Genomic DNA, 144,179 nt, shown 5'->3' on the forward strand with positions numbered 1-144,179 from the left:
GCCCCAAAGACACAGGTGAAGTTTCAATTCAATACCTGCATTAGTTTTGGAGATAGTAACTTGCATGCAAAACTTCAACCAGGTTTTTCTATTGATCTAGAAAAAGAAAACATACGTTTCAAAGCAATATGCTTCTTAATGATAGCTATATGTACTTACATGCAAAACTTTAACAAATGTGTTACGCCAATGCCGACGCCAGGGTGAGTAGAAAAGCCGAGCTAAAAAGGGGCATAACTTAATCCTAATGATAGCAAGAGTTATGAAATGTACATTATTCATTTCATATGGGAAGAGTGAAGTCTCATTCAGATGTGATGTGCAGTAACTGAGTTACTGAGATACAAACTCGCGGACTATCAAAAACAGAATTTTGTTGGAAAAAAATGCCTAAGTATACAAATGGACATAACTAGAAAATGCTTTTGTTGAAAAGCGAATGTCTCCCCTAATGCATAGTCAAATAGGCAAGAAGTCAATAAGGGACCGAAGCAAAAGTCAAAGAGACACTGATGGTTGGCTGCAATAGGGATGATCTTCTTGGCATGTCCAATCATCCCACTAAGTTTCAACATTCTGGGCCTAGTGGTTCTCAAGTTATGAATTGAAAACGGTTTCCCATGTTCAATCCCCTGTGACTTTGACTTTTGATTGAGTGACATTAAAATCAGTAGGGGTCATCTACTCTGCATGTACAATCATCCATTTACGTTTCAACATTCTGGGTCAAGTGGTTCTTAAGTTATTGATTGAAAAGAGTTTTCTATGTTCAGCCACCAGAGGCCAGGAGCAAAAGTCAAAGAGACACTGATGGTAGGCTGCAATAGGGATGATCTACTTGGCATGTCCAATCATCCCACTAAGTTTCAACATTCTGGGCCTAGTGGTTCTCAAGTTATGAATTGAAAACGGTTTTCCATGTTGAATCCCATGTGACCTTGACTTTTAAAAGAGTGACCTAAAGATCAGTAGGGGTCATCTACTCTGCATGTCCAATCATCCTATTAAGTTTTAATAGTTGGGTCAAGTGCTTCTCAAGTTTCTGAACGGAAATATTTTTCCAGGTTCAGGTCCCTGTGACCTTGACCTTTAATAGAGTGACCCAAAATTCGATAAGGGTCATCTACTTTGCATCTCCAGTCATCCTATGAAGCTTCAATACTGTGGATCAAGTGGTTCTCAAGTTATTGATCGGAAATGGTTCTCAATGTTCAGGCCCCTGTGACCTTGACCTTTATTAGAGTGACAGAAAATTTAAAGCGGTCATCTTCTCTGCATGATCAATCATCCTGTGAAGTTTCAACATTCAGGGTCAAGTTACTGACCGAAAATGGTTTTCCATGTTCAGGCCCCAGTGACCTTGGCCTTTTAATAAAGTGACCCCAAAATCAATAGGGGTCATTTACTCTGCATGAACAATTATCCTATTAAGTTATTTTCAACATTCTGGGGCAAGTAGGTCTTATAAGTTATTGATCGGAAATGTTTTTCCGTGTTCAGGCCTCCGTGACCTTGACCTTCATAAGAGTGAACCTAAAATTAATAGAACTCATCCACTCTACATGATCAGTTATCCTATGAAGTTTCAACGTTCTGGGTCAAGTGGTGCTCAAGTTATTGATCGGAAATGGTTTTTCATGTTCAGGCCCCTGTGACCTTGATCTTTATCAGAGTAACCCCTAAATCAATAGGGTTATCTATTCGGCATGACCAATCATTCTATGAAGTGTTAACATTCTGGGTTAAGTGGTTATTCGGAAATGGTTTTCCATGTTCAGGCCCCTGTGACCTTGACCTTTAGAAATTTGACCCCAAATTCAATAGGAGTCATCTACTCTGCATGATCAATCAGCTTATGAACTTTCAATATTCTGGGTCAAGTGGTTCTCAAGTTATTGATCGGAAATTGTTTTCCATGTTCAAGCCCCTGTGACCTTGACCTTCATCAGAGTAACCCCAAAATCAACAGGGTTATCTATTCTGCATGACAAATCATTCTATGAAGTTTCAACATTCTGGGTTAAGTGGTTCTCAAGTTATTGATCGGAAATGGTTTTCCATGTTTAGGCCCCTGTGACCTTGACCTTTGACAGAGTGACCCAAAAAAAACAATAGGGGTCGTCTACTTCATAAGCCCTACCAACCTATGAAGTTTGAAGGTTCTAGGTCGTATGATTTTCCAGTTATTCATTGGAAATAAAGTGTGACGGTCACAAGGAAGGGCGAACGGACGGACGGACGGACAGGGCAAAAACAATATGTCTCCCTTAGATGGGGGGGGGAGGGGGGAGAGAGAGACATAATTACATTTAACTGATATCAACAGTTATGGAACCCATGTCATCAATCTGGTATTATCATGAGGAAGGAATGTGTGAAGTTTCATTCATTTTTGTTGACACGAGTCTACCCATGATGCCAGTGAAAACACTAATGCTAGGGGTATTGCAGTAGATCCTGTGGCTTTCAAGCCGTTGTTTGTGAAAAATGAACATATTCTTTCTTTACAACAGAAACAAAGGGGAAAGATCTAAATATTGTAACTTTGAGGATATCAGTTGGTATCTTTTACCAAACAACACAAGATGCAATATTTTTACCAGTGGAGTTGCAGCTGAGAATCTGATTTCTTACCCACAGGTTGCGGGTTCATAGCCCAACGAATCCTTTCATGAGTACTGGTCAGAAAATCCAAGAAGCAGTTATATCGTATAGCCTATTTAATTTAAAATTGTAAGAACTTCCATTACATTCAAAGTCAATTAAATAAAGTCTAATATATTTAAAGGCCACCTGTGAATCAAGATGGGATGAAGAACCCATGTGCCCCTCCGTTTATTATTTCATCAAGACTGTGAACCTGGGTAGAACCACCTTCCGTAAGCCATCTCTACGGGATCCTCAAATTATTATTATTATTATTATACCAGATTTATATAGCGCCCTTTTCATGATCAATTTCACTTTCAAAGGCGCTTTACATAGTTCAAATGCAGCCACACAGGGCACATAATTCATCCTCTGCTAGTACAGACACAGAGCGATCTGACCAGAGGGACAGAGTGAGACAAAGCCCCCACGACAGAGAGATCAGAAATCAGATACAGGCTTGTCCGGCTAACTTAGCCTAGCTCGTTGCGAATAGACTGCCTGGTTCTTTAACGTGTCCAGTGATTAGCACTGATACACGCAAGGATTGCCTGGGTTCCTGACCAGTACACCTCTAGTGTCCCATCAGTGAAAAGCGTTTCTGAAAATTCCCGAGTAAATGCCGGGGATCGAAACCCCGACCTCAGGATTGGAAGGCCAGTGTGCAAACCACTCAGCTATCCGTCCACCTTAAATGAAAAATATCACCACCCCCAGTAAGGCTCGAACCCATATAAATGAAGTACAAGTGATTGGAAGTCAGATACCCTAACCACTTGGCCAAATACAACAGTATAATGAATACATCAAATCAGAACAAAAACCATAACCTCAAATGATCTTAACTTGGATTCTGTACTGCAGAACTGGATAAACAGAACTATATACAAATGTAACCTCATTTACCAATACCTCTGAGTAAAAGCACCTCCCTACATAGGCAGTTAATTTCTCATCTCCTTCCCATTACACGATAAAAACTATAAAATCTTAAGTAAATAAACCACTTTCGAGTATTAACCTCTGTACAAAAAAACACATGGACTAAGGGAATACAGTTAAACTGACAATAAGCAGACAAAAATGTGAACATTGCGGATGGCTGCTTAAGGCAGATGGCTGCTTTACACAAGCTATTTGGGAAGTTAGCTGATTGAATGCTTAAGGCAACTGGCTGCTTCTTTCAAGTGGTCACTTAGAAGGGTTCAACTGTAAGCTGAAAACATTTCATATTTCGCAGTAAGCATCTTTGTTACATTCCCATACTCAAGATACCTTCCCTTTCTAGTGAAATAAATGCATCCACTTTGAGAAATGCTTGACAATATCCCTCCGCAATCTTTTATATGAAGTTACAACTGAATGAAAAGTTTTTGCGTCTGAGAGACACTTCCTGAAGTAGTTTTTAGTTTTCTAGTTAACTTGAATAACTGGTTTTGGCAGGAACTGGTACTTTACTCTTTTGTTCTTTTTAACTCTTACACTGCTAACTTCCTTAAACTTGACCATCTTTCAATTTGGACAGTACCATTAACTGTTAAAAAGGGGTGATCCCCAAAAAGATACTGACTGAATAGCGAACAGTGCAGACCTTGATCAGACAAGAGCTGTCCGTAAGACAGCCAAGCTCGACTATTCGAGATATTGTCCCAGAAGCAGGAAAATATTACCCAAAAAGGTTAAATATCAAAAGAGTTTTAAGTTCAAAAGGGGACATAATTTGACCAAAATTCATATCAGAGTTGTGGGTATTGCTGCTATCAACTAGTTTTATAACCCCGAAGGAACATGTGAAGTTTCAATTCAATATCTGCATTAGTTTTGGAGAGATAGTTAACTTAACCAGGATTTTCTAAGTCCAAAAGGGGGCATAATTTACTCAAAATACATGTCAGAGTTATGGGACTTGACCCAGTGAGGTTGGTAATTGACCTAGAAAAAGAAAAAATAAGTTTCAAAGCTATATATGCCTTTAAATGATAGCTGTATGTACTTGCATGCAAAAGCTTAACCAAGGTGTGACGCCGACGCCGACGCTAGGGTGAGTAGAATAGTTAGACTATTCTTCGAACAGTCGAGCTAAAAGCTAAAAACGGAAACAGAATTGATCAGTTTACATTCGTTCATGTTTTAAGATTTTTCTATCACACTCCTTATAAAATAGTGCCTGGATACTTGCTAGAACAGAGTTCGCCGATGATTTTAAGCTTTTGCGATCTATATATCTCAAGACGATTTCATTAGATGGACTCGTACAGTAGGTGGTCAGTCACATTTGTGCAACTTGTTATGACATTTTTCGGTTTTCATATATTATGTCAGAGATTTATCTAAGGAGCAATAGGACCCATTACCGTCAATGATAGAAATAGATCCCTAATTAGATCCTGGAAATTTGTATCTCATTACTTTTTATGAAACTTTGTAATTATCTCCTTTTATTATAAAGGTAGCAACAAAGTGGACTATTTCTTTGATTTCAATATAATTTCTAGTTTGACATTTGCGTTTGATACATATTGGGATGTTTCAACAAACCTTAAACAAGAGGCAAGATTTGAAACAATGTGTAGCTACGGAATCCATCTATTTTCAATCCATCTTGGTTAGTAAGGTGTAATAATCTCTTTCGAAAAATGCTTTACCTTCTATCTGAAAATCGGTAAAATTGTTCCTGTGACATCCCCAAATTCTAAAGTCTCTATCAAGATAATGTAGAACCTACTTTTTGACCAATCAGAGCGAGTTAATTTTCAAACAAGAGCTGTCTGCAACACAGCATGCTCGAATTCGCGGGATCCTGAGTTCGATCCTTTGGCGGGGCGTATGTTCTCCGTGACTCTTTGATAAACGACATTGTGTCTGAAATCATTAGTCCTCCACATCTGATCTATGTGGGGAAGTTGGCAGTTACTTGCAGAGAACAGGTATGTACTGGTACAGAATCCAGGAACACTGGTTAGGTTAACTGCCCGCCGTTACATGACTGAAATACTGTTGAAAAACGGTGTTAAACCCAAAAACAAACAAACAAAAGCACGCTCAAATTTTCTCAGTGCTTGACTCTGAATTAGAGCTTTGCCAGTAAAAGCGTTAAACGTTTAACCAAAAATTCTAAGATAGAACTCCTGGTGTAGACTTTGATAGTAAATAACTATCTTAAGTTATTAAGTAAAAGATTCGATAGTAACTCAATCAAAAATTTTAACAAAAAAAAATCTAAGTTAAAAGGGAGCATTACTCTGTCAAAATTCTAATAACGGTTATTGGGATAGTTTCTCATGTTGTAGACTTTGACAGTAAATAACTATTTATGTTTTAAGTCAATAGCTTTGATAGTAAAGGATATATTTTTTTTTTTTGTCAAAATCTTTAATCAACGGTGACGTCGACGGCGGGGCAAGTTTAATAGCTCTACTTTTTCTTTGAAAAGTAGAGCTAAAAATGTAGTTTCTTATTCCTGAAGACCAATGTGACTGTAGCAATAATTTTCGAAGAAAGGCTCTATACGATGAAGAGCGTCGACTGAATGCGCATGCATACCAATGACCGCCCCTTCATCAATAAATCTTTTTTTCTCAAACCTATCGTATTTCAAAGGAAGCCTTGTTACTTCGAGGTGTCAGTCAAATGTATGCGGAGAATCCGATACGATTTGTAAACGTCAGTTAAATAAACACGACTGACTTTGTAGTTGATCTAACGTAGATTTCACACACTGTCAGACAGAGTCCATGAAAAGAATTCTTCGAGAAACAAGAGCTGTCCTAGAGACAGCCAATGCTGTACTATTCGAATTATTGTCCCAGAAGCAAGAAAATGTTACCCTAAATGTTAAAATATCTATGGAGTTTCAATCCAGTATCTGCATTAGTTTTGGAGATAGTAACTTGCATGCAAAACTTTAACCAGAAGTTTTATATTCAAAAGGGGACATAATTTGACCAAAATGAATGTCAGAGTTATGGGACTTGATGCAGTCAACTAGTTTTATAACAACGGAGGCACATGTGAAGTTTCAATTTAACATCTGTATTTGTTCCGCAGGTAGTAACTTGCACTCAAAACTTTAATCAGAATTACTAAGTCCAAAAGGGGACATAATTTGTCCAAATTGCAGGTCAGAGTTATGGTATTTGATGCTATCCGCTAGTTTTATAACCCTGCAGACACACGTGAAGTTTCAATTCAATATCTGCATTAGTTTTGGAGATAGTAACTTGCATGTAAAACTTTAACCAGGATTTTTCAAATCCAAATGGGGGCATAATTTGCCCAAAATACATGTCAGAGTCATTTCACTTGACCCAGTTAGGTTGGTAATTGATCTAGAAAAAATAAAAAACAAGTTTCAAATCTATATGCCTTGTTGTAATAGCTGTATGTACTTGCATGCAAACCTTTAACCAGGATTTTCTAAGTACAAAAGTGGACATAATCTGGCCAAAATACAGGTGAGAGTTATGGGACATGCTGCTATCAATTATTTTTATAACCAGAATTTTCTAAGTCCAAAAGGGGGCATAATTTGCCCAAAATACATGTCAGAGTTATTGGACTTGATTCTATCAACTAGTTTTATAACCCCGAAAACACATTTGAAGTTTCAATTCAATGTCTGCATTAGTTCTGGAGATAGTAACTTGCATATAAAACTTTAACCAGGATTTTCTTTAACAGTCCAAAAGGGAGCATAATTTGCTCAAAACACATGCCAGAGTTATTGAACTTGATCCAATGAGGCCGATAATTGACCTAGAAAAAGAAAAATGTTTCAAAGCTATACTGACGAGATAAAGAAACGCCTCATTGAAATTTGGTGTTATTTTTTTCCTAACGCTTTTAATTGTTGTGAAATGTAGTAAATCTACATGTACTCTGACCGGCAAACACAGTGAACAAAAACTCGCGCGATTTCATTCAGCCATTTGTTCACTTCATGTACCTGGTCATGATTTCCTCGTGCAGTCCGTGCATGTAAACCATGTGGTTTGATTGAACGATTTTTGCACATGTACATGTGTAATACGACACACAACCATATTTTCAGCTATTCTCTGAAAAAAACATTAGTTTTCGTAATGCCGAGGCTGAATTCTGAAGAGAGGGCTCAGCTTTTGGCTATGCTTGAATGTGGGCGAACGCATGAACAAGTTGCTAGACGTTTTAACGTCTCTCGTTCGACAATTGTGCGTCTTATTCGACGTGTTAGAGACACGGGAACGTCTATCGATAGACCACGTTCAGGTAGACCGCGTGTAACGTCAATACGACAGGATAATTATATACGTCAACGTCATTTACGTGACAGATTTGTGACGGCGCAATCTACGTCACGTATAGTTGTAGGTAACCGTGGACGTCCAATTAGTCGACATACAGTGAGAAATCGACTCAGAGAACGCGGAATTACCTGTCGTAGGCCCTACCGCGGTCTAATTCTAACGTTATGCCACCGTCACCAACGTCTTATTTGGGCCCGAAACCATCGCGGCCAGCGTTGGCAGAACGTAGTGTTCAGTGACGAGTCGCGTTTCAACTTGTGGAACGCCGACGGACGTATCCGTGTCTATAGACGACGCCATGAACGCTACGCAAACAATTGCGTTTTGGAGCACAATCGTTACGGTGGAGGTGGAGTAATGGTGTGGGCAGCAATCAACCATAGGTTTAAGTCCCAACTCGTCGTTTGCCAAGGTAATCTCACAGCCAGGCGTTACATCGACCAGATATTACGTCATGTAGTTGTCCCTTTATTCCGTCAACGCCAAGGATTAGTCTATCAGCACGACAACGCGCGACCTCACGTTGCACGCGTCACCAGGGACTTTCTACAGGCTAGAAACATTAATGTTTTACCTTGGCCGGCGTGTTCACCGGACTGCAATCCGATTGAACACGCGTGGGATTATCTCGGACGGCGGTTACGCCAACGTCAACCCCAGCCAGCAAACGTCCGGGAACTGGTAGCAGCGCTGCACCAGGAGTGGGCCAGAATCCCACGGTATCTGTTACGCAACTGGTGCGGCTCTATGAGGCGTCGCCTTGCTGCTGTGGTTGCTAGCAGAGGTGGCCACACGCGCTACTGATTTTTCTAATGCAATTTCTCCGACCGGGCTATTAAAATTCAAGATTTAAGCTTAATGCGACAATGAAATGATTTCTTATTGACCATAAATTCTTGTAAAGCATCTAATTTGCGAATGGAATTGTTCTTTTCTAATTTTGAATCACGGTTAACGAAAAATTGTATACCGAGTTTGAATGAGGCGTTTCTTTATCTCGTCAGTGTATATGCCTTTAAATGAAAGCTGTATGTACTTGCATGCAAAACTTTAACCAATGTGTGACGCCGACGCCAGGGTGAGTAGAATAGCTAGACTATTCTTTGAGAGCTAAAAATGTAACTTCTGTTTGAAGTTGGTAAGGTGTAACACTCTCTTCCTAATAGATACCTAAAAGCAAGATCTGTCCGTAAGACAGCAAATGCTCGACTATTCGAATTGTTGTCCCAGAAGCAGGAAAATGTTACACTAAATGTTAGATTATCTATAGAGTTTCAATCCAGTATCTGCATTACTTTTGGAGATAATAACTTGCATGCAAAACTTTAAACAGAAACAGTAAGTTAACAGGGGACATAATTTGGCCAAAATGCATGCCTGATTTATGGGACTTGATGCAATAACCCCGAAGACACATACATGTAAAGTTTAAGTTCAATATCTATATTGGAGATAGTAACTTGCACGCAAAACTTTAACCAGGATTTTCTACGTCCAAAAGGGGGCATAATTTGCCCAAAATACATGTCAGAGTTTTGGAACTTGACCCAGTGAGGTTGGTTATTGACCTAGAAAAGAAAAAATAACTTTCAGAGCTATATGCATTTAAGTAATAGCTATATGTACTTGCATGCTAAACTTTAACCAGGATTTTCTATCTAAAAAGGAGGCATAATTTGGTAAAAGTGCATGTCAGAGTTATGGCTCTTGATGCTATCACCTACTTTTATTACCCCTAAGACACATTTGAAGTTTCAATTCAATACCTGATCTAGTTTTGGAGATAGTAACTTGCATGTAAAACTTAAACCAGGCTTTTCTAAGTCGAAAAGGGGGCGCAATTTGGCCAAAATACATGTCAGAGTTATGGAACTTGACCTAGTGAAGTTGATAATTGACCTAGAAAAAGAAAAAAGAAATGTCAAAGCTATATGCCTTCAAATGATAGCCATATGTACTTGCACCCGAAACTTCAACCAGAATTTTCTAAGTCCAAAAGGGGGCATAATTTTGCTAAAATGCATGTCAGTGTTATGGCTCTTAATACTATCACCCAGTTTTATGACTCCAAAGACACATGTGAAGTTCAGTTCAATATCTACATTAGTTTGTGAAGATAGTAACTTGCATGTAAAACTTTAACCAGGATTTTCTAAGTCCGAAAGGGGGCATAATTTGGCCAAAATACATGTCAGAATTATGGGACTTGTCCTAGTGAGGTTGGTAATTGAACTGAAAAAGGAAAAAAAAGTTTAAAAGCTATATGCCTTTAAATGATAGCCATATGTACTTGCATGCAAAACTTAAAACAATGTGGGACGCCAACGGCAGAGTGTGTAGAATAGCTAGATTGTTCTTTGAAAAGTCGAGCTAAATATTGGTTAAATTAAAATTGTTCCTATGACCTTTATTTGACGACGGTAAAGTGTAACACTCTCTTTCTGAAAAAAAAACACAACCTAAACCTCTATCTGAAAATCGTTTAAATTGTTCCAATGACAGATCTGAATACTACATCCTCTATTTATAATTTGTATAGTGTAACAATCTCTTACTGAAAATACCTTGACCCCTATCTGAAAATATTGGGAGAGGGTTTACCCGCTACCAGAGTTTAAGTGTACTTTTGACAATCATAGAATCTTTATTTTATTCCTTATCACATAAAAATGATGTGCATGCGCTACACGTAATCGATAATCTAGACTGGTCCCAGTCCTTACATTTGCCAGTCATAGTCTCTTCTCATATTTTATGTTAAATTACTTCCCTTCATAGCTATAACATGGTTACCTTTTCTTGCTGCCGAATGTAAGGACTGGTATAAAGCAGTTAATAATACAGCCAGATATTCAAAAGGGAGCAGTCTATAAACAGGGAGTTATCTATAAATGAAAGATATCTGACAAGGAAATACATTAGTATATAAAAAAAATTTATTATCAGACTAGTAGCTAGTCTATCGATAATCAAGCAGTACTAAATTAATATCTCCATTTACTGATCATTAGAGTGGACGCTACGAAACCAGGGGTCGTGAGTTCGAGTCCCTGCTCCACCAACTAAAAATTACCCTAACACTGGGATAAGATTTTTTTTTGTTCGTTTTGGGCTTAACGGCGTTTTTCAACAGTATTTCAGTTATGTAACGGCAGGCAGTTAACCTAACCAGTGTTCTTGGATTGTGTACCAGTACAAACCTGTTCTCTGCAAGTAACTGCCAACTTCCTTACATGAATCATTTAGAATATATATTCTTGCATACCAGACGGGGATTTCCGGTATTTTTACAGGTGCTGGAAAAAGCCATCTTACACCCCGGGTGTTTTGACACTCCGAATATTTCAAAATGCTTAAAAAATGAAGAAAACTGTTGCAAGGACAGGCATCAGGATTGCATTGTCAAAATAATTTAATAATAGTATGCTTCACAATTCTGGCAGTAAACATAAGGAATATACATTGAGTGCAAAAGATATAAAAATACTGATATTGGTAAAGATATAAAAATACTGATATTCGTTTAAGTAAGAATAGGTAGTAGCCAAGGAAACATGCAGCCTTTTTAGTAATAAGAAAAACCTCATGAAAACATGATAGATCTACTGCTACATAAAAGGAATTTATATAAACTTCCAAGTACCAAAACTGAGGGAGAATTGGCTCCTAACATGGTTTGTCTCTGCTGTAAACAGTTAAACAATCGCAACTGACAAATTTGGCTTGTAAAAAGTTTTATCATACAAAGTCTAAGGCGGTCGAAAATAGGTTGTGGTCGGAAATAAGTTGTTTTGGGATATCTTATTTCGAAAAACGGAATAAAATCCAATACCTCGACAGTTCCTCTTTGTTCCTGATATTTCTCGATTCAAAACATGTTATTTTATCAAAAATCCTGCGCTTTGTTTAAATACGCTGCTATAAGTAATAGTTCTAAAAAGAAAGCCGTTCAATTGATTTTATTTTTATTATTATGTCTTGATATCGGAATGAAAGAAAAAAATTCTGTCACTGGTTATAGGTGCAGATGGGAATATCCGGCTCTCGGGTATCTGTTTAGGCGGTAACTCGATAGGAACCTCGTTACCGCCTAAACAGTTACCATCGAGACCGGAAATTCCCATCTGCACCTATAGCCAGTGAAAGAATCTTTTAAGATCTATCAATATTAAGGTATTTCAGCCCATGATTACAACATTGCTTTCCAGCTGGCCGTTTATATAACTTCATGTAAGTTCATCTTAGATTTGAGACACAGTTGTATTTGTTTCTCATACGTGTGTTCAATAGTCTGGCATTTGTTTTGTTACAAATAAAGTGTTACAAATAGATCAGAAGTATATAATTTTAGGGTTTCACTACTGTATGCGTTTCATTACCCCTTTTGAGCCTCAAAATATCGGATATCCAATAATCCCATGTTTTACGTCCGATTGTTTGAGTTTTTACATTTTCGGATGATTTATCGGCAAATTTCAGGTTTTTGTGTTCATTTTTTTTTTTTTGATAAAACGGAAAAGGAAAAATCACGATTTCTCTCCGGTGACTGGTCGACACCCTGTACGCGGATTTTCATGATTATACAAAGTATTTACTCTTTAACCACTTCTACATACCAAACATTCTTCTCCATCACTCGCATCCCATCCACGTTATTGTAGCAACTATGCCTTGGGGTTAGTACGACCATTACCTTTTAACTACTCATCCTAAAATAAAAATTACTGGCTGCTGCATGATTATTCCTCGTCGCTTGATACCTTTACACAAACATTCTCGAGTCATTGACCTGAAATTATTTTCAGTCTAAATGTCATTGTGTCCTTGAACTTTTCTCCCCTACCACTATAAAACACAATAAGGAAGGTGGCTTAAACAGATTCAGATCACTACTAACACGTTTGTTTATACTTTTTACTTCTTGAACTTTGCCTCAACTAGATTTTTATGCCTTAACTTTTTTAAACATACCCTCATTGACTCAGAATATTTTTGCCAATTGAAATGAAAACTGCTCAATGCATGTCAGATTTAGCATTGTGACAAGTATACTTTTAAAGAGCTTTGATGGTAAAAAAGTGAATTATAAAACATCCTGAAATTGTAGCAAAACACGTTTTATGACCTTCATATATGCTGAGTACATGTTAAAATACTGAAATATATTTGCTCACAGCTGGAAGGGGCGGATGAGGTGTTTGGAGGGTCCTGACCCCAAGTGTCTGTGGTTCATACCAGGATTCAGTGTTATTCAGACAAGTAAGTCATTGACGCTGGACCGTGCACCTCTGCCAATACCTCACCCATGAACTTAATCTTTAGGTCAGGGTGATCGAGCTAAAAACTATGACACCTGGTAAGATAAGAAAGAAGCACAAAGAAAATGGTCCAAAATAAAGAACATTTTCGAAAGATTATGATGACATGTAAATAGCTTGTTTCTATTACAATAATATAATTTTCAACAAGAGGGTCAAGATGACCCTGGATCGCTCACCTGAGTAATATGAGCTACATGTTTCAAATCTCAAACTGATGATTTTTAGAAATTTTTTGGAAGATTTTCCGATGTACAATCAAGTAACCCCTGGGGCGGGGCCAATCTTACCCCGGGGCTCATGATTTGAACAAAGTTTCTAGAAGTCTACTAGGCAGTGTTACATATCAAATATCTAAGATCTAGGTCTTCTGGTTTATTTTTAGCAAATTTATGAAGATTACCTATGTACAATCAAGTAACCCCTGGGGCTGGGTGAATTTGACCCTGGGGGATCAAGATTTGAACACATTTTGTAGAGGTCCACTAGGCAATGCTACATGTCAAATATCTAAGCTCTAGGCCTTCTGGTTTATTTTTAGAAAATTTTGAAGGTTTTTTCTATGTACAATCAAGTAACCCCATGGGGCAAGGTCAATTTGACCCAAGGTGTCAAGATTTGAAAAAAAAATTGTAGAAGTCTACTAGGCAATGCTACATGTCAAATATCTAATATCTAGGCCTTCTGGTTTATTTTAGAAAACTTTTGAAGATTTTCCTATGTAAAATCAAGTGACCCCTGGGGCGGGGTCAATTTTGACCCCGGGGGTCATGATTTGAACAAATTTTGTAGAGGTCCACTAGGCAATGCTACATGTCAAATATCTAAGCTCTAGGCCTTCTGGTTTATTTATTTTTTTTAATTCAAGATTTTCCTGTAGAAATCTATGTAAAATCAAGAGACACCTGGGACGGGGTCAATCTTGACCCCGGGGTCATGATTTGAACAACTTTAGTAGAGGTCTACTAGGCAATGCTACATGTCAAATATCTAAGCTCTAGGGCTTCTGGTTTTTGAGAAGAAGATTTTTTAAGATTTTCCTATGTAAAATCAAGTGACCCCTGTGGTGTGGTCAATTTTGACCCCGGGGTCATGATTTGAATAAACTTGGTAGAGGTCTACTAGGCAATGCTTCACACCAAATAATCTAAGCTCTAGGTCTTCTGGTTTTGGAGAAGGAGATTTTTAAAGTTTTTCCTTTCGGTTGCCATGGCAACCAGAGTTCTCCATGGAATTTAATTCTTTGAACAATTTTGAAAGGGGGCCACCCAAGGATCATTCCTATGAAGTTTGGTGTAATTCTGCCCAGTGGTTTTCAAGAAGAAGATTTTTTAGAAATTATTGATGGATGACGCACGACGGACATCAAGTGGTCACAATAGCTCACCTTGTCACTTTGTGACAGATGAGCTAATAAGCAATGTCACACTAAGCATGAAGAATTTATAAATATTTACATAAATCGTTTCAAAAATGCCCGTGTATAGACATGTTCTCAATTTTGTGAACGACTTTCATCTTCAAGAGGAGCCCTACAGGATATTTTTTTTCCTTTTCAAGAACTCAAGACTCGCTGTGAAAAGGTGTGTGAGATGGAGGGTTCCCTTCTAAAGAATTTTGATGATAATTACCTGCTTTTGGAAGCATAGAACGCAAATGAATTACATAATAGCAGACTTGTTTTGATAGAGACGTTTCATTTAGTGTAATGAATTGTGCAATACCCCTCACGCCTGTAGCAACAGCTTGAGCAGAATTCTGTTGTAGCAATGTTGAATATTCTCCATGATCTTAAAGGACCTGAACATACAACACTGTTCTGCTTTATGTGAATTTTTCTATAAGATAAGACATTAATGTATTAAAAGCATTTTAAAATTTCTCAAATTTTCAGAACACTGAGGGCCATTTTCTCTACTGACCTCTCCGTACCCCTTTTCAAAGCCTTGAAACAATTTGTCCCATAGATTATGTTGTAGAAGTCAAGTCTAAAAGTATGACATCTGATAACAAATTCAATTCTATTTTGTGTTTTTATTGTACTATTTCTGAAAAAAAACAATGGTGACAACTGCTAGTGTAAAATGCAAAGTGATGTAGCATAGATGTAAATGAATGCTATTCAATGCAAAAATACACAAAAATTATGTTTTGTTGCTACATGCTTATACATAAATATTCCATTACTACCACCAAACTTTTTCAAAACCAAATACATGTTGTTGCATTAACTATATTTTATAAACAGATAAATGTTTTGTACCAGATTTAAAAGATATGTTCTGTCAATATCAAAGTTCAAGTTTTTTTAAAACTATTACCCTTTTTAACCACACAGTTAAACATTGCCAGGTGGTTATCATTGACATCAGGTGAATAATTCAAACATTTTACCTTTCTATGAAGAGTACTGTATTGTTCCCTTCTTTTTTGAAGAGTATTTCCCGTTTTACTTCAAGTTATAAAATCTCAACATTGTACAGCAACAATTACATTCTAAAAACTAATTTTAACAATAAAAACCCTTACAAAATACAGTACATTATATATAAAATCATAAAAATGTCTAGATATCTTTGGAAGATGCAGTAAAACTTTTTACATAAGTGAGTAATCAAAACTCATCAATTCTGAAAATATGACAGACATATTACAGAATTGTGCTTTGTATATAATTCAATTTACTATTTTCATTTTGTATTTGCAGTTCATACTTGTACTACATGAAATCCCTGAAATTAAATTTGAAGAATTAAGGTTACGGACCTGTAATGCAAAGATTTAACCAATTTCTGTGTGATACCAATTTAATATTCTCATATGCTCACAATTTTTGACTGATTCTGTAGCTCATAGGAACATATGGCTTGTCTGTACTAGCTGGGGAAGCAAAATATTTGTAAAGCGAATAAATATGTAACTGAAATTCCTAATTGTCTTCATGGATGCACTAGCTTAAACATAAAATCAGATACCCAGAACAGAAATAGAAATAAACAGTAAGTTAATTAGGTAACTCTTCAGCTTTGCACACATGTACTAAGAATCTCCGACCTCAAGCAAGATGGCTCTATATAACTTTGATGTTACCAAAAATATTGCAAAATAAACATTCTAACATGTGTGTAGATATGTATATACACATGTTAGCCCCTCCAGTCTGCATTACAACATTTTGTGCAATGAAAATATTTGCAATTTTTGTGATTAGGTAATATTCCAAAAAATTCTAACCATGCGTATAACCTTTTTCCTTAAAGCGAAGTATATACAAAACGACAGCTGTCCATAAGACAGCCAATATTGCTCGACTATTCGAATTGTTATCTCAGAAGCAGGAATATTACCCTAAATGTTAAAATATCTATAGAATTTCAATCCAGTACCTTTGGCATTAGTTTTGGAGATACATGTAGTAACCTAGTTTTATAACCCCAAAGACGCATGTGAAGCTTCAATTCAATATCTGCATTAGTTTTGGAGTAACGTGCATGCAAAACATAACCAGGATTTTCTAAGACCAAAAGAGGGCAAAATGTGGCCAAAATACATGTCAGCGTTATAAGTCTTGACCTAGTGGGGTTGATAACTGACTTAGAAAAAGAAAAATAAGTTTCAAAGCTATATGCCTTTAAAGGAATCTAACAAAATAAATGAAACCTAGCAAAATACCATAAAATGTTGCTTTTATGAGACTGACCACCCTTAAGTCTATATCAATAGAGTAATTTTGTATTTTTTTTAAAAAATCTGCTTATGAAGGTATAGAAATGACAATAATCTGTGAAGTCATTAAATGTTAGAATGGTCAATGTATGGATTTCAGTGTGGAGTAAATTGTAATCAAAAACAGAAATTTTAGTTAATACACATGTATCAAATAATTGGCAATTAAAGTCTATGCTAATTACCGGTACTACATGTAATACAGAACTGTTCATTGCTAAGTGCTAGTTGCAAAATACCTCATTGCATAATTAAAGGTAAATTTGGCAGTATCACTTAATTAAAATTATCGTAGGCAGTTAAGAAATCAACAGGCAATTGACCCTTATCATGCTGGACACGACTGAGTCTGCCTTTGCAACCAGTGTAGATCATGATCAGCCTGGACATCCATGCAGTCTAATCATGATCTGCACTGTTCACCACTCAGTCAGTATCTTTTTGGTTAGCATCCCTTTTAACAGTTAATGGTACTGTCCAAATTGAAAGATGGACAAGTTCATTACAGAGATTTAGCAGGATAAGGGTTAATACGATTCTGATACCTTGAGTCTTGTGCTATGGATGCAATATTGTTACTTTTAAGAAAGAGTTTTGTTCAAAGGAGATATGTTTTCACTCAAAAGTCAATACAATATGGGTAATGCCAATACAATTTGTGGTACAAACTTAATGACATGCAACTTTTGCAAGATATCCAAACAAATTACCACAAATATTGTGCGGAAGCAAAATACTAGTAACCGCTTTGTAACACCTTTGCAATGTGGGGGAAAATTAACTTTCTTATTGCATTTAAACCAATATCTAACAACTATTATCACCCACTTTATCATTTTTAGTGTCATATATTCATTTTGTGCCAAACTTGGTACTAATTAATATACTGAAAATTTTCACAAATCTTTGGGCAAATAGCTTTAAAACGCATAATCAACGATTCATTATAAACATCTGGAAACATTTGGGCGTTCTTAGTCTTGTGATATGCATAGCTTTTAAACTATTACAATTCACACCTATGATATTTAATAAGGTATTTGGAAATTCACTTTTTGTACATTGCATTTTTAAATTCACAGTCAGCAATTTGCATGGCACACCAGCATTCCAAAAAACCCTTCATTTATGTGTGAGAAATTTAATTATTTAAGAACAAAGGAATTAACCGGATTCATTCTTAAGAATTTTATAATGATGAATCCTGTTAAACATCATAATCAGTCATTGCATCACATGACAGTCATGAAAACAACAGAATGGAAAAGAAGAAAAGCTATCACACCACTATCATTCCACAATTACAATGGTCAATGATATACCCTTTTCAGTCCATGAAATATTTACATACCTTCTATTAACATCCCTTAGTAGGGTCTATTTACATAGCTAACTGTTCCTTCTGAAGTTCTTTTAACATCCCTTAGTAGGGTCTAGCTATATATCATGGCAAAATAACTGTATTGTAATCAATAATATTTACCGATAGAAATAATCACAATGTAATCCATTTTATTCAACAACAGGCATAATCTGAATTTAATCAGTTACATTCACCAACTTTCACCAATAGGTGTTTGGTAAATATAACTCACAACTTCTAAACTTGAAGGGTCATTATCCATATATTTCAGTCAAGCCATAGTAGAGTACAAATTTCCCTGTGATCAAACATGAAACTGTCTCCCTTAAAAATCTCAAAAATTAAAAAAAGAGGATCTTAATCGTCAGCATTTTTCATGCTGCATATAAGCAACTTCTCCTCTGACACAAGGGTACTTACTAAGAAGGAACAGTTGAAGGAAATGGTGAACTATTTACAAAATTGTTACATATCCATTTAAATTACTTAGTTTTCAGACAATTTTCATAGCACAAGTATATAACTCCATAAGCATTATTGAGCAAACAGAAATATGCGGGTAGACGTTTGCTGAAAATACCCCGAACTAAATAGTTTTAATTACAGATTAAACCAGTATTTTTTATTGATCCTTTAACAGACCTATGTAAGAGCAGAGGACTATAGAATTTCAAAGGTGTTTGTATATATATATTCAGGCTACAGCAAAACTACCAGTTACCATAACCTTTTCTATACAAAAAATAACATAATACACAACTTAAATCCAAAACAATAAGCAAATGGATATTTTTGTTTGTTGGTTTTTGTTGGGCCTACTGTCACACTGACACACATAAGACTCAATCACAAAATTGAAAATGAGCCGTGACATGAGAAAACCAACATAGTGGCTTTGTGACCAGCATGGATCCAGACCAGACTGCGCAGTCTTGTCAGGATCCATGCTGTTCGCTGTAAGCCACTATGCTGGTTTTCTCATGGCGCGGCTCAAATGGATTGCAAGTAAATTAATACAATCATGTTTTCGTATATCACTTCATGCAGGAGACATTTTCTTTTTCAATTTTTGGGAATTGTCTTTTTTTTTACTTTTTTTAATCTTTGAACATACATAATAGCATACAAAGGAAATAGAAATATATAAAACAGCACAAAGCAAGGTACAAACAACACCATACTAGCTAGGCCATCTGAAAAAAGGCCTATGTAAAAGACATGAAATAAAATCAAAAGCTGCAACATTGGGGTATCAAGAAACTTTATTAATCTCTACTTAAAAATGAGTTCTTACAATAAAAAGTGGACTATTTTTTAACAAAACCAATGAGCATTTCCTGTCACAACCTGTTTATAAAGATATAGAAAATAAAAATCGCATCAACCATCAAAATAAAAAACAAGAGGGTCAATTGCCATAAAGCGCTCACCTGTGTACAAGGCTTCAAGTGTGTTTGTATAACCTAATGGTACAAGTACATAGTTAGGTTCCTTCTATGCTAGCCTATCTTATATGCATATCACACATATTTTTTAACCTAGGGCAATAGTTTGAACAATTACGGTAGACAGTTCAACTTTGATATCACAGGCCAAATATCAAGGGTCTAGCTATTATTGATTCAGAGAAGAAGATCAGCCTTTAGAAGTACATGTCACACACAGGGGTGTGACCATTTTTCACCTTAGGGAAATAATTTGGACAATAATGGTATATAGTCAAACCCCTATATCACATGCCAAATATCAAAGCTCTAGAGAAAAAGATTTTTAAAGTCTGATAGCTTAAAATCTATTTTTAACCTGGAACCATTTGAATATCTTTGAAAGAGGGCTACCCAGAGATCATTTGTGTGAAGTTTCATCAAAATCCATTCAGTAGTTTTGGTGATGTTGTTTAAAGAAATTGTTGCTGAAAGGTGACCTCGCCCTCTGGCCGCCATATTTATCGAAAAGTCAAAAAACTTGAACAATTTTGGTAGATGGTCATACAAGGACCATTTGTGTGAAATTATTTTAGAATCGGGCTTGCAGTTTCACACAAGGACATTTTTAAAGTTTCTATTATATACATATAGAGGGAAAAATGACCACGCCCCCTGACAGCCATGTTTTTAGACAAATCAGTATAATCTGAATATTCTTCGTATAGGGTGACATAAGTCATTTGTGCGCAATTATTTCAAAATCAGACTTTTGATTTAGGAGGAGATGTTGTTTGAAAAATTTTCTATTTTTACCTGTGGTTACCCCTATGTTGAACCAAGCAGAACTGTCTGAAAAACTTTGGTAGAGGATCAAGCAAGGAACATCCTAACCAAGTTTCATTGGTTTGGGAGTAGATGTCATTTAAACATAATTGTTGACGATGGACATACGGACTCACCATGATCACAACAGTTCACCATGAGCACTTTGTGCTCAGGTGAGCTAAAAAAAGTTTATGATTTATATATATATACAAGCAGCACCATACTCCTATATACAATACAGTCAGACCTGTTTGTAAAGATAATCCTTGGGTAATGAAAAATGTGGTCTTTGTTGACAAGTAGTATCTAAACAGTGGTAAACTTACACCATGTACGGTTAAATGGGAAGAGAAAACAGTGGCCTTTATCATCAAGTTTCATAGAAATGGCCTTTACTTAGAGTTGGTCTTAATCATAGGTATGTTTCTACTCTAAATTGCCAAGTAATACAAGAAAAACATGTTTTTTTCTGACTTTTCCAAAAAGAAAACTTTTAAATTTTACACATTATAACATAAATGTCTTAACTAAAGATATGAGTGTAAACTGGAGTTGCTCGTATTAAACTACTGGTAACATAAAATCATACCCCTTCTAGCGGACCATCAATAAAGAAAACCATCTTCCGATCTTAAACCTAATATAGACGTTCTTAGACCAAACACTGAATAATTATTCTCTCTACCTTTCAAGAAACCACTTTTATTTTCATCAAGAGATTACAAATGAAAACAAAAACTACTTCTTTTTATCATGAGACTGCAAATGAAAACAAGTAATACACTTCTCTTTATCATGAGATTGCAAATGAAGACAAGTAACATAGTTCATTTTATCATATGACTGCAAAAATATTTCTTTTTATCATGAGATTGCGAATGAAAACAAAAACTATTTCTTTTTATCTTGAGATTGCACATGAAAACAAGTTATTATGTGATTGCAAGTTAAAAACAAAAATTATATTGTTTCATCAAGATATTTCAAATGAAAACAAAATTATTCTCTTTATCATGAGATTGTAAATGAAAACAAGAAACCTATTTCTTCTTATCATGAGATAACAAAATTATGAAAACAACAATCATAAAAATGAGATTCAAAAATTGTAGATCAAAGATAGACAACTTTGTAGATTTCTATTTAAGTAACCATGAAAACGGACATTGCATTACACTGCCTAAACCTGAAATAATTTAACCAGCGTTAATTTCAAAATATATTTGGATTTCCTCCCTTTGTACTTAAAAATAAAAATTATCCTACAGTTATAAACAATATCTACTAAAACTTGTAGTTTTTAATTAATACTGAAAATGAATTGCTAAGAACCTTTACTGCCATAAAATTTATAAAAATATAAAATCAGCATATTTTTCAGAATACACGTAACAATGAAATATAACAAACTATTATTATATACGGTAACTTTATGTCAGTTACATCTCTTCTTTGGTCAATTTCTTTCCTAAAAACATTTTTATTCTAAAAACACAGCAGAATTATAATCTAATAATACCTAATCTTTGATGTTTTTAAATAAAAGCCATCTGGATATTACATAATGTTTGTTGTTTATAAGTAAAATCAACCTGAATTTTACATAACCTTTGTTGTTTATGGGTAAAAACAATATGAATTTTACATAATCTTTGTTTTTTTTATGTTTTGTGGCGTTTAAAGTCACACAGACACAATTCAGGTATCGTAATCTTTGTTGTTTATAGGTAAAAGCAATATGGATTTTACATAACCTCTATTGTTTATAAGTAAAATCAATCTGAATTTCACATAACCTTTGTTGCTTATGGGTAAAAACAACATGAATTTTATAAAATCTTTGGTTATTTGTTTTGTAGGGTTTAACGTCACACAGACACAATTCAGGTCTCATAATCTTTGTTGTTTTAAGGTAAAAGCAATATGGATTTTACATAACCTTTGTTGTTTATAGGTAAAAGCAATATGGATTTTACATTATCTTTTGTTGTTCATAGGTAAAAACAATATGGATTTTACATAACCTTTGTTGTTATAGGTAAAAGCAATATGGATTTTACATAATCTTTTGTTGTTATAGGTAAAAGCAATATGGATTTTACATAACCTTTGTTGTTCATAGGTAAAAACAATATGGATTTTACATAACCTTTGTTGTTATAGGTAAAAGCAATATGGATTTTACATAACCTTTGTTGTTCATAGGTAAAAACAATATGGATTTTACATAACCTTTGTTGTTATAGGTAAAAGCAATATGGATTTTACATAACCTTTTTGTTTATAGGTAAAAGCAAAATGGATTTTACATAATCTTTGTTGTTATAGGTAAAAGCAAAATGGATTTTACATAGCCTTTGTTGTTATAGGTAAAATCAATATGGATTTTACATAATCTTTGTTGTTATAGGTAAAAACAATATGGATTTTACATAATCTTTGTTGTTATAGGTAAAAACAATCGGAAGTTCGGAAATATTTCTGTTTCCTACCATTGACAGAAATAATATTAGAACAAGAGGACCATGATGGTCCTGAATCGCTCACCTATCCCCATATGACCCAGTGTTGAACTGAGTATGACGTCGTTATTTCTATTATTTGACATAGTGACCTAGTTTTTGAGCATATGTGACCTAAATATCATCAAGATAAAAAATTCTGACCAAATTTTATGAAGATCCATTGAAAGATATGACTTCTAGAGAGGTCACAAGGTTTTTCTATTATTTGACCTAATGACCTAGTTTTTGAAGGCACGTGACCCACTTTTAAACTTGACCTAGATATCATCAAGGTGAACATTCTTATTAATTTTCATGAAGATCCATTTAAAAAAGATGGCCTCTAGAGACATCAAAAGGTTTTTCTATTTTTAGACCTACTGACCTACTTTTTGACCGAACGTGACCCAGTTTCAAACTTGATCTAGATATCATCAAGGTGAACATTCTGACCAATTTTCATGAAGATCTCTTGAAAAATATGGCCTCTAAAGAGATCACAAGGTTTTTCTATTTTAGATCTACTGCCTAGTTATTGACCGCATGTGACCCAGTTTCGAACCTGACCTAGATATCATCAAGGTGAACATTCTGACCAATTTTCATAAAGATCCCATGAAAAATATGGCCTCTAGATAGGTCACAAATTTTTTTCTATTTTCAGACCAACTGACCTAGTTTTTGACCGCACATGACCCAGTTTCAAATCTGATCTAGATATGATCAAGGTGAACATTCTGACCAATTTTTATGAAGATCCATTGACAAATATGGCCTTTAGAGAGGTCACAAGGTTTTTCTATTTTTAGACCTACTGACCTAGTTTTTGACCCCAGTTGACCCAGTTTCGAACTGGACCTAGACGTCATCAAGATGAACATTCTGACCAATTTTCATGAAGATCCATTGAGAAATATGGCCTCTACAGAGGTCACAAGGTTTTTCTATTTTTAGACCTACTGACCTAGTTTTTGACCCCACATGACCCAGTTTCGAATTTGACCTAGATATCATCAAGATGAACATTCTGACCAATATTCATGAAGATCTCTTGAAAAATATGGCCTCTAGAGAGGTCACAAGGTTTTTCTATTTTTAGATCTACTGACCTAGTTTTTGACCCCACGTGACCCGGTTTCAAACCTGACCTAGATATCATCAAGATGAACATTCTGACTAATTTTCATTAAGATCCATTGAGAAATATGGCCTCTAGAGAGGTCACAAGGTTTTTCTATTTTTAGACCGACTGACCTAGTTTTTGACCAAACGTGACCCAGTTTCAAACTTGATCTAGATATCATCAAGGTGAACATTCTGACCAATTTTCATGAAGATCTCATGAAAAATATGGTCTCTAGAGAGGTCACAAGGTTTTTCTATTTTTAGATCTACTGACCTAGTTTTTGACCGCACGTGACCCAGTTTCGGACTTGCCCTAGATATCATCAAGATGAACATTCTGACCAATTTTCATAAAGATCCCATGAAAAATGTGACCTCTAGAGTGGTCACAAGCAAAAAATTTACGCACAAACGCACGGACGACGGACGCCACGCGATCACAAAAGCTCACCTTGTCACTTTGTGACAGGTGAGCTAAAAGGGTAATGTAAAGTACCTTTTTTTAATAATATTGTTAGGCTATGACAAAATGTAAAATACTGGAAAATTAGTTTTATCAAAAAGACAAACTAATAACAACATTACATGTACTTCACTCTTAAAAAAAGCTACAATTATGTGTAAGATGGATATTGTTTTTCAAAATAATCTAATCATTTTGCTTAATTAATCCATATTTTGTAACATAATAATCATCCCACTTTGACTGGTTTTCAATGATTAAGTTTTCAGCTGAGGATAAAGGTCATCACTAGCAGCGCCCTCTGCAGGGACATTTTCTCCACCATTTACCTTTCCTGGCTCAAGCTCTCCCAATTCCACCTCATGATCATGATCATGATGCTTATCTATTTCTGCAAGTTCCAATCTTGAGAGATGAGCCACTACCGCAGCACCATAACTGTCTCCTAGAACATTCACCGATGTCCTCAATCTGTCCCTGTTCAAATAACAGTGTAAAAATATTAGGATTTATTGTAGCAAATTTTCATTATAACATTATAACAAAAATTTGAATGAATATCTTATATCATAAAAAAAGATTTTTTTGATGTTTCAGCAGGACTATAGAAGTATAAGTGTGGTTGGATAAAAAAGCCAAAGTAAGGCTGATAAGTTAAAGAGTTAATTTAAAACCAGAATGAGACTGACAGGTAAAATAGTAGCTTTAAACAGGAACCATTCTACAGCCAGAATGAAACTGACAGGTAAAACAGTAACTTACAAGAACCAGGCTACAGTCAGAATGAGGCTGATAGGTAAAACAATAACTTGCAAGAACCAGTCTACAGGCAGAATGAGGCTGACAGGTAAGACAGTAACTTACAAGATCCAGTCTACAGCCAGAATGAGGCTGATAGGTAAAACAATAACTTACAAGAACCAGTCTACAGCCAGAATGAGGCTGACATCTTCTACAGGAAGCCCAACAGAGGTGAGAACCATCAACATAGTAACCAGTCCAGCGCTAGGAATGGCCGCTGCACCTATAGCAGCACATGTAGCAGTCAAGCTGTAAAATAAATCATATAAACATTAATATCTGCCAAGATGAGAAGCTGAAGGAAGACATAACAGACATTAAACATAACCAGGAGATTCGTCCATAAATTTTGATAAATAAAATCCTGTTTTCAGATGTCTGAAGGTCACTGTGACCTTGATCTTTCCCTTATTGACTCCCAAAATGTAAGAGTTATCTTAGGACAATAAACAATCATCATATATGGTCTAACAACTGTATGCCAGAGTATTCTACAGAAACCAAGTTGTACACTAACAGATATACTGAACGACTTGAGCCCCACTTCTCTGAATGACATCATAATAATGAGTCTCAGGGGAATTATAAGCTCAACTGAACTTAGTTAATCAAGTTACGTTACCTGACAGTGAGAATCTGACCAAAGGAGAGATCTATGCCGTTCATCTGAGCAATAAAGATTGGTGCGACCGCCTCATACAGCGCTGTACCATCCATGTTAATTGTGGCGCCGACCGGCAGCACAAATCTTGTTACACGCTTGTCGATATGCATCTTCTCCTCCAAACACTGGAATGTCACTGGAAGTGTTGCCGAGCTAACAAAATAAAATAATATTTCTTAAATCTTTTACAGTGTAAGTGGATTAACTTGGATGCAATAGAACCAACAAAATATGCTTTTGTAATCAATGTTCTTTTATTTGTGCATGCAAAATATTTTGGGCATACACTCAAATTGTCGCACATCTAAGAAAAACATGATGCAATATTTATTGTGAAATCTATTTATGGTAACAACAATGTTCACTAAAATGTGTATGGCAGACAAATTACCTCGAAGCTGTAGCAAGGGCAGTAATCCATGCCTGAAAAACAGCTTTACACAGCGTCAGTGGATTTTTACGAGTGATGAGAAAATATGTAAGAGGTAGCGATATAAGGGCATGAACGCCGAGCCCTGCCACCACAGTAACAATGTAGAGACCGAGACGCGCTGCCACAACCTGGATGTTCTCAAGTTCTAGGATCTTCCCGCAAATCAAAAACATGATTCCAAATGGTGAATACCTGAAACAGAAACAGGACACCAAAAGCTGAATAACTAAAACATGATATCGGATGGTGAAAACCTAAAACAGGGTATAAAACAGTGAAACATAAAATATGATACCAAATTACAAACATTTAAGACATGGTATTAAATGGGGAATATCTAAGACATGATATTAATGGTGAATACCTAAAACATGATATCAAATGGGGAATACATAAAACATGATATCAAATACTGAATACCTAAAACATGTTATCAAATGGTGAATATCTAAACCATGATGTCAATGGTGAATACTTAAGACATGATATCAAATGATGAATATCTAAGACATGATATCAAATGGTGTGAATACCTAAAACATGAAATCAAATGGTGAATACCTAAACCATGATATCAAATGATGAATATCTAAGACATGATATCAAATGATGAATATCTAAGACATGATATCAAATGGTGTGAATACCTAAAACATGATATCAAATGGTGAAAACCTCAAACATACCACACTGCAAAAACCTAAAAAATAAAAAAAATAAATCCATACTGTGAATACATAATGATACCATATAGCAAAATTGATAAAATATGATATCAAATGGTGAACACTTAAAATATGATATCAAATGTTGACTACTTAAAACATAGGGAATATGTAAAACATGATATCAAACAGAAACAGCATACCAATGGATGAGCCACACACATATTGAATTTATATGTACTATTTTCAACTACTGCTTGATAAACCTTTTGCGTAACAAAGTTTTTCTTAATTGCACTTTAAATATCAGACAATACCACTGACATTATATATCATTCTGAAGAACTCTGTGGGTGGTCATAGGACTTTTTTTTCATATTTTCAAAATATAAGGATACGGTCTGAATTTATCATAAAAAAAACGATTTGGGAGGGGTATTTTTCATTGAAAATTTAGGCTATTTTGGACACACAAACAAAATTCAGCTTCATCTTTTGATAGACAGCAATAAACTTTCAGGATATATTAACCTTTAGCCTGCTGGGGGCAAGTGATTCTGCCTTTGCGACCAGTGCAGACCAAGATCAGCCCGCAGGGAGGAAGTGATTCTGCCTTTGCGACCAGTGCAGACCAAGATCAGCCTGCACATCCGTGCAGTCTGATCATGGTCTGCACTGTTCGCCATTCAGTCAGTACTGTTTTGGTAAGCACCTCTTTTAACAGTTAAACGGTACTGTCCAAATTCAAAGATGGACAAGTTCATTATAGAAATTTAGCAGGGTAAGGGTTAATTAGCATAAAAGCAACAATTCCATGAAAACACTTCCAATTGTGAAATCTAAAAACATATGTTTTTTTGGAACTTACATTTTGTATGATTTTTACAATTTTGGAAAAACACATTCCTTGGCAACAGAATTGACATTCATAAAGATATTTAACAAGAGCTGTCCGAAAGACAGCCAAGCTCGACTATTCGAAATATTGTCCCAGAAGCAGGAAAATATTACCCAAAAAGGTTAAATACCAAAAGATTTTTAAAGTTCAAAAGGGGGAATAATCTGACAAAAATGCATATCAGTTATGGGCCCTTTGCTGCTATTAACTAGTTTTTACCCCGAAGGAAATTTGTGAAGTTTCAATTCAATATCGCATTAGTTTTGGAGATAGAAACTTGCATGTAAAACTTTAACCAGAATTTTCAAGTCCAAAAGGGGACATAATTTGGCCAAAATGAAGGTCAGAGTTATGGGACTTGCTGCTATCAACTAGTTTTATAACCCCGAAGACACATGTGAAGTTTCAAATCAATATCTGCATTAGTTTTGGAGATAATAACTTGCATGTAAAACTTTAACCAAATTTTTTAAGTCAAAAAGGGGGCATAATATTTGCTCAAAAAACATGTCAGAGTTATGGGACTTGACCCAGTGAGGTTGGTAATTGATCAAAGAAAAAAAAAACATAAGTTTAATCTATATGCCTTTTGAAATAGCTGTATGTACTTGCACGCAAAACTTTATACCAGAATTTTCTAAGTCCAAAAGGGGGCAAAATTTTTGGCAAAGAAAGTCAGAGTTATGGGACTTGCTGCTTTCAACTAGTTTTAAACCCGAAGACACATGTGAAGTTTAAAATCAATATCTGCATTAGTTTTGGAGATAGTAACTTGCTTTGTAAAACTTTAACCAAAATTTTCAAAGGGTCCAAAAGGGGGGCATAATTTGCTTAAAATACATGTCAGAGTTATGGGACTTGACCCAGAGAGGTTGGTAATTGACCTGGAAAAAGAAAAAATAAGTTTAAAAGCTATATGCCTTTTAATTGATGGCTGTATGTACTTGCATGCAAAAACTTAACCAAGGTGTGACGCCGACGCCAACGCCAGGGTGAGTAGAATAGCTAGACTATTCTTCGAATAGTCGAGCTAAAATATATTAGAAAGATTCTACAACCACCATCTGAGACCTTTGTTTAGAAGTATGTGTAATTTATAATTTCTGGATCTTGCAATAAATTTGCATTATTCACGAAAACCCTGTTACGGATTAGGCAGATCAGACAGTAAACCTACATTTCTAAAGACAGTTTCTACATCTGTTTACTATGTAGAAACTGTCTACTACAATATTCAGTCCATCCTTTATGTCAAGAGTGTTTTACGGGTCATTTTTAAAATTCAACACCAATCTTTGGCAGAACACTTAACAATTGATTTAAGTTCACACCAAGCAGACACAAGAACTTAATAGCCTTTTGCTGCCTCAGACTTTCATTTGGGCGAGAGTAAAATGTCTCCCATTAATTAAACATTACATACCACTGTAACAATGTACAGTATGCTGTTTTCTCCTTGATTCGAGCCTCTTAAATCTTTTAGGGTGGGCATATTTTTTTAAACCTGTTCAATTAAATAATTTTTTGTTTGTTGTTACAAAAATATTTGCAGTTAACAATGGACATTAAGAATAACAATGTTATCATCCTTTATATGTAATTTTTTGCATGAGACTGAAGGAGGTCAAACTTCACATCAATTTAAAACTTTCTCATTAGAACCCTTTGGTTGGTAGGTCAATAAGTGTTAATGTTTGCATAGTCTATTTCCATAAAGCAAATTTCTATCAAGACTGACTTCTTATTCACTTGTTACAACAGTGGAAATACGCTCAAGATGCTTTTAATTTGAAATTTTTGCTGACAATATTACCCACTGTGTAATTTCCTTTTGAAATATGCAATTTTTGATGCAAAATACTAAAAGAAGTATTTACTCAATTTTTCAGTGGTTTCATGAATAATATTTTCCAAGGCATTTTAAAATGTAAGTGACACAAGTTTCTGATGGCAGAACATGCTACATGAGCATGAATTTTACTGAAACACAAGGGCTCAAATCGATGAGAAAGCTCGAACCTACGAGAAACAGGCATACAACCTGTCTGTAAAGACCATTTTCAAGTATAACAAAATACTGGTCACTATTTTGAGGTGGTCTGTATTCACAGGTTAAACTTCTGTAAGGCTTTTAATTTTATGTTAAAAATAAAGATGAAGCAGGTGTCCAAATAGAGAATATGAATTATAACATATTTAAAATGCTACTTTCAATATTACAGGTGAGCTTACATAGTGAACCCGTAAAGGGAGATAATCAAAACAATGGATTCAACAATGCCTCATTTTTCTTGTCATTTTGAATCAACAATATGTGTTAATGAAATGTTCAAACCTATGACATATATGCTAGAAAACAAGTAACGAAAATATTATGTAACAAGGAACAAGAGCTGTCACCAATGGTGACAAATGCCCCCGCAGCGCCTTGACCTTTGACCTGGTGACCTTGACCTTTGATGTGGTGACCCCAATGTCAAGAGGGGCCGTGTACTCAATAAGTACTATTAGCATGTGAAGTTTGAAGGTCCTGGGTGCAGTGGTTCGCGAGTAAAGTGCCTTCATGCAAAAAGTTAACACTGGCCTCTGTGACCTTGACCTTTGACCTGGTGACCCCAAAGTTAGTAGGGATCATGGACTCAATAAGTACTATCAGCATGTGAAGTTTGAAGGTCCTGGGTGCAGTGGTTCGCGAGTAAAGTGCCTTCATGCAAAAAGTTAATGTTGGCCCCTGTGACCTTGACCTTTGACCTGGTGACCCCAAAGTCAGTAGGAGTCTTGTACGCGATGAGTACTATTAGCATGTGAAGTTTGAAGGTCCTGGGTGCAGTGGTTCGCGAGTGAAGTGCCTTCATGCAAAAAGTTAACGTTGGGCCCTGTGACCTTGATCTTTGACCTGGTGACCCCAAAGTCAGTAGGGGTCGTGTACTCAATGAGTACTATCAGCATGTGAAGTTTGAAGGTCCTGGGTGCAGTGGTTCGCGAGTAAAGTGCCTTCATGCAAAAAGTTAACGTTGTGACTAATGAACCAACGAACGACAAATGGATGGACAGCTAAGCACCAGTGATTTAGTTTATTCAAGTAAGAGTAGTTTAGGTTATTTCAGTTAAGCAACAAAGATTTAGGTTATTTCTGTTAAGATACAGTGTTAATGTTATTTTGGTTACGTAATAGTGGTTTAGGTCATTCTAACTAGGATAAAGTGTTAATGTTATTTTGGTTGAGTAACAGTGGTTTAATCCCACCTGCTTAGCTCAATTAGGAGAGCGCATATCTATGAATCGCAGGGTGAGTTCGATCTCTGGGCAGGGTGTATGTTCTCCGTGACGATTTTATAAAAGACAGTGTGTTTGAAATCATAAGTCCTCCACTTCGGATTCATGTGGGGAAGTTGGCAGTTACTTGAGGAGAACAGGTTTGTACTGGTACAGAATCCAGGAACACTGGTTAGGTTTACTGCCCTTTACATAATTGAAATGCTGAAAAACGGTGTTAAATCCAAAACAAACAAAACAATGGTTTAGGTTAGTTTCTCTTCCGATTTTTCTTAAAACAATGCTTTATAATTAAATACCAATTAAACAAGGGCAAGTTCCAAGTGATCAAAGTTTAAGTTTAATACTTGAGCAACAGTTTATGACAATTTAAGAAGCAGGATGTCATAAAGGCTTTGAGTCATCTGATCTAATTCTTACGCAAAATAACTCACTGTTCCATTTGACTTAAAAACTTACTTAAAACAAATATTCTGAAAAAGCTGTATGTAAATGATAAAGAAAATTTGGCATTTTACATGTAAACCAAGTTTTCTGTAAATTGACCCAAAAAAAACAAGTTTTGAAACTGCCACAGTTACAAAGACCATAATTCTGACAAAATTTCAAGAAGATCAGGACAGAAAGCAATCACAAAAGACTTCCTCTAGCACTTTGTGCTCAGGTGAGCTAAATAATTACACATATTTACACTTTATGGTAATCATGTGTACAAAGTTTCATTTGAATTCATCTAAAATTGTTGAAGCAGTGTGCATTACAAACGCACAAGTGCTGTTAAAGTCAGTATACACATTAATGCCGGCATACACATTTTGCCTATATCCATGGGCACATAACTCTACAATTCTTTTAATCCTGAATAACAAGATATAATGTGAGAGCAGAAAGCAGGCTAGACAAATTAGATGCCGAATAGTGAAATACAGCAAATCTGAGGAAACAAGAGCTATCACGGGAGTTATTAATAGGTTATATGATGTGGGTGACGTGGAACTATTTCTAGTTTGAATCAAATCCATCAAGAAATAAACAGAGATAAAATGAAAATGTGTTAAAACTGCTTCCTTAAATTGTAAATTAAAAGGGGGTATATTTCATGAACCACTGAAGCCAGAGATATGGGCATTAAACATATAATTTGGGTGATGATGAGGATCAACCTTTAAAGTTTGAATCAAATCTACCACGTTATAATAGAGATAAAGTGAAAGTACATAAAAACTTTAATCAGATATTTGGACTCAGATGTGGATGCTTGACACATGGGTTAGCAGGATAACTCTCCTGGCATATACTTTGTCTAAACAAGCCAAAAAGTCACACATATACACTTCATTTTGTATTAACTATTATTGGAATCCCTTTAAAAATTGGAAAGTTTTTCCTGCAATAGCTTTTTAAATCAATCTTAAATTTGTTTGCAAGGGCACAAATACTTATCAACTTTTAATGTATCCATCATGGTCTTACAATTACAATGTGTTGGGTTTTACGTCGCACCAACACAATTTTAGGTCATATGGCAACTTTCCAGCTTTGATGGTGGAGAAAGACCCCATGTGCCCCTCTGTGCATTATTTCATCTCAACCTTTGTATGTAATATTAAAGAGACTGATTCCAGATGGTAGGAATACAAGGAAAAACGGAAAATTTTAAGATATCAGGAAATTATTGCTATATTTCTTACGAAGTGTTTGAAACTTAGTTACTAACATATTATACATTATAGAAACACATGAGAATTAGTTGTAATTTTTTCACTCAAAAAAGAAAAATGTTTTTACATGGTACCAAAGGTAAACAGGATTAATCATAATTATAAACGACCATTAAGTATAAATTCCTCAATTGCATATTGGTCAAGATGGTAGGAAAGTTTTGTTGCCAAGGCAACACGTGTTCGATTCCAGAGTCAAACGTTTTTTTTTCTTGATTTAACATCTTTTAAATAGTTTAGCAACAAGAATTCATGTTCTGATGCTCATTAAATGACCAAAGTTGTATTTAAAGAACAAGAGGGCCATGATGGCCCTATATATGGCTCACCAGAGTTGATCTGGTCTACTGATTTAGTTTTTTACCACACATAAGTCAGTTTCAAATTTAACCTAGAGATCATCAAGACAAACATTCTGACCAAGTTTCATAAAGTTTGAGTCACAACTGCAGCCTTAAGAGTGTTCACAAACTTTTCCTTTGATTTGACCATGTGACCTTGTTTTCAACCCTAAATGACCCAGATTAAAACTTGACCTAGAGATCATCAAGGCAAACAGTCTGACCAGGTTTCATAAAGATTGAGTTACAACTGTGGCCGTTAGAGTGTTCAAAGGCCTTTCCTTCGATCTGGCCTACTGACCTATTTTTTGATCCCACATGACCCAGTTTCGAACTTGACCTAGAGATCATTAAGGTAAACATTCTGACTAAGTTTCATAAAGATTGGGTCACAAATGTGGCGACTAGAGTGTTCACAAGCTTTTCCTTTGATCTGGCCTACTGACCTAGTTTTTGACCCAACATGATCCAGTTCGAATTTGACCTAAAGATCATCAAGACAAATATTCTGATCAGATTTCATAAAGATTGAGTCAAAATACTGGCCTCTCTGATCTGGCCTACTGACCTAGTTTTGACCCTACATGACCCATTTTCAAACTTGACCTAAAGATCATCAAGACTAACATTCTGACCAAGTTTCATAAATATCTGGTCACATATGTGGCCTCTAGAGTGTACACAAGCTTTTCCTTTGATCTGGCCTACTGACCTAGCTTTTCACCCAACATGATCCAAATCAAACTTGGCCTAGAGATCATCAAGACAAACATTCTGACCAAATTTCATAAAGATTGGGTCACAACTGTGGCCTCTAGAGTGTTCACAAGCTTTTTCTTTGATTTGACCGGGTGACCTAGTTTTTGACCAGAAAAGACCCAGATTCGAACTTGACCTATCGATAATCAAGAAAAGCATCCTGACTAATTCTAATGAGTATCCAATTTGAATTGTAGTCTCTAGAGTGTTGACAAGCTTTTCCTTTGATCTGGCCTACTGACCTAGCTTTTATCCCATATGGCCCAGTTTAGAACTTGACCTAAAGATCATCAAGACAAACATTCTGACCAAGTTTCATTAAGATTGGGTCACAAATGTGGCCTCTAGAGTGTTCGCAAGCTTTTCCTTTGATCTGACCTACTGACCTAGTTTTTGACTTCAAATGACCCAGATTCAAACTTGACCTGGAGATCATAAAAAAAAAAACATTCTGACCAAGTTTCATAAAGATTGGGTCACAAATGTGGCCTCTGGAGTGTTGACAAGCTTTTCCTTTGATCTGGCCTACTGACCTAGTTTTTGACCCAACATGCCCCAGTTTCAATCTTGTCCTAGAGATCAAGACTAACATTCTGATAAAGTTTTATAAAGATTGGGTCACAAATGTGGCCACTAGAGTGTTCACAAGATTTTCCTTTGATCTGGCCTACTGACCTAGTCTCTGACCCACCATGACCCAGTTTCAAACTTGACCTAGAGGTCATCAAGACAAACATTCTGACCAAGTTTCATAAAGATTGGGTCAAAAATATGGCCTCTAGAGTGTTCACAAGCTTTTCCTTTGATCTGGCCTACTGACCTCGTTTTTGACCACACATGACCCAGTTTCAAATTTGATGTTGAGATCATCAAGACAAACATTCTGACCAAGCTTCATTAAGTTTAGGTCACAAATGTGGCCTCTAGAATGTTCAGAAGCTTTTCCTTTGATCTGGCCTACAGACCTAGTTTTTGACTTCATATGACCCAGATTCAAACCTGATCTAGAGATCATCAAGACAAATATTCTGACCAAGTTTCATAAAGATTGGGTCACAGATGTGGTCTCTAGAGTGTTCAGAAGCTTTCCCTTTGATCAGGTCTACTGACCTGCTTTCTGACTCCACATAACCCCATTTCGAATTTGACCTAGAGATCATCAAGACAAACATTCTGATCAAGTTTCATGAAGATAAGGTCACAAAGGTGGCCTCTAGAATGTTCACAAGCTTTTTGTTTGATCTGGCCTACTGACTTAGTTTTTGACCCCTCATGACCCAGTTTCAAACTTGATCCAGAGATCATCAAGACAAACATTCTGACCAAGTTTCACTAAAATTAGTTCACAAATGTGGCCTCTAGAGTGTTCACATGCTTTTCCTTTGATCTAGTCTACTGACCTAGTTTTTGACTCCATATGACCCAGTTTCGAACTTGGCCTAGAGACCATCAAGACAAACATTCTGATCAAGTTTCATAACGATTAGGTAAAAAATGTGGCCTCTAGAGTGTTCACAAGCTTTCCCTTTGATCTGACCTACTGACCTAGTTTTTGTCCCCACATGACCCAGTTTCGAACATGACCTACAGATCATCAGGACAAACATTCTGACCAAGTTTCATTAAGATTAGGTCACAAATGTGGCTTCTAGAGTGTTCACAAGCTTTTCCTTTGATCTGACCTACTGACCTAGTTTTTGACCCCACAGGACCAAGTTTCGAACTTGACTTAAAGATCATCAAGACCAAATTTCATAAAGATTGGGCCACAATTGTGGCCTCTTGAGTGTTCACAAGGCAACTCTTGACAGACGAAGGACGCCGGACAATGACCAGTCACAAAAGCTCACCTTGAGCACTTTGTGCTCTGATGAGTTAAAAATCAGTTTTAGCTAAAATGTGGATGCCAGTCCCTTCAAAGAGGACTATACATGTAAGGTAGAATTTGTCTATGGTAACCACATTTTTACAAATCAACCATGGACCTACAGCTATGAAGAATTGCAACGGTTTATATGGGACATGTTTATTTCACTTTTCAGTTCAGACATGGCTGTCCCAGGCAAAAAGTTGCCCAAAACATTTTCACCATCATCAACTATGGGGTCTGATGAAGACCACAAAGTGTATTGCCAGCCATGTGACCGTGACGGTCCTCGACTCCCTGCCCATGGCTATTGTGTTGACTGCAAGGAACACTTGTGCGACACTTGTTTGGCAGCTCACCAAAAACAAAACTCTTTCAAGGCTCATAGTCTTCAGATAAAACAGCTGCCACAGACCATTCTTCAGCCACAGTTCAATCCACGCCCCTCGACAACCTTACCAAACCTTGCCCCTTTAAACACATGAAGAAATGATAAAGATTCTACTGTCAGAACAACAAACACACTCTGCAGTGTATGTGTTACACTGAAAAACCAAGGTACATCTTGCAAGTCAACTACATCCCCCATATTCTGACCAGGCATAAAACAGCAAAAATGAAGATATCTTGAAAACTATGGCTACCAAATTCTAGCAATGTCGCTGAATCAGAACATTTGAAAAAATTAAACTCAAGCTCAAACAATTCTTTGACAGATGTATTAGCTGATATAAGGAAGTTTCGGAAAGAAATAAACCAAAGACTAGATGTACTGGAAAAACAGGCTGAAGATGCAGTAAAAGCTATCCAACAAGAAAATAACAAGAACCTGAAGACAGTAGAAACAACTTGCAATGATGTAGCAAAGTCTCTGAAGACATCATCTGACTCCATGAAACATCTCAACACAACTAAACAAGCAGACAAACTTTTCATGGAGCTGAAATTAGCTGTGCAAATGATCAAAGATTATGAGAAACATGTCCTCCAACAAGCAATATTTGATGTAAAAGTGTACAAATTCAAACCAAACAGAGCAATATCAAACCTCCTTGACAAGGAAGGGTCACTAGGTATATTCACAGAGAAATCATTAAAACAATCAAGTCCTCCTCTAGCTGTTGATATAAAATCCAGACTAACTTCACAACAGGGTAAAATCTGCGTAAAGACATCAAAAGATCAAGACAGATGCTATATAACAGGAACATTTGACTCTCCTTACTCCTGATCTACTTATCATCACTGATTATAATAACAAGGCTGTAAAACTGATGGATACCTGCAGTCAATATGTTACTGATCAATTACAACTAGATACTGGGCCAAGTAGAGTCACCTCAGTTACCAGTACAGAACTTGCTGTCATACTTCCTGACAAACAAAATATTCAGTTTGTATCAGTCTCCTCAAACAAACTCAAGAAGAAACAAACTCTGAAGGTTGATGGACAATGTTATGGTATAAGCTGCTGTCTGGGGAAACTTGTTGCATCATTTCATAATCCTGCAAAACTCCAAATTTTTGATATCAATGGTACTATACTGACAACAGTCAGAGAAGGATATATTTTCAGCAGGCCATTATTTGTTACTACTAACACTAATTCTATCTATGTATCTGACTGGAAAATGAAAACAATTACAAGGTTAAACTGGCAGGGTAAGGTGACTGGTAGTTATGGTGGTATAGCTGAGCCTCTTGGTATAACACTGTCAGATGATGGTACTATTTTTGTGTGTGACAGACCGAGAAATGTTATAGAAGAGATAGACGGTGACTGTTCTACCGGAAAGGTTGTGCTGAAGGTCCTCAATAAACCCTATACTGTCTGTTGGTGTGCTGAAACAAGTCGACTGGACTTCAGCTGTTATACTTTAAAAGACAAACATGACAACTTTCTCCAGGTCTTCAAGCTGTCATAACTAGAATGAAACTCATCACAGTTTAACCAGCCTATACTGTGAAATAATTAATAATCATAGAGAACATAATTTCAGCAGTCCAGAATATGTTACCACTAACACTAATTCTATCTATGTAACTGACTATGACATGCAAACAATGACAAAGTTAAACTGGCAGAGTGAGGTGACTGGTAGTTATGGTGGTATGACTGACCTTCGTGGTATAACACTGTCAGATGATGGCTCTGTTTTTGTGTGTGACTATGAGAGAAATGTTATAGAGGAGATAGCCGGTGACTGTTCAACAGGAAAAGTTGTGCTGAAGGTCCTCAATACTCCCTATGCTGTATGTTGGTGTGCTGAAACAAGTCAACTGTACTTCAGCTGTTATACTTTAAAAGACAAACATGACAACTTTCTCCAGGTCTTCAAGCTGTCATAACTAGAACAAAACTCATCAACAGTTTAACCAGTGTTTACTGTGAAATCATTTATAATCATAAAGGGCTTTTATATCTTGATTTTGTTGTTATGTCATTCCATGAAATTTAATCCCAACAAACAAAAAATAACCCTAATATTGTTTTATCTTGAGAGTGGCATGCCTTCAGATTAACATCAAAATTTCAAAATCTTTAAAACAGAAGGTATCAAAATTGATTAACTAATATTTTCTAAATAGATATTTAAATATGTATGACAAAAAATACAGCTAAATTCCTAAATGACTTAACCCTTACCCTGCTAAATTTCTAAAATGGACTGATCCATCATTCAATTTTGGCAATGGACATAATTACCTCAAACTGATAACAAGAGTTATGGAACCTATGTCACCCATGAGGAAGGAATGTGCGAAGTTTCATTCCATTGTGTTGACATGAGTTTGTTCAGAATCGTTTACAGAGGTGTCTAAACATGGTGTCTACATATGATGCCAGAGACAACACTAATTCTGGGGGTATTGCAATAGATCTTGGGGCTTTCAAACTGTTGTTTGTAAAAAATGAACATAGATCTACTTTTTTTTTCCAACAGAAAAATAGGGGAAAGATCTAACTATTCAAAATTTTAAAAAGATATCTGTTTGTTTTAGCATAAGATCCAAGTATCTTTTACCAAATGAACACAAGATGCAATATTTTCACCAGTGGAGTTGCGGTTGAGAATCTGATTTCTTACCCACAGGTTGCGGGTTCATAGCCAAAAGAATTCTTTCATGAGTACTGGTTAGAAAATCCAAGAAGCAGTTAATAGCCTATTTAACCTAAGTTGTAAGAACTTTCGTTACATTCCATTTTGAATAAATAAAGTCATATATTATGTTAAAGACCACCTGTGTGTCGAGATCACCTCCCTCTTAAGTCCTCTTGTTTCATTTCTGATCCTGATATCTGCAGTAAACTATAACCTGTAAAATAAGACCACCTCAAAGTAAAGACTAACTTAAGGTTTCTCGATTGGATCTTTTTATAGGTTTGTCAGTTAGTTTAAACTTTTGAAACAAATACTTACCACATAACAAGTAAAATGAGTTTCATGACGATATCATTGAGAATATCAAAGAAGTCAATCATAATTTGGCCACGGCTTCCCATCTTGCTGAGAAATATCGAGAAACCAACACAGAAACAAATCAGACCTGAAATCAAACATCAAAGGAACATTCAATGACAATATGGGATTAAATATCATTATGTTAATGTCTTTCAATTATTTTCTTTAAATTAATCTGGAAAAGAAGAATTTTAACTATGTTTAAGCTAAATGTTTACAGCTAACGTTAACATTAAACCTCACGTAATTAGACTATTCCTAAATTTAGCCACATTTTGCCACATGAACTTTGTGCAAATCATTCTGAAAATACTGGTATGATACAGCAGCTATTCTACAAGATGACAGGTGGACAATTTAGGCCTTCCCTGAATTAATGTGTTTTAACAACTTCATCTGCAAACTTATTCAGTCATTCTCTTTTCAGTATAGTTTTATAAACATACAACAATAATATCTTACACTGTAGAAACAAAGTGTGGTCTAAACTCACCTTAATACATCAAGTACTGTGCATACTACTACATTAATTTAATAATATATTTATAAATTAAACACATCGTCTTGGCTTTATATATCTCACAGTCAATTCATAACTAGATACTTGTTATTTCTCATATTCTTCATGCAAAGCATGTATAATAGTTATCATCACTGACCTTGGAGCTAGGGTTTTTGGTCTTGTGCATGACACGTCGTCTCAATATGGGGAACATTTGTGCCAAGGAATTTCAAAATCCCTTGATGAATGGCAGTTATGGACCAGACAACGAAATATACCCTGTTAACATTTGACATCTAAGTGTGACACTGAACTTGAAGCTAGGGGTCTAAGTCTTGCACCTGACATGTGGTCTCATTATGGGCAGCATTTATGCCAGTTATTTCAGAATCCCTTTATGGATGGCAGAGTTATGGACCAGAAATGAAATGTGACTGATGGACGAATTGACAGAAGGAAGGACAGAGGGACACAGCCTATATCTATATCCCCCTTTTTTTTTTCTTCGAAAAAGGCTAGGGACAATAAAAGTATAATATCCTGAGTAATTCAACCACTTCAGAGCATTAACTTCTGTACAAAAAAAGAAACACAGGGAGTAAGGAAATACAGTAAAACCGGCATTAAGAAGCCAGATAAGAGAGTGACTTATTGTGGCTGCTTAAGGCAGGTGGCTGCTTTACACAAGCTGAAATTAGAAAAACATGTCAATTTGGGAAGTTAGCTGAATGAAAGCTTAAGGCAGGTGACTGCTTTACACAAGCTGAAATTAGAAAAACATGTCAATTTGGGAAGTTAGCTGATTGAAAGCTTAAGGCAGGTGGCTGCTTTACACAAGCTGAAATTAGAAACAAAAGGGCCATGATGGCCCTATATATCGCTCACCAGAGTTGATCTGGCTTTCTGACCTAGTATTTGACCCCACATGACCAAGAGTTGAACTTGACCTAAAATCACCAAGACAAACATTCTGATTAAATTTAATAAAGATTTGGTTACAGCTGTGGCTTCTAGAGTGTTCACAAGATTTCCCTTGATTTGACAAGGTGACCTAGTTTTTGACCCCACATGACCCAGACTGGAACTTGACCTACAGATTATCAAAACAAACATTCTGACTAATTCTCATGAGTTTCAAACTTAAATTGTGGTCTCAAGAGTGTTGAAAATATTTTCCTTTGATCTGGCCTAGTGACCTAGTTTTTGACCCCACATGACCCAGATTCAAACTTGACCTTGAAATGATTAAGACAAACATTCTGACCCAGTTTCATAAAGACTGAGTTACAACTGTGGCCTCTGAAGTGTCCACAAGCTTTTCCTTTGATTTGAACAAGTCCTAGTTTTTGATCCCACATGACCCAGATTCAAACATGACCTAGAAATCATCAAGCCAAACTTTCTGACTAAGTTTCATAAATATTGGGACACAACTGTGGCCTCTAGAGTGTTCACAAGCTTTCCCTTTGATTTGAACAGGTGACCTAGCTTTTGATCCAACATGACCCAGTTTCAATCTTGACCTAGCGATCATCAATACTAACATTCTGACCAAGTTTCATAAAGATTGGGTCAAAAATGTGGTCTCTAGAGTGCTCACAAGCTTTTCCTTTGATCTGAACTACTGACCTAGTTTTTGACCCCACAAGTACCAGTTTTAAACTTGACCTAGAGATCATCAAGACTAACATTCTGACCAAGTTTTATAAAGATTGGGTCCGAAATGTGGTCTCTAGAGTGTTCACAAGCTTTTCCTTTGATCTGACCTACTGACCTAGTTTTTGTCCCCACATGACCCAATTTCGAACTTGACCTAGAGATTATCAAGACTAACATTCTGACCAAGTTTCATAAAGATTGGGTCAAAAATGTGGTCTCTAGTCTAGAGTGTTCACAAGCCTTTCCTTTGATCTGACCTACTGACCTAGTTTTTGACCCCACAAGACCCAGTTTCGAACCTGACCTACAGATCATCAAGACTAACATTCTGACCAAGTTTCATAAAGACTGGATCACAAATGTGGCCTCTAGAGTGTTCACAAGACAAATGTTGACGCACGACGCATGACGGACGATGGACGCCTACGGATGCCGGACAATGACTGGTCACAATAGCTCACCTTGAGCACTTTGTGCTCTGGTGAGCTAAAAACATGTCACTTTGGGAAGTTAGCTGACTGAATGCTTAAGGCAGGTGGCTGCTTCTTACAAGTGGTCACTTAGGCGGGTTCAACTGTAAACTGAAAATAAATCTTTTTGTAACATTCTATATTTCATAGCATGCATCTTATTTTTGAAATACACATACTTTCACATACTCAAGATCATCTTCTCTTTCCAGTATTTCATTGCTTAGAAACAAATGCATCCACTTTAAGCAATGCTTTACAATTCCCTTCGGTTATCTTTAATATGAATTTACAACTGAATAACAAGTTTTAGAGTCTGAGAGACACTTCCCGAAATAAAATGACAATCACTTTGCCTAAATATTTCACTTTTCCAGTTAATCTGAATAACTGGCTTTGACAGGGACTGGCACTTTAGTCTTTAGTTCGTTTTAACTGCAATTTGTATGAGAATGAAAGTCTCTAGAACAGGATAGGGTTTTGTAATAGATAGATGTTTTAATAAAGTGAGTACCGTGAAACCTCTTAACAATACCCACTAACAGTAATTTCCTAAAATTGTAATATGGGGATTTTTAATTTCCATGGACACACGCAAGTGCATCCATACTTCTAGCTAAAGTAAATTAGTTTGAACAATTGATTTCTTAACCCTTAGCCTGCTGGCGGCAGATGATTCTGCCTTTGCGACCAGTGCAGACCAAGATCAGCCTGCACATCCGTGCAGTCTGATCATGATCTGCACTGTTCGCTATTCAGTCAGTAAATTTTCAGTGAAAACCCCTTTGAATAATAAGTGGTACTGTCCAAATTGAAAGATGGACCAGTCCATTATAGAAATATAGCAGGGTAAAGGTTCCTTTACTGCTGATGCTATTATTCTCTGATGATAATATAGATGTCTTGTCAACAAATCATGGATTCAGTTGCTTTTTTATAACCCACCGAACCACTTTATCTTTCACTGAATGAACGTTATTTTGACTGTCATTTTGCAGACCACTCTAGAGATGTGAGCTCTTTAGTACATATAGCTGTAACCAGTAGGCGTATTTTTAACCTTATTATAACATAAATATGTCGTATATATTATAAACAATTGACTGTTACAACATTTTTCATTCTAACTGCAACAGTCACAAACCAATATTTTTAACAAAATTGCACAACTATTTATGCGTAACTATGTTGAGGCATAGCGAGGCAGCTGCCTCATTGACTTTTCTTTTCTTCAATACATTTAATAAACATGTCTACAAAAATCACAACTTCTGATTTTGCTGCAAATGAATGAGGCAAACAGATTTGTTATGAAGACCTGACCGGATTTGTCTCCTTTTCCCTTTCAAAAATGTTATCATCAAAGTGTACAATAAGATCTATCAGATCAATTTCTAATATCTTTATATGGAATTAAGTCAATGCTTGTAAACCGTTTATTCAAACTTTCTTTGCAGCTGTACTTTTGTAATACATATACAGTTGAATATTGTTACCTCGGTATTGGTTAGATTGATACTCCAGTTTGCACTACGTGTTTTGGTGGGTCCTAGCTTTTCTCTACATATTTTAACAGTATTATTTATCATTACCTCGGTATTATTAGCACAATATCTTGTTTAGGTTGATGGAATTAAAATTAAGATCGTATTTACTACACAGATACAAAACTAGTCCTAAACAGACGATATCATTATGTCGAACTTCGGATATGTCGATGCAATTTTTGCAGTCCCTTGATAAGGCCAGAGTTTTTTTATTTTTCGTTTTACGGGAGCGCCGGTCCTAAATATTGCAAAAGTGGAATAAAATTAAAATTCATTTTCCCGAGTTTTATTTTATTTTTTCCGCCGGTCGGCTGTTTACAGCCCCAAAGAAAATAAAATTAGTGTATTCACCTGGACGTAATTTCACAGGAAGGGAGTTCAACGCGTGCAAAATATCGTGTTTTGCCGCACATTTATCGGCATTAACAGGGTGTAAAATTCCACTCGCCTGCTCGCATTGGCGAGTTAAGTCTGAGTAGGACGAGTGGACCTCGCTGTGTACTCGGACGATCGGGCGAGTGGTTTTTTTACGTCCTTACTTTACCAAAATTCAGAAATTACATCTACAAAACGTCAACAAACTTTGAGATGGTTCAGTCGCTACCCGGATTGACTGGAATTTACCCGCGAATCGTAAAGATATCAAAACGTCATGCCGGTAATTTTCCATTCCACAAGCACGTGTAACTTTAGTATCGTAACATCTAATTTACATCGACACGTACACAAAAACCGTGCGTAGTGCATTCATTATTTAATATTTTCGCTTCAAGCTTTCAACACCCCTTGAAAAATAATACTTTTTGATTTCTATAATGATTTTAATAAGATATCGACAGAAATGTAGGCAAAATTCTATAAAAACGGTCGAATTTTCATATAATCATTTGTAAAAATTCAAACAGCGCGATCTTAGTTACTTATTTCTTTCTAAAAGTAAATAAATGATGAATTCTATGGGCTTAAAATTCAGACTTTTGACCAGAAAGTACAAAAAACAGAATAAAAAAATCTTAAATAATGAAAAAGCGGCTGCGATTACAATACATGGAGTAAGACGATTTTTGGCAAACAGATTTCTGTTAGTGCGGCAGAATAGGTTACGTGACCTCGTGAACGTAAGTAGAAATGCGATTTTAAAATAAAGCAATGTGATGTCACTGCGGGTTTTAATAAGTTATAAATGAATCTTTGTACATGTATTTTTTGACCAACAATTTAAAAGTTTTTCTTGTCAAACAATAATGTAAATTCCTCGAGGGCAAATAGGTCACAGAGGTAGGATATCCACTATAGTAACTATCGTTTGAGACATTTACCTTTTATACGGGATATAGCACATTCGCTTTTGATAACAAATTAAAGAAGAAATTTTTTATTTATTTCTATTCCTCAGCAATTTTAAGAACCGATGTGGTACGATCAGACAGTGATACATGCACATGGCGCGAAAACATGACGTAATGCCATGACAATCTCGAGCAAAAATACCGCTTTGATCTCCGCTTCAGATGTCAAGATACTGACACACTTCTTTTAGCTCTTAGAGGGGTGTAAATTGATCATGAAAACAAGGTCAACATTACTTAGTTTATCACTGAATAATTACCGATAATCTTTAACGTTTTTTTTTCTCTCTCTTTCTACACGGGTGGATGGACGATGATTGTGTCCAAAATTTTTTAGACACTTTTCAAAATATATATTTTTCGGGAAATAATACTATTGTACATAATACTCATTTCATAAAAGTGACAGTATTAAAAGTATTAAATTGTCTAAAGATTGTCTTACTCACATTTTGTTTTCAATAGATTCAACTTACAAGTTTGCCATAGAAAGGTAATACAATATCAAAGGTGCTTTGACATTAAATTTTATTCAAAACATTAATTAGTTGTTTGCAGAACAAATAAATGTTGTAACAGCAGATTTTGTTTACATTTTTATTTCAATGGTGACCCCTCACACTTTACACAGGCTTGGGACTGTCTGGCATAAAGCAGCTGGTAGTGTTTGGGAAAATCTCAGACAGATGGTTCATTTCTTTTGTAACTTCAATAGAATTCATAAGTGTATAAAGAATAATAAAGAATACTTTTTATTGGAGACAATATTTTGACAAAAAGTGATGCAACTTCAGTACTTGAACTTAGTGTAGTATAAAAAGGTGCAAATTACAGAAGCAACTTCAGTACTTGAACTAAGTGTATTATAAAAAGGTGCAAATGAGTTAAATGAGGTAAATTTTCAGATTACTTTTTGCTAGATTATCTTTCGTTTTTCATCACTGAAAAAAAATCTGCCCTCTGCACTATGACTGTTATTCAAAGTTATTAAATACTTTATTTTGCTGATAAAATCAGTATATTATGAGCTGGCATAAACTGTAAAGTTAGCTCGTTAAAGATGATATTGGTGAAAGATACAATAAGTAAATATTATGTATAAAAAGCAGAGGTTACACAGCAGAAGATGCAAGCAAACCAAACCATCAAAACTACTATACTACTAAGCCACCCTATACCAGACGTGTTTAGTCTCTACTTGCTGTCACTGAAATTTACTGTGGCTGTTGTAACAGATAAAATAATTTTTGTCTTCCACTTAAATTAAGTAAAACAAGCTTTCTGAATTTTAAAGACTTGCCAGTGTGAGTTACAGTGCCTGAAGCAGTTTATTCACAAGTATGCATGAAACTTTTATTCAACGTTCATCCTGTATAAATGGCTTTTATAGTCTTAAAACATAACAATACATCACAATATTAAATACTGGACACAAACACAAGTAAACAAAACTTGAAACGAAAGTTCATCAAAATAAAAAAAATCTTATAAAATTCTATTTTATTTTTATTTTTTTCCGAGATGCTGACTTTCAAGCTTTTTATTTTTATTTTTATTCCCTCCTCCCCCTGCTCATTTTTCAAAAATCTCCCGTAAAACAAAAGATAAAAAAACTCTGGCCTAATTTAGGTAACGGTATCTGTCTGTATATCTTTGCCTAATTTAGGATGTCTGTGTACTAAAAATTCATTGTTAATATATCCAAATAACAAATGCATAAATCGTACATATTTTCAAAGAAAATTATATCTGGTCTTGATTTTCGTTAACTGACTTGGTGTACAGACTAAGTGAGTTTGTTTATTGTGTATTTGCAGAGTCAGTAACAACTCGACCCCCAAGATTGTCACTCAGTTGTTTTTCTTCAAGCGGTACTCATATAATCTCTTAAGTGTGCGCTTTAAACATAAAGCACATAATGTTGTGTTTACAATATTCTGTCTTAAATGGCTTAAAATATACAATTTGTCTAGTAGAATTTCATGATTTCTCGCGGACGATTCCTGAGTCCCCTCTCTGTTCATCAATTACAGTAGATAGTATGGTGAACTTCTTAACCCGACTTGCTTAAATCTATGGTCAAAAATTTCTTAAAATGAACTCTTTGCCTTGTAGAAGTTCAATGTTTCTTGGGAAAGACCCCCACCTCCACTTGTACTCCCAATTATTCAGGCAAGTGGTTTGTTCATTTCAACCTGAATTGCTCAGATATTTTGTCAGAAATCAGCTAAATGCACCCTTTTGTTTCGTATGATTTTAAAATTTCGTGGAAAGGACCCTGAACCTCCATCTTCACTTGTATTCCAATTATGCAAGGAGGGTAGTGTGTACAATTCAACATGAATTGCCAAGTATTTGTTAGAAATGGTTTAAAATGTTCCATTTTGTCTTGTAAAATTTCAAAATTTCTCCACTTGTACTCAAATTATACAAGCAAGTTTGGTATATATCAAAAAGAACTGCTCAGAAATTTGTCAGAAATGGTGTTTAGGGCACCTTTTTGTTGTGCATAATTCAAAAATTTCATTGGGAGACCCCTGAACTGGTTTAACTTAACACGAACATTTATCATCTCCATAAGTTCAACTTGCCACGAATATTTAATCCGTCTCTATATTGGTTTAACTTACTAAGAACATTTATCCCATCTCCGTATCAGTTCAACTTACCAAGAACATTTATCCCATCTCCATATCAGTTCAAGAACATATATCCCTTCTCCGTATCAGTTCAACTTACAAAGAACATTTATCCCTTCTCCGTATCAGTTCAACTTACCAAGAACATTTATCCCTTCTCCGTATCAGTTCAACTTACCAAGAACATATATCCCTTCTCCGTATCAGTTCAACTTACAAAGAACATTTATCCCTTCTCCGTATCAGTTCAACTTACCAAGAACATTTATTCCATCTCCGTATTTGAGTCCTCTGACTTCCATCATTTCTTCATATTCGATAATCTGCTTCGTAAAGTTGCCCTCTGCGGTGGTTGTCAGTGTTGCATTGATGCGCTGCCCCGTTGTTTCATTAATCAAAATTGTTCCATTCAGGATAATGTTGTCTGTTAAAGGTGTTAATTGTATACGTTTCTTCTTCACTTTAACATCACTGTACGATGTTTTGACATGCTGAAACATGGCCTGTGCAAGATTGTCAGGGAAGAAGTTCCTGAAAATGCAATTTTAAAAGTGAGGCTGCCATTACATAGTATTACATGCAAACATATGTATATACATGTTGGATTCCTTTGCATTCTAGATAGAGTCAGGCCCCCTGGGCACTGCCATAAATCAGGCCCTGCTCTCCTATCTCTATGTGTCCTAGGCTATGACTCAAAACTGACAACCAAACTGACAACCATCTGTTGAAATGAATGCTTCTTCTATGCAGATGTGTAATTCATAGCTAATCTAATAAGTAACAGCAGGCAGTTAACCTAACCAGTGTTCCTGGATTCTGTACCAGTACATACCTGTTCTCCGCAAATAACTGCCAACTTCCCCACATGAATCAGAGGTGGAGGACGAATGATTTCAGACACAATGTCTTTTATAAAATTTTCACGGAGAACATACAACCTGCCTGAGGATCGAACTCATGGCCCCTCTCCCTATTGAGCTGAGCAGGCAGGTTGGCGCAGCGCACAGATTAAATTTGCATTTCGTAACTAAGTTGATTGAATAGTTTCTTTCTAAAAATCAAGTCTACCAGCTAGAAACACTGAAACTCAACTACCAACAAGAGCTGTCCATAAGACAGCCAATGCTCGACTATTCAAATTATTGTCCCAGAAGCAGGAAAACATTACCCTAAATGTTAAAGTATCTACAGAGTTTCAATCCAGTATCTGCATTAGTTTTGGAGATAGTAACTTGCATGCAAAACTTTAACCAGAAGTTTTCAGTTCAACAGGGGACATAATTTGACAAAATCATGTCAGAGTTATGGGACTTGATGCAATCAACTAGTTTTATAACCCCGAAGGCACATCTGAAGTTTTAATTTAATATCTGCATTTGTTCTGCAGATAATAACTTGCATGCAAAACTTTAACCAGAATTGTCCAAAAGGGGACATACTTTGCGAAAAATACATGTCAGAGTTATGGGACTTGGCCCAGTGAGGTTGGAAATTGATCTAGAAAAAGAAAAAATATTTAGTTTCAAATCTATATGTTTTAAGAAATAGCTGTATGTAGTTGCATGCAAAACTGTAACCAGGGTTTTCTAAGTCCAAAAGGGGGCATAATTTGGCCAAAATGCAGGTCAGAGTTATGGGACTTGATGCTATCAACTAGTTTTATAACCCCAAAGACAGGTGTGAAGTTTCAATTCAATATCTGCATTAGTTTTGGAGATAGTAACTTGCATGTAAAACTTTAACCAGGATTTTCTAAGTCCAAAAGGGGGCATAATTTGGCCAAAATGCAGGTCAGAGTTATGGGACTTGATGCTATCAACTAGTTTTATAACCCCGAAGACACATGTGAAGTTTCAATTCAATATCTGCATTAGTTTTGGAGATAGCCATATGTATTGCATGCAAAACTTAACCAAGGTGTGATGCCGACACTGACGCCGGGGTGAGTAGAATAGCTAAACTATTCTTCAAATAGTCGAGCTAAAAATACTGTCAAAATCTGTATTTATCACACTTAAAATGACTCTTCCTTTGTTTACTTATAACACTGTTAAAATACCAGAGCATATGCGAAGGTGACTGTGTTATGAAGGGTCAAACAGGCTTCTAAAATAAATGAGTTTCCAACATGGTAAGCACCCATATAATAAAGAGTCATAAGAAACAAGTTCAGGCATAACTATGAATTTTATTAGCTATTCACTGTTGTTTTCCCATTTAAACATTTACTGGAGCAGCTGTGACCATGACAAATAAAATATAATTCAGTATTGAGTTTATCACACCAACCAGTAATAGCCCTAAGTGCAAGATAAGCAAAAACCCTAAGTGCAAGATAGGCTGGGATCCAGACCAACCTGTGTGGATGTGCAGGCTGGTCTGGATCCATGGACTGTTCGCAAACGCACTATGTTGGTTCTGTCATGGTGTGGCTCAATTATCACTATTTCAATCAAAAGAACAAACCTTATGAGGTCAAGAAATGCATCAAGGGAGGTAATTCTGCTGTCTCCCTTAGCAACTGCAGTTTCATCTTTCAAAACTGGGTCACCAGGATGAATACTGACAACCAGGATGACTCCAATAATGATCGCCATAAACGTCGTTCCGAAGTAGTACAACAAAGTCCGTAGTCCCATATGACCGCTGGCTTTGGCGTCCAACGAAGACACACCTGTAAACAAACAATATTCTTAGTTCTTCCATTCTTCCTTAAAAATGTATTATGGTGCACATATCTTACACAAACTGAAACTGTGAAATGTGATATTTGTCCTATTAAGTGACCTCTACACTATTAATTACACTAAAAAGAAAATGACCTATGTCTATAACACAGCTTAAAACAGCAGTCTGTAACATGTGGCATGGGTCTGTCCAGGTCAGGAATGAAAAATGCAGACATTAAGCTGTAGTTTAATGTAACACCAACATAATTGAGATCATATTGGGACTTTTTAGTTGAGGAAAGACCTATAAGTGCCACTCAAAGCATTATGCAATGGCTGGCAACCAGGTAGAACCATCAGCCTTCTGCAAGGAAGCTGCATGACTTTCTCACATGAAAAAAATCTAAATTTTGAGCATAAAGCAGGGAAAAGAATCTTATTGAAAGCTTATTTTCAACAAGTTAAATAAATTAATGTGGAAATGATTATGACCTTGACACTGGGCTGACAATTTGAATTCTTATTCTAAAAAGACACTTTGGACCAAAAAGGCAAATAATCAAAATTTAATAGTAGATACAAGGTTAATCGGTACACAAAATGTCAGAGGTCACTTTATAGGACAAATATGATGACTATGAATACATTTTTCTACATTTTTTTCATTATTTAACAAGTCTGTGAGAAGATAAGAATCATGCAGTTCATTAATTTTTTTCCTGGTGATATAGTAACAAGAGCAAATTTGATACATATTTATAATATAACACTGATGTTACTGATGTTTTTGTGTGTTTGAAATGGTTATGACTTTGATAAAATTGAAATACAAAAGGCAAAACTAATTTAAAACAAGAGCTGTCACTATTAGTGACTAGTGCCCCCAGCAAGTGCCTAAGAATTCTACAGTTGTCTGCACAAAATATGCCAGAATAGTTTAGGTATGAATAATTTGGTGACCTTGACCTTGACCTGAGAGGCCCAGGTCATAAGCATGACACACCTTCTCAAAATGGTTAACATTTGTATGAAATTATTTTCAAATCCCTTCATAAATGGCAGAGTTATGGACCAGACAAGAAACAGACCATGTTAAACTTTGACTTCTAAGTGTGACCTTGACCTTGGAGCTAGGGGTCTGGGTTTTGCGCATGACACATTATCTCATTATACGGAAAATTTGGGCCAAGTAATTTTAAAATGGCAGAGTTATAGACCGGACAAAAAGCAGACCATGTTACCTTTAACCTCTAAGTGTGACCTTGACCTTGGGGCTAGGGTCTGGGTCTTGTGCAAGACAAATTATCTCATTATGCTAAACATTTATGCCAAGTTATTTCAAAATCCCTTTAAGGATGGCAGAGTTACAGCTGGGACAAGAATTTAAACGGATGCACGAATGCACGGACAGTGTGATTTTAATATGCCCACCTTCAGTGGCATTAAAATAATTAAATGAGTCATGAATGATATGTATTAATTAATCTAATATCAGTGCACATTATGTTAAAGTACTTTTTGTCAAAAACCTCTTTTTTCTCAATCTTCATCATTAGTGTACCAAAAGCCTCCATGATAATTGCAGCCTTGTGTTGTAACAAGGCAGACGGCAATCGTGGAAGACCTGGCTTTCAACTCCTGTTGTAGAAAAACAAAACTGACAACCATTTTTTGGTAAATCAGTGGTGGTTAAACCACCTTTACCGTTCAAATTGCATGATCTGGAACAAAAGTGCATGTTTAATACATAAACAAAACAACAATAAAACTACAAACATTTTTTTTTGTTTTGTTCACAAAATAAAGCCCTAAAAGATTAATTGTTCATTCAATAAATCAGGATATATTTATTCATGTACTCAAACTTAACAATGATTTTCATGCATGTTATCAACTTATTCAACCTAAAGAATAATTTAAAACCAAATTACTTTATGTGTGCCCCGTAGCTTTGCTTTGTCAATATTTATTTGTAAATGTTAATTGAGCCGCGCCATGAGAAAACAAACATAGTGGCTTTGCGACCAGCATGGATCCAGACCAGCCTGCGCATCTGCTCAGTCTGGTCAGGATCCATGCTGTTCACTAACAGTTTCTCTAATTGCAATAGGCTTTGAAAGCGAACAGCATGGATCCTGACCAGACTGCGTGGATGCGCAGGCTGGTCTGGATCCATGCTGGTCGCAAACCCACTATGTTGGTTTTGTCATGGCACGGCTCAATTAGTTATTCCTAGGGGTAATTCTTAACATTTAAAAACACCCTAATCTCCATTTCAGTTAAAAATGACTGAATGACATTGCTGCTGCTGCAGTACACATTAAAAATTTTATTGATACCTGTTTTAACACAAATTTGAATTTTCTTAACCAAATAATCATGTGGTGCTATTGATTAATAAAAATACAAAACTGAACCAAACTTTTATTAAAAAAAAATTGTCAGATAAACTAACAAAAACTGTCAAAAAACTTAACAAAAGTTAGGAGTGGGATGTCTGACTATGCAATCTAAATAAAATACAACACAATATTTATTTATCTTCACCTAAGTGAAATAATCAAGATCCATTTTATTACCATGTAAATTACAAACAGCACCTCAATTTTATATTAAACAGATACAGATCTTTTCATTCCCTGGGGAAAATGGAAAATTTTATGACATTTTGACTTATGACATAATCAGAATCCTTTAAGTAATAATTTTTGTAATGAATGATGTGAAAACTAGGCATTTACTAAACTAACTAGGTAATTTATTAATATTATTATGTAACTAGAAATTGTGTTAGAAAACGGTTCCATTTCAAAAGAGTACGATGAAATTAAGCTTACCCTGACTACAAGGACATAAAAATATTACTAACCCTAACAAATGGCAGACCCTTTGAACTAGATAAGCAGTTGAAGAGATCTTTATTCACTGAAAAAATTCAAGAGCTATAACCCTGCCTAAATACCTAAACAAAACATTGAAAAATAAAGCTTAAACAAGGAGCTGCGTTCAATAAACGCTTGATGCCCCCAGTGGCATCCTTGTCGATACAAAGCAACTTAAGTCCAAAACCAGGTCAAGTTCAAGGTCAAGGTCAAACTGAGGTCAGGTGATGTCTGAAGATGAGGAATGGTCACAGGTTACATCTGCATTAGTATCAAGTCATTCTAGTAAGGGGTATTGATGCTAGACGAAACGGTCCCATTTGGTTAACCAAGAATTGGCCCATATAAAGCAACCTAAGTCCAAAATGAGGTCAAGGTCAAGGTCAAACTGAGGTCAGGTGATGTCTGAAGATGAAGAATGGTCACAGGTTACATCTGCATTAGTATCAAGTAATTCTAGTAAGGGGTATTGATGCTAGACGAAACTGTCCCATTTGGTTAACCTCGTACGGACAGAGTGACGGACGGACAGAACAATCACTATATGCCTCCCGCATCAGTAGATGCCGGGGGCATAAAAAGGTTTTTCCAACCAAGTTTGGTTGAAATCCAAATAACAGTTTTGGTAAAGTAGTCTAAACAAACTTCATTAAAAAAGGTAAAAGATGTCACTAGTTATTGAAGAATGCCTGACGTGAGGTGCCCTTGTCAATCATTGTTAAGATTTAGGGTTTGAGTTGGGCTCCTTTCTGGTAGCCATAGAGATACAGACTTGACTTCTGTGCACAACAAGTCATACCACCATGCTTAACATCTGACACTAGGACATGAAGTGCTTGGACTGATGGGCAAACTCCTGGACAGTGTGAGCAATCAATATCTCCTTTCTGAGGTAAATACAACTATAACTCCTTTCTGAGGCAAACAAACAATATCTTCTTTCTGTTTGTTTGCTTTGACTTTAATGCCATTTTACAACAGTATTTCTATTATGAAACGGCAGACAGTTAACCTAACCAATGTTTCTGGATTCTGTACTAGTACAAACCGGTTCTCTGCAAGTAATTGCCAAGTTCCCAACATGAATCAAAGGTGGAGGACGAATGATTTCAGACACAATGTCTTTTATCAAATCATCAAAGAGAACATACTCCTTGCCCGGGGATCGAACTTACAACCCAACTATCCGTTGATCTGCACTCTCCCTACTGAGCTTAGCCGGCGGGCTATACCACCTCCTTTCTGAGGTATATAAAACTGTACCTCCTTTCTAGGGCATACAATACTATACCTCCTGTGTGCAACATCTAAAACTATACCTTCTTTCCGACACATACAAAACCATACCTCCTTTCTGAGGCATATAAAACTCTATCTCCCTTCCAAGGCATACAAAACTATACCTCCTTCCTGAGACAATTAAAACAATACCTCTTTTCAGATGTATACACAAAATACCTCCAGTTCAAGGCATACAAATCCAAACCTCTTTTCTGAGGCATATAAAATGGTACCTGCTTTCTGACACAAACAAAATGATACCTCCTTTCTGAGGCATACAAAATGATACCTATTTCTAATTCTGAGGCATACAAAATGATTTACCTCCTTTCTGAGGCATATAAAATGATACCTCCTTTCAGACACAAACAAAATGATACCTCCTTTCTGAGGCATACAAACTGATACCTCCTTTCTAAGGCATACAAAATGATACCTCCTTTCTGAAACATACAAAATGATACCTCCTTTCTGAAACATACAAAATGATACCTCCTTTCTGAAACATACAAAATGATACCTCCTTTCTAAGGCATACAAAATGATACCCCCTTTCTGAAGCATACAAAATGATACCTCCTTTCTGAGGCATACCAAATGATACCTCCTTTCTGACACAAACAAAATGATACCTCTTTTCAGAGGCACTGAAAACTATACCTTCTTTTCAAAGCATACAAAAATATACCTACACTGTGAGGCATTCAAATATTCTCTCTTTTCAAAGCATAGAACACTATACCTCCCTTCTGAGGCATACATATTTATACCTTATTTCTGAGGCATATAAAACTATACAAATAAAACTATACCTCCTTCATGAGGCATATATAAAACTATATTCTTTTTCTGATACATCTAGAAAATGCTGACAAATGCCAAATTAGGGCTGACAATGACCCTTTGTGTATAAAGTTTAACCAAAATCCCACTGGCAGCTTTAGACTTTGGCTCCCCATACAAGGTATTCAAACTTGCTTAGTTACAATATGTTGAAGTTGGCTGTTGAAGTTACCTGTATTTGTACAAACTTGTTAAAAGTTCAAGCAGGTTTCACTGAACTTTCTGTAAGTTGAATAAATGTGTTGTTTGTTTGAGAAAATGTTTACTTCAAAGTGTGCAAATATTACATATTGTGTTGGACGTATTGCTACATTCCAGCAGTATTATCAACATTTGAAAAAGAAAAAACTGTATTCAGCAGGCAGCCTAGGGAGCAATACATGACTGCTTAAGACATGTAGCTGTTGAAGAGGTTTAAGTAAGAACAAAAGTCAGTTTGGAAGTTAGCTAAATGACCATTTAAGCAAAGTGTCTGTTTAATGCAGGTGGCTATGACAGATTTAACCAATAAAAAAACAGTTAAAGTTTCACAAGATAAATTAGATGGGCATGTTGTAAGGGGAGTGGGGGGAAGTGGTTGGTGACAGGGGTATGGGAATAGATTTAAGATGACAAGTCTTTCATAAGAAGAAGTGAGTAGGGGAGGGCAGGGGAGGAGAAGGGATAAGGTGAAAAAAATATTGCAGATGTAAAATTGAATTAGACAGTTAATAGTAGGGGGGAAAATGTTGATGAAAAGTCTTTCATCAGAGGGATGTCATGGCAAATAACATTGAAAAAAAAAAGCCTTTTGTTACAGGGAGGTAAAGAGACAAATGCTTAGGATGAAATGTCTTCCACCAGAGTGTGTTGCAAAACAAAAGATTTTCATCTTATCACAGGATCAAACTCATGGTCATGGTTAAGGGCAGTGGTGGTCTAGTGGTAAAGGTGTCGGTCCCTCAACCCTTGGGTCGTGGGTTCGAGCCCTACTGGGGTCGGAGTCACGGCCACGACTTCTCATATGACACCTGAGTACTGGTCTTTCCAGGAAGCAGACTCGAGAGTGGTTCAAATAAGCCTGAAGCTTCCATCACAATCGAGCTAAAATAAATTAGTATAAACTAAACTAAAATAATAATAAATGGTCTCAGTCTCACTCTTTGTACCTCAGTGTACCGAATGCATTCTGCCTGCAGGACATGAAAATTTGTTGATAACCCATGTCACAGACTGCCAGCTGTGACATTAACAGCAGTGTGTAGCTTAACATCCTAGCATACATGTAACTTAAGAAAGTACATGGAAGCATTTCATGCTGTAACAATGTAAGATATTTCCCATGTTGTATGAAACAGAGTTATAAAGTACTTTCTCAATCATCTTAGAGTATTTTTCCATATTATGTTTAACATAATAAAACCATAAGCCACAAAAAGCAACTATGTTGACATTTATTAGCTTGCAGTTTATCTATATATTTTCTAGAACAGTGAGTTGTGAAAAATTAGGTATAACTCTCGAGATCAGTATCTTTTCTTCCTTGGAAATGCTGAGAGAAATTCTGTCTAGTTTCTAAATGAGCAATTATTAATATTTCTGCATGTTGTTTGGATTGCCAAGACTCTGTTCACAGTTAAACCTGTCTTAGACACCACCTGTATTCAGTAGTCACTTAACTTAAGTAATGACAATACAAAACAAAATTTTCTTTCTAAGACAAATCTTTACCAGATTCCAAATCCAGCTAGGGACTAGAAAATCTTTTCTTTTTTTTTTTTTTTTCGTTTCGTCTTTTTATTCTTTTTTCTTTTATATTATATAGATTTTTTCCGCTTGTACTATCTTATAAATATTTTGTCTTAGTTCTGATTATCTTTCTTTTCAGGAAAAAAGGGACATAATTATATAAAAAATTAATAGCATCGAGAGTTATCTCCCATGATCAATAATGGGATGGGGGTGGCACCAAGCTCTCATGGATTTTCAATGGGGTGGTAATTATTTCCATCTTAGTATCACTAATGAAATAACTCAAAATTTACTGAATACAGGGAAAACCAAAATATGATTTCTTGATAAACACAATCATACTTTATGATTGTTATTTAAGTAGGCACTTGGCAGGCTTGTATGGCAAATGGCCAATCGTATTGTTGCAAGCAAATGAAAGTAAAAGTGACACAATCTTGCCTTTAACAAAGTCAACAGTTGTATTGAATTCTGAATTATTTATTGCTATTTTGTTTTCTTTTTATATTGTAATTGTTATGTTGGGCTTACAATAAACTGTATTGAGAATCAGACTTTGTTGTATCTACTTAACAAAAAACACTAAAATTATCTTGCACTAAATTCTCCTAAATATCTTAAATCATTTATCCCTACTTAAGGTAGTTCTGCATATTTGAAACAAATATAACATTCTTTATAGTAGAATTTTATCAAACCATATTTTTTTTTTAAAGAATTATTGTATCCGAAGGAAATTCAGCCAATAAAAAAAGGGACATGATATGCTCCATTTTTTTGTTAGATTGATTGGTCGTCTAGATGGGCTTGTATAGAAAACATGAGCTTTTGATGACATCTTCTCATACAGAAAAAGTTCCACAATATAGATTTTAATAAAACTTTTCATAGTTTTTGTTAAATCATTATATAGCCAAATATAAACTGTATAGGTCAGTGTGCTTTATTTTTCATAATTCCCCTAATATCATCTTGTTTAAAACTTATCATTTTGAATAATTTTAGATCAGATCCCATCGTTTTGTCAAAATTACTCTTAAGGAAAACATTAGCACTGATTATACATGGGATATAACAGATTTCCGGCAACATCTATGCTACCTGTACAATAGCTGCTAGACGTAATTCTAGGTTTTCTGGATAAATGAGGTTAACCGTCACTTCCGGCTAATCAAATGTGCAGAACTACCTTAATATGCATGCGCATGGATTCTGGAATTGAGAAATGAAGTAAATTTGACCAATTTCATACCTACGATAAGACTGGATACGATCAAAGGTAAGATCAACATCTTCAGTGCTCTCATCAGGATCTCGCCGGGAAATGAGATTATCATGATGGCGTTCTCCGACGGTTCTGCTAATCGTATAATACAACCCAAAATAATGCCAAGTACGACCCCAGCAATTGTCAGGATGAGCAAAAGATTTTCTTTGCACAATCTTCCCACCTGAAAAAAAAAAGGTTGGCTTTATTGCTTACTTTGAAATAATTGCTTTACATGGGCATGAGACTTCTTGCTTTTGGCAATTTTTTAAAACAGCTATTTTGTGGATACAAAAATTAAAGGATTACAAGTTTTGAGGATACTGGTATATTTCAAAAGAAAAAATTATTTCATCTGCTGGGATTTAATTTCGTGGATTGGCAAAACCACAAAAAATGTTCCCACCCCCATGCCCCCATGAATATTTATGATTTCACAGTAATTATATGAAACTCTTATCATTTACAATAGGAATGAGCACAATTACTGTGTAACCAATAGTGGGTGGGGGCGGGGATGTTCAACATTCAGCATATTTTTGGAAATGACAAGAAATAACGGGATAATCTAATCTTGATTCATCTACACAAATAATTATTAGCTTAAGAAACTCATCTTCTTTTTTAAGCAGTAAAACAAGTAATACAGGTCCGTTACAGAAACAAGGAAAAACATAGCCGTGGCATTGGAAAGCACAGTCACTTCCAACACATTAGCAAGCTGTCAAACTCATTCTACAATAATCTATCAAAGAAAGCAGATTTCTCTTTAGGGCATCATTGTATCTAAGTGAAAGTTGTAAAACTTGGACAAAATGCCATGTTGAAGACTGGTTTAATATCCTGTAAATTACAAAGGCTGTCTTTCTTCAGAATAAGTTTCGATTTAAAACATACTTAACAAACATCAATTTCGGAGAAAGTTCTTACATGATCAATATCTTAACTTTGCAATTTTCCAAGTATCATAATATACGATATTTTTCTGTAACCCTAAATCAGCGAATTAAAAAATGCCAATTTCATCTTTGCTTAATCAAAAAGACACCTTGACCTGACCCCACACACACATTATAGTTTATAGTGTATATTTACTGACTATTGGCCATCAGATTCATTCAGAAACTGCTTTAATATTCAATAGATTGTTCTAATTCCAAAACATTTTTCTTCAAATTCTGATATGAGCCCCAGCAAAATTTAGTGTTTAATAAAGACCAGTGATGGATTCACAACCTATGTAAGCTAAAGGAGTCAAGAAACAAGAGCTGTCACAGGAGACAGCGTGCTCGACTATTTCGATGCTGGATAGTGAAACTGGGCACATCTGAGGAAGCTGGAGCTGTCACTGGAGTGTATAATGACCCCAATGTGGATGAAGATATTGCAAAATAGCTCCAGTCTGTGTCAAAAATATTAAGTTATAAGAGAGATAAAGATAAAGATAAAGTGCATCAAAACACTAAATTAGTATAATTCTAAGCAAGAAGGGGGTATAATTCATAAAATAATGGTGCAAAAACTATACACCTTGTGTCATATGAAGTGGGTGATGATGTGGAACAACTACTTCAAGTTTGCATCAAATACATTAAGTAATTACTAAGACATAGTGAAAATGCATCAAAATTAACCTTAAATTCTAAGTAAAAGGGGGCATAATTCATAAAAGAGGTGCCAGAGTTATGCACCTTGTGTCACATGATGTTGGTGATATGTTGGAACAACTATTTAAAATTTGAATCAAATCCATTCAGTAATAACTGAGATAGAGAAAGTAAAAAGGGGAAATATTTCATGATGTGAGTGATGATGTTGAACAACTACTTTAAGTTAATCAAATCCATTTAGTAATAACTGAGATAGAGGGAAAGTGCATCAAAACTTCATCATGAAATTCTAAGTTAAAGTGGGGAATAATTCATTAAATATTGGTACCAGAGTTATGGACCTTGTGTCATATGGTGTGGGAGATGATGTGGAACAACTGCTTTCAGTTTGAATCAAATCCATTTAGAAGTGAGAGTGCATCAAAACTTTAACCTGAAATTCTAAATAAAAAGGGGTGATAATTCATGAAATATTGGTGTGACAGTTATGGCCCTTGTGCCATATAATGTGGGTGATGATGAGGAATAATTATTTTAAGTTTGAAACAAATCCATTAAGTAATTACAGAGCTAATGAGAAAAAAAGAGAAAGTGTAAAAAAAATTAAACCAATTGCAAGGTGGGGACGCAGGACACTGACGCCGATGCCAGGTTGAGTAGGATAGATCTCCATATACTTCGTATAGTCGAGCTAATAAAAAGCATATATTACTATCTCGAATTTTAACCTTTAACCTGCTGGCGGTAAGTGGTCTTGCCATTGACACAAATTTAGCCCAAGATCAGCCTGCGTGTCATACTGCCCAAACTGTATGATAGAACAGTCCGTTTTAAAAATTTAGTAGGGTAAAAAATTCTATTTTGCACATGATATTGAACAGTATTAAAAAAGAAACAGAATGATTCTGTGATGGATAATGAACAGACAACCAAAACAAAACAACATATCTCCATGGAATTTAAGCAAGACATAATTACGTAACTGCCAAAAAAGCGAAATTCAAACCCAACAGTAACAAGAGGGCCATGAAGGCCCTGTATAGCTCACCTGACCTATTGACCTAAAGATCATCAAGATTAACATTCTGACCAAGTTTCATTTAGATATGGTCATAAATGTGACCTCTAGAGTGTTAACTAGCTTTTCCTTTGATTTGACCCGTTGACCTAGTTTTTGACCCCACATGACCCAGATTCGATTTTGACCTAAAGATTATCAAGGTTAACATGCTGACCAAGTTTCATGAAGAAACAGTCATAAATGTGGCCTCTAGAGTGTTAACAAGCTTTTCCTTTGATTTGACCTGGTGACCTAGTTTTTGACCCCACCTGACCCAGATTTTAAGTTGACCTGAAGATCATCAACAGTAACATTCTGACTAAGTTTCATTAAGATACGGTCATAAATGTGGCTTATACAGTGTTAACTAGCTTTTCCTTTGATTTGACCTGGTGACTTAGTTTTTGGCCCCATCTGACCCAGATTTAAACTTCACCTAAAGATCATCAAGATTAACATTCCAACCAAGTTTCATTAAGATATGGTCATAAATGTGGCCTCTAAAGTGCTAGTTTACTTCTCCTTTGATTTGACCTGGTGACCTAGTTTTTGAACCAAGATGACCTACATTCGAACCTGACCTAAAGATCATCAAGATTAACATTCTGACTAAGTTTCATGAAAATAAAGTCATAAATGTGGCCTCCAGAGTGTTAACAAGCTTTTCCTTTGATTTGACCAAGTGACCTAGTTTTTGACCCCACCTGACCCAGATTTTAACTTGACCTAAATATCATCAAGATTAACATTCTGACCAAGTTTCATTAAGATATGGTCATAAATGTGACCTCTAGAGTGTTAACTAGCTTTTCCTTTGATTTTACCTGGTGACCTAGTTTTTGACCCTACATGACCCAGATTCAAACTGGACCCTACCAATCTGACCAAGTTTCATGAAGATACAGTCATAAATGTGGTCTCTACAGTGTTAACAAGCTTTTCCTTTGATTTGACCTGGTGACCTAGTTTTTGAACCCAGATGACCCAATATCGAACTCGTCCAAGATTTTATTGAGGGTAACATTCTAACCAAGTTTCATTAAGATTGGGCCAAAACTGTGACCTCTAGAGTATTAACAAGCTTTTCCTTTGATTTAACCTGGTGACCTAGTTTTTGACCCCAGATGACCCAATATCAAACTTGTCCAAGATTTTATTGAGGGTAACATTCTGACCAAGTTTCATTAAGATTGGGCCAAAATTGTGACCTCTAGAGTGTTAACAGTCAAATTGTTGGAAACGGACAGACGACGAACGGACGACATACACAGGGCGATCACAAAAGCTCACCTGAAGCACTTCATGCTCAGGTGAGCTAAAAATGTACTGACAAAAACGAACATTTTTATGTTTTTCCGACAGATGGAAAAAAAACTCAGTCAATTGAATATATCTGACAATCACTTTTCACTGGAAACATTGTTGGCAGGGTTCTCTACGGTATATTTTGTGAAGATTCAATAATGGTGACAGTAATAGCATTTTACCTATCAATAAAAGACCTAAACCAAATTACCAGCTGTGGAAAATGACACCTCTCATACGAAAAAATGTTTTTTCTGCACTTTGTATTCTTAGCAATGTCTTCTTGAATATTTAAAAGCTTGAGAATAGTCAGGAAATTAACATTTTTCTTTTTTGCACACAACTGCACATGTATATACATGGTGGTCATTCTGTGAACGTATGAACTTTTTCATGCTAGATAAAGAAAGAAAATTGTCATTTGTTAAACAAGACTATTGGAATCTATGTACGTAATTTTTGTAAGCTGACATATTACAAATGGACAAGAGCAAATCTGTTTGACAGGGTATGAAACAGGAGCAGTCCTGATGACAGTGCACTCGACTTTTTTCAGTGCTTGACTCTGAATTAGAGCTTTGCTAGTAAAAACTTTATAGCACTTTAACGAAAAAATTCTAAGTTTAAAAGGGACATATCTCTATCAAAATTCAAATCAAAGTTATGGGGATTGTTTCTCCTAGTGTAGACTTTGACAGTAAGTTTCAAGTCAATAGCTTTGATAGCAACAGATATTTGACTTTATCAAAAACTTAAACCGACGCTGATGCTGGGGTGAGTGTAATAGCTCTCCTTTTTCTTCGAAAAGTCGAGCTAAAAAGTGGTGTTCTCTAAGCATTCGAAATCCTTATCACTTTGAAAGTCAATATTCTTTGCATTTCTTTTATTCATGCAAGACCGTATTACCAAAAACTTGTTGTTTTTCTAAGATAAGATGTATTGAAAAAAATGTGACCGGTACACAATGGAAGATAAATTACCACTTGTTTGATATCCATAGTACACATTTACCGCACTGCGTGTTTTAGGTATGAAATGCGCGATTGAAACGGGTTAGTATATTTTCCCGTTCACGACCATGGTTCTTATAGAATACCTAGGGGTAGGGTGTAACACGTACGGAGGAATTTTCTTTCTGATCTGGTGCCAGTGCTTTACGTTAGCATATTTTCTGCTCACTTTTTGTACATTTTTTTAAATTCCAAATTCTTTCTCCTACTTATGTTCTTTTAAAATCTTGTAAAAGGAAAAACACAAACTCTGGCCTTAATAATCTGATTTTTTTTTCCAAATCTAGTAAGCCTTTGTTTTGCCATATGAAATTATTTTGAAAAGCTTACTTACCGACTCTAATTTTGATCTTTCCATAATTGGTGACCTTCTTACATCATTGCTCAGCATGGGTTTTTCCGCCATCCTTGTTGTAGGTGTAGGTCCCTGTCTTTAGTTTACAGGTCTTTCTATACTGATTTTTATGTAGATCTTGTCAGATGGTGTTTTACACAGATGTTTTCAGTGTAATCTTGCACTTTATTACTGGTACTTTATTTGCTATAGCTTCTGTGTATGCTTGAATTTAGTTTCTGCCCTTGCTGAACCTGAAAGGTAGGATAAAATAAAATACTAAATTAATATTCAAATGTAAATTGCATTTGAAAATGCAAGTATTTTAGAAAAGATTTTATCTTTTCCCTACATTAGTGCAAATAACATAAAATTTAAATAACCTCTGATTCACATGAAATACGAAATGGTGTAAAATCATAGTCCAAAGTGCTCAAATTAACAATAAAATATTGGTAAAACCAATGGATGCTCACTTAATTTGATTATTGCATATGAAAAGAACAAAAATGGAATTCACTGACTGAGCACATTATAGTCCTTACTAAATGCTAAATATCGACAATATCTCACTGAAAAATTATTCAATCAGGAAAAACATGACTGGATGCTCACATCATCTGAAAGCGAAGCATCCTATGAAATTTTGCTGAGTCTAGCCAATGGTTGCTGAGAAATACTGGCCTGACTTGGATGGCACTATAGTCTATCAATGTTGAATAATTAACCCTTATCATGCCGGACACGACTGATTCTGCCTTTGCAACCAGTGTAGATCATGATCAGCCTGCACATCTGTCAGTATCTTTTTGGTAAGCACGTACCCTTTTAACAGTAAATGGTACTGTCCAAATTAAAAGACAGTCAAGTTGATTATAGAAATTTAGCAGCGTAAAGGTCAAAGGGCAATAACTCAGTGAATATTATCCAACCAGAACATGAAGATAATATGCCCATCTCCTCTTGAGAGTGAAGTTTCCTATGAAGTTTAAATGAATTCCAGCCTGGCAAAATCCCCTGCTGCCAGCAGGCTAGACTGGTTCCCATCCCTGTTTGTTCTTATTTATATATATATCAGTTTTATTCATTAAGAGGGAAGTAACTCCAGCAGGTTGTTTCTACATTGACATTTTTTATTGCCCCTGGCTCCAAACATGGGGACTTGAAGTAGAGATAGACCCTAAAGTTTTCAATGATAGTAATACTTGTATGGTTCAGCCATCAGATAAAATTGTGCTATTTTAGAGGCTTAACATTTTCTTATAAAATGTTTCCAGTATTTATATAAAAAAATAACCATGCAGCCAAGGAGCCAGGCTACAAGCTGGCTAAACATTAACAAATGCATACAATGGAACAGTCTAAAATACGAAGTGCATTTAAGGTCCCATACACAATGAGGACTTATAGTAAGACAGTCTGACCAACTGACATGTCATGTCAGCAAAACAATATAGCCATTCTACAAAGATCTTAATGAGTTTCATTAAAGACTTCATTTTCCACAGCATGTGAACTTACTAACCTTCATCATGCTGCACACGACTGCTTCTGCCTTTGCAACCTGTGTAGATCATGATCAGCCTGCACATCTGTGCAGTCTGATCAAGATCTGCACTGTCCGCTATTCAGTCAGTATATTTTCAGTAAGCACCCCTTTTAACAGTTAATGGTACTTTCCAATTTGAAAGATGGACAAGCTCATTATAGAAATTTAGCAGGGTAAGGATTAAACTTTCTGGGGATTGAGGGGAACTAATTTTCACTGACTTGGTGGCTTTGTCAATCTACAAAACTTAACACCATCCAATAAATAAGGTTGTATACAGAAGTGCACAAGAAATTCATGTCCCCACGGCTTCATACCAACAAATTTTACAGATATCACAGTAAATAAGAAAGCCGAGTTCTTCAATTTTATAGAAAAATGCAAATGATTTCCATTTCAATTATTGCAAGTCTCCAATGTAAAGAAAACACATATTTAAAGTTGTTTATTTTTAATTCTGTCAGAAAGGATCCAAATTTCAATGAAAACAATACATATTTTTCTAACCTAACCTGTCAAAGTCGGACTATTAAGACAGTATATTTTACAAGCCTTTTAAATGGTATGATAATTACTTACAAAAATCCATATTATCTACTTGTATGTCACTTAAATTTGATGTGAACAACTTCCTGCAATATTCCTTCTATTCTGAAACAGCCCTGGTATTGTGAATGGTGATACTGATGAAGTGCATGATGTATTCAAGTCCATAAAATATCAAATGTCAATACATTATCAAATACAAAAATGATGTATATGAATAATGGGCTCGATAAAAGGAAAATTGAAAGAAAAAATTCCCTCAAGTATTACACAGAAATTAAATTAACATAACTTTTCATATATAATTTCTACTTGCATTTGGAAATGGGGCATGGGCCCTTTAAAATTGGGAAAAATGTGATATAAAACATCTAAGTTAAACTTGGATATTATTAATATTTTCTTCGAAAGTATCTTTTAAAGGGGCTGGTCTCCAGATTTTGGCTAAAATGGTATTTCTTTAAAATTAAAGTTTGGTTTAAACAATACCTTAGTAATCACAATTCATTAATTTTACAATGTGTACATAAGCATATATCAGAAAGGCATACAGGATTGAATAGGAAGCTGAAAGCTTACCTGAAACTCTCTCCTTAATTGAAGTTTACATGCAATGGTCATATTAGGCGTAAAAGAAATGTTTGTTTCCGGTATCCTGACCTACCCTAAATTTACAGCCCGACACTAAATGTTTTGATGACCTTGGAGGATATATTTTTTCAACTTTTTAACAAAAAGTTGCAAAACTGCACTTTTTATGCTTTAAACATGTCCAGAGATGTTAGAAATCAACTTACTGATGCTCTAAAGGCATTACCCCCTTACTTGCATTCATTTTTTGACACATAAATAATTTCCAAAAAGTCTCCCTGAATAAAAAAAAAATCAACAAAAAAAATTTCCGACCTACCTACCCTAACTTTTTTGAGCATGTTACCGGAAACAATGAATTTTTTTAGGCCTTATGAACATTTGTAAGAACAAGTTTTTGTTTCTGCTTATTTTTCTCAAAAAATGTAAAATCAAGGAAAAACATGTCTGAGGCTAGACTTGAACCCATGTTGCCTACCTGTCCTATCCCCTTAGAGGAATTTGTCCTTTATAACCATTGATATAAAACTTCCTGATTAAGACGCTCAAATTACCATCGGTTAACACTTCTCAATTTTGAATGGAAAAATTAGTAAAAACAACTAATATGGTGTGTTTCCATTACATATCTACCAGGAACTAAGTTTCAAATATTAGGAAATTAATGTAGCAATTAATGTAGCATTAATTTCCTAACATCTTAAAATTTTTACTTTTCTTTGTTGTTGCAGATTCTGGAGATCAGTCCCTTAAAGTCTCTCACTGAAGAGGTGGCCCTCCCTGTATAAACACCTTGTAGATTAAAAGTATAAAACAGACAGGCATTTTTCAAAATACCTGCTAAATCAGTGTTGGTTTTTCCACCAGTCAGATTTGTCGCTGAATTTGGGCCCCAATTATTCCAATGGCAAAATTTAAGTTTCTTTCTTATTTCAAAAATAAAATTGTCAAAGTTAAGAAAAGAAATTTTTTTCAGCCTGCAAGACTGTACCAGTCTGTAAAATCTTAAAACAGCTTAAACATAATGCAATTTGTTAACTTAACATATATATATGACCACCTTTTTCTTAAATGTAGCTCTTTCATAAAGAATATGAATGAAATTTTAATAAATAAAGATAAAATCAGAAATAGCAAAAACTGCAATTTTTTTTGACACTATCCTGACACAATCTTCCTATTCAACAAAGTTTCTGCTGCTTGAATTTCACCATTTTCCTTTTAAAAAGATCAGATTTCAAAATGAAAAAGGTTATCTATAACATTTCATTCAAAAATTGAAAAATATTTAACAAACATTACTATAATTTCACACCATTTTTAATTATTATTTCAGAGTCACATAGGTATAAAAATTTTGTTCAAACCTTTTTTGTTAAATTGTTAAAAACCCATCTTCTATTGTGCAAAATATCCCTTAGATATAAGCTTTAATATTTAATACATGAAAATATTGTAACACACTGAACACTTGAAGTCAAACAATTCCAAAGTTATGCAGGGTACATAGAAAACATAGGATACATGAATTGCTCGAGTCAGCCTCAGCCCTGAGCCAGTTTAAGTAGTGTTTCACTATACCTGACTGGAATGGGTTTAATAGTGCACTTTCCCATTCATGACCAATGGTTCTTATAGTATACCTAGGTGTAGGGTATAACACAATCTGACTAAAGTACTTGATCTTTTAAAAGAAGATCTGAGAATGACCCATTCATAAATTAGGGCGACTAGTCGCGATAAGAATTGTAAATATGAAAAACCCATGCTATATATAGATTTTTTAAACTTCTTCTTTCACTGAAAGTAGAATCACATACAAAATGTTGTAAGTAAGGCTCTAATTGGCTAGCGGAAGGGTTGTCAGGACGAAGCTATCAAAAGCATGTTTTCAGATTCAATGTGCTTAGCGTTAAATGGAGATGTACTTTAGTCAGATTGGGGTATAACATATACAGTGGCTTTTTCTTTCTGGTCTAGTGCCAGTGGGGCAGTCTTCTTAGAAAATTAATGTCAAACTGCATGCTTTTATTTCTCAAACATCAACTTCAAATACTTATGCGGCATTATAATTAATTTAACACATTTAAATGCACAACAACCGAAAATTGCTTTATAAAACATTAACCAAAAGCACACTATATGCAGTAAAATATGCATAATGCCACTTAAATGCTTCACACTACATCAAACAAAGACCTGTTAATAAAATACTGAATTTTCATACTGATGTTTCATTTTAACACTCCATTCTCAGTTTCTAATTACTTTACAAAGTGTGACCTCTCTTAAAGGGAGGTAATTAGAAATTCTGACTCTTTAGTTATTGCTGTGTTAGTTTGGATATGAATAAATATACTACTCATTTGCGCATTAAACTTTCGTGAAAATATCTTTATTAACAAATACTGACTAAACACTAAAAATTATCCAGATCAAATACACTGAAATCTATGGAGTCCTGTAAGAGCTTTCATTTAGACTGCACACTTAATCAAATGCTGTATCCCAAATTTGATTTCTTTTCTGTAAACACAAAATATTTCAGAATGTGTTATAAGTACATCCTATCTGTTTAACAGATGTAAATAGCCTAAAATGAGACCAGATCATTTATTTTCTGTTCAGTTTTAAAATGTTACAAGGCCATTTATTTTCTTTCCAAGATCTTAATCATGTCAAAACTGACCTTAAATGTTTAAGGTAAGTATCTCCCAACCATCAAAACATGTTTGCATGGTTATTTTTCACATCATCTTTTATGCCAGTTTTGCCCATAACTGTCAAAGTGGTAAATACCTCGCAGCATTTAAAACAATGTACAAATGGCTCATAAAAGTTCTCAGCTGCTGGCCTACATATAAAAAGTACTCAGCTGACAGCCCATATGACAAATTGTGCAAAGTAAGTATTAAAGAGAAACTAGATCCAAATTTCATATCTGATTACTTTACACAGTTTATGTAAACATAAAATTAACACGCATATGCATATTAACAGTTACTATCCATAAGGTTATAAAAGTACACACTTACAATACATACTGCTTTACACAGTATAGGTGTGTACTACTATTAAAGAACTGGAAGTACTGTTACTACATGACATTTAACTATGAATGTAGCTCTACATACATTATTGACATATATAAACCCGCTTATTTTAAAATTCTGGCTACATTTTTGTACCTCAAAGACATTTTTAAGTCCCTTCCCTGAAATACTACATAAAATTTCAATAAAAGTTGAATTTTGGTAATCTCGAAGTAAAGCGCTTCAAGATACCGAGTTTCAATTGTATCTAGTAAAATCTTTTATACAGTTCCTGAGAAATCCCTCTTGAAAGAAGTTAAGTTTGAATGGACCAAATGAGGGACGAATGTGCATCATACAGTTAAAACTCTATATCTGGAACATTTCAGCTATCTCAAAGACATTAAATCTCTCAAGTCCTCGTCCCCAAAACATTTGCACATAATAATCATTTAAGTTGAAATTATCTTCAAATAAAATGTTTGATTCCTTGGAGTTCGAGACACTTTAAATTTCAACTGTGCATAGCCCCCATATATATTATCATATATACTATGAATTATACCAGATTTATATCATACGTAGCACTGTTTTCATGAAAAACACATTTCAAAGTGCTTAACATATAAATTTTATCTGGGGATGAAATTATATTGCAATAACTTGTACACCAGTTGATAAAACAGCAGGCTATGCAAACTAAATGTTGTATCTAACTGATGTTTCTAATTATAAAACCATTTCAAGTTGTGATATCACACATTGAAACTATATCAAAAATAGAGATCTGTTATAATCTTAAAATTTCATTTTGATGCTCTTACATAACCTTTCCTTTCTCTCACTCAGTTTAAAATTACTTCAAAATGTCAAAGGAAGGTAATACTGAGTCTAAATTTATTACTGAATCTGTTTGAATATGAAGAAGCCTAAATGGGCCGAAGTTGCTCACCTGAAGAGGACCTTGACCATCTGACCCTAAAAGGGGCCAAGTACCAAAAATTTAACAAATTTGTAAGACGACCTGATACTGCTGCTACAGACCAGGTTTGATTAAGATCCTTCAAGTGGTTCATATGAGAAGAAGTCATTTAAAGGTATTTCTAATTTTAGCTCTAGCGGCCCCTAAAAGGGCTAAGTATATCTGAAATCATTCACTGTGAAATTAACAGATAAATAATTATTATTTCATTCTAATTGTTTAAAATATATTTCAATAATTTCTAAAAACAAATCAAATTCTTTAATCAACTCCTGGCTACACTTTAACTAGCAACACTTTCTGCAACAGATTTACTCCGGAACTCGGTCTCTGGATTTACCAAAATTCATGAAATAGATTGCACTATGTAGCATTGAAATATGTCAAAATATTAAATCCTCAACGAACACAAATTCGAATTTATTTAATAAATCTAATACATAATGACGTTAACATAATTATCTGTGTTTAGTAAATAGTATCAGTTTGGCTTGTCAATTCAAAGAAATATTAAATTTTCAGGTATTAAAGGTTAAACTTTGGTAGTTTATATAAAAAATCGGCGATATTTGTACCTACACTGATTTGGGAAAACTCAATTCCGGACTACGACTATAGAATAACATTGAGCTTTATATGGCACCCAGAAGCTTCCGTAGTTGGTAATCTGATATATCTACTCAAAGACTCACAGACAATCACCATTCTATTACAATGGCATCAATATTTAACAAGGGCAGATTTTCTCTCACACTTACTTTCCAATGAAAATCGATAGAGTTTCCCCAAAAATCTTAATTGAAAACAAGAGTGCTTGTTCTAGAAGAAAGGACAGAATATTACATGAGAGCTTCAGACATAAGCACCAAATCCATTAATGTTATTACAGATTGCTTATACAGAACTTTGCATGCTCTATCATGAAAGACAAAGGATTTACAAGGCTCTCAGAAATTTGCTCTACTGTAAAATTATATAATTCTGCCGGTAAGGAATTTCGTGGTTTTGGTCGAAATGGCTATTTCGAGGGGAAATAATTCATCGATTTCAACTTTTAAAAGATAAAATAAATGAGAATAAATTGTTTGTTCCTTGGTGCTTAATTTTGTGGAATAATTAACTCAACCATGAAATCTACGAAAAAATTAGTCCCCCAGCCTTCAAAATATTAACCACAAACAGTAACTGCCAAGAGTATATATGTTCTGTATGTTTCAACAGAGTTTAAAGCCATTTTTTAGTAGTATTTCAGTGGTATTTGGTGAGTCAAGAGAGACCACCAACAGTTTCAATTCCAGTTTAACCAATACCCTGCTAAATTTCTATAATGGACTTGTCCATTTTCCAATTGGACAGAACCATTTATTATTTGAAGGCGTGTTCACTGAAAATTTACTGACTGAATAGCGAACTGTTGCAGACCATGATCTGATCTTGGTCTGCACTTGTTGCAAAGGCAGACTCACTTGCCGCCAGCATGCTAAAGGTTAAGCATTTGTTGTGTATTTGAACCTATAAAATTTTAATACTAATAATGCTACTGTGAAATCATTTTTATTTGCTTAGGACGAATTTTCTCGTATTTCGCGCTAGGACTGATGCATGAATATAAGACGGTGCTATTAATATTTTCTTACTATATTTTTTCCTTTCTAAAATTGAAAATGCGTGAATTAAAGCCTGCGCGAAACAGTCCTTCGAACACTTTTGCGCAAAATTTCATGCCAGGAAATCTAAATGATTTCACAGTATGTCTTGGATCTCCTAAGAAGGGTCACTGTATACAGGTTTGTCTCAAGTTTGACACAAGTAGCTGACAACTTCCTAACAAGAATCAAAGGAGGAGGACTAATTACATTAAGACATAGTGATACATAATGTCTTCAATTCAATAAAACGCTTTGGGTATGGGAGGTCGTGGGTTTGATCCCTGGCCGTGTCATACCAAAGACGTAAAAAATGGTACTAGTAGCTTCCTCGCTTGGCACTCAGCATTAAGAGGATAGTGCTAGGACTGGTATGCCCAGTGTCAGTATAATGTGACTCAGGGTAGGGTATCATGTCACATGTCTACGGCCTGTTATTCCAATGAGGCAGCACTATAAAGTTAGGCATTGTGCTCACTGCTACAAGCAGACAACAAAAATTTGCGAGTATAAAAACAGTTTAATTCTATCCCTGGTCATGCCACTACCATTTCACAGAACCCGAAGAAAGTTGCCCACTGACTGTAAGTGTTTCACCAATGATGACATCACATCTTTATTTTGTCACTGTTTATGCATTTCCTTCAGCATCACATACCGGTGACGGATAACAGTTGTTGAAAAATACTACATTTCAGGCAAATTCTATGTGTAATCAACCAACTGAATTTGTAATTTTATAACGAACTAACATCACCCAAGTACAAATTTTTTGTCACGGAAAAATGTCTCTTTTTTTCTTTTATTCCCATCTGCCTCAGTCTTTTGTGAATATGTGTGATAGACTTGGGTGGACAAAGAGAAGAGGCGACACTGTACTTTCAAAATACTGAATGAACAACCATACCACAGTGTTAATCCAAAACCCTGCAACTGCAAAATGGCCAAGTTTTCAGGAGAAAATAAAGTAATGTTTAAACTGTTGGATGTGTTGATGCAAAACCCTTAAACTGCAAAATAGCAAAGTTTTCAGGTGATAATAAAGAAATATTTACTCTATTATAGCATGGCTGAGTCCTCTGGAGCAAAGGTCTTTAGAACTGTCTTGTTTTAAATTTTGTTTAATGTCCAACAGAGCTTCACATCATTAACTTTGGTACACAATTTTTAAAATGCATTTACCAAGTTTTTTTGATCATAGGAAACTGAAAGAATAGCCTCTTTTACCAACCTCGAAAATTGCATCTCCTATTCACTTGTTTGTTAATGGTGTTCAATACAACAAAACATTAAGGCTGAAAAAAATACAGTAGCTTTTCAAGATGCTTAAGACCCGTAACTGCAAACACTGAGACTAAACCATTTTATACAGCGAAAAATCCCTAAGTGACTACAATGTACATTATCTGTAACAACGTAACAAAATGAAAGTTGACTAAAACACAGGTAGTCAATCTGCAGTAACTGCTCTTCCATTAGTAGAACTAAAAACGAAAATGCATTTAATTATGTAAGTTATGTACCATATGAAATGAGAAGTATAATATTATTTCTTGTAACATTAGTAACACGTAAGTCAAGATCCCAAAAAGCAGGAAAATAAAAGTGAGACAAAATTTTCCCAAACTAAATAAATATTTTAATTAAATAATAGTTTATTACACACTATATAGCTCAGTTAATTAATTTTTTGGGAGCTAATATCTAAAGGAGCAACAGTCTTGACACAGTGTGTATTTTCAGGCCAATTTGTGGCCAAAAATTTTGTTCTGTAAATAAGTAAAGAATAAGATACCATGAACCCATAAAATTTGTGCATTTGTCAAAAAATGGCTTCTTGAAATTCACGAAAATTAATTCCCCTTGTATATGAATGATTTCTCAGTAACATTTTCAAGGTGAAACAGAGGGTAGTAAATAGGATATAAAGAGGAACTGATGCTAAGGAATTCCCTACTGACAGACAGGTACAAAAACATTACTACCTCTCACATCTCTGAGATCTTACAAGAATGTCAGTGTCATGAAAAAAAATCAGCCTTTGAAGATGAAACAATTCTTTCTTGTTTTGATGTCCTTTCCTAAATGCTGTTTGCACATGCTAGGTCATCAGAGTTGCACATGCTAGGTCATCAGAGATCTGTATACCAACCACTGTGAACTTTTTTACTAATTTTTGCAAACTGATTATCTGTCGAGCTATTCACGAATATAATATACAAGTGTGCATGGTAAATATAACAAGAGGGCCATGAAGGCCCTGTATCTCTCACCTGACTTATTGACCTAAAGATCATCAAGATAGTTTCATTAAGATATGGACATAAATGTGGCCTCTAAAGTGTTAACTAACTTTTCCTCTGATTTAACCTGGTTACCTAGTTTTTGACCCCATATGACCCAGATTCGAACTTGACCTAAAGATCATCAAGATTAACATTTTGACTAAGTTTCATGAAGATACATCAAAATGTGGCCTCTACAGTGTTAACAAGCTTTTCCTTTGATTTGACCCAGTTACCTAGTTTCTGACCCCACATGACCCAGATTTGAACTTGACCTAAAGATCATCAAGATTAACGTTCTCACTAAGTTTCATGAAGATACAGTCACAAATGTGGCCTCTAGAGTGTTAACTAGCTTTTCCTTTGATTTGACCCGGTGACCTAGTTTTTGACCCCACATGATCCAGATTTGAACATGACCTATAGATCATCAAGATTAACATTCTGACCAAGTTTCATTAAGATATGGTCATAAATGTGGCCTCTACAGTGTTAACTAACTTTTCCTTTGATTTGACATGGTGACCTAGTTTTTGACCCTACATGACCCAGATTCAAAGCGGATTTTGAGGTTATCATGAGTAACATTCTGACCAAGTTTCATGAAGATATAGTCATAAATGTGGCTTCTACAGTGTTAACAAGCTTTTCCTTTGATTTGACCTGGTGACCTAGTTTTTGACCTCAGATGACCCAATATCAAATTCCTCCAAGATTTTATTGAGGGTAACATTCTGACCAAGTTTCATTAAGATTAGGTCAAAATTGTGACCTCTAGAGTGTTAACAAGCTTTTCCTTTCATTTGACCCGGTGACCTAGTTTTTGATCACAGATGACCCAATATTGAACTCGTCCAAGATTTTATTAAGGGTAACATTCTGACCAAGTTTCATTAAGATTGGGCCAAAATTGTGACCTCTAGAGTGTTAACAAGCTTTTCCTTTGATTTGACCTGGTGACCTAGTTTTTGACCCCAGATGACCCAATATCGAACTCGTCCAAGATTTTATTGAGGGTAACATTCTGACTAAGTTTCATTAAGATTAGGCCAAAATTGTGACCTCTAGAGTGTTAACAGTCAAATTGTTGACGCCGACGGATGACGGAAGACGACGGACACAGGGCGGCCACAAAAGCTCACCTTGAGCACTTTGTGCTCAGGTGAGCTAAAAATTCAAATAAAGAATGCTCTCTATCAAATCACAAAAAAAACTGCCATGCAAAAATTTCCTTATCAACAGTATAAAATTACCACATTTTTATAAACCAAGAAACCTAAATCCTTTCATAAAATCTTTTCAGCAATAAGGCAGGGCTTTAATGGAAAGATAGTGAAAAAGATTGTTCAAATTATGTAAGGCGTAAAAAAAAAATTGTTTGTTTCCGGTGTAACGGTCAGTTTTTTCCCCAGTCAGTTTTTTCCACGGGGAAAGAACTGACTAGTCAGTTTCTTCCCCGGGGGAAAGAACTGACTGGTCAGTTTCTTCCCCGGGGAAAATACTGACTAGTCAGTTCTTTCCCCCCCTAGTCAATTTCCCCCCCCCCCCCAATTGCAACTGGTTACTTTTGATCATTCTTATGGGGGAAAAAAACTAACTAGTCAATTCTTTCCCCCCTTTTTCCTAGCTAGTCAATTATTTCCCCTGTTAGTGAATTGGAACTGGTTATTCTTGGTTACTTTTAACTAGACTGCTTTTTTATTTCCAATAGTCTGTTTTCATTAAAATTCCATATAAAATAAGAAATAGGTTTCATATTTTGTGTAAATTAAGAAATGTTTAAAAATGAACTTACTTCAATTTCTGTTAAATATTCTTTCTAATTGCTGGCCTTTTTCCTGTTTCAATTTCTTCTAAGGTAAGGAAATTACTTCTGGTCAGTTCTCGTCCCGCCTAGCCAGTAATTGACCAGTTAGGTGGGCGAAGTAAATTGACTGTTTAGTTCTTCCCTTGCCCCACCACTTGCCAATACAATACATGACTTATTGGACGGGGGAAGAAATTAACCTGTCAGTTCTTTCCCCATAGCCAGTCCTTGACTTGTCATGAGGGAGAAGAAATTGACAGGTCAGTTATTTCCCCCGAGCCATTTTTGCATAGGCTATTAAGTTGGAGAAGAAACTGACCAGTCAGTTCTTTCCCCCCAGTACTTGACCTGTCAGGTGTGGGAAAAAACTGACCGGTCAGTTCTTTCCCCCACCTCCCTCCTAGTTTTAGACCTGTCAGGTGGGAGAAGAAATTGACCGGTCAGTTCTTTCCCCCACCCTCCCAGTTTTCGACCTGTCAGGTCGGGGAAGAAATTGACCAGTCAGTTCTTTCCCCCCTTGCCAGTACTTGACCTATTAGGTGGGGGAATAAATTGACCGGTCAGTTCTTTCCCCCCCTAGCCAGTACTTGACCTGTCAGGTGGGGGAAGAAACTGACCGGTCAGTTCTTTCCCCCCTAGCCAGTACTTGACCTGTCAGGTGGGGGAAGAAATTGACCGGTCAGTTCTTTCCCCCCTAGCCTGTACTTGACCTGTCAGGTGGGGGAAGAAATTGACCGGTCAGTTCTTTCCCTCCTAGCCAGTACTTGACCTGTCAGGTGGGGGAAGAAATTGACCGGTCAGTTCTTTCCCCCCTAGCCTGTACTTGACCTGTCAGGTGGGGGAAGAAATTGACCGGTCAGTTCTTTCCCCCACCTGACAGGTCAAGTACTGGCAAGGGGGGAAAGAACTGACTGGTCAATTTCTTCCCCAACCTGACAGGTCAAGTACTGGCTAGGGGGGAAAGAACTGACCGGTCAATTTCTTCCCCAACCTGAAGATAAAGTACAGGCTAGGGGGGAAAGAACTGACCGGTCAATTTCTTCCCCCACCTAATAGGTCAAGTACAGGCTAGGGGGGAAAGAACTGTCCGGTCAGTTTCTTCCCCCACCTGACAGGTCAAGTACAGGCTAGGGGGGAAAGAACTGACCCGTCAATTTATTCCCCCACCTAATAGGTCAAGTACCGGCAAGGGGGGGAAAGAACTGACCAGTCAATTTCTTCCCCCACCTGACAGGCCAAAAACTGGCTAGGGGGGAAAGAACTGACTGGTCAATTTCTTCCCCCTCCTGATAGGTAAATTACTGGCTAGGGGGGAAAGGACTGACCAGTCAGTTTCTTCCCCCACTTAACAGAGCCAGTACTGGCTAGGGGGGAAAGAACTGACTGGTCAATTTCTTCCCCCACCTGAAGGTAAAGTACAGGCCAGGGGGGAAAGAACTGACCAGTCAATTTCTTCCCCCGTCTGATAGGTCAAGTACAGGCTAGGGGGGAAAGAACTGACTGGTCAATTTCTTCCCCCGTCTGATAGGTCAAGTACAGGCTAGGGGGAAAGAACTGACCAGTCATTTTCTTCCCCCACCTGACAGGTCAAGAACTGGCTAGGGGGGAAATAACTGACCGGTCAATTTCTTCCCCCACCTGACAGGTCAAGAACTGGCTAGGGGGAAAATAACTGACCGGTCAATTTCTTCCCCCACCTGACAGGTCAAGAACTGGCTAGGGGGGAAAGAACTGACCGGTCAATTTCTTCCCCCATCTGACAGGTCAAGTACTGGCTTGGGGAGAAAGAACTGACCAGTCAATTTCTTCCCCCACCTGACAGGTCAAGTACTGGCTTGGGGGGAAAGAACTGACCAGTTAATTTCTTCCCCCACCTGACAGGTCAAGTACTGGCTAGGGGGGAAAGAACTGACCAGTCAATTTCTTCCCCCACCTGACAGGCCAAAAACTGGCTGGGGGGAAAGAACTGACTGGTCAATTTCTTCCCCCTCCTGACAGGTAAATTACTGGCTAGTGGGGAAAGGACTGACCAGTCAGTTTCTTCCCCCACTTAACAGAGCCAGTACTGGCTAAAGGGGAAAGAACTGACTGGTCAGTTTCTTCCCCCACCTGAAGATAAAGTACAGGCTGGGGGGAAAGAACTGACTGGTCAATTTCTTCCCCCACCTGACAGGTCAAGAACTGGCTAGGGGGGAAAGAACTGACTGGTCAATTTCTTCCCCCATCTGACAGGTCAAGAACTGGCTAGGCGGGAAAGAACCAACCGGTCAATTTCTCAATTTCTTCCCCCTCCTGATAGGTAAAGTACTGGCTAGGGGAGAAAGACCTGACCAGTCAATTTCTTCTCCCACTTAACAGGTTAGAAAAAAGTATATGCTAGGGGGAAAAGAACAGACCGTTCAATTTCTTTCCCGCACCTGACAGATACTGAATTGTAATGGCAATCAAACAGAAGTTAAAAAATTTGATTTGCCAAAAAAAACAACATTGATTAAAAGTTACAAAAAAAGAAACGTATAGGTTTATTCAAATGAAAAACAATACCTATTTCATCTGAAATTTAAATGGAAAATGAATAGACACTTGTATCCCTAATAACAATATCGAAAGAAACCAGTACTTGAAGGGAAAACTTGACTAGAGGGAAAGAACTGACTAGTCAGTTTCTTCCCCTTTCAGAAAACTAATTCCAAGGGGGGAAAAAACTGACTAGGGGGGGAAGAAACTGACCATTCAGTTTTTTCCCCGGGGGAAAGAATTGACTAGTCAGTTTTTTCCCCGGGGAAAGAACTGACTGGGGGAAAAACTGGGCTGTTACACCGGTATCCCGACCTACCCTAAATTTTTGGTTCGACCCTAAATGTTTTTATGGCCTTGGAGAATAATTTTTTTCAACTTTTGACAAAAAGTTGCCAAACTGCACTTTTTATGCTTTAAACATGGTCAGTGATGTTAAAAATCAACTTCCTCATGCTCTAAAGGCATGACCCCCTTATTTGTATTAAATTTTTGACACAAAAATAATTTCCGAAAAGTCTCCCTTAATAAAAAAAAATTCCAAAAAAAAAAAAATATTTCCGACCTACCTACCCTAATTTTTTTTTAGCATGTTACCGGAAACAAAGAATTTTTTTTTAGGCCTAACCAGGGGTTCCACTAGACCTGAAAACCCAAGAGTCCCAGGACCCTTGGGCCCAAATTTTGAAGGGTCCTTTTCCAAAATACAGGAGTCCTGTCCCAACACGTCCATATAATTGACTATATTTTTTTTATTTAGTAATACGTAGATCTTTACCTAAGAAAACAATAAACCCAAGATCATGTTTCAGCATAATAAAAATGTCAGTTTCAGGTCACATAGTCTCATATTGTTACTAATATTTATCAAAATTCATGTTATTTTGATTAGGTTTTTCTTCTATATTTCATTTAATTTTTAATAACAGAACAGTGCTATAACACTCTATAAAAATGTATCCAAAATGTACTATCCGGATACTGGTACACTTTCGGAATGTCATCGGAAAGTAGTTTTTGCTCAGTTTACTTGGCCAACTAAGCTAAATCAGAGATAGTTCCTCAAACAATGATGCTATTTATCATTAAAAACTGCATTGAAAGTCAGTTTTTTTTAAGGAATTTTGGAAATATGCATATGACATCGGGTGTAATTAGACTCGTGAAAGGACATTCTAAACTTATTTTTGCTTTCAAAATTCATCAAAATTTGTGAAGTTTCTTGTTGAAATTACGGTATAATCACTAAACAATGGTCTAATTTAAAGTTGGCATGAAAAAATCTTGCAGGGCACTTTTCACATACTAGGTAATCAGCTGCTTACGATAATTTAATAATTGGCGCCTTTTTTGACAGTACACAGGATCGATACTCTTTATCAATTAATTTCAACACTTCACTGATTCTTCTTACCTATGTGCACTCACCGTGACGTAACTTGCTAATATAAAAATAAGCGAGGCATGTCGGCGGGATTTAGCAGAAGATCAAAGTCAGGAGGGCATGACCGCGAGTGTTTATTTTGGAATACACGTGTCTATCGTGGAAATAGTTTTACTGAAGGAAATGAATGATAAGAGAAAGGATTATCAAAGGAAAATGCCTCCGGGTCCCGAAGGACGCACAGGCAAGTATCATGCCGGGTCCTTTGAGCGTCTTTTGAAAATCTCCCGGGTCCGGACCCGGGGTCCCGGGTCAAATGGAACCCCTGGGCCTAACTTTCATCGTTTTTTTTTTTTTATATATCCAGTATAAATGTTACCTTTCACATGTCACTGAAGCCCTATTTTCTGCCTGATGGGAAAGTTTCCAATTATTAATTCTTTGTACATGAGATACTGAAACTGTGATTGCTGTAACTTGATGGTAAAGTTACATACCTCAAGGTTACAAAGAAATCTGAGAGGCTTATGTTTGTTCTGTCATTTCTCATAAACAAGTTTATCTTCAATATTAACTATGGAAGTAACTCCAGTGGGCTGTTTCTACACTGACATTAATTACTGCCCCTGGCTCTCAGAATTATTAACATAGCCGTCTGATTAATAGAGGCCTAAAATTTATTTCTAAAATGTCTGCAGTATTCATTAAAATAAAAACAAAAAACAATCATGCAACCTGGCTACTGAGTTGTCATCTACAAAAATTGCAGTTTATCTTTTCATTAGTATGCATAATTTAGCACTGCATACTATATTCCACCATATTAATGCCACTAACATACAAGCCCTTAACAAAAAAAAAAAAGAAAAGAAAAAATTGTTTATTCATCAGAATTCAACTTCCTAGATTGACACAACAGAAAAAATCAAAGAAAATTACATTTGAATCAGCCTTAAGGACTGCCTGTATTAGGCGTAAAAAAATTTGTTTCTGGTATCCCGACCTATCCTAAATTTTTGGCCCAGCCCTTAATGTTTTTAAGGCCTTGGAGTATATTTTTTCAACTTTTTAACAAAAACTGCACTTTTATGCTTTAAACATGCTCATTGACATTAGAAATCAGCTTACTTATGGCTCTGATGGCATAACCCCCTAATTTGTACTCATTTTTTTTTAAACAAAAGTAATTTTCGAAAAATCTCACTTGATAAAATTTTTTTTTTCAAAATACAACCTACCTAGCTACCCTAATTTTTTTTAGCATGTTACAAGAAACAAAGAATTTTTATTTTACACCTTACTTAGCAACCACTTGTCCTAAGCTGTGAGTGAGGCACTCAGACAATTTACCAAACTGACTTCTTGTTCTGAGTTCAACTTGTCCTAAGAATCCACTTGTCACTAGCAGCCAGACTGTGCAGCATCCTTGGATAACTGCTTAACACAGGTCAGCTAAAAAATGTGTGTAAAAAGTCTGTACAACATCATGAAAACTGCTATTTCAGACAATACATAATTGCCTGTCTAAACTGTCCAGTCTAAATGTCATGCAGTACTACGTATGAAAACATTTTACTGATGGCTACTGAAACCAATTATATCAAAAGGTCAAGCGACTAATAGGGCCATCTCCAAATGTAAATCATTTAATGCAACAGCAATTTTAGTATAAATAGGGCAACCTTCCAGCTTTTAAGCTGAATGAAGACTCCGAAACCCCTATGGATATTATTTAAAGCACCTGCTAGTATTAGGGGCCTTCAGCAAGCTGGCTTGGCAGTTTCCTCAAACAAAATAATTCTAAATTTCATGTAGTTTTGAACCCATAACAGTATGGGGCAGACAATTAGAAATTAGCAATTGTGGCCCCTTGGCCATGGAAGTTATCAGATCTTGACAACCATACTCGCCAATCTAATAGCCAGGCAGTATACTATATTAAAATATGTAAAAGCTGGTTGGAGAACCATTTACAGTAATTTAGAGGCAACCCAGTGCCCTGTGCTAAATTACTGTTTCCAGTAAAGAAATTTCAGTAGGTTGCGCAAGTTTGGACAAATGACCTTTAGTCTTTACCCAAAATGATCATTTCAAATTGGGATATTACATGACTATAAAAGGTTGGTGAATATAAAATTTATATACATCTGCAATTTTTTCAACAACTCATCACACGTGCAAGGAGTGCTCATTTTAATGGCACTTTTCATATAATTATACTTAATAATACACACTTCTACTCTGAGAATATTTGGAATTAATAATACCTAAATTCAAATACATCTTTATAATATCATACTTTCAAGTTTGTCTTTACTAAAAGTATGAAAGTAAAAAATTTGACAAGCAGTGTTAAAAACATGGAAAGGGTGACATAAAGGACAAACAGTCAGGTTTTTATCTCAGGTGTATGGCATGGAACTTGTTGGAGGAGCACAGGACTGGTGGAATGCTCCATTGTCACTAGCAGGCATATCTTACTGATAACTTGTTGGGTATTGGCACTGGTTATGGGTTACAAAACATTACATGAAATGTTATAGAAAACATGTGTAATTTTAAAGCCACTGACTACAGAGATTTTGGCTGAAAACGATCCTTCTTAAAAATTGAAGTTGGTCATATTTATATGAACATAAGAATACGAGCTTTTTTTTCAAACTATCTTAAAAAATGCCAAATAAAGTGTAAAAAAAAAATGCCTGAATTAGTAATCACACACCCCCACCACACACACACACACACACACCCCACAGCAATAAAAAAAAAATCCTGGGTTCTTGACCAATAACCATGCGGAGTGTTACCTGCTAACTGATCCTTAAAAAAGCTTTGTAATTGAGACACTTTACCTCCAGTTAGATCCAGTAAGATAGAGGTCACAATTTTGGCCCAATCTTAATGAAACTTGGTCAGAATGTTACTCTCAATAAAATCTTGGACGAGTTCGATAATGGGTCATCTGGGGTCAAAAACTAGGTCACCAGGTCAAATCAAAGGAAAAGCTTGTTAACATTCTAGAGGTCACAATTTTGGCCCAATCTTAATGAAACTTGGTCAGAATGTTACTCTCAATAAAGTCTTGGACGATTTCGATATTGGGTCATCTGGGGTCAAAAACTAGGTCACCAGGTCAAATCAAAGGAAAAGCTTGTTAACATTTTAGAGGTCACAATTTTGGCCCAATCTTAATGAAACTTGGTCAGAAAGTTACCCTCAATAAAATCTTGGATAAGTTCAATATTGGGTCATCTGGGGTCAAAAACTAGGTCACCAGGTCAAATCAAAGGAAAAGCATGTTAACACTCTAGAGGTCACAATTTTGGCCCAATCTTAATGAAACTTGGTCAGAATGTTACCCTCAATAAAATCTTGGACAAGTTCAATATTGGGTCATCTGGGGTCAAAAACTAGGTCACCAGGTCAAATCAGAGGAAAAGCTTGTTAACACTGTACAGGCCACATTTATGACTGTATCTTCATGAATCTTGGTCAGAATGTTAAACTTGATGGTCTCAAGGTCCAGTTTGAATCTGGGTCATGTAGGATCAAAAAATAGGTCACCAGGTCAAATCAAAGGAAAAGCTAGTTAACATTGTAGAGGCCAGATTTATGACCATATCTTAATGAAACTTGGTCAGAATGTTAATCTTGATGATCTTTAGGTCCATAGGTCCCCGCCACCCCCCACCCTGACTGCAGGCCAGTATAATTATTGTTTTCACCTTTACTTCCTGTAAATATCTGGGGTGAAGGTCATTAATAACAGCTGATTAAAACTGTACATTTTGATTGTTGGATGAAAAATTCCACAGGGTTTCAAATGGAATAGATAATATTTTCTTAAGGGGTGTGCAGGTGCTCTGAGCTGCATGCACATTTGTAGCGTTAAGTGTTCACTGACTTATGCGACTGTGTATCTTTTTTAAAGCAGGTAAATTCCATAGCCAAATGGTTCAACTGGTAAAGTTAGATACAATGTTTGAACTCAGAACAGTGTATAATGTGATGCAATTTGCCCCTTTAAAACAGGAGTTATCTATTCAATTAATGCTTTTCACGCTTAAAGGAAACTGCATTAATGTTTTCACGCTTAAAGGAAGGAAACTGCATTAATGTAGAATGTTTTGTTACTAGCATGTTTACGCATAAAGATATTCAGTAGTGGAAAAATTTCAGATATGATGCAATTTCTTGTAATACAATTCTCCTCAAGTCAGTGATCTGACATATGATAATGATATGATATTATTAAACCATTAAAGTACATAAACACTATCTAATGCCCAAAGTACATAAACGCTATCTAATGCCCAAAGTACATAAACACTATCTAATGCCCATCTTTAAAAAAATGTATTATCTATTGACACTTAGACTTGAAATGTAGAAAAGCCTTACCAAATTTATTTAATTTTACAAAATATATAAATTAATTGTGTTTGCAGAGCTACATTCACAATTAAATGTCATACAGTAAGGCTTGTTTGTTAAAAATATTTCCAACTTTTTTTAATATTAGTACACAGTTATAGTGTTTAGTCTTACTTAACATGTTTTTAGTGTTTACTTTTTTTTAAAACCCAAATACACTGTATGTTTAATACATACTGAAATTGCAAATTTTAGTTTAGATTAATTTGTTTTAGCTCGATAGTGATGAAAGCTTAATTTAAGCTTATTGGAACACTTTTGAGTCCGCTTTCTGGAAAAACAAGTGCTAGTGTCATTAGAGAAGTTGTGAACCCAGTGGGGCTCGAACCCATGACCCCTAGATTGAGTACCCGACACCTTGCAAATTTTATATTAACAGATTAATATGAACCATAGGTAGATATCGTTCATCTTTTTTCAATATTAAATTTAGGTCAAGTATAACTTTAAGCTTAAGAAATATTATGCCACTATTACATATTTGAAAAAAAAAGATCTTTGCATTAAACATAAAAACATGCTTGATGTGTTACCAATACATGAACACAATGTATATGAAATACACCTACAGTATGTATTATTATGTAATGCCACTAACAGACATAAAAGTATATTTTTTTAAACTGAATGACATTCAGCTTTACATGTTTAACCAACATTACGGATATTTTAGATGGATATAATTATGATGCATCTCCAACCAAAGTCATTATCACGCACACAACTGAGAATACACTAGAAATGACATATTATACCAAAAGACACTATTCTCACAGAAAATCTGAAACCTTAAAATCCTCTAAGGAAAAGTTATTAAATCACTCACTGATATTTTGAGAAAAATCCAATATTTGCACTGTATAAATCCAGCAATTAAACTACACAAAATTTATTTGCATTATCAAATCAGGCTGCATATTAAAAAAAACTACTTTAATGATTATTTTAGTGCAATAAACATATTGTATACATAAACAAATATAAAAAATTGTCTCACAAAACACATTTGTAAAATCCCAGTGAAGAAAACACAAACACAGTGTATGGCCTACTCAAGCGAAGCGTTCTTGGCGGGAAGTCAATATAGAATATTTCATCACAGTGCAAAACGACAGCAGAATAAAACTTAACAAAGATTGATTTTATTCAAATTACAAGGGGTAAAACCTTACATTGCACAAGGTTTGTTAAAAATTTGTCCTTTGACATAATTAACTGCAGTTAACAGTAGGGGTGTATACAATAATAAACCTTTAAGTATAAAGTAGAAATGTAGTCAGAAAAAAAAAGAGGAAGATCTATCTTAGGCATCTTAGGCGTAAAAAAGAAAAAAATTGTTTCCAGTATCCCAACCTACCCTAAACTTTTGGCCCGACCCTAAATGTTTTTATGGCCTTCTAGAATTTTTTTTTCAATTTTTTTAACAAAAAGTTGCAAAACTGCACTTTTTATGCTTTAAACATGGCCAGTGATGTTAGAAATCAACTTACTGATGCTCTAAAGGCATTACCCCCTTATTTGTATTCATTTTTTGACACAAAAATAATTTCCAAGAAGTCTCCCTTAATAAAAAAAATTCCCAAAAAGTCAAATTTTCAGACCTACCTACCCTAATTTTATTGAGCATGTTACCGGTGTAACGGTCAAATTTTTCCCCAGTCAGTTTTTTCCCCGGGGAAAAAAACAACCGGTTGATTTCTTCCCCGGGAAAAAAACAACCGGTTGATTCTTTCCCCGGGGAAAAAATCAACCGGTTGGTTTTTCCCCCCTAGTTTTTGTGCATAAACAAGGGAGAAAAAAACAACCAGTTATTTTTTTCTCCCCCTGGTTGCTTCCCCCCCCCCCCCCCCCTCCCCCCCCCCCCACACACCCCTAATAACTAAGTTTTTGTGCATAAACAAGGGAGAAAAAAACAACCGGTTTTTTCCTCCCCTTTGGTTGTTTTTTTTTTTTGTGTGTATTTTTCCCCCCAGGTATGTGTATATCGGCATGTCTGAATAATACATGGTGAAGGGGGAAGAAATTGACCAGTTGATTCTTTCCCCCCATGGTATTTGTATATCTGCATGTCTGAATAATATACGTTGAAGGGGGAAGAAACTGACTAGTTGGTTCTTTCCCCCATGGTATGTGTATATCTGCATGTCTGAATAATACACGGTGAAGGGGGAAGAAACTGACTAGTTGGTTGTTTCCCCCCTGGTATGTGTATATCTGCATGCCTGAATAATACACGGTGAAGGGGGAAGAAACTGACTAGTTGGTTGTTTCCCCCCTGGTATGTGTATATCTGCATGTCTGAATAATACACGGTGAAGGGGGAAGAAATTGAAACAAAGACTTCTTTTTTAGGCCTTATTCAGTATGAAATTTGTTTAGTGGGTGGGGGTTAGCTGCAATACTAAGATACAAAATCTATCAAAGTGTAAAAAAGAAAGAAAAAGGGGCTCATTTCAAGAAACATAAGCAATATAAAAAAAAACATTGTTTGAGTAGGTGTACTGGGGACCACTGGGTGGATAATGTGGGCAGTGTGACAGATATGGAAATACAAGAGATGGGGTGGAGGTGTGTAATTTATGGGATCTATGTCATTCAGTTAGTATTAATGTACCACAGCACGTTAAGTTCTGATGTGTAGTTACTGAGATACCTTTTACTTCTTCATTTATTGAAAGATCCAGCTCTTGTGATATGCTACAATACACCGTTAAAATACCCAAGGATAACAACTATACTGTAACTTATACAATTTTTTGATTAATGAAATTACATTTTTACCCATTACTGTAAAATCACTGATATTCATGCGGAGCTAATTTCGTGGACTTCATGGCTGAAATTTGATCCCAACATACATATGAAATTTCTTCAAAACTAGAAATCCACGACTTCATATCCCTGCGAAACAGCCTTTTTGACACAAACCACGAAAATTCATCCCCACGAAATCAACTGATTTCACAGTATACATGTACATTATAAGCACTCTTAAACAATCCGCACCCATCACCACTCCCCTCTCAAAATAATACATACAACATAATCTTACACCTTGATTAATCACAAAATATTTATAGCAGTCAGAACAAGAGCATAGTTATTTGCCCTTGGATAACCACAATAAGGAAGTGGTTATGAGGAAATAGTTCCTCTGTTTGATGGTGACTACTGTTTAAGTTTAAAGTGAAAGACCTCCAATAAATTGTATAAATTTATACAGGAGATACGAAATAGAATGAGAATAAAATGACTTTCTCTTAGCACCAGTTTTGCCTGTTGGCGGCCATCTAGAGGATATTCTTCATACGCATGTGATTTGGTCCAAGATGGTGGAAAACGAGACGGTCAACCCTATGTTTATTGTGGCTGGATTTTTTTTCTCTTTTATAATTCTGTTGAGTTCTTGGTATTTTGGGGGGTTCTGAACTGCAGGCAAAATTGCAATAATGTACGGTGTCTATATAGAACATTATAGTAAAAATAACTGTGGTCTTAGGCCAGTGCTGAAAACATCCTGTAATCTCATACAAAATACAATCTTGAGCAAAAACATAGTAATATTTCAGAGAGCTTCTGTCTTTCTCAACCAATCTTGTCTCATTAATTAGGTAGCTTATACTCACTGTCAGAGTGGTCAGCTGACTAATGACAATGATTTACTATAATTGAGCACACACAAATCCAGCAGCCTAATGCAAGAAAATGTGAGAAAAATGTGTGTGTGGGCAATTATGAAAATAACATTTTGTTGCTTTTAATCAATAAAGGGAGAAATTGGAGAAGCACTTTCAGAAAAGAAATAGGTCAGCGATGATACAGCCAAAACAGCTTCTGATCAAAATGGACTTAAATTTCATTCGGTAAATTAATCTATGAAACTAAATGCCTGCAATGAAAATTTATTTCATATCCACAAAAACAGCATGTTCCCCGCAAAAGAATAGCGCTGTTTCTGAAAGCATAAAATTGTATGCACATGAAATCCAAGCGCTACACTACAGAGTAAAAGTGGATGTCATAAATTAGTATGACAGAAGACCTAAACTGCTCAAACAATGTAGGTGTTTAAAAATGGGTGGACAAAATAGGAACAGACATTTATAGCAAGAAGAAGGTGAGTTGCAAGGTTTCTTTATCATGGTCATCAGCATTGAGGGGTCCTGAGTAGCTGTTTAAAGGATTTCTATATTTACTTCTAGTGGCCACTAAAAGGGGGGCATGTGCCCCAATCTGAACAAATTTGGAAGAGGACCTTACAGTGATACAAAAACAGACCAAGTTTGTTGAAGACTGATCCAACCGTTCAAATGTCGTTCTGCAGGGACTGCAATGTATTGCTTGTAAACCAGGTTGGTGAGCTCCTACAGCATTGGTGGGGCCTACTTGGAGTTCAGCAGTGTATGTATTTTTAGCTTTTCTGTTTGCTGTTCTTTAATTTTGCTGTCTTGCATGTTGCTTTTCCCCACCTATGTACTTAGTTTACAAGCCTGTTGCTATTAAGCTTAGTAGAGTCAGAATTATTTTCATACAGTTATGTTGTTTTTTATACTTTTCTTTGTATGATACAATTTAACTGTAGAGTACTGTAATTCTGCTTTGCAAACTACTCATTTTACTCTGTTTTCCTAGCTATAATTGTGTTGTACATGTGATTGTGTTTGTTTAGATGTTTTTCACTTACAGTCAGTGGTCTTTCTATGTGTTTTTGCTTTCATCACGCTTGCTTATGTATTTTGTTTGCTCTTGTACTTGTTTGTTGCAAGCTTTGTACTTTTATATTGTAAGCTATGATATCTGCCAATCTTTTACTGACCTTAATCATGGATCTTAATGTTAGACATAAAACCTTTTTTACTTATGGTAATATTTTTATACAAGAGTCTTTTATTAAATTTATTTATCTGTGATTTATCTTCTTCCTTTTAAGTGACATCGTAGATAGGCATATGTCATAGTTTTAGATTGTTTAGATATTTTTAGTGGTATATTGTGCTAAATGCTGTTTAACTCGTTAACACTAAAACCCATATTATCATTGCAGCTTTTATACAATTGTTTTAATATATACCATAAGTTAATCTGTAGTCGGTTCAAAAGTTCACATGAGCTTATGTTGTACTTGTTCGATGTCTTGCCGACTTTGAATAAATCTTATCTTATCTTATCTTATCTTATGTCGAAGTTCTATTTTTAACTTTTGTGGCCCCTAACCAGATTCAAGCAACCGCCTCCCCCCTCCTTTCTATCAAGCCATTTAAAGGTAATTCTATTTCTGCCTCTAGCAACCCCTACAAGGGGCCATGCCCCATTTGAACAAATTTAGGAGAGGACTTTATAAATATGCTACAGACCAAGTTTGAAGAAGTTGTCTGAATGTATTTCCATTTGTTTAAACGTTTTTCTGTTTGTAGCTCATGGATGCTATAATAGGGACCAAGCAACTTAATTTGAATAAAACTGAAAGAGGACCTTATCACGGTGCCTATACCACGTGACTTTTATGGCTATGTGTGGGTATAAAAAACATAAACAATCGTCGATTCAGGTAACATTTTTCATGATAACTTTCTTAATCCTGCACCAATTTTATTCAAATAAAGACGAGGGCCCGGCCATAAGAAAAATACAATCACGGCCCATCAGTTTGAGAAGAATAAATTCGTATTTTTGTCGAAAAGTGCAACCGCGCATTTTTCAGTCAGATAGTCGACGTGCTATGTGTGGGTGCATTCTATTAAAATCGTTTATAAAACTCTTAAAAATGCGTTCAGCGACAGGGCAAATAAAACCGAGAATGTAATTTTACCTTGTTTGACAGTTGAAAATTGATCGTTAAGAAATATAGCGTATTCCTCTCGTTTTTTAAATAAATAAAAAATGCTATGTGTGGGTGCCGCTAAATTTATGCTATGTGTGGGAGTAAACTCATAAAAATGATACCGTTGCTCACCTAGTTCGTGGTTAGTTGCAGCTAAAATGGTATTTATTGTAGCTTTACGCTATACATTTGAAACAACACTAATTACTACTATTACAGGGTTGTAGTTCAAACAACTTTTCAAACATAAAGAAAGGGCTTCAATCCCTCGAACGAAAGTAAAGTACCTGCGGTAGTGCATGTAAAAAAACTGCTCTTAAATTCATACCACACACATAACACATGGAGTCATTTCATCAGAGTCGTTATTCATACTTAAATCACTGTACGTCAGTATTGCGTCTAAACTGTTCACACGAAAATATAAACACATAGTTAAGAAATTATATTTTGACAAAAGTTTACATAAAGAAACAGTAAAAAGGTAAGACAATACGGTGAACTCTTCCATACCAAACAACAAGATGAAACATATTGCATGGAGAGTTTACTTGCCTAACTTACCCTTTTTACTTTTGAAAATATTTTGTATATAAACAAAATGTAAACAATATTTAAAATATCATCTGTGAATAATACTAACATTAGGTTTGACATTTATGTTGTGACGCAGTAAGTTTGTTTGTTTGTTTGTTTGTTCGTTTGATTCCAACGCACTTTTCCAACAGTCAGATTCATATGAGGCGGGCAGTTCACCTAACCATTGTTCCTGGGAAGTACCAGTATACTAGACTCCCATCCTCCGTAAGCAACTGCATACTTTCTCACATAAAGAGACATAGTCGGTAGCTGGGACTCGAACCTACGGTCCTCTATCAATGAGAGTTACAGTGGTTTGAAGTCAGCGACCTTAACCACTCGACCACGGAGGCAGGTCACAGTAGATAAGTATAATGGAGTGTCCTTTATCATTAACAAAGTAGAAGACAATCAAAATGTTGGTAAAATTATGTCAGATCATTTTAAGAGAAGTTCCTTGGATAGTTCACCCCCTTCATAACAAACAATTTTATTCTTAGTTTGTTTGATAGTTTCTTTGGAGCCTTATTTTCTGCAATGGTCTTGTTAGAATGAATGTTGGCGCTTGCAAAACCAATCTGTAGCGCTTCTATCGCTAAAAGTACAGCCAAATAATTTTAAAGAAACACTCAATCAATTACATTTCTTGATAATTAAAATTTCAGTTTGTGATTTTAGAAGAGTTCGTCCCAGGTCTGTTGTGAGATAATATCTATCGTAAGTTGTTTTTTTTATTTTGGTTTTGTAAGCGCTTACATTCATTCTAACAAGACCATTGCAGAAAATAAGGCTTCAAAGAAATTGTCAAACAAATTAAGAATAAAATTGTTTGTTATGAAGGGGGTGAACTGTCCAAGGAACTTCAAACCACTGTAACCTTTCATTTATAGAGGACCGTAGGTTCGAGCTCCAGCTACCGACTATGTCTCTTTATGTGTGAGAAAGTATGCAGTTGCTTACGGAGGATGGGAGTCTAGTATACTGGTACTTCCCAGGAACGATGGTTAGGTGAACTGTCCGCCTCATATGACTCTGACTGTTGAAAAAGGGCGTTGAAATCAAACGAACAAACTTACTGCATCACAACATACATGTCAAACCTACACTCAGTTCCAAAAGAAAGTGTGCACTTAGTTTTCTGTTATTTTTTCTCGGTTATTTTCATGAAAACATAATGTTTGGTACAAAAATTTAAATCAGTTCGTAAACAAATTGGTGTGCATTTTAGATTTTGAGTTATACCTGAGAGTTAGTGTATGAAAAAATGAAACAAAAACGTTGGGGAATTTTTTGAAATATTTAAATTTAAAAATTGCACACTTTCTTTTGGAACTGAGTATATTGTTAGTTTTATTCACAGATGATATTTTGAACATTGTTTATATTTTCAAAAGTAAAAAGGGTAAGTCAGGCAAGTAAACTCTCCATGCAGTATGATTCACCTTGTTGTTTGGTATGGAAGAGTTCACCATATTGTCTTACCTTATTACTGTTTCTTTATGTAAACTTTTGTCAAAATATCATTTCTTAACTATGTGTTTATATTTTCGTGTGAACAGTTAAGGCGCAATGCTGACGTACAGTGATTTAAGTATGAATAACGACTCTGATGAAATGACTCCATGTGTTATGTGTGTGGTATGAATTTAAGAGCAGTTTTTTTACATGCACTACCGCAGGTACTTTACTTTCGTTCGAGGGATTGAAGCCCTTTCTTTATGCTTGAAAAGTGAACTACAACCCTGTAATAGTAGTAATTTGTGTTGTTTCAAATGTATAGCGCAAAGCTACAATAAATACCAATTTAGCTGCAACTAACCACGAACTAGGTGAGCAGCGGAATTTACAATGGAGCAGCATCCACTATATTGTCACACATACTGCCCTTTAAAACTACCTTAGGGACAATGAAACAATAGCGTGTTCATGAAAAAACGTTGTTTATGCATCAAGATAAAAAAAAACACTTTAACGCAACTGAAGGAGATCGGAAATAACGTTTTCATAAATTTTACTTCAAACATATATCAGAGTTTTAATGTTTAAAGATGTTTGATAACACGCGCTCGTAACCAATAACAAAAATGAATGTGACGCGCTATTCTCTATAACACAGCCACTTTCTAAAGCGTAAAAAAATTGTTTGTTTCCGGTATCCCGACCTACCCTAAATTTTTGGCCCGACCCTAAATGTTTTTATGGCCTTGGAGAACATTTTTTTCAACTTTTTGACAAAAAGTTGCAAAACCGACTTTTTATGCTTTACACATGGTCAGTGATGTTATAAATCAACTTACTGATACTCTAGAGGCATAACCCCCCTATTTGTATCCATTTTTTGACACAAAAATAATTTCCGAAAAGTCTCCCTTAATAAAAATTTTAAAAAAAGTCTTTCCGATCAACGTAACCAAATAAAAAGATCAGTTATGCTAGATGGATACTCATTTCTATGAATGAAACACGAGTAAGTTAAAACTCACTTAGTGCAAGTATCTCAAGCAACGGTATCATTTTTATGAGTTTACTCCCACACATAGCATAAATTTAGCGGCACCCACACATAACATTTTTTCATTTATTTAAAAAACGAGAGGAATACGCTATATTTCTTAACAATCATTATGCAACTGTTAAACAAGGCAAAATTACATTCTCGGTTCCATTTGCCCTGTCGCTGAACGCATTTTTAAGAGTTTTATAAACGATTTTAACAGAATGCACCCACACATAGCACATCGATTATCTGACTGAAAAATGCGCGGTTGCACTTTTCGACAAAAATGCGAATCTATTCTTCTCAAACTGATGGGCCGTGATTGTATCTTTCTTATGGCCGGGCCCTCGTCTTTATTTGAATAAAATTGGTGCAGGATTAAGAAAGTTATCATGAAAAATGTTACCTGAATCGACGGCTGTTTATGTTTTTTATACCCACACATAGCCATAAAAGTCACGTGGTATAGGCACCGTGCTTATAATAATGCTACAGACATAGTTTGATCCATCAAGCAGTTGTCATTCAAAGGCTCTGGCAGCCACTAAAAGGGGTATCTGAAACATTTCAATTTCAGGACTATGCCAGGAAGCTACTGACCAAGTTTGGTGGAATTCTGGCCGGTATTTTCAGAAAAGATGTCAATTGTGAAGGAAAGTGTGGATGGATGATGGAAAGTGAACAATCACAACAGCTAACCTTGAGCATTTTGTGCTCAGGTGAGCTAAAAACTTAGACAACTTTTGCTGTATATTTATGCATGATGTTTCCCCTCACCTGCCCAGTTACCCCACAAGATAAAGCACAAGATCCTGAATTTAGAGGTAGTGGGTCTGATCTCCTGTCGTAGCAAAGGTTCTTTCTGATGAGTCATCATAAGGCAATAATTTGAGCTGTGCCATAAGAAAACCAACATAGTGTGTTTGCGACCAGCATTGATCCAGACCAGCCTGCGTATCCACGCAGTCTGGTCTGGATCCATGCTGTTCGCTTTCAAAGCCTATTGCAATTAGAGAAACTGTTAGCGAACAGCATGGTTACTGACCAGACTACGCAGATGCACAGGCTGGTTTGGATCTATGCTGGTCGCAAATGCACTATGTTGGCACTATGTTGGTTTTCTCATGGCGCGGCTCATTTCTGCAAAATGATTTGTAGTAAACCGATGGAGAAAGTTTTTATTTCCTTGCTGGGAACAAGTTGGTACTGGTACAGAATCCAGGATCTCTGGTAAGGTTAACTAACAGAAAGAATTTTCAATAAAATCGATCAATTATTAAACATTTACCTATAGCGATTGTACAGATTTTGAAAAGATTTCTTTTCTTATTGCAATATCAAATCGCACATATATCATAGATAAGCAGACCAAAGTATCTCACATCACATCTATCTGATTTCACAAAAGAAGATATTCAGACAAAATAAACATAAAAAACGAATCATTTAGATTTCACCTAAACACATTTTGGCTCATGACAATACATACCTTGAAATAATCAATTGTTAACTGTTGACATGATTTCAGTTTATTGTAAAGACCAGGTTTCAAAGTTCAAATATAATAAATATTTATGACAGTATGCTTCTTCAAATGAGCCGTGCCACGAGAAAACCAACATAGTGGGTTTGCGACCAGCATGGATCCAGACCAGCCTGATCAGCGCAGTGTGGTCAGGATCCATGCTGTTTGCTTTCGAAGCCTATTGCAAATAGAGAACCCGTTAGCGAACAGCATGGATCCTGACCAGACTGCGCAGATGCACTATGTTGGTTTTCTCATGGTGCGGCTCAAATGGTATTCAATATTGTGAAATCTTGAAATCTTGTGAGCAAAAAATTTCGTGGCTTTGGCCAAAATGTCTATTTCTAGTGTGTATGTGAGTGTGTATGTGTGGGTGGGTGGAGGGGAAGCAGGGTATAAATTTGTGGATTTTTATCTTTGAACATAATCCATGAAGCCATAAAAATAAATCCCCCCTGAAAATAAATCCCCCATAAAAATAAATCCCCCATGAAAATTGATGATTCTGCAGTTCTACATATTCTAGTTGTATACGGCAGTCATGTTCCAGAACTTCTTAATAGCAGTTACTGATTGGTTTTCCAGAAGTAAATATGCTGACAACTTCTTTACATGAATCAGTGGAAATCACATTGTCTCCCCTTTATGTATTTTGCATTTGCAAGGTGTTGTCTCCCTTCTCACTAATTTTAGAAAACAATTGGCATTGCTAAGCCAGCAATTTCGTGTCCCATACATGTATTACAACCATAGTTAGAAAAACTCTTACGTACACTAATCAGTTAGAAAAACTGCTTTTACCACACGGACAAGAAGAAACTCTACTTCCATCTTAATTATAAGCTAAAAAGCCTTTCCGTCCAACTACTGCTTATTCCCAGTATAATATGCCATTTTAGACAGTAAATCACAGTTTTACCAGGAGACAATAAATGAAACTACTAATTATGCAAAATTTAAAAATCAGACAGCAAACGCTCAATGACAACTGTCACACAATATGGCAAGTGTTTTACTTCTAAATGACAGCGAAGCATTCTTTGACAGGAAGGAACCAGTCTGTGACAGAAGAAAAAGCAGTGTTTTACAGAAACAAAGGAAGTTTTTGGGTTTCATATTATCACCTTATTTTCCTCCAGTTTGAAGAGCTTTATGACTCAAGCTGTGCTCAAAACAAGACAGAAGTGAGGAAAATGATTTTTAAACAAGAGGGTCATGATGACCCTAAATCGCTCACCTGAGTAATATGAGCCACATCTTTCAAATGGCAAACTGATGCTAAAATATTAGAAAGTAGGTCCGTAGGTCACATTCATGGTAACTGAAAGTCAGTTTTAAGATCTGTGTGCAAAACTGTACATGTCATCCAAATTTCAAGGCTGTTACATTTCAAAAAACAAGTAGGTAGGTCAGTAGGTCAAGAACACAGTAAGGTGACATGTAGTCACTTGGGTACATCAGGAAAATATAATTAAACAGTCTAGGAATATGATCTGATAATTTTTGAAGTATTTTTTCCTATATAACTCATATAACAAGTGACCACCAGGGCGGGGCCTCTTATAACCCCAGGGGCATAATTTGAACAATCCTGTTAGAGATCCACTAGGCAATGATATATACAAAATATCAAAGGCCTAGGCCTTGAACTTTCAGACAAAAAGATTTTTTTCCCCTATATAAGTCTATGTTAAACATGGGAATCGCGGGACAGGGCCTCTTTTCACCCCAGGGTAAGAATTTGAACAATTTTGGTAGAGGACCACAAGGCAATGCAACACACCAAATATCAAAAGCCTAGGCCTTGCAGTGACAGGCAAGAAGATTTTTAAAGTTTTTCCCTATATAAGTCTATGTAAAACTTGGGACCCCCTATGTCGGGTCTCTTTTCACCCCTGGGGCACAATTTGAACAATCTTCAAAGAGGACCACAAGGCAATGCTACATACAAAATATCAAAGGCCTAGGTCTTGTAGTTTCAGACAAGAAGATTTTTAAAGTTTTTTCGTATACAAGTCTATGTAAAACTTGAGGCCCCTGGGGCAGGGCCTCTTTTCAACCAAGGGTAATAATTTGAACAATTTTGGTAGAGGTCCACAAGGCAATGCTACATACCAAATTTCAAAGGTCTAGGTTTTGTGGTTTTAGACAAGAAGATTTTTAAAGTTTTTTCCTATAATTATAAGTCTTTGTAAAACTTGTGACCCCCAGGGCGGGGCCTCTTTTTACCCCTGGGGCACAATTTGTATAATCTTGATAGAGGACCATAAGACGATGTCACATGCCACATATCAAGGCTCTACGTCATGTGGTTTTGGATAAGAAGATTTTTGAAGTTTTTCCTTTCGGTTTCCATGGCAACCAGAGTTCTGCATGGAATTAATTTCTTTGAACAATTTTGAAAGGGGACCACCCAAGGATCATTCCTGTGAAGTTTGGTGTAATTCTGCCCAGTGGTTTTCAAGAAGAAGATTTTTTAAGAAAATGTTGACGGACACACGACGGACAATGGAGGACTGAGGATGCACGACGGCCATTGACCGGTCACAAAATCTCACCATGAGCCTTTGGCTCGACGGTGTGCAATCACAATAGCTCACCCCGAGCCTTTGGTTCAGGTGAGCTAACAAAAAATAAGTGCCAATGTAAGAACTCCAAATGATATTTACCAAACTGTGAAACATTAAAGATACTGACCTTTGCATTTTATTTTGCCATATACAGTTGAATATGGTAAATATACAAATATGAAATGTTTTATTAAAACTACATTCTGTAACTTTTTCTTTATGCAGAAAAGTCATCAAAATGTCCCATAGAAGTGCACTGTAAAACCAATATTTTCTTTTCTCAAGCACAATACCCTATCATTTTTACTGGCTGAATTTTCTCTGGATAAAGTGATACTTTAAGAAAATACAGTTTATCAAAATTGTTTCAAATGTGCAGAACTACTTTAAGTGTGGCAGCTGTAGAAAGGCTCACTGAGCTTGAACTCAGTGTAACTGTTATTTATTCTTTCAACTCTTTTGGATTGAAGAGTATATTCAATTTTACTTAAGACGGTGCTAATGGATGTGGGAGTGTTGTATATTTCTTTACGGTTACCTCTCAGGAACAGACTCTTGTCATACCAAATTTACTATTTTACTATGCTTAGAAAGGATTTTCTTACAGATTTCATTATTTATTATTATTTCATGTTATTACCTTTAGTCTGCTGGTGGCAAGTGATTCTGCCTTTGCGACCAGTGCAGACCAGTATCAGCCTGTACGTCCGTGTAGGCTGATCATGGTCTTCACTGTTCACTATTCAGTCAGTAAATTTTCAGTGAACACCCCTTTGAATAATAAATGGTATTGCCCATATTGTCTCATCACCATTTACCTATAGTTGATACTGTAAAATCATTTTATTTCGTGGGCATGAAATTTCGTGGTTTTGGTCAAGACGGCAATTTCGTGGGGATATGAATTCGTGGATTTCAACTTTTGAACATAAAATGAATGGGAATTTTACTTGTTCGTTGGGATTAAATTTCTTGGATTGACTCAACCACGAAATCCACGAAAATTAGTCCCCCACGAATATTAATGATTTCACAGTACCTTGAATGGTTATCACCATGTTTGTTGTTGCGGGAGTGTAATAAAGCCATTAAGGTTTAGCAGTATATCACAACACAACAGAAATTATCAGTAAACGAACAACATCTTGAAAAACAACTTATCTGTCCAATACATGTTTTACTGTTCTGTCCCATAGAGTTGGATACATAAAATATTCCAAAGAAGTTGTTCCCCTTAAAAAAAGAATGTCATTTATAAAGAAATAAATGTAAACAATAGTCAAAAATGATGTTTAACCTAGTTATATTAGGTTTAAAAACTGGTAAATTGATGCAAATGCATCAAAACGAAGACATGTAACAGCTTTTTAAAAATAGTGAGTTTTTGAAGGTGCTGAACTGTCCAGAAGTGTGGCCCCTTCATGCAGGCCCTTTCCAGAATTCAATATATGTATGAGTAAATTGACAATGGTTTTGTTGAAAAATATACATGTTTTATATGCTGTTTAATTTTCATGTAAAACAATGCTTTCTTTCTATGATTTGGTGATGTTCAAACTTTTTTCTCCGAAACATGAACCTAACTCTTAAATAAATATGATAATACACTAGACTAAGTGTAATAAAGCTTTGACATCAATGTCGTTTATAGTGTAGGAGACGTGGTCAATTGACTTGTTTATTTTGTAAAGAAAGTAAAAATTTTTTTGAGTTTCGACAGGAAAAGGAAACATGTGAAAAAAAATTTTTACATTGTGATTTTCCCAATTGAAATTTTTTTAAAAACTGTTGAAAAAATTAAAAAAAATGCTGGGCAGGTTGCTTTTTTCATTATTGTATTAAACTCGTTTAATAAATTATAATGAAAGAAACTATGTAATATCCTCTACATAAACTCAAAAGCAAATAATAATTAAAATTTAAAATAATAATGAAAATTAAGAAGGTAAAAACTACCATCATAAAATAATTATATAGTTTATTACTTCTTTGCTTTAATATCACACAGGCATGTTAAAATTATGTTTTAACAGATAACAAACAACAGATGCCTGAAAACAAAACACTTCAATATTCAAAGGCTTAATGTCACTAAAACAATTACATGAATAAATACCGAGTAAAAAATGGGGAAAACTTTGACAATGCTAAACTGAGTTGATTCTGAGCCGGCCATGAAAGCCCAAAACGTAAATTTGCGACCAGCATGGTCCAGACAGCCTGCGCATTTGACATTTCTCTTTGAAAGAAAACGAGGATTTGCCCCAGCTGCACCAGGTTTTTGGGCCCCATCAGGCTCCAAAAAAGAAAAATTTTGGGTTTAAAGAAAGCCAGCCAATAAAAAAAAGGCATATTTCTTGTGAGCCTCAATAAATTTAATCCCTTTGGTAGTCGTCATCAGTATTTTTTCCCCCCGTCGCGCTTTATTTGAAATATGGCTGTGCTTATAAAAAATGTCTGATAAAACGGGGTATTTGATAATTCAAAAAAATTTTCTAAAGTTTCTTAAAAAAAATTTTTTCAACTTTTACTTTTAAAGTTTCAAAATTTCATTTTATCGAACATGACAACCTTGACAGTTTTCTTATTTGGGCGTTTTCATCGATTTGTAAAAATTCCAAAGAAACCGTTGCTATTTTTGGTGCTTCGCCAACGGGATCAATCCTTGTCGACGTTATTGACGTCACGCGGGGTTTTTTTTTCGGCCGTTTTTATCGCCGTTATTGTTTTCCAAATGCCAAAAAGTTATTTTTTTCCCCAAAAAGAATGCAAAAATTCCAATTACATTCTGAAAAAAAATTCATCAAATTGCCAAAAATTGACCAAATTATGGACTTTTTTGTAATAAAAGTTGAAAAGGGGTTGTCAATGTGAAAAAGTGTTGAGAAGGCTTAAACACACCCTTTACAATCCTAGGGCTAGATTTTCCCAATTTGGGAACTTTTTTATGCGTCAAAATTCCCAATTTGGGGGGGGGGCTTTGTTCCCCAAATTTTAGCTAGAAAAAACCCCTGTCACGAATCATGGCAAATCCAAACGATGGATCAAGGCATAATAAAAATATTAAATTTTTTAGCCCATAAAATTCAAAAAAACAGAAAAAAGTAAAGGGGACTGCTAGGGTTTTATAAAAAACCTTTTATTTGTATAATTGTCTATTTACAATGAAATACATGTTAGCTGTTAAAAGGGCGTCAAAATAATGCTGGGGAACATCCCTAATCGGGCAAACCATTTGCTCTGCAGTACCCTACAGTGTTCAAAATTTAGGGGTACCCGAACCCCTTGGCTCCCAAATTCGCCCGGGCTCCGATTTTCCAAAAATACAACCCCGACCAGGATACCATTTTTTTGTAATGTTGTGATTATTTAAAAAAAATGCTAATTAAAGTGTTAGCATGAATTTCATCCAAAAAAATACTATTCTCTTTCTCAGGGGAAAGTCAATTTACTAGTTAATACTTTATCTATTATCTATCTATTTATATGCAGCATCCTTCTGCGGTTTTGTCAGCCTGCCTGACAGAAGTTAAAAAGTAGATTGGTAGAGGAAAAAAGTAATTACATTCTTTGGTTTTTTTGCATCACATGTTTAAAAAACAATAAGGGGCCAAGGTGTAAAAGGGACTTTTAAACCCCCCCCCGGGGGGGCCCCCCCGGAATTGGCCCGAAAAAAAACAAATAAACCTTTTTTCTGGTGGTTTAAAGGGGGGGAAAAAAAAAATTTGGGGAAAATTTGCCTTTAAAACAATTTTTTTTGGGTTTCAAAACTTAAAAAATTTTCACAAGTACCCCAAAAAGGGGTTAAAGGGCCGGGTTTTAAAAAAAATGCCTAAAACGCCATTGTTTTTTTTTTGGGGGGGGTTAATTTTTACCCCGGAAAAACTCTTAAACCCAAAAAAAACTGACATCTTGCAATTGTCGCGTATGAGTAGCGGTAATTAGCAAAAATCGAGTGATTTGAATTATTTCGCTTTTAGGTTAGATTTCTTTTTGGCAAACTCAGATTATGGGTGACATTTCGATTTTTTGGACTCAGACGATGTGTAGGGCCCGCAGTTATTAGATTTTAAAATTGTTCAAAAACATGGAAACATATGTCTTTTTTTTTTTTTCAAAAATGCCAAATTCTGAAAAAACAAAATTTATATGGTGAAAAAATTTCAATTTTAGGGTTTTAAGTTCGGGCAAAATGAAATTTTTGTGGGCTTGGAAAATGCTATCCTACCGAATGGGTACCCAATGGGCTTTTTGGCTTAAAATCTAAATTTGTACATGATCCTGTACATTAGGATAAAATTCCACCAAAAAAAAGTTTATTAAATTTTTTTTTAAAATAAAAAATTACCTACTTCGATGTACTGTTAATTTAAAAACGAAAATATCCCAGAATTTTTTAAATTTCCCGGGTTTTTAAATGAAACGGATTTTAAAGTATCGAAGGGGAGTAACTAAAACGTCCTAGTTTTTGTTTTGGATGAACCAGTAATAACTGACCTTTTTATCTGTTTAAAATTGACAAATTTCCAAAGTCTAGATTGCAGACACACCCGGCAATTTTAAATTTTTGAAACTTACATTTTTTTAAAAATTTGTGTCAGTGCTAAATAAAATCAAAAAAAAGGGGGGGTTTTCTGTTTGATGCAAGAAAAATATTTTCGTCAAACACAGGGCTGTAAATAGCTAAAATCACCCCAATGTACCCGAAAACCAAACCTGTTCAGCGACCTTAACTCAGTCCCAATGGCTGACAGAAAGCGGTATGTAGTTAATTTCCGGGTTTTTTTCTGTTTTTATGTGAGTATGCAATTTAGCGTAAAACTTTTGTGTCATAATACCCTGTTTTAAAAAAAGTCTTGGACAAATTTCCAATCGAAGTGTCCATTATGTGGGGGAATTCATTAAAAATGTACTAAAAAAAAGTCTTCAAATAAAATGTTTTTTTTTCAACGTTTAAAGTCCCAGAAATTGCGGGAAGACCTTTTATTTTATTAAAGTTTTATTCCATAAATATTCTTTACAATTTAAACAGTATAAAAGTTTGAAATTGATTTTTTATGCTTAAAAATTTTGTTAGAGGTGCGTTTAAATTTTGGGAAAATTCCTAACGGATAGGAAACAGTGCTGGATAAATATGAACTTAGAATGGATAAACACCAAACCAAACAAAAAAGGGCTGTTCTCTGTGCTTTTTTATGGATCTGTGATCGAATTCTTTATCTACCCACCTGGGGGGATGTGGTTTCCTTGTCCAACTTATCCGCTTTTTTTTTTTTGCGGCGGAAAAGTGCTTTTTCATTCTGTGTGTCCGTGGACAAGCATACTTTTTAGGTTAAAATAAAAACATAAAATATCATTTAGAGTTGTGTTGCTTCAAGGTTGGGGGTGAAAAAGATAATGGGTTTTTTGATTTGGGTCTCGGCACACTGAAACTCGGAAACTATGATAAAATTCAGAAAGTTTTTGATAAAGAAGATTTTTTTAAACGTGGGAAAAAGTATAAACATATAACCCTAGTTTAAAAGCTTTTTTCCCGACAAAACAGTAAATAACTCAACATAAGAAAAAACCCTGTGAAAAAAAGAAAATAGTTAAAGACATTAAAGCAAAAAAGCATTGGCTTAAGTAGATAAGTAAAAAATCACAAACAAAATGTTACAGCGCATTAAACAAAATGCACATATGTATAGAAAAAAAAGGGGAAAAGGAAATTTTTACCACATACAGATTTAGCACATTTAAAGAAACATAAAAAATTATCTGCATACACAAAAAAAGAAGAGTCCCCATTGTACAAAGCTTTTAAAAAAAAAAAAAGAAAAATTCTTTTACATAAAAGGGAAATAAGAATACTTAAAGAGCCGAAGAACATATTTGCTCTCGATTAGTTTGTAACAAAAATAAAAAGGAAAAAAAAGGGTTTACACACAGAGAACAAAAGGGGCTTTTAAAAGACTCAGAAAGAAAAACATTTAAAAAAAAAGCATTAAAAAGTTTGTAAGTAAAATTCTAATCGGGGGACAAAAAGTCATGTCAAAGGAAATATTTGACCAGTAGTCCCCAAAATTAAAATCAAAGCACACAGAGTCGAAAGTATAAATTAAAACAAGGGGAACGTTTAAGGTCTTTCTCTAAAATTATCGGGCTTTGCAAAATTGCGTGGGCAGTGTTTGGGGCATGACCCTCAAAACCCCGAACATGCTAGCGTTTTCAGATTTTTATAAACGTTAAAAGGAAAATTTTTTCAACAGTTTTTTTTTTCCCACAGTTACGTGATATGTTTTTTTTTCATTGTCAAAATAAAAAAACCAATTCTGTCTTTTTTGCGCTTTCTGAAGTTTTAAATTCAAATAGAGCAATAAAATTTGACAATGGACGTAGATTTTTAAGTGTCCGTGACAAGTGAAAAAATGTAAGGTTCCCCAACCCCCGTCCCATCAAACCTTTATCCCCCCTACCACACAACACAAACCCTTTTTTCCCTATTTACCGCTGAAAATATCATATTTAATAATTAATCATAAATCTTTCCCCTTTTTTAAAAAATATCAAAAATATTCCATTAGCACCCCTATAAAAATCTTTACATAACGATATACAAGATTTGAAAAAAAACACAATTCTTTTGAAAAAGTGTGTGTGGGGGGGGGGGGGGGGGGGGGGGGGTTAGGGGGGGGGGGGGGGGCACAGAACTTCGAACATCGGTGGTATTAAATAAATTTTTTATGTAAATTAAAATTTTGACTTTTTACTGAGTTATTTTTTGGTTTATCCAGACAATTCAAAAAATTTTATTTGCATAATATTAAAAATTATGAAAAAATATTTGACTGTTGGGCTAAAAAATTTAAAATCTTGTTAAAAATTTAAGACAAGTTTGAAGAAAAAACCGTTATAAAGTTTTTAAAAATCAGACCATGAATGCAATCATTCATTTTATAGAATTTATTATTTTGGTGTTTATCCTCCAAAAATTTTCGTGTAAGTTGGTTTTTTCCATTCCTTGTAAAAAAGAGTCGGGTTTTTTTCAAACAAAATTAGGTTTTTCCCTTTTTTTCGCTGTCGTAATTTGAACATGTATTGTGTCAGCATGCAGTGGGGAAAAATGTGTAAAGGGCCCATAAAGCAGTTTTCTTTGCTTTCAAACAACAAAATAGTCGAGCCAAAAGCATAGAAATATTTTTAAAAATTTTTTTTAAAAAATTTTTATTGAAAAAATTGCCCTTTTTCGTCGTTTTTTTTTCCCCCTGAAAACCAAGGGTTTTAATATTTAACAAAACTTTTTTAAAAAAATTAACTTGATCATGTAATAGATTTACAACAAAACATTCCTTTATAATCGAATTACAAGAAAACAAATTGATCGGGTTTAAAATCCGCCATGTTTGGACGAGTTTGGGTCGCTGAACAAGTTAAGATTTCCGGGCTGCGTGTAAAATGAGACTTAAAATTGTACTTGTGGTGTAGACCAAAGATTCCATGACATATTTTTGTCTGCAATAATTTCATTATGAAAAGGCTTCCCAATGTCAAGCACAGATAGTCATGGGTTGTGATTTTTAGCAAAAAAATTGGGAAAGAAAATAAGAAAAAAAAAAAATCCGGGCTGTTTTAATTGCCATTATATAAAACCCAATTTTTTTTCACCCCTTTTCCTATTTTTGTCGTATCCTTTTTAGGGAAATACATGTGATTTTGAATAGAATTTAATTTGCAATAAGGGTTTGAGCTGAAAAAAACATATTACCTAATCATAATGTGGGGCTAAAGCAAATCCGTAACTTCATTTTTCCCTTGGGGTTTTTTAAAATTTGAGAACTTTTCGGGAAAGTTCAAAGTTGAAAATGCATTTTCCTAAACACGTGAATAATACAATTCAGGTCAGGGGAGGTAAGATTTACTACTTTTTAGAGAGATACTAATTAAAGGGCAGTGAAAAGTGAGGACTGGGCCTTAAACAAAAATACAGGAAAAGTTACCTTAACCTTTATTTTTTTGGTTATATTTTTTTTTATTTTGGGATTTTTCATAACATTCAATGAAAAAATAGAAAAACTAAAGTATCACAAAAATACAGATTGAAGGTCATATTACATATGTAATAGTTCATTTATAGAACTTAAACATACATATATTGTGCAGAATGTGATTACCTGCAAGTAATCTTGAGCAAAGGAAAAGTGCCCAATTGTTGGTGCAATTATCCCCCTCGAAGACAATGACTGCATACATATCAACAATTTCAAAACAATATTATTGTTTCAAGAATGTTGAGGGGAAAATCTCCTTTGCAATCCTTGTAGAAGAGTGAGGGAAAGCCAAAGTTACCTAACCCCAAAACAGCAAAAGCCCGACGCGTTTTAGTGGGGTTTCTGAAATTTTTTGTTAATGAGTAAAATTTAATAAATGTATACAAAAAAAAACCCTTTAATTTAAATGCACTATTGAAGGAAAAAGGGAAAAAAAAAAATGGACATATAGAAAATGAAATTATGGAAAAATTGGTGTAAAAAAAATAAAAATAAAAAACACCATTTTCGTTTTTTGTCCCCTTTACCTTGACCTTTGACCCCAAATCAATAGGGATCATGTCCCCATCAAAACCAAAAATAAAATGAGTTTCAAGGGCCTAGGGGGAAATATTTTCCCCATTGGAGCAAAAAACAATTTTCAAAGTTTAGGTCCTTTTGACTTGACCTTTGACCCCGACCCCCTGAAAAGTAGGGGTCATATAAAATCAAGACAAAAATCCATGAAGGTTTTTAAGGGCCCATGTAAATACTTGTCCAGATATTTAGCGAAACAATTTTTCAAAGTTCAGGTCCCGTGACCTTGACCTTTCCCCAAATGTCCCCCAAATCAAAAGGGGGCATGTTTCACATAAAAACCCCAAATACCTATGAAGTTTCAAGGTCCTATTGAAATGCTTGTCCAGATTTGGAGGGGCCATTTTTAAAATTAAGGTCTCTTTTCCCTTTCCTTTGACCCAAGACCCCAAAAACTTTTTGGGGGCTGTACATACAAGACCAAAAACACCATAAGTTTAAAGGTCCTAGGTGAAATATTGTCAAGATACAAGGGAAAAAAAGGTTTCCATAAAATGAACTCATTATTTCCATCCAACCGCCCGCCTTGCCCGCACAGACCTAATCTCAAACCGATTTTTTTTTCGAAAACCCCCCCAAAAAAAAGTACATTGATTGTGAAGGTTTTTCGGATGGTAGAGTACACCTGTGGGACAGCCATTATCCTTCAGTTGCAACAAATTTTCAGTAATGTAGCGGATTTGCCAGTGCCTAGGGGTTGCTTGTATAGCTGATTTACTATCACTGGCCAGTTCTTCAAAGGGTATCAGTTGGTATTTTTAGGCATTAGACTACTTTTCAGTGGGAAATAATTGATGTCTGACAGAACCTAAATAAAAAGGGTTTTTAACACTAGTTGCAACATTTCTGTCATCCGGGTATTTAACTTTACCTAAAGTCAAAGTTATGTGCAAAGTTTTCAAAAAGTGATTGCAAAATGTGGGCCTACTGTTCAAAAAACCAAAAAAAAGGGGAAAATTTTTGGGTCTTTAAAAGGCCTTAACTATGAACCCCGGGATCTGGCCCGTTTTCAAAAGGAAACCGGTATTATGCCAATACAAATTTTTGTGGTCTGATTAAGGTTGATTGCAAAATGTGGTCTTATCGTGTTTACAAGCCAAAAATAGTAAAATTTTTGGCCCCTTTAGTGCAAATTTGATTTAAAAAAAGATTGCAAACGTGGGCCTATCTGTTCACAAGAAATTGTTAATGGGAAACGAGCAGATAGGGCGAAGGGCGATCACAAAACCTGAACTTGTCACTACGTGACGGGTGAGCTAAAAAAGTCATTGGGTGTGGTATTGCTATAGTGCTGGTACAAGTTTTATAGAAACACCTCAGATTTAAATATTTTTCCAATAATCCCTTTCAAAAAAAATTGGGATTTAAAAAGGACAGGAATTTTGGTTAGATATAAAATGTCCAGTCATGGGGGGCAGAAATTTTAATCTGATGTTTAAAACAAGTTGTCATTTCAGTCATTTCTTCATTTTCTGCCTTGTTTTCTTTAAACCCAAAATTTTTGGGGCTCAAAAGACAAGGCCCTGGGGGAGGGAATTCTCCCTCCCAACCCTAATTTTTTTTTTTCTTTCTTCCTTTTATTCTTTACTAAAATTTATCATACAACCCCTGTCTTTCCACATTTTTATCTTTCCTTCAACCCGAAGGATTTTTTTTTCACTATACTAAATTATGATAGTTTCCTCATACTGATGTACATCCTATTTGCTAGGCAAAAATCTGGGAAGTCTTTAGTTGTTAAAACCTGAATTATTCAAACAATTTTACTAAATGACAACCTAACAGAGTAAACAGATGGATTTAATACAAAAAAATTTGTTCTAAAGGAACTTTAACAAGGGGTCATGATGCCCTGAATCGCCACCTGAGTATATTGAACCCCGTTTCAATGGAAATTGATGCTTAAATATTAGGAATTAATCGTAGGTCAAAAAATTTTTGGTCCGAAAGACAGTTTAAAGTTGGTGGCAAAACTGTACTGTAAACCAAATTTCAAGGCTGGATCTTAAAATGATTGGGGCAGAAGCAAAAGTTTAGCCAGACACACGGGCAAAGTAGACCTAATGACCCGTTTTTGTGCGTTGACCCCGTTTTGAAATTGACCAGATATCAAAAAAGATGAATATTAAAAACCAAAATTTCATACGACCCATGAAAAATATCGCCTTAGAGAGGTCAAAGGTTTTTTATTATTTAAACCTACTGACCTAGCTTTTGATGGCCATGCCCCGTTTCGACCCCTTTAACTAGATATCATCAAAGTGACATTCTGACTAATTTTTTAGAAGAAACCATTGAAAGTATGGACAGAGAGGGCACAAGGTTTTTCATTTTTTTGACCTACGACTGTTTTTGACCGTGTGACCCCGTTTCGAAACTGACCCAGATATACGAATGAACATTCTGACCCTTTTTATGAAGATCCATTTAAAAAAAATGGCCTCTAGGAAGGTCACAAGATTTTTTTTATTTTTACACCTACTGACCTAGTTTTTGACCGCAGTTGATGCAGTTTCGAACTTGACCTAGATATCATCAAGATGAACATTCTGACCAATTTTCATGAAGTTCCATTGAAAAATATGGCCTCTAGGGAGGTCATAAGATTTTTCTATTTTTAGACCTACTGACCTAGTTTTTGACCGCAGTTGACCCAGTTTCAAAGTTGACCTAGATATCTACAGGATGAATATTCAGACCAACTTTCATATAGATCCCATGATAAATATCGCCTCTAGAGAGGTCACAAGGTTTTTCTATTATTTGACCTAATGACCTAGTTTTTGATGGCATGTAACCCAGAAAAGTATGGCCTCTAAAGAGGTCACAAGGTTTCTCTATTTTTAGACCTACTGACCTAGTTTTTAATAGCACGTGACACAGTTTCAAACTTGACCTAGATATCATCAAGGTGAACATTCAGACCAATTTTCATGAAGATCAATTGAAAAATATGGCCTCTAGGGAGGTCACAAGGATTTTCTATTTTAAAACCTACTGACCTAGTTTTTGACCGCAGTTGACCCAGTTTCAAACTTGACCTAGATATCATGAAGTTGAACATTCTGATTAATTTTCATGAAGATCCATTGAAAAATATGGCCTCTAGAGAGGTCACAAGGATTTTCTATTTTTAGACCTACTGACTTAGTTTTGGACTGCAGTTGACCCAGTTTCGAACTTGACCTAGATATCATCAAGATGAACATTCTGACCAACTTTCATAAAGATCCCATGAAAAATGTGACCTCTAGAGTGGTCACAATAAAAAGTTTATGGATGAACGCATGCACGGATGACAGATGCTGCGCGATCACAAAAGCTCACCTTGTCACTTAGTGACAGGTGAGCTAAAAATGGGTTTCTAAATGAAAGCGGTCATTTGAGCATATTTCATTGTATTTTAATCTTTAGCCTGCTGGCTGCAAATGCTTCTGCCTTTGTGACCAGTCCAGACTAAGATCTTGATCAAGGTCTGCACCGTTTCCTTTTCAGTCAGTAGATTTTCAGTGAACAACCCTTTGAATCAAAGAAACTGTTCGTTTTTCAGTCAGTAAATTTTCAGTGAATACCCATTCGAATTAAAAGAAACTGTTCGCTTTTCAGTCAGTAAATTTTCAGTGAACACCCCTGAAACAAGAGGGCCAAGATGGCCCTTGGTCGCTCACCTGAGAAACACACCACAATACACCATAACAGTGTAAACATGTTTGACCTAGTAATTTTATGGAAAAAAAATATTCTGACCAATTATCATTAAAATTGAAGCAAAAACAAGTATTTTCTTTGATTTGACCTAGTGACCTAGTTTTTGACCCCAGATGACCCATATTCGAATTTGACCTAGATTTCATCAAGGCTATCATTCTGACCAAATTTCATGAAGATCAATTGAAAAATACAGCCTCTATCGCATACACAAGGTTTTTCTTTGATTTGACCTAGTGACCTAATTTTTGAACCCAGATTACCCATATTCGAACTTCACCTAGATTTTATCAAGGCTATCATTCTGACAAAATTTCATGAAGATCAGTTGAAAAATACAGCCTCTATCACATACATGAGGTTTTTCTTTGATTTAACCTAGTGATCTACTTTTTGACTACAGATGACCCATATTCAAATTCTACCTAGATTTCATCAAGGCAATCATTCTGACTTACTTTCAGGAAGATCAACTGAAAAAAAAAACAGCCTCTATCGCATACACAAGGTTTTCCTTTGATTTGACCTAGTGACCTATTTTTTGACCCTAGATGACCCATATTCAAACTTGACCTAGATTTCATCAAGGCAATGCTTCTGACCAAATTTCATGAAGATCAATTGAAAAATACAGCCTCTATTGCATACACAAGGTTTTTCTTTGATTTGACCTAGTGACCTACTTTTTAAACCCAGATGACCAATAATCAAACTCATCCTTGATTTTATCAAGGCAATCATTCTGGCCAAATTTAATAAAGATCAATTGAAAAATACAGCCTCTATCGCATACACAAGGTTTTTCTTTGATTTGATCTAGTGACCTAATTTTTGACCCAAGATGACCCATATTCAAAATTGACCTAGATTTCATCAAGGCTATCATTCTGACTTAATTTCATGAAGATCAATTGAAAAATATAGCCTCTATCGCATATACAAGGTTTTTCTTTGATTTGACCTAGTGACCTAGTTTTTGACCCCAGATGACCGATTTTTGAACTTGGCCTAGATTTTATCAAGACTATCATCCTGACCAAAATTCATGAAGATTAATTGAAAAATACAGCCTCTATTGCATACACAAGGTTTTTCTTTGATTTGACCTAGTTTTTGACCCCAGATGACCCACGGACAGACAGACGACAGACAGACAGATGCCGGACATTGAGTGATCAGAAAAACTCACCCGAGCATTGCTCAGGTGAGCTAACAAGGAAACAGTTCGCTTTTCAGTCAGTAAATTTTCGGTGAACACCCCTTTGAAACAAGGAAACAGTTCGCTTTTCAGTCAGTAAATTTTCAGTGAATTCCCCTTTGAAACAAGGAAACAGTTCGCTTTTCAGTCAGTAAATTTTCAGTGAACACCCCTTTGAATTAAAGGCACTGTTTGCTTTACAGTCCGTAAATTTTCAGTGAACACCGCTTTGAATAATATACATATGTGGTACTGCCCAAATTAAAATTTAGCAGGGTAAAGGTACAATTCTGAGAAAATTCCATGCAAAAATGTTTGTGAAGAAGTTTGATGAACATCTATCAAGTTATCATTTAGCTATAAGCAGAGCCATTTAACATCATTAACTCTTAGCCTGCTTATTTTCTAAAATGAACTGGTCCATCATTCAAAGTGGGCAACACCATTTATTATTTGAAGGGCTGTTCACTGAAAATTTACTGACTGAATAGCGAACAGTGCAGACCATGATCAGACTGCACAGATGTGCAGGCTGATCTTGGTCTGCACTGGTCGCAAAGGCAGAATAATTTGCCGCCAGCCCGCTAAAGGTTAAGAAAGGTCCATACAATGATGCTACAGACAAAGTCTAATTAAGGTCCATCAAGTGGTTCAAGATCTTTGGTACTCAGCTGAAACAAATCTGAGTTAAAATTGTGTCATCTTCATGAGGCTCTGATGTGTTTCCATTTGAAAAATCCACATCTGGATGAAAGTTATCCATATGAACTGTTTTTATAACAAACAAAAAAAAGAACACAGTATAACAGTCTAGTACTTTTATTGAAATAGTAGTAATCAATAAAAAAAAGATATGAGCTGTGTCATGAGAAAACCAACATAGTGCCTTTGCGACCAGCATGGATCCAGACCAGCCTGTGAATCTGGTCAGGATCCATGCTGTTCGCTAATGGTTTCTCTAATTGCAATAGGCTTTAAAAGCAAACAGCATGGATCCAGACAGCGCGGATGCGCAGGCTGGTCTGGATCCATGCTGGTCGCAGATGCTCTATGTTGGTTTTCCCATGGTGCGGCTCATATAAACATGTTCATGAAGGAAATCGTTACAAAATCTGCAATTAAACCAATATCATATATAAAAAAATTGCACTAAATTACTCCATAATGCCTCTTTAATAATGATAACAATCTAATGTTATTAGACATGTACATGAAATTCACATGAAAAACGAACAGATCAGTCATGTTCCCAAACTATATTGATTTTCTCCACTTAAGATGCTGAAAGTATAAAAACTCTCTTTTGTTTTAGAAGAAAATTAAACTGTCTCAAATGATGCAAAAATCCACTGCAGAAATTGCAGTCTTAAGTTTTCATTATTCAGGCTCAAATGAAAACTGCCAAGTTAAAATTTTGTTGGAAAGGGCGATTTTTACATGATTTTTCCGTTGACCAACCAACATGTTCAAATCAAGCTTTTATAAATCAGTTAGTGATATGTCATTTTCTAAATATCCTGCACTTAACTGTTAAAAGTTGTTAAAAAAATAATTTTAATACATTTGCCAAAGATGTAAGCTCAGCATTTTATAAATGGAAATCATGGACCTCTTTTATTCTTTTAAGCAAATATGACTTGTCTATCATATTTTTTCACTCTCAAAAATAAGGCAACAATAACAAACACAATAAATTCTGTAAAAGGCTTGAGACATTAATGTTCTACACAATTTGCTTTTATCAAAAGGTGAATCTCCCATATACAGAACAGATATGTAATTCTCTTCGCTGTGCTATTTTCTCCACAGTTTTCTCCTGTGGCAGCATAACATTGCACTCTGCAAGTATATATACTTCTACTCCCCATGTAAAATGGGCAATAAATCTTAAATTATTCATGAGTGCAGTAAAATGTAAAACACAATTCTGAACTGACTTATCAAATTTGATAAAATTCCATTACAATCCATAAGAATACAGAAATAAACTTGGAATCATTCACTAGCTATTAGAATAAAAACACATACAGACAAGATAATTCTGACTTTACATATGACTTTACATAAATCTACAACTCTCAGTTCCGGTTAAAAGCCTGGAGCATAATTAAATGAAGAAATCCTCCTTTAATATATGCTCCACCCACTTAGGTCAACAGAGAGAATCCAGAAACACTGGTTAGGTTTATTACCTGCCATTGCCTAACAGAAATACTATTGAACAAGAGATCACAGAGTGATCTTGGCGCCCACCAATGTGCCATTTTTGAGTGTTCCAAATTTCAAGACTTACTGACTAGCTCAAGGTCAAATTTCATTTCCATACACAACACTGTGCATGTGGTCCAAATTCGAAAGCTGTAGCTTGAGAAATGTGAAACTAGGTCACTAGGTCAATCTTAAGGTCAAGGTTAATTTCCGTACACAAAACCATGCAAGTGGTTTAAATTTGAAGGCTGTAGCTTGAGAAATGTAAAAGTAGGTCACTAGGTCAAAATCAAGGTCAAATTCTATTTCGGAATACAAAACTAAGCATGTGTCCAATTTGAGCCTGTACCTTCAAAAATGTGAAAATAGGTCACTAGGTCAATGTAAAGGTCAAAGTCATTTCGGTACACAAAACTATCATGTGTGTCCAAATTGAAGGCTATAGCTTGAGAAATGTAAAGTAGGTCACTAGGTCAAATCAAGGTCAAATTTATTTCAGAATACAAAACTATGCATGTGGTCCAAATTTGAAGCCTGTACCTTAAAAATGTGAAAGTAGGTCACTAGGTCAATGTAAGGTCAAAGTTCATTTCGGTACACAAAATATGCATGGTCCAAATTTGAAGCTGTAGCTACAGAAATGTAAAAGTAGGTCACTAGGTCAAAATCAAGGTCAAATTCTATTTTGGAATACAAAACTATGCATGTGGTCCAAATTTGAAGCCTGTAACTTCAAAAATGTGAAGTAGGTCACTAGGTCAATGTGAAGGTCAAAGTTTTTTTCGGTACACAAAACTATGCATGTGGTCCAAATTTGAAGGCTGTAGCTTGAGAAATGTGAAAGTAGGTCACTAGGTCAAAATCAATGTCAAATTTCATTTTGAAACACGAACTATGCATATGGTCCAAATTTGACGTCTGTACCTCAAAAATTGTGAAAGTAGGTCACTAGGTCAAAATCAAGTTCAAAGTTTTTCCAGTGCACAAAACTACGCATGTGGTCCAAATTTGAAGGCTGTAGCTACAGAAATGTGAAAGTATGGTCACTAGGTCAAATCAAGGTCAACTCATGTCAAGGTTTCATCTTGCACTCAAAAATATACATGTTGTCCAAATTTGAAGGCTGTAGCTACAGAAATGTGAAAGTAGGTCCTATGTCAAAATCAAGGTCAACTCATGTCAAGGTTCATCTTGCCACTCAAAATATACATGTGTCCAAATTTGAATGTTGTAGTTATTGACAAGAACATTTTAAAAGCTTTTCCTATATAAGTCTATATGAACCATGTGACCACCGGGTGGGGCCATTTTTGACCTAGGGGATAATTTGAACAAACTTGTAGACAACACTAGATGATGCTACATTCATACAAGTATCAAGCCCTAGGCTTTGTGGTTTGGACAAGAAGATTTTTCAAAGTTTTTCCTTATATAAGTCTATGTAACCATATGACCCCAGGGCGGGCATATTTGACCCTAGGGTATAATTTGAACAATCTTAGTTGAAGACCACTAGATGATGTCACATACAAAATATCAAAGCCTAGGCCCTGTGGTTTTGGACAAGGTTATTCAAAGGTTTTCCCTATATAAGTCTATATAAACCATGGACCCCCAGGGCGGGGCCTATTTGACCCTAGAGAAATAATTTCAATCCTCTTGGTAGAGGACCACTAGATAATGCTTCAAACCCTAATATCAAAGCCCTTGGCTCTGTGGTTTTGGACAAGAAGGTTTTCAAAGCTTTTCCCTATATAAATCTATGTAAAATATAGAAATAAACAAAGGGCCATAACTCACTCACAAATTGTTGAACCAGTCTGATTTTCAGGGGGACACAACTACGGTACCAATACATCATTCTGACAAAGTTTGGTCAAAATCCCCCCAGTAGTTTCTGAGGAGATGCGATAACGAGAAATTGTTAACGGACGGACGGACGGACAGACGGACGAACCACGGACGCAGAGTGATTTTAATAGCCCACCATCTGATGATGGTGGGCTAAAAATGTAGTTAAACCCAACACAAACACATTTTATAATGTTCTGTTACCCTTATGTAGACGTTAGTGGTACTTTTCTGATTATATGCGTAACTCCATTTTTGTCAAAATGTTAGTTCAAACATTTTTGGAATCAAGGCAACAAACTATACATCAGTACAAAATTCTACCATTTACCCACCACAACCAAATTGCTCAAAACTTTTCCTCACCTATGAGACATAGTTTTCTAAAAAACATAACAATGTAAGGACGTCTCATACCTATAATGAACTTGACTACATTGTTCAACCTTATCATCAGATACTTGGAAATGATTTGATCTTGTGCGCATTAACATTCATGGTTTGGACCCAAACAAATATTAAGTGGCAAAATAATAGGAGAGATCGCCATGACGTCATGCATAAATACCTGTTTATCTGGTGGTGGGTAAAACAAATGTTTTTACATCGTTTGTGTATGGGATCTGAATTTTTAATTTTTAATAACTTTTTCGCTCATTTATGGATTTTAAAAATTCAAAAAGTTTTGAAATGCTTACGATTTTCATATTTTCCCATTTAAATATCTTTTTAAAATGAATAACCGTTTTAAATGACATAAGATTTTAATAGCGGCATAGCGATCCCCCAAACTTTTTGAAAAAACACTGTAAGTTAAGCGTTCATAATTAATCCATTTAATTTCGAAATTATAATCAAAAGTAATCAATAAATTGCTTGTTTTATACACTTTCCATTGATCAAAAAATTATTGATATTATTTGTGTTTTAAGAAAGTTTAAGCCGTTAGAAAAACATCACTGTTTACAAAAAACATGGACGCTCGGCATCTACCCACCCGGTCTTTGTCTTATCAGTTCTTAAAATAGAAAATACAATGGATTTGTTTACAAACACGATCTCTCCTATTGTGTGGATTAATGATTATGAATATAAAATAATTGGGAATTTTACTTCCCTGTGGGGAATCACATGATCAAAATAATCTCTAAACCAAAGTTATATTTTGAGGAACATGAATAAATTTCCTGTTATGATAAGATATGAAATTTAAACATAGCCTATCATATGACTAATGAAAATTGTTAAATTATCATGGAGTTGACAATAATGATAGATATCCTGTAATTACAAACACTAAGGAAAATAAGAAGTATCAGTTTCTTGAAGTGTTCCAGATAACTAGAAGGTGATCATGATTGAAATCTATGTAGTTTTAGGATACATGTATGTTGGTGTATGATAGGCGGTATCTTAGATTTACAGCAAAAGATTCTTCAATATTATCCGACATTATTCATTATATAATAAAATTTATTTTGGTTTAGAGATTATTTTGATCATGTGATTCCCTGCAGTGTACTTGTTAGTTGTATATAATGTCATGTTTTCAACCATCACAAAATCCACAAAAATTAATCCTGAACAAATATTTACAATTTCACAAAAAGAAAACAACAAAGGTTTTTGCCAAAGAATCCGAAGAGTGTATCCAATTTAATATAGGACTGTTAAGTCTGTCTGTCGCATATTACAGATTAAATAATTTGGGTGTAAAAGAATTAGATAAAACAGTGGAAAAATTAAAATTGAGACGAGGTAATAAGCCAATCAAATCTGTGGTTCGAGATGTCTCCCATTTTTTTTTTCAAACAAATCTGCTATTTCTGTTGATATTTCTTTATTCGCAACTCACACGGTACATTCAATTTCTTAAGGTCTGTGCTTCAATAAGCCGATGAAAATGCTGGAGAATACAGATGACGGCAATGGATATTGTGGTTATCAACAGATAGAGACCATTCTGTATGAATCAGTCACCAACTGCCTAAAGCAGCCAGTCAGCGAATTTCCCAACCTGACTTTCTGTTCTAATCTCAATCACCTGCCTGGAGCAGCCAGTCAGCAAATTTCCTAACCCGACTTTCTGTTCTAATCTCAATCACCTGCCTGGAGCAGCCAGAATGTGTTGATCCCTTGGTTGGTTGTTTAATACAGGTCTGACTAAACAGTGAAAGCTGCCTTAGCGACAACCTGTATAAACCAGCCATCCACCTTAAACAGTTAATCTGCTGACTTCAGAGATTCACATTTTGTGTTCTTATTTCAAAAAGAAGCCAGGCTGTATCATTCCCTCAGTTGGCTGTTTAAGTTTGACTGTATACATTCTCACTGATCTCCCAAGCAACCAAAACGATTAGGGGATTATTATAAGATCTATTAAAAGTACCTTAAAATTATTCTTTCACCAAAAATATAGCTACTTTTAAATGAGTCATTTGATGTTAAAAATAATCTCAAAATAGTGCTGGAAAATATGAAGATTGCTGAACCTTTTGTTCTGCTGCAAAATGACTGACTACCTTTAAGCATCACAAGCAGAATATTGTAAAAAAATCCACCGACAAATAACAACATTGTGTCAGTGCATTAGCAATGATCTACATACTTTTAAACTGCCTTACATTTAAACATTTCCTACATTATCACAACACTTAACCCCAGGCCATTCTTTTTCCAATTTCTGACATGCAGACAAATGTGTTCTCAGATCAATTTTCAAGACACTGTTATGTCTCATTTGGGTGCTTTACAACATAAAAATATCATATAAAAAATTAACATAACCAGGTTTTCATTACTAAAACTTTTACATTAACCTTTAGCCTGCTGGTGGCGAGTGATTCTGCCTATGCGACCAGTACAGACCAAGATCAGCCTGCACATCCATGCAATCTGATCATGGTCTGCACTGTTCGCTATTCAGTCAGTAAATTTTCAGTGAACTCCCCTTGGAATAATAAATGGTGTTGCCCAAATTGAATGATGGACCAGTCCATTTTAGAAATTGAGCAGTTTAAGGGTTAATGCCCCAGTTACATTGCTGCCAATCCACTGTCATTCTATTTCAACTCGACATTAAAGACAGACTTCATCTATAAGAAATTCATAAAGACTGAGCTGCACCATGAGAAAACCAACACAGTGCATTTGTGATCAGCATGGATCCAGACCAGCCTGCGCATCCATGCAGTCTAGTCAGGATCCATGCAGTTCACTAACGGTTTCTCTAATTGCAAAACTTCGAAAGCCAATCAGTTGTTTTTTATTACCTCCCTTTATGGCTCAAACTGTTAAAAGTTCATGTGCAGTACTCAAAAATGTGCCTTTCTTACCATATAATTTTGCATAAAACCTATTTAGACAGCTGTTTCAACCAACCGTATTTAACATGAAACTTAAGGACTTATGGAACTTAATGCTTTTTTCAAAATATGATGACTTGAAACTGAACATTGGTTTGAACTTAGATAGTACTGTAAAATCATTTAATTTCATGGGCATGAAATTTGATGGTTTAAGCTAGAACTATTACTGTGAAATCATTTATTTTTATGGTGGACTAATCGCCATGAATTTCATGGCTGGGTCAATCCTCAAAATGAAATCCTTAAGAAAGTGAAACTCACATTTATTTTATTTTGAAATCCACAAATTCATATCTCCTTTTAACGAAAATTGCTAAATTTTATGCCCATGAAATGCAATAATTTTACAGTTTTTCATAGGGATTATGAAACATTCAAAATGAGTCTTTGAAGAAAAAATTATCGAACTTTATTGCTAAACTCAACCATGAAATCCACGAAAATAAGTCCCCAACAATTGTTAACTAGAGCTGCTTTTGACAAAAGTGCATGTCTCCCACAACTGCCTAATCATCTGAATAGTAAGTCTGTCTTTATATACTGTTTACTCACCAAAAATATACTTTAAATAAATTTGGAGTAAGTTTTGAAGTAAACGGCCTATTGTATAAGTTTTGTAGTGAGAAGCCTATCAGTAATTCAAGGGCTATAATTATGAACTGCCTAGGCTGATTTGGCTAGTAACTGAACTTGGTCAAGAACTTATTGGCTAGTTATCGAACTTAAGTCAATGACTTATTGGCAAACTCATTTTGTTCATGTTTGGTGAAGATCGAATAAGAAATGTTCGACTTAGAGTGCGGACAAGATCTGTAACAGACAGACTGACTGACGGACACACACAAACACAAGAGAAAATCAATATCAACAAAGTGGTGTGGAAGACATAATGATGTCACAATAGGTCTAAGTGCAAAGGGAATAACAAACACAGATGTTCATTCATTGTAATTGTGGCAAAATTTTAATAAAATTATGGACCATATATATATATATATATAACAAATCTCACAAGTTAACTCCCTTGAGGTGCATTTCCTGTGCATCTGAACTCTGATAAATCCGGCGACAAGCCACTTGAAAGCCTTGGTTATTTGACAAGTAAATTCTTCCTATCCCAGAGTTAAACATATAGTACTGCAAAAATGTTATTATATACCTTACTACAACTAGTAACAAGTTTACATTAAAATTACATAAATACCTGACATGCTCAAGAGATTGGCACATCAGCAAATGTCATGTTAATTACACACTTCTGGTCCTCAGTGAAATGTCCCTGCATCTGACATCAATCCTGGCTATAATGGCTTACCCATGTTTCACAATGACCCCTCCAACCATTATTGCACTAAGTGCCCCATTTTGTCCAGAAGGAACACTACAGCCATTTATCAACCTTTTGACTGCTTGTCTCATCAAGTTTTTTTTACTGTGCACATGTATTCGCTCTAGTTTTAACAGTTACTGTGAAATTATTAATTTTCGTGGGGGACTAATTTTCGTGGATTTTGTTGTAGAGTCAATCCACGAAATTTAATCCCAACGAACAAACAAAATTCCCATTTATTTTATGTTCAAAAGTTGAAATCCACTAATTCATATTCCCACGAAATTGCCGTTTTGACCAAAACCACGAAATTTCATGCCCACGAAATTAAATGATTTTACAGTATTACTTTTAAAGTAAACAAGCTTGAAGAAGATGGTAATGCTACACTGACGTTGACACTGTCCGTCATCTCGATTTTCTTCACCAGAAATAGGAAACCTACACTGTATCTCATGGCAAAAGCCAAAGTAAGATAGCATAACAATTATGTCATTTCAATAATGCTCAATATCAATTTTAACAAATATTGACAAATTCACTTAAAAAGAGTGAAATCATCAATGATACAATATTTAAACAATAAACAAGTGTAGCAACATATTTAGACAGGTCCCATCACAAAAGTAATCATTGTCTCTCTTTGACGCTACTCACAAGACTGAAGCCATGGTCTTTAAAAGTTCATTCTTTCTTCTATATAACAAGAAGAAACTATGTCATATCTTACAAATTTATCATGTTTTGCTGGATCCCAACCAAATATCAATGAGCATATTAAGACAAGCACTAATCTTATTTTAGCACAGTAAACAGAGTTTGGGTTTTCGCTTGGTGGTTATCCTGTAAGTTCAGTCTCACAGAGTAAAACACAAATTGTTTGAGAAAAAAAGTTTACAATGCCCATATAACTGATTTCTAGGTTATTTCAAAACCATTTGAACACAACCAAACCTGATTTGTCAATTCACAGAATAATTTTTATATCACAGATTTGAAGGTGTTATATTTTCACTACATGTCAACCTGGAAATGTCCGACAATATTCTGGAAACATTTTTGTCCAAAGAAGTCGTCTCATTTCCATCCAAATAAACTGAAAGATAAAAATATATGCAAAATTAATTATCCACAGAATGCTTCTGTCCAAGTTTAATTTATCTTTTTTTTTTCTTTAGTGTTTTTTTTTTCTTTTGAGAAACACACCACAACAGTGTAAACATGTTTGACCTACTGATTTCATGAAAGCAAACATTCTCACCAATTTTCATTAAAATTGGACCAAAGATGTGTCCTCTTAAGTGCAAACAAGTATTTTCTTCAATTTGACCTAGTGACCTAGTTTTTGAGCCAAAATGACTACATCTGAACTTGACCTGATTTGATCAAGGCAATCATTCTGAACAAATTTCATCAACCTTAATTGAAAATACAGCCTCTATCGCATACAAAACGTTTTTCTTTGATTTGTCCTAGCGACCTAGTTTTTGACCTCAGATGACCCATATTCAAACTTGACCTTGAAGATCAATTGAAAAATACAGTCTCTATTGCAAACACAGTTTTCTTTGACTTGACCTAATGACCTAGTTTTTTAAAACAGATGATCCATATTCTAACTTCACCTAGATTTCATCAAGGCTTCTGACTAAATTTTATGAATATCCAGTGTAAAATGCAGCCCCTATTGGGCTTTAATTTGACCGAGTGACCTAGTTTTTGATATTCAGTTTTCATCTTCAAACTTCACCTAGATTTCATTCAAACATTCTTATCAAAATTCATGAAGATCCGGTTTAAAATGCAGTCCCTATTGCATACACAAGGTTTTTCTTTGATTTGACCTAGTGACCTACCTTTTGACCCCAGATGACCCATATTCGAACTTGACCTAGATTTCCCCAAGGCAATCATTCTGATCAAACTTCATGGAAGATCAATTGAATAAGGGAGCCATGAAGGCCCTGTATCACTCACATGACCTACTGACTGGTCATAGATGTGGCCTCTAAAGTGTTAACTAACTTTTCCTTTGATTTGACCCAGTGAACTAGTTTTTGACCCCATATGACCTAGATGCACACTTGACCTAAAGATCATCAAGATTAACATTCTGACTAAGTTTCATGAAGATACAGTCATAAATATGGCCTCTAGAGTGTTAACAAGCTTTTCCTTTGATTTGACCCGGTGACCTAGTTTTTGATCCCACATGACCCAGATTCGAACCTGACCTAAAGATCATCAAGATTAACATTCTGACTAAGTTTCATTAAGAGATGGTCATAAATGTGGCCTCTAGAGTGTTAACTAGCTTTTCCTTTGATTTGACCCGGTGACCTAGTTTTTGTCCCCACATGACCAAGATTCACACTTGACCTAAAGATCATCAAGATTAACATTCTGGCTAAGTTTCATGAAGATACAGTCATAAATGTGGCCTCTAGAGTGTTAACAAGCTTTTTCCTTTGATTTGACCTTGTGACCTAGTTTTTCACCCCACCTGACCCAGATCTGAATTCAACCTAAAGATCATAAAGATTAACATTCTGACTAAGTTTCATTAAGAGATGGTCATAAATGTGGCCCCAGGAGCGTTAACTAGCTTTTCCTTTGATTTGACCCGGTGACCTAGTTTTTGACCCCACATGACCCAGATTCGAACCTGACCTAAAGATCATCAAGATTAACATTCTGACTAAGTTTCATGAAGATACAGTCATAAATGTGGCCTCCACAGTGTTACAAGCTTTTCCTTTGATTTGACCTAGTGACCTAATTTTATCACCCCACCAGACCCAGATTTAAATTTGACCTAAAGATCACCAAGATTAACACTCTGACAAAGCTTCATTAAGATATGGTCATAAATGTGGCCTCAGGAGTGTCAACTAGCTTTTCCTTTGATTTGACCTGGTGATCTAGCATAACCTAGACTTGATCTTGACCTAAGGATCATCAAGATTAACACTCTGACAAAGCTTCATTAAGATATGGTCATAAATGTGGCCTCAGGAGTGTTAACTAGCTTTTCCTTTGATTTGACCTGGTGATCTAGCATAACCTAGACTTGATCTTGACCTAAGGATCATCAAGATTAACATTCTGACCAAGTTTCATTAAGACTGGGCCAAAATTGTGACCTCTAGAGTGTTAACAGTAAAATTGTTGAAGACGCCGACGACGGACGGACAGATGACGACGGAAGACGGACACAGGGTGATCACAAAAGCTCTAGTTTGAGCACTTTGTGCTCACGTGAGCTAATAAAGCCTCTATCGCATACAAAAGGTTTTTCTTTGATTTAATCTAGTGACCTAGTTTTTGACCCAAGATGACCCATTTTTGATCAAAGCCTAGATTTCATCAAGGTAATCATTCTGAAAAAATTTCATGAAGATCAGTTGAAAAATACAGCCTCTATCGCATACACAAGCTAAATGTTGACAGACGACAGACAGACAGACGCTGGATATCAAGCGTTCACAATAACTCACATGAGCATTGCTCAGTTGAGCTAAAAACTAGAGCTACATTGTAAAAATGAAATTAAGTTGCTCACCTGAAAAGGGGTCTTAACCTTTTGACTTGGTAAGTTTTAATATCTGACAATTTGGAACTTGCATAGAAAATTATTTATTTGTCTCTTGTTCAACATACTGTAATATCACAGTTAATACAATCAAGGTACAACTTTAAAAATCATAAGAATCTCTTCCAGGGGTGGTTTGGAATAAGTACAAATTCCTGAACAAGGACCATCAAACCTTTGTTTCTGAAAACTATAGAATAGCGCAAACCTTCGTTTCAGGTCAGCTTAAAGTAACAGCTAACTTATATACCTAATTTACTATAGTAGAAAGCTTGTGTAATGAATAAAACAAGTTTTTGAAATCATATTTTTTTGAAATTAAAACAGTTTTAAGAGCAGTAAACTATGATTTATTTGTCAGCCTCTCAACCCAAATATAGTGGGTATGTATCTATGCATATAACACCAATAATGACCTAAATGTTATTTTCCAGTGTAGGACATTTGTCCCCATAAACATTGCCTCATACTGAAACAAGAGCTGTCTAAAGCCTACGCGCTCAACTATTCAAAGGCTTGTCAATAAAAAGAATTTTATAATAGTACTTTTATAACTGTGTCACACTAAGGGTCAAAATTATAAAAGCTGCTGTAATTTATAAGTACTTAAAATGGCAGAAATTTGTATGCAACAAGAGCTGTCACTAATGGTGACAAATGCCCCCGCAGCACCTTGACCTTTGATCTGGTGACCCCAAAGTCAGTAGGGGTCGTGTACTCAGTAAGTACTATCAGCATGTGAAGTTTTGAAGGTCCTAGGTGCTGTGGTTTGCGAGTAAAGTGCCTTCATGCAAAAAGTTAACGTTGCCTTCATGCAAAAAGTTAACGTTGTGACAAACGGACGGACAGTTGAAAACTAATATTCCTCCCTTTGGGGGCATAATTAAGTACAATGTCAAAATAGATACGCAACCTTATACACTGTCCCTCAACATAGCTTTGTAGTCTCAAATGTTGCATACATGTATACCATTATTACGGGTCAAATGTTCAGGTCAACTTTTTCATTAGAAGGCAAATGTCTCAAAAGGCAGAGGTCCGGATCCCTTTTTCTTCACAATCAAGCTGAACCCCTGTGCTCACCTTGGTCCGCTGGAGCCTGATAAGCTAAAGAAGCCCTCATAATGAAACCAATGAAAATGCTCCTTACCTATATCTTCTTGATCCTTTATGCTGTTTAAATGTTTAAGATGCATTGGCCACACAACTTGTTCAAAGTAGCCTGGTTTGTCTGGTGGGTTATAATCACGATATCTATAATCAAACAAGAGGGCCAAGATGGCCCTAGGTCGCTCACCTAAGAAACACTCCGTAACAGTGTAAAACATGTTTGACCTAGTGATTTCATGGAAACAAATATTCTGACCAATTTTCATTAAGATTGGACCAAAAAATTGGTCTCTTGCGATAAAACAAGCATTTTCTAAGATATGACCTAGTTTTTGACCCTAGATGACCCATGTTCAAACTCGACCTAGATTTTATCAAGGCAATCATTCTGACCAAAATTCATGAAGTTCAACTGAAAAATACAGCCTCTATCACATACAGAAGTTTTTTCTTTGATTTGACCAAGTGACCTAGTTTTTGACCTCAGATGACCCATATTCAAATTCGACCTAGATTTCATTAAGGCAATCAACCTGACCGAATTTCATAAAAATAAATTGAAAAAAACAGTCTCTATCGCATACACAAGATTTTTCTTTAATTTGACTTAGTGACCTAGTTTTTGACCTCAGATAACCCATATTCAAAATCGGCCTAGATTTCATCAACGCAATCACACGGACCAAATTTCATGAAGATCAATTGAAAAATACATCCTCTATTGCATACACAATGTTTTTCTTCAATTTGACCTAGTGACCTAGTTTTTGACCCCAGATGACCCATTTTCGAACTCGGCCTAGATTTTATCAAGGTAATCATTCTGGCTAAACTTCATGAAGATCAGTTGAAAAATACCGCCTCTATTGCATACACAAGGTTTTTCTTTGATTTGACCTAGTGACCTAGTTTTTGACCCCAGATGACCCATTTTCGAACTTGGTCTAAATTTCATCAAGGGTATCATTCTGACCAAAATTCGTGAAGATCAATTGAAAAATACAGCCTCTATCGCATACACAAGGTTTTTACGTGATATGACCTAGTGACCTAGTTTTTGAACCGAGATGACCCATTTTCGAACTCAGCCTAGATTTCATCAAGGTAATCATTCTGACAAAAATTCATGAAGATCAATTGAAAAATACCGCCTCTATCGCATACACAAGGTTTTTCTTTGATTTGACCTAGTGACCTAGTTTTTGACCCGAGATGACCCATTTTCGAACTCGGCCTAGATTTCACCAAGGCAATCATTCTGACCAAAATTCATGAAGATCAATTGAAAAATACAGCCTCTATTGCATACATAAGGCTTTTCTTTGATTTGACCTAGTGACCTAGTTTTTGACCCGAGATGACCCATTTTCGAACTCGGCCTAGATTTCATCAAGGTTATCATTCTGACCAATATTCATGAAGAAGAATTGAAAAATACAGCCTCTATCGCATACACAAGGTTTTTCTTTGATTTGACCTAGTGACCTAGTTTTTGACCCGAGATGACCCATTTTCGAACTCGGCTTAGATTTCATCAAGGTTATCATTCTGACCAATATTCATGAAGATTAATTGAAAAATACCGCCTCTATCGCATACACAAGGTTTTTCTTTGATTTGACCTAGTGACCTAGTTTTTGACCTGAGATGACCCATTTTCGAACTCGGCCTAGATTTCATCAAGGTTATCATTCTGACCAATATTCATGAAGATTAACTGAAAAATACAGCCTCTATCGCATACACAAGCTAAATGTTGACAGACGACGGAGACGACAGACGACGGACGCCGGACATCGAGCGATCAGAAAAACTCACCTGAGCATTGCTCAGGTGAGCTAAAAATCAAATTGAAATCATATCATTAAATGTATAATATGCGAATCAAAACAGAAATGCAGAGACATAAATGTGTCTTTTTCTAACGGAAGGGGCGGGCACTCGGTAGAACAACTGACCTTCCTTAAGGTTTAGCAGTATATCACAAAACCACAGAAATATTTAGTAAACGTACAACATCTTTAAAAACCACCTATCTTCCAATACACTTTTACCGTTCTGTCCCATAGAATTGGATTTATAAAATATTCTAAGAGTTGTCCCCTTTGAAACAAGGTGTAGGCGCTGATCTAATTTTTTTGTCTCTATATAATAGAAATATTGTCCTACCCATGATTTTCTAAGTGCCAAAAGGGCCATAATTCTTGCAAAAAGCAATGCAGAGTTACAGTACTTATTGTGCAGAGTCAGTCTTTAATGGCAAATAACTTCTCTGAGCTTTAAAACAATAGCTTTGACAGTTAAAGAGATAAGCTGAGCTAAACACAAAACTTAATCAAGAAATCTGATTTTCTAAGTCCAAAAGGGGCCATAATTCTTGCAAAAAGCAGGATGGAGTTATGTTTCTTGCTGTACAGAGTCAGCTTATAATGGTGAACAAGTATTGCAAGTTTCAAAGCAATAGCTTTGATAGTTTATGAGAAAAGCTGACCTAAACACAAAACTTAACCAAGAAATCTGATTTTCTAAGTCCAAAAGGGGCCATAATTCTTGCAAAAAGCAGGATGGAGTTATGTTTCTTGTAGTACAGAGTCAGCTTATGATGGTGAATAAGTGTTGCAAGTTTCAAAGCAATAGCTTTCATAGGTTAGGAGAAAAGTTGACCTAAACATAAGACTTAACGAAGAAATGATATTTTCTAAGACCAAAGGGCTCATAATTCTTGCAAAAGATGGAGTTATGTTTAATGCTGTACAGAGTCAGCTATGAATGGTGAACAAGTATTGCAAGTTTCAAAGCAATAGCTTAGACAGTTTAGGAGAAAAGCTGACCTAAACATAAAACTTAACCAGGCAATGCCAATGCCGATCAAGTGATGACAATAACTCATCATTTTTCCCCCCAAAAATTCAGACGAGCTAAAAAGAATGTCATTTGTAAAGACATAAAAGTATTCAATTGTCAAAAACAATGTTTAACCTAGTTATGTAAAGTTTAAACTCTGGTACATTGTTGCAGAACAAAGACATGTAACAGCTTTTTTAAAATGGTGAGTTTTTAAAGGCATTGAACTGTTTAGAAGTGTGACCCCTTCATGCAGTCCCTTTCTGGAATTCAATATATATATGAGCAAATTGACAATGTTTCTGTAGCAAAATAGAAATGTTTTATATGCTTTTAAATTTTCATGTAAAACAATTCTTTCTTTCTATGATTTGGTGATGTTCGAACTTTTTTTCTCTCAAACCAGCTGGATGGTTCCATCACATGAAGAATTCTACACTCCAAGCGAAGCTTAAACTCACAACAGTGAGGGACAGTGATTCAAGTCAGCGACAACCTATGCAAGCCCCTAAAATCCTGGCGGAAGCAGGTATTACTGTAGTGCTCAAAATCCCTTACTTGGGTGCAAGTACTTATCAGCAATCCAGGACACAGTCAGTTATCTTAGTACAAATCAAGTTTTACTATTTAGCCATGCAGGCTGATCATGGCCAGCACTGTTCACTATACAGTGAGTCAGTAAATTTTCAGTGAACACCCCTTCAAATAATAAATGGTACTGCCAAAACCGAATAATGGACCAGTCCTTTTTAGAAATTCAGCAGGGTAAAGATTAAGTTAGTAAACTCATAATGACACTAGGCAATTTCCATTTGATTATACATTCTTGTTCAGCAGTTGGACTTTTCTGATTTAAAGTAGCTCAAAGAGCACATTACTTTCAAAACCTCTAGGAAGTACTTTGTTTGTTTGTTTTGGGTTTAACGCCATTTTTTCAACAGTATTTCAGTCATGTAACGGCGGGCAGTTAACCTAACCAGCGTTCCTGGATTCTGTACCAGTACAAACCTGTTCTCCGCAAGTAACTGCCAACTTCCCCACATGAATCAGAGGTGGAGGACTAATGATTTCAGACACAATGTCGATTATCAAATAGTCACGGAGAACATACACCGCGCCCGAGGATCGAACTCATGACCCCGTGATCCATAGACCAAAGCTCTACTCTAGGAAGTACTAAAACAGTACATACAGAGAATACATTATTGCTCACTGTCATTACAGGTTCTCTAACCCTTATCCTGCTGAATTTCTAAAATGAACTAGTCCCTCTTTCAATTTGGACAATACTATTAACTGTTAAAAGGGGTGCTTACCAAAAAAGATACTGAGTGGCGAACAGTGCAGGTCATGATCAGACTGCATGGATGTGCAGGCTGATCATGATCTACACTGGTCGCAAAGACAGACTCAATCGAGTCCAGCATGATAAGGGTTAAACATCCACAAAAACTACTCACTTCCGTCTTTCAAAGCAAACATCCCTGTCCACTGATAAGAAGTATTTCATATCAAATAGTTTGGCTAATGGGCTGAAATGAAACAATGAAGTTAAACGATAACATCTACTTAAATATTACTATGAACAATGTCAGGAAAGGAACTGTTTAAATAACAAGACATTGGGTTTTTTTTAAGTTAATGGAATCGGTCATAAGTGAAAACAAGCACCAAGGAAGTGCTATAAAAAGTTCATTCATGAGCAGTTACATTAATAGTCTGTATAAACTAACAAAAGCTGTCACTAATGGTGACAAATGCTCCCGCAGCGCCTTGATCTTTGACCTGGTGACCTTGACCTTTGACCTGTTGACCCCAAAGTCAGTAGGGGTCGTGTACTCAATAAGTACTATCAGCATGTGATGTTTGAAGGTCTTGGGTGTAGTGATTCGCGAGTATAGTGCCTTTATGCAAAAAGTTAATGTTGTGACGAACGAACAGACGGACAGTTGAAAACTAATATGCCTCCCTTCGGGGGGCATAAAAAAACATTTTAGGGCCTTAAGGCTACTAGCCCATTGTTTGGGTGAAATTTGTCAACATATTCATTTCCACCAAGTTTGACATTGAATGTTTATAATGTTTATATGACACTAAAAAATGATAAAATGGGTGCAAATAAAAGTTAGATATTGGTAAAAATGCATGACGAATGCAAGTTCTCTGCATTATTTTAAAAGGGTTGCAATGATTTACTACTTTCTGCACAATTTTTTGTTATTTAAAAGAATATCTTGCAAAAGTCTTTTGTCAGCAAGTTAAAATATGTACCACTAGTCACTTTCAGAGCACTCACTTTTTTATGGATTTTTGTGAGAAATTATTTTTCACCTAAAATTTGTGGGTTAGTTTCTTTAATAAATGCATCCATTTTGCAAAATGTAGTAAAGCCCCCTGTGGTGTTAATTAGCGAATAAGACTATTTTTGCTCCAAAAAAAAAAGAGTGAAACTACATGTAACATTGCCATTTTTAAAATGTACTTTTATATACCTTTCTATCACGATACATTGTTGCTACAATATTGTGCACCATTCATTATACAACTACATGTATTAATAAGTGTGCTGTATCCACAAGTTTTATGCAGCTTAAGATATTTTTACAGCCAAACCGAGACTAAATCGCAGCGACTCTGAACACAATTCTGATTCTCCATCCACTGAAAAGTCAGGTCAAATACACATTCCACCCCCTCCACTCAACCCAAAAATGCAAGTTATTAATGACATACTCACCTTCCAAATTCAAATTTCTAGAGGGACTGAGAAAAATTGGAAACCAATCCTTGGACCATAAAATTATACTGTCATTTCTCTTGCTGGCGACAAATGTAGAAGGTTCTAACTATGACATGATTAGACATGTTATGGGTATGAATTACCAAATCCCTAGATGCATATGCTTAAGAAATGCCTGATATATTAAACTGATTATGATATATAACTGGATGTATTCTGCACATAATCTTGAAAAGGGGAATATTACAGTCAAGTCATATTAAAATCCTTTAATGGATTAAGGAGATACAGAGTGGACAAAAAATCGAAGAATCAAACCTTTGACCCCAAGTTGTGACCTTGACCTTGAGCCAACATGACTGACTAATCAGTTCTGCATATCACCTTGATGAGGTGATCATTCGACCCAAGTTTCATGAAAATCCTTTAAGAGGTTTAAGTTTTATGGAGCGGATACAATTGTTACGTAAGGACAGACCAATTCCTATAATCCCACACCACTTGTGGCGGGGCATTAATAAACTTTAAAAGAAGTAACTCCTGCATGTTACAAGTATAAAACTGCAGCTGCTCCATTAATAATAGTTATATGTAACTTCCTTTTCCCAAAAAGTCATTCTGTTTAATTCATACCTCCAGCCAAAGACAGAGAACCCTTCCACAATAAGGAACATGTTGTTATCTCCCCTGTCCTGCTCATATCTAGACTTCAACTGTTTTACTTCATTTACCATCTTGTCCATCTCTAAAGATCTGTAATCTGAAAATAAGCACATGATATTATATCCCCTGTCCCGCTCAAATCTAGACCTCATCTGTTTTCATTCATTTATAATCTCATTTATCCCTAAAGTTTAGAACATGTTATTATCTCCCCTGTCCTGCTCATTTTCAGACATCAACAGCTTTACTTCATGTACCGACTTATCTGTCTTTACAGAACCCTCATCTGAAATATAGTACATGCTGTTATATCCCCTGTCCCGCTCATATCTTGAGATCAACTGAAATATGGGTACGAGGGTTATGGGCCTTGTGTCATATGACGAAGGTGCAGATGTGGCACAACTATTTTAAGTTTAAAGCACATCCATTCAGTTATAACATAGATAGAGTAAAAACACATGAAAAAATTATTCATAGATAGAGTAAAAACACATGAAAAATTTATTCTGAAATTCTAAGAGAATCAAGCTGATAATTCATCAAATATAAGTGCAACAGTTATGATGAGGAATAACTGATTTAAGTTTGAAGCAAATCAGTAACGTAACAATAGTGATTACAAGAAGGTGCATCAAAGCTTAAACCTAAAATTCTAAGTAAAATGGAGGCAATTTATTAAATATTGGTGATAGAGTTATGGCATCTGTGTCTTGTAATGTGGTTGATGATGGAGCAACTTGATCATTTAATGAAAGAGATACAGGAAAAGTACATCAATTTAACCTTTAGCCTGTTAAATTTTTAAAATAGTCTGGACCCCCATACAACTTTGGCAATACCATTTATTTTTTGAAGGTATTTTCACTGAAAATTTACTGACCTGACTGAATAGCAAACAATGCTGACCATCATAAGCCTGCACGGCACGGATGTGCAGGCTGATCTTGGTCTGCACTGGTCACTGGTCACAAAGGCAGAAGCACTTGCTGCCAACAGGCTAATGGTTAAACCATGGTGTGGTAGCCAATACCAGGCAATTACCATAGATCTCTGTAATACTTTGTATAGTCAAGCTAAAAATGCCACAAAACTTCATCTGTTTTTAGGAGTCTGTCAAACATATCTTGTTGCGTGCTACTGAAGATCAACTGTATAATCCTAAAATGTTTAAAAGCACCGCACAGTACAATTTATAAAACTTGTCACACTTTGTACGTTTTTCAACCAACAGAAATCCTGATGAAAGTAATGCTTCGTCAACAACAGTTACAAGTCATAATTAACCATATTCAATACTTACCTTCCCAATTATGATGTTTCAACTCTGGAATGTATATTGGCTCCAATCGTGGGTCATCTGGGGCCAGAAAATATGTATCCTGGCATACCTTCATGCAGTTGGGCAATTTCTTCACAAGCTGTCCAGCCAGAGTCGATTTGCCACTATTTGTTGTCCTGTAAGCAAAACGAATGATTTTGGTTTTGGCTCTACATTAAGCATTTACAATTTCATCCTTTACATATTCTAACTATTGCCAATGATGGTTGTAATACCTTACTAAGTAGAGAATTCAATTATTTTTAAATTTTAAGAAACTGTGCACAGCAGCAATATCAGTAATCTGGTTCTCTAAACTATAATAGTTCCAAATAGCTGTTCATTTTTTGAAATTTGCAGGGGACCAGTCTACAATATATCAATCAATACATGAAAAAAAGTATTTACTGTAAAATGATAATACAGAGAAGTAACCAAAACATATTCTAGCAACTTTAATGAACTTATCATTATATCCAAGCTTTACTGACATTCATATGGATTTTATTTGGTTTTAGGTCACAGGGTTAGAATTTACAACTTTTTTCACTTGCAAACTTTTGCAAGTATAAACATGGAGCTGCGTTCAATAAACGTCAAGGTCAAACTGACGTCAGGTGATGTTTGAAGATGAGGAATGGTCAAAGGTTACATCTGCATTAGTATCATGTCATTCTAGTAAGGGGTATTGATGCTAGACGAAACGGTCCCATTTGTTTAACCAAGAGATGGCCCATATAAAGCAACCTAAGTCAAAAATGAGGTCAAGGTCAAGGTCAAACTGAGGTCAGGTGATGTCTGAAGATGAGGAATGGTCACAGGTTACATCTGCATTAGTATCAAGTCATTCTAGTAAGGGGTATTGATGCTAGATGAAACGGTCCCATTTGGTTAACCTCGTACGGACAGACGAACGAACGAACAGACCAACGGACGGACAGGACAATCACTATATGCCTCCCGCATCAGTATATGCTGGGGGCATAAAAATTTCAACTCGCAATTTATCAACTTAAGTCGCAACTTTGTTTGGCAGAAACAAGGCTGTCCTCCATAACACAACCAGTAAGCGTATGTAGTACAAAACATGGTTTTTCCGTCAAATATCGTGCACGCGCGGCGCATACCAGTAGTTACTGTGTTGCGAAATTAAATTCACAGTCCATGCACTATGTAAAAATGTCATCAATCGGTGCGTACTGTGTGAAATATCATCAATAAATGCGTATTTACAGCAGATCAAAACTGAAAGTTAAAGAAATTAAAACTGTCGTAATCTCTACTTGAGATTTTGCATTTAAAAAATTATGCGAGCTTGGGCATAAATCACTCGCATTTTTCAACATGTATTTGCATTCTTTTCAAAATGAACTTGCATTTTGCGAGTATCCGAGCTTAAATTCCAACCCTGGGTCACAGCAACCCAGGTCATATGGTAATTTTCCAGCTTTAATGGTGTAAGAAGATTCCAGGAGCCCCTCTGGGCAATTTGTTTCAGACATACATGTAGGTGGGTGCATGGGTAGAAACACCTATCAAAGAGCCAGCTGCATGCCTTTCAAGCAAGGATCGAACCCACAAGCGAGGTGCAAATGATTTAAGGCCAATAACCTTAACAACTCTGCCACAAAATAAATATGAGCTGTGCCATGGGAAAACCAACATAGTGGGTTTGCGACCGGCATGGATCCAGACCAGCCTGCGCATCTGCGCAGTCTGGTCAGGATCCATGCTGTTCGCTTTTAAAGCCTATTGGAATTGGTGAAACTGTTAGCGAACAGCATGGATCCTGACCAGACTGCGCATGTTGGTTTTCTCATGGCACGGCTCATATATTACCTTAATCTAAGAATGATCTGAATTCTCTTACAAAACTGAAATTTTGTACAACATACTTTAAACATCTAGGTAGAGTGCTAAAACATTAATAAGATATACTTTTTGTTTAACTTACCCGCTTAAACCAATAACTATAACTTGTCCCATCTGTTTTGCCATCTTTAGGAATCTGAATAGAAAACTATCCATTTATAAAATTCACATAATATGATATAGTTTTTATATTCTGCAAGCAAAATATATTGATAACTCTCTACATCCAAGTAAGAGGTCAGAATGGTAAACAGTTTTTCTGAATGGGATTCAAATCTTAACAATTTACAAGGCACAGTCGGTAACTGGCTAGAACCAGTAGGATAACCTTCGTGTTTTAACCCTTAGAATGCTTTTGATATGTTTAATTCTGCCTTTGCGACCAGTGTAGATCATGATCAGCCTGCATATCCGTGCAGTCTGATCAAGATCTACACAGTTTGCTATTCAGTCAGTATCTCTGATGTGCACCCTTTTTAACAGTTAATGGTACTGTCCAAATTGAAAGATGGACAAAGTTTAGCAGGGTAAGGGTTAAAGAACTCTATACTCAATGGTCACAACTGAAAACTGTTTCTGCTAAAGGAATATTTATAAGTTACACAACTTACAAGGTATGTTAATATTCCTTTGATATTGTTAAGTGACAAGGGGTTCACAAAACATTTTCAGTCTCTGCTGAGTTTGATAATGAAACTTTTATTTGTCAGTTATATCTAAACAGCATCTTTAAAACTAAATTTTAAGTTAATAACTATTTTCAAATGGCTATGTAGTATTGATGGTCAGTCTCAGTTGGAATTCAGAATTCAATCTTGAAGTTTTAGTAAAACTGATATTAAAATTTCAAACTGTTTTTATGTATTTTATAGTCTATGTATGACAAAATCAATGAATCTGAAAATCCTACAAGGGGTTAGGTGATACAGAGCGGACACCAGGGCTTCCATTAGGATTCAATTTCATGGAGTCAGGACTGCCTAACATTCAGATTTTGGAGTCCCTCTTATATTTTCTTTGAGTCCTACGTAGTATCACTTTGTACAATGACCTTCAATATCATCATCATTACTATCATCATCATATCTAATTGGTTCAGAACAATGTGTAAAGTAATAGAATAGGACCACTAGAATGATTAGAAAACATTTTATTTAACAAAAAATATTTTACTGTTTTACTATACGTATAGCAACAGTCAAGCATTTTATTAAAATCAACAGACTTACTGTTGTTCAGCTACATAATGAAAATCCACTTTAAAAAATCTAAAGTACATTTTACTTGGAGTAGAATTATGTCAAATTACGTCATTCACCTCGCAATACTCAACCAGTTAACTTTCATCCCACATCAAAGAAAATCAATAAAGGAAAATTTTGCCGACACATCCTTTGAAGCCACGTGCTAGTGTCATCAAAATGTGTCAAAGATATCAGTTCTTAATAGGAGAAAAATTAAATGTTTTGTTTTTTTCTCTAAAAAATACTGTAAAAATAGGATTTAACATTCACGAAAATCCAAAGTAAGTAGCAAATTTATTACCGATCGGAAAAAATGTTTTAGTTTAAACTGGATGTGAAATGTCATTTGCTAAAAGAAAATTGCTGAGGTTTTTTGATATATTTTCCACAATTAGTTACTTTGTCTTCCGACTTCGGAGCTTGTTTCACCAACTTAATCTGAGCCAAATGCATGTAATGTTTTATTGTCGGCAATTAGCGCCTTCTAAACATGTCAACTGATCTGGATAACGGTTTACATTTACAGACAGTCTCTATCAAACACGATGCTTTCACACTAGTCTCACACTTCAAACACTGCCGGCAGTTTTTACGGAGCTGTCAATCAAGAGTTAAACCACTTTGATTAATTTCGGGGCGGAGCTAATCACGTCATTCAAGTGAAGTTACGTCACGGTGTATTGATTTTGTCGTCCTTTGAAAATATCCGAAGTCCTTGGTACGCCTCTGACTTTGTGTATTGGCGTACGGATCATAACTTTTGGCCTATTTTACGCCGGGACGCCGCTTAATGGAAGCCCTGGCGGACACCAAATGGAAGGATCAAAAACTTTGACATCGAGTTGTGACCTTCACCTTGAGTGGACATGGCTTACACACGAGTTCTGTATATCGTCTTGACGAGGTGATCATTTGACCCAAGTTTCAGGAAAATACTTCAAGGGGTTTAAGTTATATGGAGTGGACACAATGGTTAGGACGGAATGAGACCATGCACTCGTGTTATCCTGTACAACGCTAAATCAGTGCATGCCAAGGAGAGAAGAAACTATGATTTTTTATTAAAAGCTGAATGTCTCGAAAAAAATATGACATTTTCCTTCTGAAATACAGAAAATAATCACTGAATTTATTTACTTTGAACTGGAATGCAGGAAAAGTTTGTTAGGTATACCCTAGTCTACATAATGAGACCTCGGGTAGACCGATTTTACATTTTGATATTTTACATTGTCTACCTAGAGGTCTCAACCAGAAACAATCAAAACTGTGGTGGCAAATGTGATTGATGGAAAATCAGATTTGTATGTAGTCACGAAATAATTTCGGTCTTAACTGTTTACCTGTTGTTTTAAATCATAAATTGTAAAGAAAAAACGTAAATAAATGACATATTTATGAAGATTTTCTGTTTTTATAAAAATTAAACCTCTAACGGTTAGATTTGTCTACCAACAATGGCGGCTGAGGGTGTGACCAATGAAAACGCTTCCTGTAATAACAAGAGCTGTCCGTAAGACAGCCAAGCTCGACTATTCGAAATATTGTCCCAGAAGCAGGAAAATATTACCCAAAAAGGTTAAATATCAAAAGAGTTTTAAGTTCAAAAGGGGGAATAATTTGACCAAAATGCATATCAGTTATGGGACTTGCTGCTATCAACTAGTTTTATAAGCCCCAAAGGCACATGTGAAGTTTCAATTCAATATCTGCATTAGTTTTGGAGATAGAAACTTGCATGTAAAACTTTAACCAGAATTTTCAAAGTCTTAAAGGGGGCATAATTTGCCCAAAATACATGCCAGAGTTATGGGACTTGATCCAGTGAGGTTAGTAATTGATCTAGAAAAAGAAAAAATAAGTTTCAAATCTATATGCCTTTTAGAAATAGCTGTATGTACTTGCACGCAAAACTTTAACCAGAATTTTCTAAGTCCAAAAGGGGGCATAATTTGGCTAAAATGAAGGTCAGAGTTATGGGACTTGCTGCTATCAACTAGATTTATAACCCAAAAGACACATGTTAAGTTTCAAATCAATATCTGCATTAGTTTTGGAGATAGTAACTTGCATGTAAAACTTTAACCAAAATTTTCTAAGTCTAAAAGGGGGCATAATTTGCTCAAAATACAGGTCAGAGTTATGGGTCTTGACCCAGTGAGGTTGGTAATTGATCTAGAAAAAGAAAAAATAAGTTTCAAATCTATACGCCTTTTAGAAATAGCTGTATGTACTTGCACGCAAAACTTTAACCAGAATTTTTTAAGTCCAAAAGGGGGCATAATTTGGCCAAAATGAAAGTCAGAGTTATGGGACTTGCTGCTATCAACTAGTTTTATAACCCCGAAGACACATGTGAAGTTTCAAATCAATATCTGCATTAGTTTTGGAGATTAACTTGCAAGTAAAACTTTAACCAAAATTTTCTAAGTCTAAAAGGGGCCATAATTTGCTCAAAATACATGTCAGAGTTATGGGACTTGACCCAGAGAGGTTGGTAATTGACCTAGAAAAAGAAAAAAATAAGTTTCAAAGCTATATGCCTTTAATTGATGGCTGTATGTACTTGCATGCAAAAACTTAACCAAGGTGTGACGCCGACGCCGACGCCAGGGTGAGCAGAATAGCTAGACTATTCTTCGAATAGTCGGGCTAAAAATAAATCTGCACTGTTTGAAAGCGGTACGTGAAAAATCGATACCAACCGGCGTAATTCGTTTGATCTATTTACCCTTACGAAATGGACAAAAAGCTGCGAACATGCCGCGAACATGCTGCGAACATGCCGCGAACATACCTATTCGCAGGAAGAATTCGCAGGATATTCGCTGCTACCGCGATCATGCCGCGATTGGTTTCATACTAGTTCGCGGGATATTCGCAGGAAGAGCAATGATCGCGGCATGTTCACGACAGGAACTTAGATTATAATCCTTTGGTAAACTGTTACTGAAGAGCTTTTATAGGAGCAGGTAATTGTAGATCAATTAATTTGTAACATTATCTGTAAGGTCACAGTATGAGTCTGATAAGTTAATTACAACCAGATATTCTGGACATGTTTAGAGGGAAATCTGTATGCATTACAGACAGTTTTCATAAGTGATTCTTAGAGGCTGATAGGAATATATACTTTAATGTGGTAAGTCAGAAAATTTATGTTTAATATCTATACTGATATATCTCAATAAACATAAGGAATTTTGAAAATGAAATAGATATATGCTTAACCTTTTGCAGAGCTGTATCAGATTATCTAAAAAGAAATATAAAACTACCTTATTAATATTTTGACAATTTCTAAGCTTCATAAGTCTGATAATTAACATGTACAAACTATGACAGATTTGTAGTGATACATATAACCTATAAGCAGTGTGAAGAAAAATTTTTTGGATGAAATGAATACATGCACTCAGACATGTACTGTTATTGAACTGACAAGTAACAGTTAAAATTCAAACATATTTTATCATTAATGCTCCAAATATTATATGAAAAAGTTGAGACATTGACAATTTGACTTTGTTACAACCTCGGTGTTCATGTTTATTCAATAAATTTATATCCCTGATTCCTATTAATTTATTTGTTTTTGCACTTTTTCTGTCCATGCTTTTTTGTACACAATTTCTGTAGAGATGGTTTTCAGCTAGTTCGCGGCATGTTCGCAGCAACTAATTCGCGGGATGTTCACAGCAACTTGTTTGCAGGAAGTTTACAGCTACTTGTTCATGGGAAGTTTGCGGCAAAACTAATTTGCCTGTGAAAAGTGAACACCAAACGAACAACCTGCGAACAATTATACCAATTGTATCAAAAGAGTTTGCGGCATGTTCGCCGGATATTCATGGCATGATCGCAGCAAGTGTTCGCGGCAAACTATATAATATTTCCGTAAGGGTAAGTTAAAAGTGATTTCATGCCATAACGACGAAATGGTTCTACACCGTGCGCATGTGTTTACCGGTGATCGGTCATTTTCCAATATGTAGTACACTAGTGTTAAACCTTGGCATTTTTTAACTGCCATAGTTTGAATTTTTCTTAAGAAGCCTCGGTAATATATACATAATTGAAAAGGAAAAATTACAGGCTTTCTACGTATGTATTTCTTTTTTTTATCCGTTGCATTATTATAACATAATTCCCGTCCAATAGATTCCATTGGGTGTTATTTACGCAAAGAAGAGGACAGTGCTATCACATTCTTTACCTTTTCTGGCGGATATCGACAAGTCAAAAAAATATAACAATATTCAACTCTTCAAGTAGAGTGGGCAGACCAATGCTCGGCGCATACCAACGCTCGGCGTATATCACGTTTCTCTGGGAATTTCTTAATATATATTTAAAATATCAGCTCTTGTGAGTCCCTTTTTGTTTGTTTACATCAAGCGTAATTTTATCCAAGTGGGTTCATTTCCGGTATGGTCACGTGGTCACAGTAAAGCAGACGATGCAAGGCTAAAAGCCGTTCAGTTTTGTATTCTACTCTCATTAAAACAGATTTTCTGGTAAAACAGGTATTAAAAAAGTAGCTTGCAGGCGGAATTATGGAGAAAAAAATCATTTTTCTTTTTAATTATTTTATTTCTTTATAATTAAATAAACTATAAACCCTTATCATGGCATTTTATACGGACCAATTGTACTGCACTTTTCTGTAGCATATGCTGTTCAAGTAATTGATATACTATGTGGACTAATGACACTTTTGTAAAGATTTCCAAAAAATAACGGATATAAATCATTAAATATCATAAGTTATTGATTTCTAGAAGTTAGACTCATAGAATTGTGATAAATTATCTTCAAATGAATCCCTTAAGATAATTGTTGTATAAAATGTGTTTATTCAATTTATAGATATCTATATGCAGAATATAGAGAGAGGGGTCATTTACATACATGTTTTTGACTTAAAAAAAATCAGTTAATCAATACAACCTATGTCTTGTGTTAGATATGTCTTATACTTCACTTTAATGCATAAATAGTTCAAAATTACAACCTGCAGATTAATATGCCGTACGCCGAGCGTTGGTATACTTCCGCATGAACCGTATAGGTTTTACTGGTACTATTTTCAGTTCCCGCCTATTACGTCACGGTGTGACTAGAAATATGTAAACAATATGGTTGAATATTCACAGATTGTTCTGCAAACTGACGATAAAAAAAGTACGGTAAGTTAATGTAAAATCAGTTTTTAGATTTAAAATATGTAGTTTTTACGCCGAGCATTGGTCTGCCCACTCTACAATTATTTGGACTAGGTGTACCCTAAAGCACTGTACAACAGCTTTGAACATTTACCTGCAAGTTGTTATTGAAAAGAACTTTATTTATGACCTTCAAACTAATCAATAATCAATGTCCAGGTTGTTCTTCTTCCCAAGTGTTGTCCTCTTCCACTACTGTATCAGAGTTACTTGCCCCTGTTTCATTCAACTTGTCTAAAAACGCTGACAAAAGACGTTTATTTAGATGATCTGTCTGTGTAATCTCCCTTTCTGGGTTTTCTGATTCCTCAGCTATATTTCCGTTATTATTTTCCGAGATGTCACCAGCGTTTTCCACGTTTTCTTGGTTATTTTCCTCACTTTGTTCGTCAAATTGATTTCTTTCAGCCATGATAATAACTTCAGCTGACTGTGTTTTTGTGTCGTTGTCATCACACCCTTGTTCTCTCTCTGAGAATGAAATTAAAGTATTTTATATAAACTTTATCAAAATGTTAAATGATTCTCAAGGTACTTGTTTTAATATTAAGAGCAAAATTTAATATTAGAAAATAAATATATTTTTTTGCATTTAACAAAACTTTCATTATTTGATGCACTTGCCTAATGATATCCCCGGTCTATTTGTGTCATATGATTGGTGAAATTTACAAGATTTCACTTACTGGCATATCTCATGATATCCCAATTTAAATAGTCTAGGTGCTTGTATGAAAAGAAATTTTAAAAACTCATTTTTGGACAACGTTTTTTTTTCAAATGAAAGGTCATCAAGAAAAGAATCTATATGGAAAATGTAGCTTAACCACTTCCAAGGAATGTGGCTGTTGTTTTCTTTCTTAAGAAAAAAACTTTTTCAATACGATATAATAATAATTAGCAAACCTTTATTTTTTTAGTGTAAGATAGAAAGGTACTATAATAAATGCGGTCAATCACATTTAGGCTAACCTTTACCCCGCTAAATTTCTAAAATGGAATGGTCCATCATTCAATTTGGGCAATACCATTTGTTATTCGAAGGGGAAAATTCACGAACTGAATAGCGAACAGTGAAGAACATCATCAGCCTGCACGGTTGATGTTGGTCTGCACTGGTCGCAAAGGCAGAATCACTTGCCGCCAGCAGGCTATAAAGGTTAAAGCAACATTTTCCATTTTTATATTATATTTTCAAATATTATCTAAGAAACAAAAATGCCGATTACAGAAACTTAGGCCCCTACTGGAAAAGTCTTATTTAATATTTTTATGAAATCTTGTAATTAACCAGCTTTTCTATGAAAGTACTTAAATAAGCAAACTATTTATTTTGATTTTGACAGAATTTCCAGTTTTACATTTGCACTAAGTATTGATAGATATTAGGATATTCTAACAATCTGAACCAAATTTACACATAACTACATTTTACACGGTCAAATCCTGGAAGTGGTCTCCAGTGCAAAGTATCTAGGGGTAGATATAGCAAATGATCTCTCCTGGAACACACATGTAGATAGAATCACAAACAATGCAAACAAATCACTGGGTTTTCTACGCAGAAACCTCCCGGTCAAAAACCAAAATATTAAAGAAACCTCCTACAAGACTCTAGTTAGGCCACAACTAGAGTATGCCTCTACGGTATGGTCACCACACACACAAAGAAACATACATAAAATAGAAATGGTGCAAAGAAGAGCTGCCAGGTGGGTAAAGGGTAAATATTCATATTATGATAGTGTAACAAACATGTTAAATGATCTCAGTTGGCAGACACTCGAGGACAGACGGACAATTGCTAGACTTTTCATGTTTTACAAAATCGTTCATGGTTCCGTAGCTATTCCAGTCCCTCCGTATCTAGTACAGCCATTGAGACGAACACGTCATATGCACGAACACTCCCTTAGGCAGATCCATACAAACATTAATGTTTTTAAGTTCTCTTTCTTTCCATACACCGTTACCCTATGGAATCAGCTGCCACCCCTGATCGTTAATCAGCCTGATCCTGAACATTTCAGACATGCTGTTAACGCATCCCACTACTATTAAGTGACTACACCCTGTTTTATCCTGATTTTACTCTTGTTAATACAGTTTTATCTTGCACTATCTTCCTTTTGACATCTTACTGTCATTCTTTTAACTTTATTCTGGCACAGACGCGCACCTGCTAGTTATACCCGAAAGGGGCGTCAAGCAGTATACATACATACATACATACAAAAGGCAAGTCTCAAAACAACATGTAGCCTCGAAATCATTTATTTCTAATAGGCAACCAAGATATGCAAAAGGAGGTAATAACACTACAATTTTGCACTTCTAATTAATTTCAGCTAAAGACAGAATTACCCATGATAATGCACCTGTCAATATTTTGCCCGTCCGGGGGGGGGGGGGGGGCGGCGGCGGGCTGACCCAGGGGAATTTGACATTTCAAAAATTTTGTTGTTTAAATCCCCACCCTAGAGACAACCTTTTTGTCTAAATCCCACCCTAGAGCCTGGTTGGTACATCAAATGTTTGTCAAATTCCCGCCTGTCGGAAATGGTCTTCTGTCTAAAGTCCCGTGTATGCCCGCCGCTCCCCCGGGCGGGCAAAATATTGACAGGTGCATAATCTTTGTCAAATCTATTACAATAGGGTTTTTTTTTTCTATTCCTTTTTACCATTTCAGTATAGATCAATTCAGTCGATACTTTAGCTATCACTGTCTTGGTGGGGTGGGGCGGGGACCTCCGTGGCCAAATGGTTAAGGTCGCTAACGTCTAATCACTTGCCAGTCATTGATGTGGGTTCGAGCCTCAGTCGGGGCGTTGAATTCTTCATGTGAGGAAACCCTCCAGCTGGCTTATGGAAGGTTGGTGATTCTACTCAGGTGCCCGCTCGTGATGAAATAATGCACGGAGGGGCACTGGAGTCTTCCTCACCATCAAAGCTAGGAAGTCGCCATATGGTCTACACTTGTGTCGGTGCAACGTTTAAACCCCCCCAAAAACCCTCTGTCTTGGTTGAGTAGGATCAAAATTACTCAAGAGAAAATCTAAGTTTATTCCGGCATGATGTGGGTGGCTGAAAAAAAAATCTCAAATATAGTTGTAGCTACTAGTAATATATATTTTTGCCTTTAATGATTAAATTAAACATCTATACAATAATGTTATAAATTGCTTAGACAGGTAAATCTGGTATCAGTTTAAAACAAACTCCAGTTGAAATATTTATATCTCTTCACATGCACATTAAACATTATATTTTTCATGTTTCTTATTACAGTGCATGTGAAACGTATCAACTACCCGTATATACGTATATATATTATTACCTATAATAATGAATAATGAATGAATAATATGGTTTGTTTATATTTACAATAGTATGAACACAATGACGAAGAACTTGTTTAAATTACTGGTAATCAATAATCTTCTATTGTTTATTTATTTCAATGTTGAAAAATATACATTGAATATTATTATCGTTTGATACTAATTTTAGAAACACATAACAACAATGTAATTTTAAAAGAGGTGAAAATTTATATATATTTATAAGAGCACAGACAATTATTGTGAACAGGAAAATGAAGGACCGTTTCTAAAGAATGAATCTAACTATTTTTATCTGCATATTATGCATTTTTGTTTTCACAGTTGGATATAGAGGTATGGCATTTTTTTTCCCTCAAACATATCAATAAACCGTAATAATTATAAAGAAGAATTTTTATAAGACATGTCTTTCATTCTTATCCTTTCCTTAATATCATATTGTTGTAATTATACAA

The 144,179-nt window shown here is 35.6% G+C and overlaps 2 protein-coding genes across 4 annotated transcripts; both read right to left on the reverse strand.

Annotated features, from left to right (window-relative positions):
- Window positions 1-16,998: 16,998 nt before the first annotated feature.
- Window positions 16,999-86,056, reverse strand: LOC123566653 (excitatory amino acid transporter-like). Of its 2 annotated transcripts, none has more exons than XM_045360942.2 (10): window positions 85,506-86,056; window positions 63,736-63,989; window positions 58,402-58,600; window positions 50,210-50,417; window positions 47,997-48,271; window positions 39,533-39,659; window positions 26,542-26,775; window positions 26,109-26,303; window positions 25,601-25,735; window positions 16,999-25,162 (listed from the first exon to the last, which is right to left on the reverse strand). In XM_045360942.2, the coding sequence occupies exons 2-10, from the start codon at window positions 63,805-63,807 to the stop codon at window positions 24,943-24,945; spliced, it is 1,665 nt and encodes a 554-aa protein (XP_045216877.2). In that variant the 5' UTR covers window positions 63,808-63,989; window positions 85,506-86,056; the 3' UTR covers window positions 16,999-24,942. The 2 variants fall into 2 exon arrangements, with proteins under 2 accessions (XP_045216877.2, XP_045216876.2); XM_045360941.2 differs by lacking the exon at window positions 85,506-86,056 and adding an exon at window positions 85,335-85,493.
- Window positions 86,057-119,376: 33,320 nt separating this feature from the next.
- Window positions 119,377-140,650, reverse strand: LOC123566651 (nicotinamide riboside kinase 1-like). 2 transcript variants are annotated; one of them, XM_045360940.2, is made up of 7 exons: window positions 140,511-140,650; window positions 133,994-134,047; window positions 132,022-132,176; window positions 130,689-130,815; window positions 128,776-128,847; window positions 124,512-124,615; window positions 119,377-120,865 (listed from the first exon to the last, which is right to left on the reverse strand). In XM_045360940.2, the coding sequence occupies exons 2-7, from the start codon at window positions 134,035-134,037 to the stop codon at window positions 120,756-120,758; spliced, it is 612 nt and encodes a 203-aa protein (XP_045216875.2). In that variant the 5' UTR covers window positions 134,038-134,047; window positions 140,511-140,650; the 3' UTR covers window positions 119,377-120,755. The 2 variants fall into 2 exon arrangements, with proteins under 2 accessions (XP_045216875.2, XP_045216874.2); XM_045360939.2 differs by having other exon boundaries at window positions 140,475-140,615.
- Between the last annotated feature and the right edge of the window lie 3,529 nt (window positions 140,651-144,179).

This window comes from Mercenaria mercenaria, chromosome 8 (genome assembly GCF_021730395.1).
Source record: "Mercenaria mercenaria strain notata chromosome 8, MADL_Memer_1, whole genome shotgun sequence".
NCBI classification, from domain to species: Eukaryota; Metazoa; Mollusca; class Bivalvia; order Venerida; family Veneridae; genus Mercenaria; species Mercenaria mercenaria.

What these genes read in the sequence shown, in the direction of transcription:
- LOC123566651 (XM_045360940.2), bottom strand. Translation starts at nt 134,037, where the DNA reads ATGGCAAAACAGATGGGACAAGTTATAGTTATTGGTTTAAGCGG. An exon ending in GAAACATCATAATTGGGAAG is followed by an intron (nt 130,816 to 132,021) that starts GTAAGTATTGAA and finishes GCTTATTTTCAG; the next exon opens with ATTACAGATCTTTAGAGATG. An exon ending in GTTTGCTTTGAAAGACGGAA is followed by an intron (nt 124,616 to 128,775) that starts GTGAGTAGTTTT and finishes GTTTGATTATAG; the next exon opens with ATATCGTGATTATAACCCAC.
- LOC123566653 (XM_045360942.2), bottom strand. Translation starts at nt 63,807, where the DNA reads ATGGCGGAAAAACCCATGCTGAGCAATGATGTAAGAAGGTCACCAATT. An exon ending in GCCCTTGCTACAGCTTCGAG is followed by an intron (nt 26,304 to 26,541) that starts GTAATTTGTCTG and finishes TTATTTTGTTAG; the next exon opens with CTCGGCAACACTTCCAGTGA. An exon ending in GGTCAGATTCTCACTGTCAG is followed by an intron (nt 25,736 to 26,108) that starts GTAACGTAACTT and finishes TTTATTTTACAG; the next exon opens with CTTGACTGCTACATGTGCTG.